Source organism: Felis catus, chromosome C1 (genome assembly GCF_018350175.1).
Source record: "Felis catus isolate Fca126 chromosome C1, F.catus_Fca126_mat1.0, whole genome shotgun sequence".
NCBI classification, from domain to species: Eukaryota; Metazoa; Chordata; class Mammalia; order Carnivora; family Felidae; genus Felis; species Felis catus.
This window is the reverse complement of record NC_058375.1, coordinates 14,923,326-15,051,948: the sequence shown is the minus strand read 5'-3', so window position 1 is coordinate 15,051,948 and position 128,623 is coordinate 14,923,326. Positions and strand designations below refer to the sequence as shown.

General features: G+C 49.7%; 4 protein-coding genes, 4 long non-coding RNA genes and 1 pseudogene across 9 annotated transcripts; 4 read left to right on the top strand and 5 right to left on the bottom strand.

Annotated features, from left to right (window-relative positions):
* Positions 1-9,358: 9,358 nt before the first annotated feature.
* Positions 9,359-31,057, bottom strand: CDA (cytidine deaminase). Its single transcript, XM_023258241.2, has 4 exons — positions 30,829-31,057; positions 18,966-19,077; positions 13,577-13,634; positions 9,359-9,892 (listed from the first exon to the last, which is right to left on the bottom strand). Exons 1-4 carry the CDS (start codon positions 30,980-30,982, stop codon positions 9,776-9,778), a joined length of 441 nt encoding a protein of 146 aa, XP_023114009.1. The 5' UTR covers positions 30,983-31,057; the 3' UTR covers positions 9,359-9,775.
* On the top strand, positions 22,579-49,563 carry LOC109502135. Of its 2 annotated transcripts, XR_002160534.3 has the most exons (4): positions 22,581-24,615; positions 28,024-29,840; positions 42,737-43,195; positions 49,385-49,563. It is a non-coding gene; the product is annotated as an uncharacterized LOC109502135 (long non-coding RNA). The 2 variants fall into 2 exon arrangements; XR_006583971.1 differs by lacking the exon at positions 49,385-49,563 and having other exon boundaries at positions 22,579-24,615; positions 42,737-43,324.
* On the bottom strand, positions 34,540-35,471 carry LOC123379499 (annotated as a pseudogene).
* Positions 42,200-54,522, bottom strand: LOC123379501. Its single transcript, XR_006583972.1, has 2 exons — positions 54,387-54,522; positions 42,200-42,925 (listed from the first exon to the last, which is right to left on the bottom strand). It is a non-coding gene; the product is annotated as an uncharacterized LOC123379501 (long non-coding RNA).
* Positions 54,523-54,632: 110 nt separating this feature from the next.
* On the top strand, positions 54,633-62,341 carry LOC123379500. The gene is made up of 4 exons (XR_006583970.1): positions 54,633-54,766; positions 58,390-58,482; positions 58,878-59,888; positions 61,958-62,341. It is a non-coding gene; the product is annotated as an uncharacterized LOC123379500 (long non-coding RNA).
* A 2,401-nt stretch (positions 62,342-64,742) lies between these two features.
* Positions 64,743-67,508, bottom strand: FAM43B (family with sequence similarity 43 member B). The gene has a single exon (XM_045035205.1). It carries the CDS (start codon positions 66,807-66,809, stop codon positions 65,832-65,834), a length of 978 nt encoding a protein of 325 aa, XP_044891140.1. The 5' UTR covers positions 66,810-67,508; the 3' UTR covers positions 64,743-65,831.
* Positions 67,509-101,109: 33,601 nt separating this feature from the next.
* On the top strand, positions 101,110-109,272 carry MUL1 (mitochondrial E3 ubiquitin protein ligase 1). Its single transcript, XM_003989627.6, has 4 exons — positions 101,110-101,362; positions 105,247-105,334; positions 105,742-105,862; positions 107,302-109,272. The coding sequence occupies exons 1-4, from the start codon at positions 101,243-101,245 to the stop codon at positions 108,029-108,031; spliced, it is 1,059 nt and encodes a 352-aa protein (XP_003989676.1). The 5' UTR covers positions 101,110-101,242; the 3' UTR covers positions 108,032-109,272.
* A 7,355-nt stretch (positions 109,273-116,627) lies between these two features.
* Positions 116,628-120,108, bottom strand: LOC123379498. Its single transcript, XR_006583969.1, has 2 exons — positions 119,996-120,108; positions 116,628-119,238 (listed from the first exon to the last, which is right to left on the bottom strand). It is a non-coding gene; the product is annotated as an uncharacterized LOC123379498 (long non-coding RNA).
* Positions 120,109-121,991: 1,883 nt separating this feature from the next.
* Positions 121,992-125,074, top strand: CAMK2N1 (calcium/calmodulin dependent protein kinase II inhibitor 1). Its single transcript, XM_003989712.4, has 2 exons — positions 121,992-122,252; positions 123,749-125,074. Exons 1-2 carry the CDS (start codon positions 122,087-122,089, stop codon positions 123,817-123,819), a joined length of 237 nt encoding a protein of 78 aa, XP_003989761.2. The 5' UTR covers positions 121,992-122,086; the 3' UTR covers positions 123,820-125,074.
* Positions 125,075-128,623: the final 3,549 nt, after the last annotated feature.

Below are 128,623 nucleotides of genomic sequence, written 5' to 3'. Positions count from 1 at the left end.
TTCAAGCATACACCAAAAATAGAATAATATGGTGAACCCCATATCACCAATTACCAACAAATAGCCATTTTTAAAATCCATTACACCTTCCTACTAACCCTCCTGCCCATTACTTGAAAGTAAATCCCAAACGTTACATTATTTCACTTATAAATACTTTAGTATCTGTCTCTAAGAGATAAGAATTCTTTTTAGGGGCGCCTAGGTGGCTCAGTCGGTTGAGCGTCCGACTTCGGCTCAGGTCGTGATCTCACAGCTCGTGATTTTGAGCCCCGCGTCGGGCTCTGTGCTGACAGCTCAGAGCCTGGAGCCTGCTTTGGCTTCTGTCTCTGTCTCTCTCTGCCCCTCCCCTGCTCATGCTCTGTCTGTCTCAAAAATAAATAAACATTAAAAAAAAAAAAAGAGGTCCTGGAAGGTATGTAAAATGTTTGGGGGACTGTGGCCATGTATCTCTGTGTGAGGGGGTGAGCTTCCAGGCAGAGACATTTGTCTAGCTTGAGATTGCCTGAGTAAATAGGCACAGCCTAATCCATTTATTTCAGGGCTCCCTTGGGTCCTTCGGGACAGCCCTGGTTCCACGCTGTGGAGTAAGTAGGAATAGCAGGCTAGCGTGTAAAAACAAGGCAACTGTAAAATGCTTCATTTTGAAGCATTTTGAATTGGTGAATTTAAACATGTTGAAACTAATACATACATTGAATGGAGACCCAGTACTTTCACTCCTGGGTATAGACCCACAGGAATGCATATGTATTTCCCCAAGAATGTTTGTAGTGGCGCTATTCCATGACGATGGAAACAACTCAAATGGCCGTCTATAGTAAGTGGGCTGGATCAGTTGTATATTCACCCAGTGGACTACTAAACAGCCATAAAAGTATGTACAGCTAAATGCAAACCGCAGGGATGTATTTTATAAATATACTGATCAGTAAGGAAAGCGAACATAAAAAGGAATAAATATTTTGTAATTCCATCTGCACAAAGTTCAAGGGCAGATGAAACTAATCTACAGTGTTAGAGGTCAGGATGGCAGTTGTCTTTGGGAGGTTGTTACCAGAAGCAGATTCAAGAAGGATTTTGGGGGCTAGTGACATTCTTCTTCTTGCTCTGGGTATGTTCATTTGATGAAAATTCATCAAGGGGCAGCTGGGTGGCTCAGCAGGTTAAGCGTCCGACTTTGGCTCAGGTCCTGATCTTGCAGTCTGTGAGTTCGAGCCCCACGTCAGGCTCTGTGCTGATAGCTCAGAGCCTGGAGCCTGCTTCAGATTCTGTGTTTCCCTCTCTTTCTGCCCCTCTTCCACTCATACTGTCTCTGTCTCTCTCTCTCTCTCTGTCTCTCTCTCTCTCTCTCTCTCTCTCAAAAATAAATAAAACATTAAAAAAATTTAAAAAAAAGAAAATTCATCAAGATGTACACTTTGGTTTGTGCAATTTTCTGGGTGTAATATTTCAGTAAATGTTTTACATAATCTTCTTGACATAATGAAAACTTTTTTGAAAAGTTTGGTCTAACTCATTCATGGTCTCAAAGTTTTAAGAAAATGAACTTATTTTGAATAGTGCATTAAAGTTCACAAAGTTTACTCAACTGTCTTTGAACTTAGTGGTTTCAAACAACAATTCTATTTTAATAATGAACTTTGTTGTATCATAAACCTAGAGTTGAACTTTGCTCTGCCGTAGTAGCTCATCTGAGTCAGCCTATTTCTAAAATAGAGGATAGGACTTAGCATTGTTTAGGGCCAGCCAACATTAAAGAGCTGCTGTTTTTTTTTTTTTTTTAATGAGATTTTATTTTATTTATTTATTTATTTACTTACCTATCTATTTATTTATAATCTGTTTAAAACATTTTATTCGGGGGTGCCTGTTTAAAAAATTTTATTCAGTCGGTTGAGCGTCTGACTTCAGCTCAGGTCATGATCTCACAGTCTGAGAGTTCAAGCCCTGCATCAGACTCTCCACTGACAGTGCAGAGCATGCTTAGGATCCTCTCTCTCCCTCTCTCTCTCTGCCCCTCCCCTGCTTGCTTGCTCTCTCTCAAAAATAAATAAACATTAAAAAAAAAAGTTCAATTCTCAGTTGGTTAAGCATCTGACTCTTGATTTCGGTTCAGGTCATGATCTCATGGTTCAATAGTTTAAGCCCTGCACCAAGCCTGCTTGGGATTCTCTCTCTCCTGTCTCTCTCTGCCACTCCCGGCTTCTACTCTCTCTCTTTCAAAATGAATAAATAAACTTACAAAAATAAAGATTAAATCTAGGAGTGCCTGGGTGGCTCAGTCAGTTAAGCCTCTGACTATTGATTTTGGCTTGGGTCATGATCTGTCAGTTCATGAGATCAAGCCCCCACATTGGGCTCTGCTTGGGATTCTCTCTCCCTCTCTCTACCTCTCCCTCCCCAACCCATTTCAAAAATAAATAAATAAACATTAACAAAATAAATTTCAAATCTAGCCATCCGCTGTGTGTCATTATCATGACAGCACTTCTCTGTAATGTTTACAGAGAAGGGATAAGAGGTTCTCTGAGAGATTTAACGTTTTAACCACAAGGGTTTTCTTTACTCTCCTAAGAATGTAACCTTTTACCATAAGGCTTGTGATGATTACACAGCTTGTAAGATGTATTCACTACGAGCCATTGCATTGATGTTTTTGAGTTAAAGAGGGCATTTGTCATCAGCCTTTGGTTTTGTTCCCCTATGCTGCAAATAACCTCACCAACCCTCATGCTTAACCCACCCACCTGCAGACACAAAATCTTCAGGATCATGTTAATTAACCCTCCATTGTAGGCTGTGCAGTTTCATGTTCAACAGAAAACGGTTCACGTCTCCTGTAAAAAACAAAACAAAACACTAAGTTTCTTCTGACAGGTCTGAACCAAGCACAGCACAAAGCTTGATTCTTCAGCAGACCTCTGTATGGCAAGGGCCAGCAAGTGGATTTTTTTGAGACGCTTCTAGCAGAAATCGTAGGGGTTCTGTGTTTTCCATTCTCAGGGCAGAGAGACAGCCTCAGGCGGCAGGGACAGCAGCTGCCTTTCTTAGCGTGTGGCCCTGATTCCACTCGTCCCGTCTGTCTTCCTGAGAAGAAAAAGTCTTCCTACAGTGGTACAGAGTCTCAGGTCTCAGGGCATCCTCTGGATGTTCTCCCTTAACATCTTCTGTCTCTCTCTCTCTCTCTCTTTTTTAAATGTTTATTTTGGAGAGAGTGCGAGCAGGGGAGGGGCAGAGAGCTGGACAGAGGATCCAAAGCAGGCTCTGCACTGCCAGCACGGAGCCTGACATGGGGCTCGATCCCATGAACCATGAGATCATGGCCTGAGCTGAAGTCGGATGCTCAACTGACTGAGCCACCCAGGCGCCCCAACATCTTCTGTCTCTTTAGTGCTATCCCAAGAAAGTGAAGTCGGGGGTATGGAATGTGGTTTTCTGCCAGGATATCTGTTTATACTGCAGACTTAATGTTCTACACGAGAGTTTCATTCATCCCTAGAACATTTCTTCTTTTATTTATTTTCTAAATTTTTTTAACGTTTATTCGTTTTTGAGAGATAGAGACAGAGCGTGAGTGGGGGAAGGTCAGAGAGAGAGGGAGACACAGAATCCGAAGCAGGCTCCAGGCTCTGAGCTCTCAGCATAGAGCCAGACGTGGGGCTTGAACTCACTGACCGGCGAGATCATGACCTGAGCCGAAGTCAGACGCTTAACTGACTGAGCCAACCAGGCACCCCGCTAGAACAGTTATTAAATATCAACTATGTACCAGGCAGGTTTTGCTATGCTCAGCCATGGGAATTCAAGGAAAATGAAGGGAGTCCTTGGACAGGTCCCAGGACTCTTCTCTGTTATATGCTCTGCTCTGAGGGCATCCCTCTGTCTTCATTGTACCCTTTTCCTCCAGGTGACAAGACTGTGTAGTTTTGGGAAAGTACGTAATATTTCCAAGAAGCATCATTTAACCTTCCCCCAAAGGACTCGAGGGAAAAAGCTGATGCTGATGGAAAAAGACGGAAAAAGACAAGACTTAAAAAAAAAAAATAAAGAGAACTAACTGTTGAGGGATGTTTGACCTTCCCTGGTGGCTGGCGTCTTTTGGCAGGATTTCAGTGCTCTTTTTTCTCCTCCTGGCAGGAGACAAATTTTCCCAGAGCAGCAACATCCTTTATCCACAGACCATGTCACAAATGCTATCTCTAAATTGCCAGCAGAGGTGGAGGAGTTTTGGCCGACACTGTTGACAGAGCAAAGCTGCTATTAGATCAAAATCCGGCCACGCGAAATTCCTGGGCTGCAGTTTGGGGAGGTTCGAGCCAGGCAGCAGTGGGCAGAGAGAGAGAGAGAGAGAGAGAGAGAGTGTTTTCACTGGGAAGAAGGGTATCTGTTTCACCCAGCCGAGATGGAGGAAAGCATAGTGGTGGCCGACTGGGGAGATGTTGTGTTGCTGAGAAATTCAGATCATCTGCGGCTCAGGCCGTCCCATGAATTTGCTGCCCTGCAGTGATTACTCAAAGCAAAAACATGGCCATGTCACTTTCTGTTACTGTCCTTTCACGGGCTCTTTGCCCTTGCCCTCTGCCCATCCGCAACCCACCCCCCTGCCCCAAAGCCCAAGCTCCTTAGTCTGGCACAAGAGGTTATTCACTACTTGGCCCTGGCATTTTTCTTGCTGTCCCCCTGCCCTGCCCTTTATGGTTACTTGCCGTTGCCCCAAGCATCATGCCAGTTCCTCTGTCTTCATTTACCTCTTTGAAAGAATCCCTATTTATAGTTGAGGTCACCTTGTCCAGGAAGACTTCTTTGACCTTTCCTAGACTGGGCTAGATGCCTCCTCTCTGTCTCCTCTTCTAAATTGTTAGTTCTCTTAGGACAGGGATTGTGATTTTGAAACAGGTCCCTAGCACCCAGCATGGGGCCTGCTGGATCTCTAGCCCTTGCCTGAGAGCCATCGGGGAACACAAGCCCTCTGTGGGCAGCCTTGTACCCAAGGGGGAGGAGAGGGGAAAGGGTTGGGCTATTCTTTTAAATTCCCAACCACTGGACTCACTCCTGGGAAGGAGGGAGGGGGTGGAGAGGAGCCAGAAGGAAGCCATGGGAGTGACAAATAGCTCCCCCTTCCCCCAACAGGATCGACTGCTGCATCTGCTGTAGCATTTACACTACATGATTGCTGACTGAATTTCTTTTCTGTGGCTTCTTTGTTTACATTCTTTCTGTTTTTTTTTTAATATTTATTTTTGAGAGAGAGAGAGAGAGAGAGAGAGAAAGAGAGAAGGAGAGTGAGATCATAAGTGGGGGAGGGTCAGAGAGAGAGGGAGATAAAGAATCCCAAGCAGGCTCTGCACTGTCAGCACAGAGCCCGATGTGGGGCTCGATCCCACGAACCGTGAGATCATGACCTGAGCCGAGATCAAGAGTCAGATGCGAAACTGACTGAGCCACCCAGGTGCCCCATCTTTCTATTTTTTTTTAAAGTAAAGATTCTTTTAAATAAAAGTAATAAGAATATATGGGTTAGAAAATACTAATGGTATATGTGGATAGGCTCGTCATGAAAAACAACAATCTTCTGTTCCAACTCCCTGTAAGCCCAGAGGCAATGACACTTTACTCTTTTAGTGTTTCTCTTATAGTTTTATTCAGGTCTCTAATGTCACCTGCTTCTGAAGACTGAGCTATTTAAAGCACAAAGCTGACCATGTCACTGCCTGAAACTGACAGTTACTTTTCACAATAAGGTCAACCCCTTACCAGGGCCAGGTCTGCTCTCTCTGACCCTCAGCCATTCTTACCTGTGTCTTTCTTTTCTTTTCCTTCTCCTTGGGCAGCTTCAGTGTTTACATCTTTAGAGTGACCATGCCTTTGTGTTGTCCCTTCCTCTTGACTGTGGGCTAGCTCTGAGGGAATAGAATTTGGCAAAAGTGATGAGATGTCCATCTTCATGGTTGGGTTACAAAAAGACTGGCTTCTGTCTTGCTTGCTCTCTGCTGCTCTCTTGCTCGCTTCTGTGGGAAGCCAGCTGCTGTGTCCTAATCTGCCCTGTGGGGAGGCCCATGTAGCAAGGAACCAAATAGCAACAGCAATGGCCCACAGGAACTGGATCCTGTCAACAACCTTGCAAGCGAGCTTTGAAGTGCACCATTTCCCAGTCGAGCCTTCGAGTGAGATCGCAGCCCCGGATGACATATTAAGCACAGTCTGGTATGAGACCTTGTGAGTCAGATGACCCAGCTCTGCCCAGATTCGTGGCCTGAAGAAACTGTGAAATAATAAAATTTTGTTGTCCTAAGTTGCAAATTTGTTTGGCATCATTTGTTACACAGCAATAGGTGAGTGATGTAATCGTTATGCCATATTATTTTCTGTTCAGTTATTAAGCTTTTAACCCCCTCCTCTTAATTTTCCCGTACCCTACCCCTCAAAAACAATGTTAACAGACTGGATGTTCCTCCCATGCTTGTTTCTGTGCTCCTGTAATCATGCACAAAATATTAAGTGTGTGTGAGAGACTTACTAGGCCATTCCATTATTTATTCTTGAATAGCACTTTGTAGCCTCACTTCTTTAAAAAAAAATTTTTTTTAACATTTATTTATTTTTGAGACAGAGAGACAGAGCATGAACAGGGGAGGGTCAGAGAGAGGGAGACACAGAATCTGAAACAGGATCCAGGCTCCGAGCTGTCAGCACAGAGCCCGACGCAGGGCTTGAACTCACAGACTGTGAGATCATGACCTGAGCCGAAGTCGGATGCTTAACCGACTGAGCCACCCAGGCACCCCCGTAGCCTCACTTCTAACATAGGCACCCAAAGTACCCCTGGCGCCCATCAATTATAGTCATGCTCTCCTCCCTACTAAAAGGAAATCCTAAAGAACCTTGTATTTTACATAAGCAATTAGCAACAGCTGGCAAGAGAAGCGGAAATATACATGCTTCTGTTTCTATTTTTTTCCCTGGGAATCTGGGACTCCGCTTCAGAGTCCTAAAAAACACAGACAGCTCCGAATAACAGAGCACGTGCTGCTCTGAAATTGCAGGCGCTCAGAACAGGGGACACAAAATTAAAGCCCTTTGATTTTAAACAAACATCCCAGCTTCTCTCTAGCCAAATAAGTGCTGTTTTTCCAAGCGGACATCGTTCAAAAAATTCTGGAATCTTTCTTTGAGGGTTGCCTTCCCCAGTCTGTTTGCACAAAGTGTAAGGGTACTGGGCTTTAGTGCCTCAGGTGGTCCTCAGTCTTTGCCCCTCCTCAAGCTCCGCTCCCTAACCGGATGACCCTTCTTGTGATCTGGGTGCAACATCCTTCCTCAGGGCCGCCTTCCCATTCTCAGGCAAGCTCCACTCAGAGCACCACTCTGAGTCTTTCCACCACTCCACTCAGAGTCTTTCCCTCGGTGATATTCATCATAAAGTACTATAACCGAGAGCTCCGTGCGGCAGGGATTTTTTTTTTTTCTTATTCACTGCTGCGTCCCCAGGGTCTCACCACAGCCCTAGAACACAGTAGGCATCTGACCAATAACTGTTAAAGGAACGGATTGGCTTGTTGGTACCAATCAAATCCATCTTCAAAGGACCAACATTTGTCACCCTTAATAAAAGTAATGGCTGATTTATTAAAAGAACTTCTTGAGGGTCCACCACTGGGCTCATGATTTCATCCCATCTGCACAGTGACTCCATTATCCCCATTTTATAGGTGAGGAAATCGAGTCTCAGAGTAATGAAATAACTTGCCCAAGGCCACACAGTTTGGAGGCTAACTCCAAAGTTGAAACCCATTGTGCTCTCTCATTTTTTTCGTTACATTTTTTTTTTAATGCTTTGGAAATTTAAAAAATTCAGATATGTACAAAGGAAAAAAATCACAAATCTGGATTCCCATTGACCAGAATTTGAACTGATGTCAACATCTTGGTATATTTTCTTCCAATTTTCTTTTTTTCTTTCTCCATCCCCCTTTGTTGAGAACATTCAGAAGACCGTGCTTAAGACCCCAACAACCATTCCTAAAGAAAGGCAGGGTAGAGTTTTGTGCCATGCAGCAATGCTGGAATTACCTTCCTGCCTCCCAAGATGGCGGCAGGTAGGTCTGGGTGTGTTGTGAAAAAGCCAGACAGCAACACCTGCAGGTGCTCCAGAAATGAGTAGAAAGAACTCATGGGGAAGAAGTGACTTACCTGTCCACTTCCTGTGACCCTGGCAATTTGCTTGCCTAGGAAAGAGGAAATCAATGCTCTATTCTTATCAGCCAGTGAGGCTGGTCCCAAGGCCAACTTCCGGGAAGGTTACCCAGAGCCATCAGCCCCCTTTAGAGGGCCAGCCTGGCTCCTTCCCTTATTCAGTCCTCACCTTCCTAACTGTGTGTGTTCACGAGAGAAAGAGAGAGACGAAGTTGATAACCAATAGATCAATAAGAGTCCCCTCCTGACCCTCCTCACACCCCAGAAGGCAGCATGGCACCTCCACCGTGCCCACCTTGCACTCGGTATCCGCCTGGATCACAGTTTATATTTCCGTGCCTTTGACCTGTTTACACCTCTCTTCCTGTCAGACTGGGATTAGCTCCTCAAGGGCAGAGACTGCTTCTTATATATCTTTCTCTCTGCAGTATTTGCCATATAAAGGGTATAAATAGAGGCAGCCAAATACCAGCCATGGGAGAACGGAAAAAACACTTGGACTCAGACAGACCTGATTTCAAATTCCAGCTTTGCCACAAATTAGCTGTGTGACTTTGGGCGAGTGGCTTTACCTCTCTGATTTGCTCATGGATAAAGTGAGGACATAGACTTTAAGTTCGACGAGTGAGGACTAAATGGGTTCATAGATGTTACAGGACCTGGATTCGGGCCTGAGCTTTGCTACAGCCCTGGGGTAAGTCAGTCAACCTCTCTCAAGTCCAGTGCCCTTGTCTATAAGAAGCGGGGGTGGGGGGTACCCACCTCACTGAGCTGCTGAGCACTTTAAATAAAAAAAAGAATCCATGTGATAGTACCAGACACACAGTAGGTCTTCAGAGATACATTTTTACCCTGTCTAGACACACTCATGCCTTTCTCTTTATACTTTGGAATCTCTCAGCTACAACCATGCAGGTGGATGGCATCCGATGCCCGGAGAGCCCAAAACAAACTCTAGAAATGGCCACTGGCAGTTTGGCCCAGCCCAGCGGGGCCTCCCATCTGGGGGAGCAAGAGTCTACAAACTCAGCTCTCCACACCAAAGGGTGCACGGTTCCACGGTGCCCACTTCCTCTCCCAGCAGAAAACATCCAGGCGTTTCTATAAAGACAAATCACACTGTCGTCCTAACTGTTGTGAACAATGATAGAGACAGAGCAAAACGTGCACTCCCGAATCGGGATGTTCCGTGATGTCTATAATTAGAAAAGTCACTCAGAACAGGATGGGACCTTGGGAAGGCTGACAGGGAAGAGGTCCAGACTTGGCTGGAATTTTAAAGAGGGACCGCAGGAAAGAAAGGAAGGGATGGGTGGTCCTGTCCCGGAGAGGACAAGGTGGGTTGCAAGGAGGGACGTTGGTCCAGGATGGAATGAAACGCTTTATCGGTTCAGGTGAAGACCGTCATGCTTGAGTGTAATTTGGAAAAAGCCTCGTCTGCCCAGCCCCCGGAAGGGCTGGGGCCCATTTGGCCGATGTCCCCAGGTCTGTGTGAACATCTTCATCAAGTTCTCCGGGCGGCTGTCTCCTCAAGCACACGCGAAAACCCAGGCTCTTCCAGGTGGTGGGTGTTTTCCGACCTTCACTGGATCTTCTGTGGGCCCAAGGACCCGAAGGGGGAAGGTAGCAGCTCCAGGACTGTCCTGACAACATATGTGCCATCCGGCTTGGTCATGTAGACAGCCCAGTTGGTGCCAAACTGGAAAAGAGGCAAAGCCAGCGTGAGGGAGGCAGCGTGACCGAGGGGCTGGGACTGACCTGGATTTGAGTCTGGCTCCACCTCTGTCTAACGTTCCTCTCTGTGCCTCAGTTTTCTCATCTGTGAAATGGGGATGGCAATACTCATACCTGGCCCAGCGAGCTTGAGGAAGGAGCCACCAAGAGAATGTCTGTCGAGCAGTTAGTAGAAGTGCTTGGCACCTTGTTGAAGGGCAACGAACGATCTGTTCTATGATGAGAGACCCACCCAGGGCTTCAGAGGAACATCTAACCCCCAGGGCCAGACCTGCACCTGCTGTGACAAACAACAGCTAAGATCTGCTTCCTTAAAGCACCTTCTCTTCACAAGCACGAGCAGATGCCTGCCTGCCTCACCACACACCAGATATTGCCCACGTGTGATTTCGCTCTCTGCCCTTGGAGGTAGGTGTTATTTTTTTTTCCTTAAAGTTTATTTATTTATTTTTGAGAGGGAGAGAAAGTGCAAGTGGGGGAGGGGCAGAGAGAGAGAGAGAGAGGGAAAGACGCGGGGCTCGAACCCACGAACTGTGAGATCATGACCTGAGCAGAAGCCAGAAGCTTAAATGACCGGGTTACCCAGGCGTCCCTGGGTAGGTGCTATTACGATTCCCATTTTAGGCTTAGCAGGGCAAAACCAGTAAAGCAAAGATTTTAACCCAAATCTGTCCCCCCACCCCTGGTCTCTCCCACTCCCAGGAGCTACCACCTGCTTGCTGTTTGATCTTGGGCAAATGATTAAACTCCCCGGGGCTCCGTGTCTTGATCTGTGAAATGACTTTGAGAACCGAGGAACCTATCAGGCAGGAAGACGGCTGTGTGTGATGCAGAGCCCCGAAGTTGGCCTCAACAAACTGGGGCTCAGCCTGGCTGTCGTGTTACCATGGGTGGAAGGCACCTGTACACGGTGCCCGGCACACAGTAGGTGCTCAGTTAATGGAAGCCGTTCTTACTGGTTACTTGGCTGTTCGTGACCGCTCAGCTCTGCAGCTCTACTGTGCTTCTGTCCGAACCACTACATCATTTCCAGGCACATCAGTCTTCGGCGTTTTGTTTTTGTATGTTCGTTTATTCATTTTGACAGAGCGAGCGAGCAGGGGAGGGGTGGAGAGAGAGGGAGACAGAGAATCCCAAGCAGGCTCCGCACTGTCAGCACACAGCCTGACGCAGGGCCCAAACCCACAAAATCGCGGGATCACGAGCTGAGTCGAAACCCAGAGTCGGACATTTAACCGACTGAGCCACCCAGGTACCCCTGGATTTTGTGTGTGTTTTTTTTTTTTTTTTTTTTTTTTTTTTTTTTTTTTTTAATTAATGCTTTAAAGAAGGCGATTTTTCTGCTTGGCAGGTTCTGCCTGAGGATACAGATGAAAGCCGAGCAGTGCGACTCTAAGCGCCAGGTCCCCGGCCCCCGAGCTTCCGCTCTTGTTACTTGCAATTTGGTTTCAGTTTTGCCTCTCCCTCCTTTCGGCTTTTTCATCCGCCTTCTCTCGTTTGCCAACGTCTACTCTGTCTGGAGAAAACAGCAATGAGCAATTGGACCAAGCTGGGGCCTTGGGAGCCAGGGGGCTGGCATCCTGATGTGGTTTCCTTGCATGGCCTTGGACATGACAAGGTGCTGGGCAGCCATTTCTGCCCCTCTATCCGCCCCCCTGCCCCCAATATGGCGATGACGTCCATATTGTGAACTCAGTGGCTTTATGGTGGCATTTTCAGCTGAATTTGGGAAGGGAGTTCTGCTAACCGTGTCTGGTTGGCAGGCCTGGCAAGAAGCAGAAAGAAAATGGAGATATTTGCATCGTTCGACACGTGCTCTGAAAGCCCACGGCACAAAGGCAAATGAAAGGGGTTGTTACCCCCTCTCTCCCCACCCCCACCCCCCCGGAATTAAACAACTCCAAAGCAGAAGCCCCCGTGAAACAAGCACCATGACATCTCCTCTGGGGCTGAAAAGAATTTGTCTCGTCCTAGAACCATAAACACAGGGAGGCGGCTGTGAGGAGCATGGACCTTGCGGTCAGCCAGAACTGGCCACGAATGCCAGCTTACCACCATCTGGCTGTGTGTCCTTCAGCAGGTCATTTTACTCCTCTCAGAAGTGGGGGTAACCACCCACACTTCTCCCATAGGCTGGGGTGGAGATTAAGTGAGATGCTGTATTTAGAAGGACCGATGATGTCACATGGAAGCTCACAAGCCTGTGGGATTCTCCAAGACGGTGGCTTTAACCTTTTGGGACTCTGGGGGACACAGACCTCTTTGAGAGTGTGTGAAAGCTGACAACCCACCCCTCCCCAAAATGTACACACATAAAAAACTTCCACTGAGTCAAGAATAAGAACTCATTGAATCCATTTTGTTTTGTTCTGTTTTGTTCTGTTTTGTTTTGTTTTGAGAGGGAAGGAGGGCATGCAGGGGAGGGTCAGAGGGAGAGAGAGACAGAGGATCTTAAAGCAGCCTCCATGCCCAGCTCGGGGCCAGACGTGGGGCTTGATCTCATGAACTGTGAGATCATGACCTGAGCCCAAATCAAGAGTCAGACGCTTAACCAACTGAGCCAGCCTGGCTCTCATTGAATCTACTTTTCACCATTTTTAAGGGTACAATTCAGTTCCCTTTGCTCTTGGAATACAATATCCCCTCTGTCCCGTGGCCTATAAGGCCCTGCCCCGTCACCCCTACCCTTTACTTGCCGCGTTCTAGCCTCTTTAGCCCTCTTCCAACTTAATCAAACTCACCAAATGTATGAGCATTAAACTTGCTGGTTCCTTTGCCTGGAAATCTCCTCCTGTGGACCTTTGTCTGCCTCGTTCTTTATTATTTATATCTCTGCTCAAATGTCATGATCTCATGGTTTGTGAGTTCAAGCCCTGCACTGGGCTCTCTTCTGTCATTGCAGAGGCTACTTTGGATCCTCTGCCTCCCTCTCTCTCTGCCCCTCCCCTGCACACACACACACATACACACACACACACACTCTCTCTCTCTCTCTCTCTCTCTCTCTCTCTCTCAAAAATTAATTAAAAACATTAAAAAAAAATAAAGTAGTTGTTGGCAAACTATTTTTCCGTAAAGGGTCAGACAGGAAACATTTTAGGTTCGGCAGCCCACAGGGTTTTGTCAGAACTGTTGAGCTCTGCTGTTGCAGGGCCAAAGAAGCTATAGACAAAATCTGAAGAAATGGGCGTGGCTGTGTGCCAATAAAACTTTATTTACAAAAGTAAGGGGTGGGGGGCTGGTTTTGTCCTGGGCCAATGTTTGTTGATCTCTGACTCCTTTTTCTGCATTCTCTTCTCCACAGCCCTCATCATTCTCAGAAACTCTGTTTATTTTGCTCCTTATTTGTTGTCTGCCTGCCTCCTGCACTAGACTGTGAACTATGACGGCAAGGCCTGGCTTGTATTTTCACTGCTGTCTCCCCAGAGCTCGGTCAGGCCTAGCACACAGTAGATACTGACTCAAGTAGCTACTGGATGAAAGAATAATTTCCAGTGATTCACGCAGGCTTGGGACAGCTTAGATGTCAGCCAACAGGGCAAACAGGACAGCAGCTGTGTGACCTGGCTGGCAGCCTGGCTTTGCTCCCACGGCCTAGAAAGGCAGGGACGCACCTAGTTTATATTTCCCAGAAAAGAAAGGTGTTTACCTCTCTCATGACTTGCCTACAGGCTCCACATGGTGAGATAAAATCATCCTGGAGGTCACTGCGGGAAAAAGAGAATCAAACATGGGTCAATCTCTCCTGAGGCATGAGGACAATTACTGAAATGCAGGCCCTGAGTTCTGGCCTGATGAAGTCAAACCCCGCCAAGCAGTTTCTGATTCACAGACGCATGGTGTCGCAGAGGCTCAGAAGAAGCACCAGGTGGCTTTCCACGCCTCCAAGGGGGCAAGGCCACGGGCAGGCCCGTTGTTTTCATTAGCGCGTTTGGAAAATGTTTAGTGAGCACTTGCTGTCGCCCACACTCCAGAAACACAAGGGTGAAGAAGAACTGGTCTCTGGCCTTCAGGAGATCGCTCAGCCCAGTGGACAAATAGATAACTAAATGAGTTACCGTTTTAAACAAAATGCAATAAGAATGCACAGTGAGAGGAGACAATCCCTGCCTGAGGAACAACAGAGAATATTGTGGAGGAGATGGCGTTCGGTGCGGTCCTTGGAGGAAATGCAGAGTTCATAAATCACCGTTAGTGAGCACCTACTGTGTGCCAAGATCTGTGCCAGGCACTCGATATCCATTTCTTTGACTTTCCAGGACAACCTGAGTGTCAGAAGGACCATTTTACCTGCAAGAAAACAGGTTCAGTGAAACTAAGTAACTAACAGAGGTGGTACTCTGAAGGCTCGCGTTTTTCTGTGCTGCAGGCAAAGGAAATAGTATATGCAAAGGCCCTGTGGCATGAAAAAAACGGTGTGAGTCAAAAGAGAAAAACGGGTTCCTTCGCCTCTCAGAATCGAGGCACCTACAGGCAGTCCTCCAGCTCTGAGCAGGACGAAGGGTGAACTGAACAGTAGGAACCGCCAAGCCTGCCAGAGGACCAGAGGTTACGCCAGCAGCCACCATCATCCCTGCTCTTCTAGACGCACAACTCTGTGAGATCTCTGCAAGAACACTGGGCTTAAATTTTAGTTTTTGGTCAGCTCCTCCTTTCGCTAACCATGAGTGACTTGAACCAAGTCGTTTTTACCCATCCAACGTGCATTTCTTGGCTTGTAAAACAAGGGAAATCATGTCACCTACTTCCCAGGAATGCTAGAAGATAAAATGAAATAAAGGGCAGAAAGCACTCTGTAAACTTTAGAGTGTTCTACACATATTGTTATTGCTTGCACTACTAGGCGCTTATTCCTTTGCACATATAAGCTCTGTCTGAATTTCAGTGCCTTATGATATACAGATTTATTATATATAACTTATACACCATAACTTAAAATTACATATATTAACAATGATTATCCTTTTACTTGATATGTGCCTAGAATGTCCCAGGCATCCAGCGAAACACTGAAATGCAGGATCCCATTTTATTTTTTTTAAGTTATTATTATTACTTTGTAACTTATTTTGGGAGAAACCAAGACAGCATGAGTGGGGGAGAGTCAGAGAGGGAGAAGAGAGAGAAGACAGAGAATCCTAAGCAGGCTCCGCATCACCAGGGCAGCACCCGATGTGGGGCTTGAACTCATGAAACCACGAGATCGTGACCTGAGCCCAAACCAAGAGTCGGGCGCTTAACCCCCTGACCCGCCCAGACACCCCTATTACCTCATTTTAATCGACAAATATTTATTGGCGCTTCGTACCAGGCACTATCAGGGCTGGGGATACAGCAATGAACAAAATAGACGAAACTCGTTGCACTCAGGAGACTTTCACTAGTGAGAGGAGCCAGACCACAAACCAACCAACCATGTGTCAAGTGGATATGGCCATAGCTGGCATGGACTGCATAAAGCAGCTGAGGGAGGAGACAGTGATGGGTTGTTATTTTATCCTCATGATAACTCGCTGTTGTATGTGGGATTCCAGTCAAAGAAAGGTTCTGCTCCATGGAAAGGTGGGTCCTCTCTGAGCATGCTCCCAGCTTCAGAACAAAAGCCCATGGGGACGTGAGAGGGTGGGGACCCCTGCCCAGGATGCACACGCAGCCAAAGTAACCCTTGTGATTACCAGGCTCCGGCTCGGGTTTCCATAGGATCTTTGGAGGCTAGACTGTGTTATTTTGTTTTACTTCTTTCCACACAGACTGACAATGCCAGACAGGCACGGGAAAGGAAACAAAGACCAATCGGAGAATCTCTGCCTTCAGGGGTCTAGTACTGTCTGGGAGGGGAGATAAAGTCCGCATGTTAGTACTATGACACAGGCAGGCTGTGGTTACGACCGTGGGAGAGGTGCTCTGAGTGAAATTCAACCTCCCTTCCGTGGCCGCTAAGGCCCTATATTATCTGGCCCCTGCCAAGCTCACCACTTCCTTTCTCAATCTTGTGACATGCGTGGCCAGCTTCCCAAAGAACATTTCCCTGGAAAAAGTGACCTGTATTAGGGTCTTCAAGGGGGTGGGGTGAACATGCATTCCAGTGGGAAGTTGGATTTGGCTTAGGCTTCAACCACCAAAAGTCACAAGATATGGCTTCCAGGCAGCGTAGCTCTGAGAGCTGAGAGAGAGCCTGACCACGACACTGGCTTACCCTTACCTCACACTGCACTTCTCTGTGCCGGGCACTGTGCTGAGGACCTTAGGTCCATCAACTCATTTAATCCCCTAACAACCCCATAAGGTAGGGACTGTGTAGATACTTTTATTGTCCTCACATTATAGATGGTGAAAGATGACATGACCTGCCCAAGGTCACAGAGCTACTAAGTGGCAGAACCAGGATTTGAACCCAGGATCTGTGGACCCTGCCTTTGGTAGTCTTCAGCTTGCAAAAGTAGTTAAGGATAAGGTTAAAACAATAGTTTTCTTTTTATTTATTTATTTTTTGAGAGAGAGAGAGAGAGAGAGAGAGAGAGCGAGCGAGCAAGCCAGAGCATGAGCAGGGGAGGAGCAGAGAGAGGGAGGCACAGAATCGGAAGCAGGCTCCAGGCTCTGAGCTGTCAGCACAGAGCCGGATGCGGGGCTCGAACCCACAAATGGTGAGATCATGACCTGAGCCGAAGTCAGGCGCTTAACCACCTGAGCCGCCCAGGCGTCCCTAAAACGATAGTTTTAATCTGTTGCCTACTCTGGGCCAAGACCTTTACAGAAATCACTTCCCGCATCCTCACAATAGCCCAGTGGGTCAGCATTCCTCTCCTCCTTTCTACAGATGAAAAGCTGAGCTCAGATCCTCAGCGGAGGACAACTGCGGGCAACAGCGGAGCAGGATGTGAAACCAGGTCTTACTAACCTTGGAGCCAGGGTTTTTAATCATTACTCAACATTCCCTCCTAGAGTAAGAATCAAAAGGCTGAAGGAAGACGCATCCCAGAACGTACTGGGTGCAGCAGGACGCCTACCACCTCTCCTGCCCTGTGCTGTGCTGGGCTTGACAGTTTCCCTGCTTTGTGCTGATTCTGGTCACGCCCTGAGGCCATCCTTATCAGACGCGATGGGCTGGAAACCTCTCGGCTTTGATGGCTATGCTGGGGCCCCCATGGGACAAGCTTAACTCCCCATTAGCAAAAGCCCAGCCTGGGCCCCACACTCTGCATTCTGGAGATCTCGAAGGGGCTCTCTGAAACCGTTCACACCCGTCAGTGTTAACGAGGGAGCTGGCACTTTCCACTCATCTTGTAAACCCCACGCTCTCAATTTAACAAGTCATTAGTGCAATAATGACTACATTTCTGGCTCAGGGATGCTGGTGCAGGCTGAATCCCTGGAGCAGAGCAGTTGGGTGGCTAGAAAAATGCAGGTTTTATGTAAATAAGGAGATTTGCTAATCGTCGCTAGCGATACCCAGGCCTTTTTAAAAGTAGATAATGACCAGGAGAAGGAGAGTTTCATTTAGAACATTCTAAACAGAGCGAGGCCACCGTGCCATTATCCTTTTGTTGACTTTGGCCTCTTTTTCACCCAGAATATCATTATTTTCTTGGATCAGGTTTGGAATTGAGTTGCTCTCCCCTCCCCCCTTTTAAATAAAGCGCAATCCACATCCTGAGCTCTGCTCATCTGCACAAAATGTTCCCAGCATGGCCTCATTTATTCCTCCCAAAGCCGAAGGGAAGCCAGGACAGACCTTGGTGACAGGGAGGGCTCTGGGAAGCCGGGACCGACCTTCTCCCTAAGTGCACCTTGCCTTCAGTTACTCAGGAAAATCACCTTCAATAACCTGGTCTGCCTCGGGATCAGACTGAGACAAAGCTATAAAGAAACGGGAGCTTGTTTCTGTCACACGGCCCCTGCTGGCCTTGCGCTGGGTCCCTGCATTTCTGGAGGCTTGCATTTCTGCCAGCAAGGCCCTCTAGTGCCACCACAATGAAGAGGTGCTTCACTCCTAGTACGGAACCCATGCACCTGGATGTCCTGAAAACCAATACTTGGTCAGTCATGCACCCACTTTCTGGGTGGATGAAACATTTCCCGTGGCATTTTCCCTGCGCCGTTAATTTGCTAAGAAAACTCTCTCACAGTGCAAAGGTACACGCAAGAGCAACTCACTATTAAATCGGAAGCGTAACAGGGTCCAAATTAGCAAAAGAGCCCACTCACGTGCTCAAATCCTGAAGCCACTGAGTCTGGGTCCAGGGCCAACAAGAACTCAACGAACATCCTGTGAGGGTCTGCACATGGGAACTTGGATATTTATGTTTGAGGCATGTAGAGAGAGTAGGTTAATGCTATTATTGTTCAGCCAGGACCTGGGCTGGACTCTGATTAGTGTGTGAACTGTAACCCGGGTTTACCTGGCTGTCACCCCACCAGCTTGCGTTGGTAGCCTGGTTCTTGGCACTTAGAGGTGGGCAATGCCAAGGGCGGTAGTCAGCTCTCACAGCGAAGGATCCCGGGGCAGCTCAAAGAGAGCAGGGAAGAGTGTTTGATGTCCTGGCACAGCATGGTGCCGTGGAATGAGCCCAGAGTGAGACTCCAGAGATGTAGTTTGGTCTCAGCTTTGCCACCAATTCCCAGGAAAGTTGCTCAACCTCTCTGGGCCTCAGTTTCTTCATCTGTAAAATGGGGGTAGTGGCCAGGGGGTCTATACCAGGTGATTTTCAGGTCCCTCTGGCTTTAGGCTTCTATGCTGCCTTTCTGTTGTATCTTGTCGGCGTTCTGTTGTCTGTACTGTCACTAGAGCAAAAACCCCACCTGCCCTTGAGTTAGAGGTGTCTCGGTTGTTTACCTGCTCTGTAGGCTCACTGAGGGCAGAGTCCGTTTTTGACTTAACTCTTTATCCTCGGCACTCTGTCAAGCCCGACGGTGCCTGGCACGCAGGAAGTACAGAATAAATGTGTTGGATGAATGAACGGATGAATGACACACGTGTGGTGAGTGATGGTGGAATAGATGGATGAATACAGCAGCAGCCTGCCTTTCCCACCACTTACCTAGAGATAGCAATTGCCCTGAACTCCCTGTGCCCTTCTGAGATAGCCTTCTGGATGGCGGTTCGCTCCGCACAGATGCCCATTGGGTAGCAGACGTTTTCAATGTTGCACCCTGAGAAGAGAGGAGGGAACCAATGACACTTCCAGAAGAACTACTTCCCATGGCAGGTGTTGAGTAAGAGGCTTACCCCATTCCAACGCAGGGAGGGACCTGTTACTCAGAGTGGGCAGTTTGACAGGAAGTGCTGGGACACTGGTGCCATGGCCCTTCCCAGAACACCCACCCTTGTCACTCACCCAATGCCTCTGTCTTGAAGCACAGCCGGGGAGCAGGGGCAGCAGAGCAAAGCAGATGAACCTAGCCCCATCGCCCCAGCAAACGTCAAGGCCAAGGGAGATACTGAGCCTTAAGATGAGCAGAGCCCCCAGCCCCAGATCTAAGAGACAGAAGTTTCAACGATTGGGCCTGCGCAAAATTTTCGGTGCTGTTGACCAGCTATCAGGGTTCAACCGAGTTCCCCGTGAGTTGTGTTGCAAAACGAACTGTCAAAACCAACAAACTAACAAACAAGGAACTCCCAAGCTTTGCAAAAGGTGTCTGTGATTGCACAAGCCTTAGGGCAATCCCAGCCCTCCAATGGGAGGCATGCTGCTAAGGTAGCAGAGTTCACAGCAAGGGATTTCTCCCCAGTGTCCCTTTCAGGAGTGTTCCTGGGGGACAAGGGGCAAAGCCTATTCCCAATGACATAAAACATTGGCATACTCAGATTGGCTGACTAACAAACTCCCCATTTTCAGGGAGGTAAGGCCATGAACAAATGCCCACAGAAGCTGAGCTTCCCCCTGACTATTGAGATGTGCTCTTTATAGCTTGCCTTTCTCTGTGAGGCAGAGATATTGTTCCCCAGCATGTATTTTCTTCTTCCTTTAAGTAATACGAGTGACCCCCTATTCCAATATGGCTGCTCACATGGCTGCTCAGCTACAGACCGTATTTCCTAGACTCCTCTGCAGCATGGTATGGCTACGTGACTAAGTTTTGGTCAATGGCATGTGGCCCACAGTGAGGTGGGAAACTTCTGGATCACATTTTTTGTAAAGAGGTTGACTGATTGCCCTTTACTTCCTTTCTTTTACCCTCTACAGGCTGGGATGAGGTGGGACAGCTCTGACCATGTGGTTTACGATCATAGGGATGGAGAAGCCACAAGAGAGAAGGCACTAGGGACCCTGGTCCAACTCAAGGATAGAGCAGAGTTGAGATGCCTATTTGCCCTGGCACAACTGCCTACTCTGAGTTGTTATGTGAGAGAAGAGAATTCTGCCATGTTGGACTCACTGTATTTGGGGATTTTTGTTATAGCAGCTTTACCTAGATCTGATAGACAAATTTGGACTCAGAGTGAGGTGCGGCTTTAATAAAAAACATCTAAAACACATGGACTTGGGCAATACAGATGTGGCAAGGTGGAGAGCTGTTGGCTTTGTTACTCTGTGGCAGATGATTTGGTAAAGCCCCACCCTGCAATAACCTGGAGGGCAGATTATGTTACTCATTGCCTACCAATGGGGTCTTTCTACCTGACAATGGGAACAGCCCTGTGGCAAACAGCTGATGAAGAGCGTCACCTTCTCAGTCTATTGTTTCAAGGCTTAAGGCAGTCACTATCAAAAGGACCCAGGGATGGGCCAGGCAGGGAAGCCAGTCAGTAAAAAAAAAAAAGGGGAGTTGGCAGGTTTAAGAACTCTGCCGAGAAAGGATCTTTGGGTGTGATACTCCAGTTCAGAAATGACTGGAAGCAAACAGACCAGAAGGTTTCTAAGTTTTAGATAGAATTGGCTAGCCAGAGAAGCCAAAAGTCTGCCCTGTTAAACCCTGTGATCGTTCAGTCCCTAAAGAAACTCCTGGGTCCCCCAAACCCTACCATCAGAAGTGAGCTGACAGAGCTGTGTGCCCCCAAGGAGGTCACTCTCTCCAAAACCCACTTCAGATGTGTGGCCAATGACAGGATGATCAGGGAAGAAGCTCCCAGAGGGCAGAGCCTGGGTCCCCAGTGGACAGGGACAAGGGGTTGCCGCCAGGGCAGAAAGGGAAGGCAGAGTGCATGCCAGGGTGGGGAGTCTTCTCACAAGAACTGCCTGGCAAGTTTGATAACTGCACAGGCTGGTGGCCACCGTGTGTGCCCTGTTCTTCTCCTTTTCCCGTTGGGAAAGTTGGTGACTATTACTCTGTCCTACTCTTTCCTGTTCCCACTCCACACTGAATATTGTGGGAGTGTGAAGTGAGGTGTGGATGATTACCTTTTAGTTTTGGGGCCAGTAGGCCAGGGGGGCCACATCTACACCTGAGGAAGGAGACCGCTCCGCCTCGAGATCCTGCTCTTAGAGCTGGATGCAGTGACTGAGTGGGACTTTGGGCTGCCTCCCTTAGGAAGGTGGTAAGTGGGTCCTACGTGTGGAAGGATGTACACAGATACTTACAGGCCACAGCCAGTTCTGTGGCAAAGACTAACCGTTCCCAAGGTTCGCTCTCCCACTAGAAGCCACTGGAGTTGACTGGGGCACATGACTACCCAGCCGGCGACCACATTTCCCGGTCTCCCTGGAAACTTCGTGTAGCCTTGTAGTTTTAGCCAACAAGATATGAATGGCAGTGACGGGTACAACTTCCAGATGACATTTTTGTGGGGACAATGCTTGTTCCCCCGCTTCATCTTTCCCTTTCCCAGGCTCTGGAACATGGATGTGCCAGTTTTGAACACGTGGATGTGGACACCACTCTAACGATGGCAGGACATCAAGACAGAAGGAATTTGATCGCCTGAACAACTGTGTGGAACACAGCAGAGCAGAACAGTCCGTATGCCCAGCACTGCAGCCCACCCCCTGGTCTGTTAGATGAAAGAAGTTAGGCAGCCATCGTGTTCCAGTCACTGTGTATATTTTGTTTCATCACCTGCGACTGTTCCTTACCTATGGCACTCCCTTTTTCTAAGTGATTATGCAGGATTTTGTTTCTCCTGAATTCACCAAATTTGGAAATTGTTTGGTCTTTATCTCCTCATATATTTTGCCCACAGAATTTTCTGTCCTTGCATTATTTACATGGATGTTCTTTGGAGGGGTTCGATTAATCATTTGCTCCATTAAACATCATCATGGTTCTCAGGATCGCAGGTGTTCATGTCCAACTGATGGCGAGGAATGGATGTCACTAGAGGGCCTGCCCCAGCCTGCCATCCCCTGGGCTGGGTACCTCTGCTGCAAGTGTCTTGCTAGGACAGGATAAATGTGTTCACTAACAGTGGCACATGGACTGGCTGTGGGGTGTTAGGTGGGAACAGGTTTGGAATTCCACTTTTGGGAAGAAGGACGGGTGTCCCTACTGGGCACCAGAGGGTAGATGACAGCGAGCATCTATTGTTTCGGCAATGTAGCACCTTTCTCCTTCCCCGCCCCAGGGGAATGACCCTCACCTATGTTCTCAACGCGTCTTACAGATGGGAGCGGCCATCTTTTTCTCGCGTGACTTTTTTTTATTGGTCTAAGGTTGCGCGCCTGACCCGCGCTGGGCCAATCAGAGTTGAGCACCAAACTCACTGGGCCAATCAGAGCCGGGCACCTTACCCACACTGAGCCAGTCAGAATTCTCTGTGCCGGAACTTCCGTTTCTCTCGCAGACTGAGAGAGTGGGCTTGAGACCTGCTGGTGGCCTGGTTTCCATTCATTACGGAGGAGACCATTAGGAGACAATGAAATGGACACACTAAAGAATGGATGAAAGATGAGATGAGAGAGACTGGAAAAGGGTCTGGCTTGGCGCAGTTGCCCCCGAAGGCCCGGCTACGCGCCAGCTCTTCCCCAACTTTTAGGAGCCAATACTCCCTCCTTTTGTCTAAACTAGTTAGCGGGCGGGTCTGTTGTTTACAACCACACAGATGTCAGTTAATACAGTTGGGAGATGGGACCAAGAGCGATCAGGGAGTTGCAACCCTGAAAGTAATGATTGAGACATTTATTGAACGCCACATGTTTTTGACTTCGAGCAAGCTTTGTTCACATTCCTATGTGAGTCACTATAGCCGGGATAACCGGCCCTCTCTCAGGGTCAACGGAAGTTAAATGAATAAATGAATACGCCTCTTTTGGTCCCCACCTAGTCTCCCCGGCCAGGTTCCTTGGTGCCTGCCTGAAATGACTTCCTTTAAACATGCCCTTGCCTGCCCTGGCCCACTGTTGCTGACTTTGGCCTGGCTGCATTTGACTTCTGCCTCTCCCAGAGTAAGATCCTTGCTAACTTTGTCCCGCCACTTCATTCCCTGTCTTGGCAACCATCCCAGCCCTGCCTTGTCCCTCAGGGACACTTTCCCTGTTAAGCGGGATTCACATAAATCTTGGGTTTCACAGAAGGCTAGTCCCTCAGGACAACTGCCTGTGGCTGCATTTGAAATTCAGAGTGGCCTCATCGAGAGAAATTTCCCTTAACTGTGTCTAAAAATTTCAAAGGGCCAGAGCCCACTCACCCACCCCACTGCCCAAACAGAGCTTTGCAGAAAGAGGCCCTGGCTTCTCTTCCGCCCCTGGGACCCTTTGCCCCACTGGCCCTGAGAATTTGGGCAAGAGACTAAAGCCTCCTCAAGACTCAGTATCCTCATTTGTAAAATGAAAGCGATGGCGCCTTCCTCGGAGAACTCGCGGGAGGAGGGGTTGAGACCACCCACGTAAAGCAATTAGCACAAAGCGTGGCGCAGACTAAGTGCTGGGCAGTGGCCCAGCTGCTGCTATTAATGGCACAAAAGTCCAGCTTTTTGGCCTTTTTAGGCCTGTGTGGCTGAGCTTCTACTCCTGCTGGATAAGGTGTGACAGCGGCCCTGCCTCTGTCCTTCAGGCACTTTGAAATCCTTTCCGCGACGACAAGGTCCTACCTAATCTGGTGCCAACCTGCCTACCTCCTAGACTTCATCTCCTTTTGCCCTTGAGGCCTGCCGGCCTTCTAGCTGTTCTCCAAGGATGCCAAGCGCCCTCCTGGCACGTGGCATTTGCTCCGGCTGTTCCCACTGCCTGGAACTCTTTTCCCCTACATGCCTATGGTTCACCCTACTCCTGTCTCTGCTCAAATGTCCCCTCTTCAGAGAGGCCTGCCATGGTCATCCTGTCTCAGAGTGCCTCCTCCCTTCATGGCCTCCTACCCTCTCGGTCCATTTCTCCTGCTTTAATTGCATCACAGCCCTTGACACTTTCCTGAAATAAACGTCTTTATTGTCTAATTCTGAGGTCACAGTGTAAACCTCCTGAGGGCGGGGGCTCCTGGGTGCAGAATGCCCAGGGCCTGGAACAATGAGGCCTGTGAGACTCTCTCCGCCCTTCAATGACTGTGATTCCCCACTGGGGTGCTAGACCTCTAAGGTGCAAAGTTATAATTTCATGTGGGGCCTCCAGCAAGTTCAAGTGGAGTTTCCTCCTCTTGTTCAAAAAGAGAAAAAGAAAAAATGGGAAGAAAGGCCTCGGCCGTGTACTCTGATCAAGAAAGGCCAGACGGGTTCGTTTTGCTTCCCTCGCGCAGAAAACAGACTGTCGTCTGGCCAGGCAAAGCAACGCCACTGCCAGTGTGGCCTTCACTTACTCTGAAACACACGTGCGGGACGGGCTGGTAAGATGCCAAGTTAGGAATCCACAATTGTAAGATTGGACCAAATAACACCAGGATGATAGGGCTGTCATTACTGCTTTCTTTTCTTTTCTTTCATTGTTTTTCTTTTATCTGCCTGGCACTCCGTGGAACACTTCTATCTGTATCGTGTCGTTGACCCTTTTAACAACCCTGTAGGGCAGAGGCTGTTATAACCCCATTTTAGAGAAGGTAAAGGCTGAGGCTGCTGGCAGGGAGCCTGGACTCACATCCTGACCTGTCAGATACGAAGGGCTGTCCTTTTTCTCTATGGCAGTTCAGCGAGGACATGTTTTAGAGTGGGTTTGGCGCTTAAGGCAGGGCGAGGGTCAGATGTGATCAAGCCATTAGCAAGGAAAGAAGTTCCAAAGAGGGGATTTGGGCCTGGCCACCCAGAGAAAAGAGCAGTGCTTCTGAGCACCCTCTCTCTTGAGGGACCTAAATACAGTTAAAGCGGTCCTTGTCACACACAGCGGGCGTCGGCATCTTCTGGACAGCTTCTTAAAAGAGGTTTCTCAGAGGCACGTGGGTGGCTCAATTGGTTAGGCATCTGACTCTTGGTTTCTGTTCATGGGATTGAGCCCTGCATCGGGCTCCGAGCTGACAGCGTGGATCCTGCTTGGGATTCTCTCTCTCTCTCTCTCTCTCTCAAAAGAAAAAAAATTTTTTCAACCTTCCTCTTTCCTCCTGGAGTTTCTGCTTCAGTAGGTCTGGGTCAGATCCCAAGAATTCACATTTCCAGCAAGGTCCCAGGAGGTGCTGAGGCTACAGGTCTGGGACCGTATTTGAGAATCACCGAACCAGAAAAATGTCACGTCCACGGGCTTGAAGCAATACTACACTCTTTCCACACTGCCACCTCCCAGCCCACTGCACAGGCAACGCACAGTATCATATATGAATTATATTCGAGCTCAACTACAGAGCCCAGGGGTTTTAGTGAAGCTCCTCTTCGTAATGAGCTGTTTTTGAGTGACAGTGGAGAGGACCAATGGATGAGCTGGGAAGACAGGTGTGGTAGGTGTGAGGAGGGCTGTACGGACAGGAAGCCAGTTAGAGACACCTGCTTTGACTTACCAGGAAGTGCTATGAGGGGTCAGGGGTGGGGAGGGTGCTTGGAGAGCAGTCCTGGAGGAGAAGGGGAGGCCAGGGGCTGGCCTAAGGGAAGGCGATGAAGGACCAGATTTAAAGGTTAAAGCCCAGACAAGCTGGATTCAGCGATTGACCAGGACATCTTTAAGAATCTTTTTATGGGGCGCCTGGGTGGCGCAGTCGGTTAAGCGTCCGACTTCAGCCAGGTCACGATCTCGCGGTCCGGGAGTTCGAGCCCCGTGTCGGGCTCTGGGCTGATGGCTCAGAGCCTGGAGCCTGTTTCCGATTCTGTGTCTCCCTCTCTCTCTGCCCCTCCCCCGTTCATGCTCTGTCTCCCTCTGTCCCAAAAATAAATAAACGTTGAAAAAAAATTAAAAAAAAAAAAAGAATCTTTTTAGAAATGCAGCTTGTTCCTCTCAGAATTCATGACAGCTGATCCAGTAAAGTGGCTTTTCCCCTAAATGGCAAAGGGGCGTATAGAGTGTGAAGCTCCTCCAGGGAGGAGTGAGGGAGATAGACCAGTGTCCCAAGGACAAACTCGCTCATCCCTTGGGGGGGTGCCAGGAAAGAGTGGTCTCCATGACTCTCCTCTGCCACCTCCTATCTGGCGTTGTGCAGACACTGGCTGTCCCTGCCAACCCCCTGCTGCCCTATCTCTTCTGTGTCCCCACCCCCCTCTCCCTCTGCAGCTCTGCCTCCCCCCGTGGGCTCCTCCTCTCCCCACAGCTCTCCCACAGCAATCACAGAAGGTAACTGTTGGGATCGATCACCCTCCCGGTGGCCCAACCCCGGGAGGGCACAAGGCCCTGGTCAGTCAGCATCGAGGGGAAAGGACCATTATTACAAGACCATGACAACAAGGCTGTCAGATTTGTTTTTGAATTGAATGAGACACCGGTGGCCTCTGAGGAGGGAAACTCCACACGGGCTGGGCTTTGGTGCAGCTGTTGAAAGTCACGAGCTGGGCAGACCTGTCCCACGATCAACTACAAACTCTAATCCCCCTCCCCCGCCCCATGTGCCCTGTCAGGTTTCCTCTGACTGTTCTAGGTCCCCTCCTCTCCAGGCCCTGCCTTACTACCATCTGCCCTCCCTTTCCATCTACAGAAGGAGACCCAGGGATCCTGGCTAAATGCCCTCCATTTGTCCCCCTCTCTCAGCACACTTTCTCTGTCCCTGTCTGCACGTGCACCCTGCGGCAATGGGGCGGCAGAAAGAGCACGACCTCCGTTGTCTCATTCGTAGCGGGTGCCTTGGGCTTTTGCTCAGGCAGTTCCACACTCCTTCTTGTGGTAACAGACCCACCCAGCCCCCACTGGGAAGGGATGTGCTGCTGGGCCAATCACACTGCTCTATCATGACAACAGTGATTGGCCCAGGGATGTGCATGTGGTTGGAGATGGACCCATCAGAGCTCTTCCCTGGAGTTTTTCCATCTCCAGCTAGTGAAGGAGAGTTCTTTCTTTCTTTTTCTTTCTTTTCTTTTCTTTTCTTTTCTTTTCTTTTCTTTTCTTTTCTTTCTTTCTTTCTTTCTTTCTTTTTTCTTTCTTTTTTTAAATAGGGAATTTGATTTAAAAAAAAAATTTAATGTTTGGGGCGCCTGAGTGGCTTGGGCAGTTAAGCGTCCAACTTCAGCTCAGGTCATGATCTCACAGTCTGTGAGTTCGAGCCCCGCGTCGGGCTCTGTGCTGACAGCTCAGAACCTGCAGCCTGTTTCCGATTCTGTGTCTCCCTCTGTCTCTGCCCCTCCCCTGTTCATGCTCTGTCTCTCTCTGTCCCAAAAATAAATAAACGTTGAAAAAAAAAATTTAAAAAAAAATTTAATGTTTGGGGCGCCTGGGTGGCTTGGTCGGTTAAGCGTCCAACTTCAGCTCAGGTCATGATCTCACAGTCTGTGAGTTCGAGCCCCGTGTCGGGCTCTGTGCTGCCAGCTCAGAGCCTGGAACCTGTTTCAGATTCTGTGTCTCCTTCTGTCTCTGCCCCTCCCCTGTTCATGCTCTGTCCCTCTCTGTCTCAAAAATAAATAAATGTTAAAAAAAAATTAATGTTTATTTTTGAGAGAGAGAGAGAGAGAGAGAGAGAGAGAGAGAGAGAGAGAGACAAAGTGGGGGAGGGGCAGAGAGAGAGATACACACACAGAATCCAAAGAAGGCTCCAGGCTCCGAGCTGTCAGCACAGAGCCCAATGTAGGGCTCGAACTCACGAACTGTGAGATCATGACCTGAGCCAAAGTTGGATGCTTAACTGACTGAGCCACCCAGGCACCCTGAGGAGAGTTCGTTCCTCTCTGCTTTTGAGGCTGTAAAAGAATATGGACCAGAGGCTGCCTGCACTCATGTCCCCTGATGCCTGGAGAAAGCCCACCTACAGGATACGAGAAAGAAGCAAGCACCCAGGAGGATAAAGAAGGACATGGTGACATCGGAGTTCCTGGATCCAACTGTCCTGGAGATACCATCTACTCTTGCCCATAATGGTTCTGCTTGGTTTCTGTCACTTGCAACACGTGACACTCATCGTCTCCCTTCATGTGGTGGCTGTGAGATTACAAGAGATCTTCCATACCAAGTGCTTAGTGAATGATCAGCGCGTTGTAGGTATTACTACTGCTGTCGGTCCCTGCCCGTGATGTCCTCAGCACCACCCAGCTCTGCCTCCAGCTCCCACCTTGGTCAGTGCCTCCTCATGCCCCTGGTCTACCTGGCTGAAACTCTAGAACCATATTCCTTTCCTTCATTCTACACTGCTCATCCCGAGCCCAGCCCATTTGTCCCAGATGGTTTTCCTCAGGTCTTTCCTTCCTCCTTGTTCCAATGGCCACTGCCCCAGCCTGAGTCATTCATTCGCACACTCAACAAACCTCAACGGAGGACATATTACAGGCTGGGCAATGCGCTGGTCCTGTGGACGATCAGCAAATAAGACAGACATCCTCCCCCTGACACTCTCTCCTCTGTCTTGGCCCTCCTTGAGTACCTGTCAGACCAACTGTCCTTGAACTCTACTTTCATGTTACTCTTCTTCTTCTTCACATCCCTGGTTCCCTACTTCCTACCTCATCAAATCTCAGTGGCAATGCTTGGCCTTCACAAGTCATCCAGAAGCTGCCTCCAAATAGTAATGATAGAACAATACCTTTAACAGAAGGAGAAGCAGCCACTGCGGCAGAAACTGGGCTAGTCACAGGCATCGACTTGCTTAAAGCCTCACAACCTGAGGTTCCAGGGCTGATGATAACAGGCACCAGCCATCAGGGAGGACCCTGGTGCCGTGCTGGGCTGGGCAAAGCAGCTCTGTTCGGAGCCATCCAGAAAGGTGGGCACACCGTCTTCGGCTCGACAAATGCGTAAGGCACATTTGGGTGAAGGGTGTTGCCCGGCATCCCTCAGCTGATAAAGAGCAGCACCAGGATTCAAACCCAGCAGCCCCTAATCCAGGGCCTTCGCCCCATCCCAGGGGGCATCACTAAAATCCCCACTGCACAACCAGGTTCCTTCCCGCAACTTAAATAGGCCACACTCCTGCTCACCTCATTCAACCACTCCTGCAGTCATCGGTCGAGGCCTCCCTTTTGAACCATGACCTGTGTAAGAGGAGGGACCTCCACAGGGGGAGAGACGATGCCATTTCTGCTCGTGGCGCTATCCCCGGGGCTTGGCCCACACATTACCCAGCACGTCACGGTACACAGCAAATATTTGCTGAATGAATGAATCCATACAAAGAGGCACTGGAAAGAACCAACGGCTGATTCGATGTTTAAGACCCTGGAGCCACGGGGCAGTGTGGGCTGCAGTGTTGTTTGTGGTGGTGGTTAATGTTTAATACTCATCTGAGCCACCGGGCCAGGCCTGAATTCGCACTAGACACATGGAGAGTCTGGATTCCCTACAGAGTAGCCACCTTGGCGTCAGGGGAACTCCGGATTAGAATCCCAGCTCTGTGATCTCGGGCGTTTAGCTTCTGTGAGCCTCAGTTCCGTTCTCTGCGATTGCCGGGTTGTGTCAATGGAGAGCATTCCTCACCACCCTTTCACGTAGGGACTCCAGGTTACTTCTCCTGCTCAAAGATGTTTGAGATTCAGGTAACTCGTGAAACCGGAAAGAACCTCAAAGGTGAGATCTTTTCCTTTAAATAGCTGCCGCTGCCAGGCAGAGGCAGATTCTGGGCAGCAGGGCTGGGTGTCCCCATCTGCCCACTGTGCCAATTCTCATCTGCCCCCAGAGTGGCGGGGAGGGGCATGGCTTCCCTGCCACTTTCTCACCACGGTGCCCCGCTCTTTTGAATGAAAATGCCTCCCAGCTCAGCGAAAACAAGTCTGAACTTTTGTTCGAGTGAGCTTTCTCTATGAAACCAACAAACCAAAGAAAAGGAGCTTAGGAACAGATGAGTGCTGACTCCAATTCCCACCCTCCCCAGGCCAGCACTCATGGCTGGTCACCCAAACTTCGCCTGGCCTCCTTGCTTCCTCCAAGGCCCTCTGCAAGCCCTGAAGTCCACTAACAAGTCACCGGCTGTTGGCCTCGGTTCCTCATTTTCCTTCCTAGCACAGCAAGTGACGTGAAGAAAGCAGGGTCTGGGGGATCTCAGCCCTGGGTTCCACCCCCAGTGCCCCGTGCGACCTTGACCAAGTCGTGTCACCTCTCTGGTCCTCAGTCTCTTCATTGAAAAGTGGGCATAACACGGAGGTCAGTGGGTGCGAGGGGAGGCCTTGCTGATAAAACCTGTGGAAGCCTTAGGAGGGCGCCACAAAGACGGTGGGGGCGGGGTGTGTGTGTGTGTGTGTGTGTGTGTGTGTGTGTGTGTGTGTGTGTCAGAAAGTATCAACTCTCTCCCCCCTCCCCCCAGCACTGAGTTATGGCCTCCCCTTCCAACTTCCCTCCCCGTCCCACCTCTGGCTTCCCAGTCCTCTAAGAATTGGACGTCGCTGCATCCGAGCAGCACCTGCGTTCCCCACGGTCCGGGACAGCAGGCAGGGCAGGGGCGAGTGGCAGCGTCACTGGGAGCGGCCAGTGCTGCCCTCTGCTCTGCGGGCTCCCGCCCGTCCTCTTGCGACCACCTGCCCGGGCTGCGGCCGAGGGGGGACCGGGGCGCCGTCCTTACCGGAGAAGATCCTCCCGTCCCGAGTGAGGAGCGCGGCGCCCACGGGGAAGTGACTGTAGGGACAGTAAGCGGACTTCTTGGCCTCCCGGCAGGAGAGCAGCAGCCGCTGGACGAGCTCGGGTTCCAGGGCGCAGGCGGGACGCTCCTGGGCCATGTCTGTGCCCCAGGGCGGCGGAGGCGCAGAAGTCAGTCCCCGGCCGGCCGGCCAGGCCCGCGCGACGCTGGCTCCTCCCCCCGCGGCGCGCGTCCCTGCGGGGCGCTGGGCGGGGCCTGGAGAGGGACCTCCCGCCCCACCCCCAGCTCCCACCCCCCTTCCCGCCCCGCAGGTCCGGGTCCCAGAGTGTGGTGGGCGGCCCAGCGTAAAGAATGCGACCGTGCCCCCGCGGGCTCCCCCTCTCCCCTGGGGACCACTCTCACTGCTGACACACTGAGGGGCCAGTGGGACGGGACATGGGTGCCCCTGTGGAGGGGGCGACTGTGGACACACGCTCCTCAGGAAAGAGGCTGCTGGGGGTCAAGGTCAGGGTGAGTCCTGGGGAGTCCAAGCTCCAAAGGTTGAAATGCCCCTGTTTGTTGAATGACCCTCTTCTTCACTGGGGGATGTGAAGAGGTTGAAAGGGCAGAGCTGGAGCAGCCACTCTGGCTTCCTGAGGCAGAGCGTGAGCTAAAGCAGTAAGACCAAGTTGCTTCTTCATTTTCACCCATTTTCCTTCCAACTCCGGTCTTAACCCAGAAGTTAAAAGTATCCCCGCCGGAGGGAGCCTCTGAGGTCATCGACTCACGCCTCCTCATTTGTTTTGCTGGCAAGATGAACATTGGGTTGGTGGCCAAAGAAACGGGTTTTGCATGCTGACACCACCACTTTCCACGTGTGCAACCACCGGCCGGTTCTTTGACCTCTCTGAGCCAGTTTCGTCATTGCTACAGCGAGGAGAGTGATCATCTCTGTTCTACCTCCTCGGATTATAGAAGAGCTTGAGCTTTGGAGTTTAGTGGACCTAAATTTGAAGTCCAGTTCTTCCATTTATTAGCCATACAACCTTAGGAAATTAATAACCACCTCTCTCTGCGGTCTCAGTTTCTTCATCTGTGCGGTGGGTGCACTCACAGTGTCTTGCAGAGTTGTCGTGAGGATCAAATGAGATAATGTGCGAACGGTGAGCGTGGTTAGAGGGTCCTGGGACATCATGACAGTAGCACGCTTTGTGACTCCATGCAGATGGGGTGATTGACATTAAGTGACTTGGCCAAGATCACATAGGAAAGGCAGAGAACACCAGATAGAGTGTCCAGAGGCGTCCAAATGTCCACAGACCCCCAGCAAGCAGGAGTGAGTCAGCAGCTTCTCTGAGGGCTTGGATAGAGGGTGGGGAAGAGGAAGGGGGGAAGGTCGAAGGTGGGGAGAAAATGAGGCCGGGTGTCCTTGTCCTGCATGCTGACATCTCTGGGCTGTGCAGCCCAGCATCTTCGTGTCCTATAGCCAGGAGCTCTCACCATGTAGAGATACAGGCAAACTGGGCAAAGTTGGCCTCATTTTCCTCTCCCCTCGTCTCTCCTCTTCCCGCCAGGTTTCCCCCACCCCCTTTCTACACATCCAGCCTTTAGAGAGGCAGCTGGTTCCTTCCTGCCTGCTGTTGGAATTTTCTTCTGGTTCTACACGTTTGGCATCTAGTGCAGTTTCTTGGATCTGAAGCAGGGCTGGCAGAGAAACCAACCGTGTCCCCCTGGCTTCTCTATCCCTGCACTACCCAGCTACCCCAAGGGGCCCTCTCCTAGGGTTCCAGGAAAGAAAGCAAAGGGTGTCTGGGGACCATGTGTACCCATTCCACATGGAAATAATTCTAAGGCTTTTGGGGGCCACGTATAATTGCAACAGGATGAGGGATAGAGGCCCTGCCGGCCTGCCAGGCCTGTCGGGAACCCCCGTGGGTGGTGCTGTTCCTGTCCCCTGCCCTGTCTTGACTCACACCAGCTAAGCCCAGACCTACCCAGGACTGGGGCTGGACTCCTTGGTTCCATAGCATCAAGAGAACTTGGATGGCCTCCAGGCAAGTTATGGCCTTGGCCTCTTCAAAGCTCTTTGCCTGCACTTGGTCACAAGTAGGGACAGTACCCATTGCAAACCCAGCTGTATGGGTTTTGGGAGAGCCAGCAGTAGTTCTAGAATTCCTTACAGAAGGGGCTTGGAGTGGCTATCTGAAAGGGGAGAGTGGGCCTGGAAACAAGTATAGAGCTAAGTTTTAGGTCAATCACATTAACATTTTCTAACCGTGCTTTAATTTCCACTCCACATAAAATTAGGAGAAGTTAATTGCCCAGCTCAAAGAATAGGAGCATCTAAGAGGGTATTTTTTTTTTTTTAACATTTTATTTATTATTGAGAGACAGACAAAGCAGGAGAGGGCAGGAGGAGAGGGAGACACAGAATCTGAAGCAGGCTCCAGGTTCTGAGCTGTCAGCACAGAGCCCAACGCAGGGCTCAAACTCACGGACCGGGAGATCATGACCTGAGCCGAGGTCGGAGGCTTAACTGACTGAGCCACCCAGGCGCCCCTCTGAGAGAGGTGTTTTGAGTGGTGGTGGAGACTGTCAAGGGCCAAAGCCCTCCCCCCACCCCAAGCCTTTCCTCTGTGAGGGGAGCCACCCAGTCCCTCCGTTAGAGCTCAGATGCCATCAACTCACTTCTTCACTCAACGAATAGTTACTCGTAGTAACAGCTAACTCTTATTAAGCTCTTTGCACGTGCCAGACCCTGTGCTAAATGCATGGTTTGAATTATTTCATGCAGTCCTCACCACAAGGTAGGTTTTTGCTGCCCATATTTTACTGATGAGGGCACCTGAGCTCATGGAGATCAGAAGGGGATCTCAAACCCGAGTCTGTTTGCCTCCATCTGAATGAATCGTGCGCTCTGGTCTGTGCCAGAACTCACCGAGAACCGGCATAACGGACCAGTGTTGGGGTGGGGGGCAGTTCTTGGCATCAGACCAGACAGTTTGAATCCTTCTTCAGCCTCTTATTACCAGTTGTGCATCTAGGCAGGATGGCTCATCACTCGGGGCCCCTCTAGCCTCCTTATACAAGGGGCGGGAGTGGTACCCACTATGGTGGATCATGGTGCCTGGAACCCCATTCTGCTCAAGAAGGTTTCCCGTTTCTTTCACTGTGGCTCCTGTGGGGGAGACCATCTGGTGGGCTGCTAGTCACTGTGTTCCACTGCCTGGTAGGTGTAGGCAGTTGGCACAGGGTAGCCAGTCAGACCTCGCTTTCCAGCTGAGCAGTGGGAGCTGATGGTTTCTCCCGCCATGGTTCCTCAACTAGGAGGATCTGATTCTTGCTGACAGCTAGACTGCCCCCTGGGTAGAGAAAGCTTACTTGTAAAGTGAAGCCATGTGGAAAAAAGCAGAGCTGAGAGATGGGTGGGGGGGAACACCCTGATTTTTCTCTGGGTGTCTGGATTTGGCCATGAACACACTTCCAGACTTCCTTTCAACTGAACCAATAAATTCGCTTCTTGCATAAGCTTGGTTGAGTTTTGTTTCTGGCAATCCCATGGCCTCTAGACTAACATACTACTTCCTAGGGTTGTTGTAAAAAGTCAATGTAAATCAATGGTAATCAATGTAAAGCAAGGTAATCAATGTAAAACTCCTAGTACATTGACTGGCACATAGTAAGTGCTCAACTAGTGTTAGTTCATATTATCACGAGGACTGTGTGCCGGGCCCTGTGCAGGGCGCTAGGGAATGGGAGGTGAGCGAGACTTGGAAACTGCCTTGGAGGACTTCGCGGTCCAGGGAGGGAGACAGACAAGTCAGTGGATGGGTGTAAAGCACCCTAACACATGAGTAGATACTGGGGCCCGTGGCCATACTGAACACCTGTTGTCTGGAGGGAGTGGTGGGGAGGTGGGTTGGAGAAAGCTTCCCAAATGACAGGAGACGAAGAGGAATACTTTTTTTTTTTTTTTTACACCCAAGTGGATCAGTCTATTAAGTAGGAAGTGGAGAAAGTGAACAGAAGTATGCACAAACAGAAGTATGCAACACCCAAACTGAACCGAATCTGAGATTCCTGAAAAAACATGTGTCAGTTACACAATTGGCCACCTCTTCCCGGACTGATGCAGGGACTTACTTGTCAGGGAAGATGAGGGAATAAGTCAGGTGGCAGGACTGGTGGTTGCTCCTGGGGCTGGGAATGATCTCTGGGGAGCTTTCAAGGAGGCCAGGTCTCGGGCTCAGGATCCAGACCTCATAGCAGATGCAGCCAGACCCAGCAAAATGGTTGCGACCGTGAAGTCCTGGGCCATGATCTGGGTGTGTGTCATGAGCTGAGAGCCGGGACTCTGGCCCCATAGGTTAGGGCAGCCACCGCGCCCAGGCAGCCTATGGGTACCACTGGGTTCTCGTGTCTTGTGAAGGAACTTTTCCTCGAAGCTCTCTGGAGTGCTGCAGACAGTGGGGTTTAAGCCCTCAATGACTGGGGGCTGTGATGGTTCAAAGGGCACCTCGGGAGTCACAGGGCCGGGAGCCGTCATGTCCCTGGCAACAGCTTTAGGAGAAAAAAAAAAAATCGAGACTCAGAGGAGTATTAAGTGATGGGTGATGTTCACAGTGGACAAAGTAGGTGTGATGGGTTGAATTGTGTTGCCCCAAATGGAGGTGTTAAAATCCTAACCTCCAGTATCTCAGAATGTGACTGTCCTTGGAAATAACGTCACTGGAGAGGTAGTTAGTTAAAATAAGGCCACAGGGAAGTAGGGTGGGCCCCTAATCCCAGATGACTGGTTTCCTTATAAGAAGATGATCATGTGAACACACAGAGGCTTGGGAGAACACCCTGTACAGATGGAGGGAGAGTTGGAATGGTGCAGTGACAGGCCAAGGACTGCCAAGGACCGCTGGTCATCACCAGAAAGCAGGGGAACAGAGTCTCTCTCACAGGCCTGCAAAGGAACCAAACCTCTCAACCCCTTGATTTTGTACCCTTAGTCTCTAGAGCTGTGAGAGAATAAAGTTTTGTTGTTCAAGCAGCCCCATTTGAGGTCCTTTGTTGGGGCGGCCCTAGGAAACCTAATATAGTGAGCATAGCAGGTGCTGTCAGTGCTAAACCCCCTTTGCCACCTCAGCTGTTGCCTCCAGCTTTAGTGGGCGGTTCCTGGACATGCCCATGGCTTCCTGCCTTAAGCGTACCCTGGGCACAGGAGTGGGCTCAGTCCATGCATAGGGTAGACCAGAAATGTAGGGCAACTAACACCCTCCCCCAGAGGCATTAGGTATCCATAATACATCACGATTTCCTAAAATCAGTAGAAAAATGGCAAGCATCCTGTAATATTTTCATTTATAATAAGAAATATGGGGGCACCTGGCTGACTCAGTCGTTTCAGTGTCCGACGTCGGCTCAGGTCATGATCTCGCAGTTCACGAGTTCGAGCCCCACATCGGGCTCTGTGCTGAAAGCTCGGAGTCTGGACCCTGCCTCAGATTCTGTGTGCGTGTCTCTCTCTGCCTCTCCCCTACTAGTACTCTGTCTCTCTCTCTCTCTCTCTTAAAAAAAGTAAGAAATATTAATTTGGTGTTTTGGGCACAAGGCACAGAGCTCCAGAAACCCTTGGAATTTCCTAAGTGATGAGAGGTGTCTTTGGTTACATTAATGAGGTGACTTTTGGACCCTACCCAAGGATGAGGGCTGCATGCCAGGGGACCAACCTCACAACTGGACAGTTGAAACTTTCAGTCCGACCCCTTGACTTCAGTCACTAATGTCCAATTATTTAATCAAGCTATATAATGAAGTGTCCATAAACACCCAAAAGGAAGGAGTTTGAGAGCTTCCGAGATGGTGAACACGTGGAGACTCACCTGGAGAGGACATGGAAGTCCCACGTCCCTTCCTCATACCTTGTCCTGGGTATCTCTTCCATCTGGCTGTATCCTTTCATAATAAATTGGTGATCTAGTAAGTTAAATATTTCCCTGAGTTCTGTGAGCTGCTCTAGCAAATCAATGGAACCTACAGAGGGGTCATTGGAACCTTCCATCTGTAGCTGGTTGGTCAGAAGCACAGGTGACAATCTGGACTTGCAACTGTTGCCTGAAACTGGGAGGGCAGGGTGCTGTCCTGTAGTACTGGGCCCTTAACCTGTAATCTGTAACCTGTAACCTGGAATCTGATGCGATCTCCAGGCAGAGAGTGCCAGAATTGAGCTGAATTGCAGGACGCCCAACTGGAGCCTGAGAATTGCTTGTTGTTGGATCTGTGGGGAACACCCCATCCTCAATGTTGGAACTGGGTGCACACATCCACATATATCCTAATAGTATAGTAGGCAAAAGACTTGATCAGGTATTTTACAGAAGAAATGGGGATGGAAAGAACTTTTGTCCAAATCTTCATGTCTTCAAAGTTAGCCACACACAAAAAAATTAAAGAGTTTTGTTCAGTTAAAGACTTCATAGACAAAGCTGGCAGAAGGTTGAAAGATGGGAGGGAAAATCTTTTCAAAGCCTAGAACGACAGCAAACAAACAGCATAGTGATTATGTAAGGATCTCATGGCAAATCAACAAGAAAAGGACAGGAAAGTCTATAGAGAGATGGGCAAAGGATATCAATAGGCAATTTGCAGAAAGGAAAATGCAAATGACCAAGGAGGTATTTGCTCAACCTCTTTAGAGTCACAGAAATGAAATTAAAACAACGAGATGTTACTTTATACCTATCAGAATGGCAAAGAGAGAGAGAAAAAAAAAAAAGCAGGATGGTGATACGCATTGGTAAAGATAAGGGGAGACTGGAACTCTTATGTGCCGCTGCTGGGATTGCAAATTAGTACAGACTTTCAGAGAGAAATGTAGCAGGACTTAGTGAAATCAGATACATGGATCCTTAAAAGGATTTGTATGAGAATGTTTTCTAAAAAGGGTCAGGGTTTCACTTTTCACTTTTAAGTCTTTCATTCATCTGGAATTAATTTTTATTAATTCTTGTGTAAGGTAGGGGTCCAATTTAATTTTTTGCATAGGGATATCCAATGATCCCAGCACCACTAATTGAATGTTCCTTCCTCTCCCAAAGGATCCACAATGCCAGCTATGTCAAATTGCAAATTTATATGAGTGGAAATCGTTTTGTCTCTACTACTTTCTATTGGTGAACATTTCATTCTTACACCCATATCATACCTGTCTTTATTATTATAATGTTATAATAGGTATTGATTTTTAGAGGCCAAATATTCCTACCTTTTCCTTTTCCTTCATGCCTTTGTATTTCTGTATAACTTTTAGAATCAGTTTTTCAATTACTGTCTGAAAACTCTCTTCTCTAGCTTCTGCATGAATTTGTATAAGGTTGGAATAGTCTAATCCTTGATGTTTTGGAAGAATTTTCCTGCCAAACCATCCTGAGTCTCATGTTTTCTTTTAAAAAATTAAACTATTAATTTAATTTATTAAAAAAATTTTTTTAATGTTTATTTATTTTTGAGAGAGAGAGAGACTGAGCACGAATGGGGGAGAGGCAGAGAAAGAGCGGGAGACACAGAATCCGAAGCAGGCTTCAGACTCCGAGCTGTCAGCACAGAGTCCGACGTGGGGCTCAAACTCATGAACTGTGAGATCATGACCTGAGCTGCAGTTGGACACTTAACCAACTGAGCCACCCAGGCGCCCCAAATTTCTTTAAATGTTGTACAGCTATTTGCGTTTTCTATTGCTTCTTGCTCTATTGTGTCAGTTTTAGTAAACCAGTTGTGTGTGTGTGTGTGTGTGTGTGTGTGTGTTTAGAAATTTTTATTTATTTATTTTTTAAGTTTATTTATTTACTTGGAGAGAGAGAGCATGCAGGAGGGGCAGAAAGAGAGGGAGAGAGAATCCCAAGCAGGGTCTGCACTGTCAGTGTGCTTGAACCCACGAACTGTGAGGTCATGACCTGAGCTGAAACCAAGAGTCAGATGCTTGGCTGACTGAGCCACTCAGGTGCCCCGCGCGTGTGTGTTTTATTAAAGAATTTCATCTAAATTTTCAAAATTGTTGGCCTGAAGTTATATATAGTATTCTATTATTTTTTTAAAAATGTCTATTTATTATTTCTGAGAGAGAGAGAGAGAGAGAGAGAGAGAGAGAGAGAGAGAGAATGTGAGCAGGGGAGGGGCAGAGAGAAAGGGAGAGAGAGAATCCCAAGCAGACTCCGTGCTGTCAGCACAGAGCCTGACATGGGGCACCAACTCATGAACTGTGAGATCATGACCTGAGCTGAAATCAAGAGTCAGATGCTTAATCAGCTGAGCCACCCAGGTGTCCCTATGGTAGTTTATTATTTTCTTTGAAATTTCTGATATGTTATCAATCTTTGTGACTTAGCAAATGGTTGATCTTTGTGTATGTTCCATAGGTACAGAAAAATTTGTGCATTTTCGACATATGTTGGACATAAAGTTCTGTATGATATTTTGAACTTATTAATCAGGGTATTCAAAACACTTTACCTTTTTGTTTGTATCTAATTGATTTGTTAAAATCTCTATTTATTGTATATACATTATACATACATGTATATACATGTTATTTTATATATGCATATTTTCTCATGTATTCCTATTAGTTTTTGCTTTATATTTTTATTACTTTTTAAATTTTAATTCCAGTATAGTTAACATACAGTGTTATATTAGTTTCAGATGCACAATACAGTGATTCAACAATTCTATACATTTCTCAGTGCTCATCGTGATAAATGTACTCTTTTTTTTAATTCTTTTTTTTTAAGTTTATTTATTTATTTTGACAGAGAGACCACGAGTGAGGGAGCAGAAGAGAGAGAGGGAGAGAGAGAGAATCCCAAGCAGGCTCCATACTGTGAGTGCAGAGCCTGATGCGGGGCTTGATATCATGAATTGTGAGATCAGGACCTGAGCTGAAATCAAGAATCAGATGCCTAACTGACTGAGCCACCCAAGAGCCTAAAAAGATCCTATTTTTTTAAGGTAATCTCTACACCCACTGTGGGGCTTGAACTCACAACCCCAAGAACTGAGCCAGCCAGGTGCCTCTCTTTAATGTATTTTGAGTTTATTTTTGTGTGTGATGAAAGAAAGTGGTCCAGTTTCATTCTTTTGCATGTAGCAGTTCAGTTTTCCCAACACCATTTGTTGAAGAGACTAGTTTTCAGTTTCTATTTTTTGAATACATATTGTTAGGTGCATGTATGTTTGTGATCATTATATCATTTTGATTCATCAATTAGTTTATTTATATAGAATGTTCCTTTTGTTTCTCACAATTAAAAAAATTTCTTTTTCTGAAATTAATGCTAATAACCTGGAATCCTTTTATTTTAGGAGTTCTTAACCTTTGTTTGCCATAGATCTCTTTGGCAGCCTAGTGAGACCTATGAACCTTTTTCAAAATAATGGGTTTTTTTAATGCGTGGAATTATAATGCAAACCAATTGTATTGAAATAGTTATCAGAATAGTTAAAATATTTGTGACAAGGTATGTATTTTTTTAATTTATTTTTTTTTTATAAATTCACATCCAAATTAGTTAGCATATAGTGCAACAATGATTTCAGGAGTAGATTCCTTAACGCCCCTTACCCATTTAGCCCATCCCCCCTCCCACAACCCCTCCGGCAACCGTCTGTTTGTTCTCCATATTCAAGAGTCTCTTATGTTTTGTCCCCCTCCCTGTTTTTATATTCTTTTTGCTTCCCTTCCCTTGTGTTCATCTGTTTTGTATCTTAAAGTCCTCATATGAGTGAAGTCATACGATATTTGTCTTTCTCTGACTAATTTCGCTTAGCATGATACCCTCTAGTTCCATCCATGTAGTTGCAAATGGCAAGATTTCATTCTTTTTGATTGCTGGGTGGTAATACTCCATTGTACATATATTCCACATCTTCTTTATCCATTCATCCATCGATGGACATTTAGGCTCTTTCCACACTTTGGCTATTGTTGATAGTGTTGCTAGAAACACGGAGTGCACGTGTCCCTTCGAAACATCACACCTGTATCCCTTGGATAAATACCTAGTAGTGCAATTGCTGGGTCGTAGGGTAGTTCTATTTTTAGTTTTTTGAGGAACCTCCATACTGTTTTCCAGAGTGGCTGCACCAGCTTGAATTCTCAGACAAGGTATGTATTTTTAAAAATTATTTTAGAGACAGAGCGCACATGAGTGGGGGAGAGGGACAGAAGGAGAAAGAATCCCAGACAGACTCCACACTCAATGCAGGACTGATACGGGGATCCTACGACCCTGAGATCATGACCTGAGCCAAAATCAAGAGTCAGACACTCAACTGACTGAGCTACCCAAGGGCCCCTATCTAGTTTTTTTATCAATGTATTAAATAGGAAGATCTAACAGTTGGCTATCAACAATAGCCAAAGTATGGAAAGAGCCCAAATGTCCATCGATGGATGAATGGATAAAGAAGATGTGGAATATATGTTAAGTTGGCTTAACAAATACTGTGATTTTGAAGTAGTGATAGGAGTAAAAGATATTTTAGGATACTATGATAAAGTGATATGAAAATATTTATGATTTACATTGGTGACAAAGTCACAGATGCACTAATATTTCTGTGATTTGTTGTCTGCATTTATAAATAACAGGAATGCTAAGTTTTAGTTAGAGGTTAGTGAAAATAAAGGCACATTTTTTCCTTCCAAGTTCATAGTCTCCTTGGATTTTATTCAGTGACTCACTGAGAGTTCAATGGCTCTAAGACAAGAACCCCTGCCTTATTCTTAATCTTTTGGTCCTTTGTTGTAAGTGAATCCATTATGAATGACATATTAATGGTCACTTAAAAAACTCTTCTGAAAGTCTCTGTCTTTTGATCAGATACTTCAGTCCATTTATACTTATTGTAATTATTGCCATGTTTTAGATTTTCCTCTGACATCTTATTCATTATCTATATTTATTCATATATATTCATTATATATATAATGAATAAGATGTCTCTCTCTCTCTCTCTCTCTCTCTCTCTGTTAGAATTAGGTTTAACTTATATTTTAAAAAATAATGGTTTAAATAACATACAATTTTATCATTCTTTTAGTCTAGAACCCCACAGTCATCAGGGACCCAGTTTCCACCTTCTTAGCTTGTAGTTTCCATCTTCAAGTTCATCTTATGACCCAAGATGGCTAATTGGAGCGTTAGCATTTATAAACTCATTCTGAGCAGCAGGAAGAATGGTAGAAGAGTAAAAAGGGTGCATCTCTACTTATATTTCATTAGCCAGAGCTTAGTGATGTGGTCTCACCTAATAGAAAGGGAAGCTGGGAAACGCTCTCTTTCAGATGCATACGTGGATGGCATGAACAAAACCAGGGTTATTTTACTAAGGAAGAAGAGGACAGTGGATATTGAGTGAATAATAGCAATCTCTGCCTAAGTCTCACCGCAGTTGAGGGTCCAACTGTCAGCAGCAGCTCTAAGCCTTCAATATGGTACCTGATCAGGAGAAGACCAGCCTGCCATCTGGTGGCAGGTTGGTTTCATTGGAATCCTTTCATTATGGAGGCGGGATTAATTTGCCCTTCCTAAAAAGGGCGTTTATTCTGGCTATGGGTTTGCATTCTCTGCCAGCAACATCATTTGTAGATTTACTGAATGTCTTACGCAATCATGGTAGTCCAGATAACATTGGTTCTGACCAGAGACCTCATTTTCCAGCAAAAGTAGTAAAGAAAGTGATATGTAAGCATGAGATTATTCACTGGTCTTATGCTCTTATTACCAGAATCATTTTGCTTTATGGGTTGAATTGACTAGTATCTGCCAGAAGACAACCTTGTATGACTCTGAAGTGCTGGCCTAAAGTTGGCATATGTTGTGAGTCAGTAACCAACGCAAGATGATATTTCTCTCTCTTCCAGAATTCATGGATCAGGGAATCTTGAGCTGGATAACTTCGAAAATCTTTGCTCTCCAAGACCTTGGGCTCTGCTAATTTAGAGGTCTTCATATGCTCAGGAAGAATGTTTCCACCAGAGCAAATCGCAGAGATCCCACTTATTTGGAAACCGAGACCAATTTCAGACTGGCCATTTCAGACTCCACATGCCCTGGATGAACAGGGGAAAAAAAGCAAGCGGTCAGAGGGTTGTTCTGTGTTGGCTGGAGTGATTGATTCTGGTTGTCAAGGGGGAAATATAGTTGCTGCTGCATAGTGGGGACAGGGAGATGTGTGTCTCTGGATCCCCTGAAATCCTCTGGGGTGCTTTCTAATTCCAAGGCTGGTGGTAAAAGTCAATGGAAGAGGACAGCAAACCAGAATGAGCAGGACAACTGTGGTCTCAAGTTCCTCCTGAATGAAGCTCAGATCATCCTAGGAGGTAAAAACCATGACTACACGAGGTGTTGCTGAAGGCAAAGGGAATGTGGAATAAATAGTACAGGAAAGATGTTATAAATGCCTCATCACCTGTGACAGAAATGAGAATTATAGCATTTATTTATTCGTTCTTTCCTTAGTCATGTATATGTTTACTGATGGTGCCATTTGTCCCTCCTTCCTCTGCCATTTTGGATAGTGTGCTTGTTTGGGGGTTCACTTTACAATTACGTGCATAGATTACAGGATATCAAGATGGGGTTAAGACTAGAGAAGAGAGGGGAGAGGGGCCTGAGTGTCTCAGTTGGTTGAGCGTCTGACTTTGGCTCGGGTCATGATCACATCGGGCTCAGTGCTGTCAGTGCAGAGCCAGCTTCAGATCCTCTGTCCCCCCCACCCCCACCGCCCTTCCCCACTTGTGCTCTTTCTCTCTCAAGAAAAAATAAATATAACACTAAATATAAAAATAAATATGTAACAAATATAGGATTTGCTTTTCTGAGGGAAGGATAAAGATGCTCTTGTTTGATTGAGATATATTTGTTTTAGGTTGGGTGGTAACATTTTATGGAAGGTTAAGAATGGAAGTAGGGTGGGGGCACCTAGATGGCTCAGTCAGTTAAGCTTCCAGCTTTGCCTCAAGCCATGATGTCACGTTTCTGGAGCTGGAGCACCGCATCGGGCTCTCTGCTGTCAGCGTAGATCCTGTTTTGGATCCTCTGTCTCCTTCTCTCTCTGCTCCTCCCCCTCTTTCCCCATCTCTCAAAAATAAGTAAATACTAAAAAAAAAGAGAGAGAGAGAATGGAAAGTAGGGTGGTGTTGGAAGTTGAGGAACTAAGGAGTGGACTGTGGCAAGTACTGAAGACCAACCCCACTCAGCACCCCTCCAAAGCTCCTTCCGTCACGACTTCTGCCACGAAGCCTGGCAGGGCATTTCCAGACTCTCTTGCAGCTAGGATTTCCGTACATCACTTGGCTTCTTCCAGGGAGAGGCAAATGGAAGTGTAAGGTAGAGTCCTGGCAGGAGGTGGCCAGGTGGCTCTTCCGGATGCACTGTTGGAGGCGTCTCAGTTCCTTTGAGGCAGCTGGGGTGGAAGCCTTCGTGCCAGGACGGTGCTTGCCTTCTTGGTGCCGAGCAGCCGCTGCCTGCTTGGAAGCTTTCCTGGCTGTAACTGGGGCCCTAAGGTTCTTAACATCAGCCATGGTGATAGTGGTGGCAGAAACTCCCCTACCAGGCTGCTTTTGCAGTGAGATTCGGGGTGGGGGGTGGTTATTCTTGAAAGACTCTGCTTCTCAGCCCTTCAAAGGAGTCTGAAGCCAACCTAATCACCTTAGTCACCCCCTTTTATCTTTTATTATTAAAAAATTTTTAATGTTTATTTATTTTTGAGAGAGAGAGGAGGAGGAGGAGAGAGAGAGAGAGAGAGAGAGAGAGAGCAAGCATGAGCAGGGGAGGGTCAGAGAGAGAGAGGGAGACACAGAATCCGAAACAGGCTCCAGGCGGTCAGCACAGAGCCTGACGCGGGGTTCGAACTCACGGGCCGGGAGATCATGACCTGAGCCGAAGTCGGCCGCTTAACCGACTGAGCCACCCAGGCGCCCCTAATGTTTATTTATTTTTGAGAGAGAGGAGGAGGAGGAGGGGGAGGAGAAGAGAGAGAGAGAGAGAGAGAGAGAGAGAGAGAGAGAGAGCATGAGCAGGGGAGGGTCAGAGAGAGAGGGGGAGACACATAATCTGAACCAGGCTCCAGGCTCTGAGCTGTCAGCACAGAGCTCAAACTCACCAACCATGAGATCATGACCTGAGCCAAAGTCGAATGCTGAACTGAGTGAGCCACCCAGGTGCCCCAACCCCTTCTTTCTTTTAATTGAGATGGAATTGACATACAAATGATTTTAGTTTCAAGTGTACTACATAATGACTTGATATTTGTATATATTGTGAAATGATTACAAGTCTACTTAACATCTATCACCGTATATAGTTACAATTTTTTTTTTCTTGTGAGAACTTTTTGTTTTAAGCGTTCATTTATTTTGAGAGAGAGAGAGAGTGTGAGCGGGGGAGGGGTAGAGAGAGGGAGACACAGAAACTGAAGCAGGCTCCAGGCTCTGAGCTGTCAGCACAGAGCCCGATGCGGGGCTCTAACTCATGGACTGTGAGATCGTGACCTGAGCCGAAGTCAGATGTTTAACCAGCTGAGCCACCCAGGCGCCCCTCTTGTGAGGAGAACTTTAAAATCTAAGACTCTTAACAACTTTCAAATGTGCAATATAGTATTAACAATAGCTACTGTGCTGGGGAGCCTGGGTGGCGCAGTCGGTTAAGCGTCCGACTTCAGCCAGGTCACGATCTCGCGGTCCGGGAGTTGGAGCCCCGCGTCGGGCTCTGGGCTGATGGCTCGGAGCCTGGAGCCTGTTTCCGATTCTGTGTCTCCCTCTCTCTCTGCCCCTCCCCCGTTCGTGCTCTGTCTCTCTCTGTCCCAAAAATAAATAAACGTTGAAAAAAAAATTAAAAAAAAAAAACACAATAGCTACTGTGCTATGCATTGTATCCCCAGGACTTACTTATTTTATAACTGGAAGTTTGTACCTTCAAAAAACTTTTTTTAATGTTTGTTTATTTATTTATTTATTTATTTATTTATTTATTTATTTATTTTCAACATTTATTTATTTTTGGGACAGAGAAAGACAGAGCATGAACGGGGGAGGGGCAGAGAGAGAGGGAGACACAGAATCGGAAACAGGCTCCAGGCTCTGAGCCATCAGCCCAGAGCCCGACGCAGGGCTCGAACTCACGGACCGTGAGATTGTGACCTGGCTGAAGTCGGACGCTTAACCGACTGCGCCACCCAGGCGCCCCAATGTTTATTTATTTTTGAGAGAGACAGAGAGAGATTGAGTGTGAGTGGGGAGGGGCAGAGAGAGAGGGAGACACAAAATTTGAAGCAGGCTCCAGGCTCCAAGCTGTCAGCATAGAGCCTGACCCAGGGCTCGAACTTGGAAATACAAGATCGTGACCTGAGCTGAAGTCGACACTTAACCAACTGAGCCACCCGGGTGCCCCAAGAAGTTTATACGTTTGATCCCCTTCACCCATCTTATCCACCCCCACCCCTCACCTCTGGTAACCACCAGTCTGTTCTCCATCCTTAAGCTTGTTTCTTTTCTTTTTTCTTTTTTTCTTTTTTTTCCTCCAATTTTTAGATTCCATATGTAAGTGAGATCAGACAGTATTTTTTTTTTTGTTTGCTTGTTTGACCTTTTTCACTTAGCATAATGTCCTTAACGTACATCTACACTGTTGCAAATGGCAAGATGATTCCTTTTTACAGCATGTATATAGTACATTTTCTTTATCCATTCATCCATCGACGGACACTTAGGTTTCTCCATTTGTTGCCTGTTATAAATAACGCTGCAACGAACATGGGGCTCATATATCTTTTTGATTTAGTGTTTTTGTTTTCTCCCCTCACCACCTTCTGACTTTTATTAAATCCATACATTTTTTTTCTACTGGTTTGAAAATTATTCATTTTTTTTCTTTTTAGCAGCTATCCATAATTATTATGAATCACGCTTATCCTAATTTCCTCTGTCAATTTCTTTTTTTAATGTTTATTTATTTATATTTGAGAGAGAAAGAGAGAGAGAGAGAGAGAGGCAGAGGAGAGCAAAAATCCCAAGCAGACTCCACACTCAGTGCAGAACCCAATGCAGAACTCGATTCCATGACTGTGAGATCAGAGCAAGCCAAAATCAAGAGTTGGACACTCAACTGACTGAGCCACCCAGGCATCCCTCCTCTGTCAATTTCTAAAGCTTATCAATATTTATATTTTCCTTCCCAACAAGACAACATCTTAGCATATTCTCACCTCCTTCTGTCCACCACTACTCCGTTGCCAGGTTGTTTTTCTGTGGTACTCCCAGGGCAAGGTTTGAGGGAGGGAGACAGTGGACTTTGCTAGTTTCTGATACTCATCATAAATCAGAAGCCTATCATTTCTAACATGTATTTTTAACTCTTTAAAAAATCATATTGAAGAACAATGCATCCCCCAATTTTTCATGTAAGAATGTTAATACATAGAAGAGTACCAATGATTTTTTAAATGCTTACTTATTTATTTTTGAGAGAGAGGGCACAAGCAGGGGAGGGACGGGGGGGGGGACAGAAAGAGAGAGAGACACACACAGACACACACACACACACACACACACACACACACACAGAAGTGAAAGCAGGCTCCAGGCTCTGAGCTGTCAGCTTAAAGCCTGTCTTGGGTCTCAAATTCACAAACTGTGAGATCATGACCCGAAGTCTGACACTCAACCAAGTGAGCTACCCAGGTGCCCTGCCAATGCTTTTTTAATGGGCACAGTTAACTTGTTTTTCTATAGGCCTGGGAATCACATTTCTACTGCCCCCTCTGTGTATGCATTTGATAATTCAACACATATTTCTTGAGTAAATACTATGTGCCAAGCACTGTCCCAAGCTCTTGGGATGCACCAGTGAATGCAGCAGACAAAGATCCTTACTCTTGTGGAGCTTACCTTCTAGCAGGGGAGAGGGTCGTAGAAATGATCATAATAAATGTGTACATTATCTAGTATGTGAGAAGGAGATAAGTCTTGTAGACAAGTAGAACAGGGTCAGGAGAAGGAGGGAAAGGCAGGCCGTGGTATGGAACCCGGTGGTCAGGCCTCATTAAGAAGCAAAGACTTGAAGCAGGTGAGGATGTGAACACATATCTCACAGAAGTTATCCAGGGAAGGGAGTTCCCAGCGGAGGGCACAGCTGTAGCAAGGGCCCCAGAGCCTGGAGCGAGTCTGCTGTATCTTAACTTCTCTTAAATGTGTCATTGATAAGCACCCTTTACCCCCTTGAATTTCTCAAATCTCTGGCTATGTACAATTATATAAGCAAATATGTATTATAGCACCATCATTTATCATGCTTGCTTAAATACTAGGCAAGTCTTGGTCATTATTGCCTGTTAAAGTGTGTGCTTAGGCGCACGGTGGGCCGGATATTGTCCATTGGCACTTGGTATCCACTCCGACTCCTCCTCTGTTCTGTCCTCTATTATAGGGGTGAAATGACCAAAAACTACTTTTTCAGGACCCCCCCTCCTTGAAGCTAGGGTCTGGATGAGGTGTAAGTTTCTGCCAATGAGACTCACTCACGTGAGATATGGAAGCCCCACATGGAACTGAGCTATCTCCTTGTGATACCAGCAGCTGGTAGGCAAGTTTTGACCAGACTCTTATGTTGCAGAGTCTAATTACCAGCGTCATAGGTATGAGACAGCTGGGCAGCAGCAGCAGAGGCAGCAGTGACCTTGGCATCTATTGTAGTATGACCTTGAACCCCCTGCCTTCCACTACTCGGGCTCCTGCAATGATTTTGTAAGCACCAGTTCCCTGTATTAAATTCCTTTCTGTTTGAAATACCTAGGTAGGTTGCTATTTACTAACCCCTGAGTTAGACGATTGTACAACAACTGATGACTTTGTGTAAGGTGTATTTTACTGCTAGTGATACATTTTGAAGACTCCTGACCCTCTTCTCTGCTAGGAAGGTGAACATCTTTTAGACAATTGATTCATATTTATTTAAAGTTTATTGGGGCGCCTGGGTGGCTCAGTCGGTTGAGCGTCCGACTTCGGCTCAGGTCATGGTCTCGTGGTCTGTGAGTTTGAGCCCCACGTCGGGCTCTGTGCTGACGACTCAGAGCCTAGAGCCTGCCTGGGATTCTGTGTCTCCCTCTCTCTCTGCCCCTCCCCCACTCATGCTCTGTCTCTCTATCTGTCAAAAATAAATAAACATTAAAAAAAATAAAGTTTATTTATTTTGAGAGAGAGAGAGAGAGAGGGAAAGGCAGAGAGAGAGAGAGAGAATCCCAAGCAGGCCCCATGCTGTCAGCACAGAGCCCGATGGGGGGCTCAAACCCACCAACTATGAGATCACGACCTGAACTGAAGTCAGACGCTTAACAGACCCGGGCGCCTCTAACCGATTCATTTTTAAAATAAAATGTGACTATTATGCCTCTTTTAAGTTTCTGAATCAGGACAATTAGAGAATATTGGGATACTGTGGGTGAACTGCTCACAAGTGGTTACCTTTGCGAGAATGAGGATTTTCTCACTACTGCCCGTTCATACAAACCATAGGAGTCCAGTGGATACTGAGGCTGCCGTAAGGTTGCAAGATCAGCCAAGACCTCCAGCTCGAGATTCTCAAAAAATTACAACAGGCTCCTGGTTCTCAGTGATTGGCTTAAGATTAAATGAATGTATACGTTTGAACCAAGAAGACACATGCACTAATAAAGCACTGACCTCTTCTGTTTCATATATGAGTTACTTACAAGTTTATTTGAAAAAAGAGGCAACGGCTAAGTCACATGGGGACCAGTAGGCTAGCTGCACGACCTCGATCGTTACTTAGCTTCTTTCTGAACCTCATTTTCCTCATCTGTAAAGTGGGGGTAACAGCAGCGCCTCCCTACTGCGCCTGTTCTGAGGATAACGTGAGATAATGCACGGGGGGCCTGACACAGGGTGAATGTTCACTAACTCTTAGCTGCTATTATTATTATGGCTATTGTTGTTGTTGAGGTGAAAGCTATAATTATTATAAACCTTGGGACTTGGGACCTTGTTGGCTGAGCTACTCCTTCCTACCCGAGTACCTGAAGACGAAAGCCTCTATGCTCCAGACATCCCGGGGGAGCCCCCCAGGCCAGTCCTTCCCCTTCTCACAGCTCTGGGGACAGAGGAATCAGGCAGAGCTGGTGGGGGAGGGACAACTTCTTCTGGAACTCTATGCTGAGTGGCCTACTCCGGGTAGCGAGAAGTACTTGTGGATTAATTTTTAACACGGTCCGGGGTCCAAAGGGCTGAGTTCCCATCTCTGAGACCCTGAATCCCATTCCCTTCCAGGGATCCTTAGGTAGGGTAGAGGTTGGCTTGGGGGGAGGGCAGCAGGGGGGCTAACAGAGATGCTCCCTCTGCGCTCACCCTCCATGCAGCTCTGACCAAGGCAAGCCAGGATGCATCTCTGCAATACTTCCTCCCCTCATGGGTCAAGGCTGCAAGGAGGGGTTGTAGGATTCTGTCTGCCTGGGAAGGGGGGCAGCAGGAAACGACTCCCCCTCCTCCCAGAGGAGGTGCGATTACAACTGGATCTTGAAGGATGAGTAGCTCACCAGTGAGTTAAGCAGGGAAGGGCATTCCAAGAAGAGGGAACAGCTTGCACAATGGCTCAGAGATGCTGTCCACTCTCCTGCTGCACTTCTGTCTCCCTATAGAGATTAGTGGTAAAATCTTTAAAGTGTCAAAGGTATGTGGGCTTATTCTGGGGCCTGCAAAGGAGGATGCTGGGGAGAATTTTCGAGGCCATGGCTAGTCCCAGAGAAAAGACATCTCAAGTGATTGACTGGACCGGGCAGCCGTGAAAGGGGGGACACCAGAGTTTGATGAATGCCCTCCAAGTGCCAGGCCTTGAACTGGATGCTGTGATACACCTGTCACTCTCACAGCCACCCTGCAAGGGAGATGTGCTGCCCATTGTATAGATGAGGCGACTGAGGCTCTTGAGGTGACATCTCTCACGCAGAATCCTGCAGCAAGCGAGAGAGTGGCAGAACCAAGATGAGGCCCGCGATTTTTATGACCCTAAATGCCATCAAGGAAGAGAATATGTGACAAAAATAGGCAGCGGTATTACCCTCCTGTGCATGGGCAGCCCAACTGTCCCATTCCAGGAACAAACCCTGGTTCTTTAAAGACAAGAGCCCTCTGCCTTCCCTGGGGTGGGGCTCTGGTGGGTGGGTGGGGGAGGCAGAAGCCCCTTCCAATATACTGGCTATGGGGTGAGGTGTGCGGGCCAGGCCTTTGTAGGGCCCAGGACTCATTGCACCCACCTCCCCACCAGCCCTGATGCTCAGGGGGACCCCAGGGGAAGCCAGTAAATGGGAGAGGACAATGAGAGGATCCCTGAGTCGAGGCTCATGGTGGGGTGGGGCTGGGGGGCTATGATGGCCCCATCCTGCCAGCAAAGATTCAAATGGGGGGGTTACACGGTTCAAGTTTCACCCAGAATGAGGCCCACCCACAGGGGAAAATCTCCCCTGGAATAGGGCTGGGGGACTGAAGAGGGAGAAGAAGGGGGTTCAGTGGTTGTTAATTAAAGGACTGAGACCCATACAGTGTAGGGCCTGATCAGCCCCCTCCAGGCCTCCCCTAGAGAGAAAGCCTTCTTCCCTTTTCTTTTCTCCTACTCACAGCCAGCCACCTCAGCTGTCCCCTGTCACTTCTCTCCCTGTTGGTCTTTTTAAACCACATTCTGCCTGTAGAGGATGGGTGTGCTGCCTACTGGACCCCGGAACTGCACAGGAGGGAGGAAGGAAGCTGCCCCTTTTCCCAGGTTTAGCTGTGAGGGTGGGCCAGACTGGCAGGGACAGAGATCTTACCTCCTGACCCCTGCCCCCCTCCCAGTCTTCTTCCCTCCTGGCTCTACATCCAGCTTCTTTCAGATGTCCCTTCTCAAGCTGTAGCTCCCAAGCCATCACTGTCCTGGTCATCCTTCTCCAAAGCCTACTTTCTAGCCTGTGGGTGCTGAACTCCTTGCTGCCTCAGGGCCTTTGCACCTGCTGTTCCCTGAGTCTGCGATGCTCTTCCCTGAGATGCACTGTCCTTTGGGGCTTGACTCAAATGTCAGCTCCTCAATAGGCCTCTGACCCCTCACTGAGGCCAGGTCGGGGCCCCTTGTGAGATGCTCTCCAAGCACCCGAGTATTTTTGCACCCGAGTATTTCTCCTTTAACTCCAAATCACTACTGCAGTCAGCAGTGAAGGGGGATCAAGTCACCATTGTCAGCCTCCCTGAAAGCGCCTCTTGAATTTCATAAACATGAGTTGGATCTGGCACAGCCACTAGCACAGCGGTCCCACTTTAGGTAGGGGGATTGAGAAGTCCTCTTGAGGAGGTGGTTTGTCAGCCGAGGCTGAAGGAGGGGACTGTCCCGTTCCCCACCGTCCCCCAGAGCTCGGTGCCTGCCCTTTCTGGTGCTTCATAAGCCATGAGCTGGGGGAGCGAGGGGCTGACGCCTCAGTTCCTACCAGCCACTGCCGGTTTTAGGTGCTCTCAACAAAACTCCCTCCCGGTCTCTGTTTCTCACTTCTCTCTCTCTCTCTCTCTTTTTTTTTTAATTCTTTCAATGTTTACTTATTTTTGAGAGAGAGAGGAGAGACAGAAACAGAGACACAGCGCGAGCAGGGAAGGGGCAGAGAGAGAGGGAGACACAGAATCTGAAGCAGGCTCCTGGCTCTGAGCCGTCAGCACAGAGCCCGACGCGGGGCTCGAACCCACGAACCGCGAGATCGTGACATGAGCCGAAGTCAGATGCTTAAGTGACTGAGCCATGCAGGCGCCTCTTCTCCTGTCTTTAATGCCGGAGTCACCCTGGCTAAGGTCACCAGTGACCTCCATCTTGCCAAAGCCATTAGTCAGGTTTCTGAGGTCATCGTCCTCGACCTCGAAGTGTTGCTCGATGTGTGGATTCCCTTTTTCTTGTTCACTTTCTTCCCTTGGCTTCCGGGAAGCCCTGTCCTCCCGGTTTCCTCCTGCCGCCCTGTGTCTGCAGCCTGGGCTCTTTCCTTCTCTGCTCAGCCACCAAGCACGATGGGGCCTCTCTGCCTCTGTCTATATCTTCTCCTCTCCCAGGTGACTCCATCCAGAAGTATGGCTTTAGAATAATGGCGTCCAGATTTCATGTGTCTCGATCCTGGAGGCCATCTTGCCTATCCAGCTCCCCCACTGGCTTCTCGGCTGAGATGTCTGTTAGCATCTGAATTCAAGATGGGCTGAACCAGAACTGCTTTTCCCCTCCACCAGCCCCCAACTTGCCCTGCCCCCACCCCCTCTGTGCCTCCATTAAAGGCCTGGCCGGTCACCCAGTTACTCAGGCCACAAACCTGGCAGTGACTCCCCATGCCTCACTCCCCCTCATCCCCAGCCTCACTCCAGCACGAAGCCCCGGCTCGTCCTTCAAACTCGGTCTTGAGTCCGGCTGCTTCTCCCCACGGTCACGGCTCCAGCCCGACTCCAAGACCTCACTGGTCCCCAGCTGCATCTCTAACCGGTTCTCCTGCTCCCTCTCTCCCTCTCCCAAGCCCATCCTGTAAAACGTGGCCTGAGTGAGCTTTCAAAAACGCAAGCATGCCAGATGTTTCCACCGCTTAGAAGAGAACCCAGAGTCTTTGCCGTGGCCTGAGTGGCCCTACCCATCCCTCTGGCCTCAGGCCCGGCCAGTCTCCCCTCGGCTGCCAGCCTCATCAAACACCCCAAGGTTCTTCTCATGATAGAATCTTGGCACGGGTTCCTCTATCTCCCTGGACATCCCTAGGGGTCTTCACATGGCTTCTGCCTCACGAACCTTTCCTGACCGCATTTCCCCGTCACCCTCTACGGTTACCCTACCCACATTCCTTCAGCGCGTGATTGCTGTCTGATAGCATATCGGTGATGGGTTTACTGCCCTTCTGCCTATAGACAGATGCTTGTCTCCCTTACATCCTGCTGTGTCCTGGGCACCTAGACCAGTGCCTGGCACACAGGAGAGGTTCATAAAACAGACGTGGAAGGGAAGGAAGAAGCCCCCAAGGTACAGTTCAGGGCAAACTCCGGGGCCGCAGAAAACACCCAAGAGTCCATGAGAGAGTTACCAGTTGGTTACTTAACCTTAAATAACTCACTGCTGGGGCCACCCACCCGGTCTCTGCCTGTAATTCCTTTCTTTCTTCATTCAAGAGTAGTCAGGCTAAAGTCCACCCAAGGTAGCTCTTAACGCCCCAGTCTGTAGCCACCGCAGGCAGATTTCAGTGAACTCACAGAATTCTCCAGAATCTGGGCACACTTGGGTAACTAACGAGGCCAACGTGCAGGGTTCCCGGAACTAAGAAACCTGGCTCCAAATGATACGGTATTAATGATAACTACATTCCATCGAGCCATTATTTCATGCCAAACAAGATTTTAAACGTTTTCCATGCATTTTCTCACTGAATCCTCAGAAACGCGCCTTGAGGCTGTGGAATCTGCTATCTACCGCTGTAAAACAGTCCACCTTAAGACTCAGTGGTTTAAAAGAATACCCATGGCATTTGCTCACAATTCTATAGGCCAGCAAACGTAGACTGGTTTCAGCTGTCAGCTCTTCTGATGGTCTTGCCTGGGGTCCCTCGTGTGCAATCATCTAGGGGCACAACTGGGGCTAAATGGTCTAAGATGGGCTCACTCGCCTGTCTGGAGGTTGGCACTGACTGCGGACTGGGCCACGTGTCTCCCGCAGGCCAGCCTGGGCGTCTTCCGTATGACGGCAGAGTTCCAAGGCAGCAAGCCCCGTTGTGCGGTTTTGCTGCCTTTGCGCGAGTCACGTTTGCTGAAGTCACGTGGCCGAGCTCCGACTCCATGTGAGAGGGGACCACACAAGGAGAGGGTCCAGGGAGAGAGAATTCGTTAGAGACCGTTATGGAACAATCAGCCACGGAGGTTAGTATGTGATTACCCATGCTTTACAGGTGGGGAAACTGAGGATCAGAGAGGTTAAGAAACAAGCTCTAGGCGTCTCAGCTGCTGAGAGGCAGAGTGGTACCTCCGTCCTTGGCTCACTGGCCTCGGGAGCCCCACTGCCTTGTAAAGGCAATTAGGTTCCCACCTCGTGAGATGATGAGATGTCATTTGTCTTTCCCAGGCTCCCAGGTTCACTTTGATTACAGCCAGCCACACTTATATCCACTTAAGTCACTTACCCTCTGCTCCTCAGGCTGCTCATCTGTAAAATGGGTCTAGTAATAGTGTTCTCTTTTCTTAGTTTTTTTTTTTTTTTTTTTTTTTTTTTTTTTTTTTTGTCTGATGACTGGTAGACTGGAGAGAATGGAAACCCCTTGGGGGCTGGTATTTTCATCTGCTTTGTTCACTGCTGTATCCCCAGTGCCTCGAACGGTGCCTGGAATAGAGTAGGTGCTCGATAAACATTGGTTGAGTGAATATGCACATAGATGGCTGAATGGGGGCTGAGGAGTAGGGCAGGTTGCAGACAGTGAGAAAAGAAGAGAAACGTGGCTTCGAGAAGTCTTTCAAAAAATGTCTAAAAGCCCCTGGCTTCTCTTCTCTGCCTGAAATGGTTTGCAAACTACCTCCCTGGTCTTCAAGCCCCGTGGTGATCCCCCTTATTTCTCATGCAAAGTCTAATCTGGTGGTGGAGTCTCTTCAGGGACTCCCCCTTCCCCCAGTTTTCGGGGAGCGAGACCCCTTCCATCTTGTGGCTCTGCTGTCCGCTGGTTCCTCAGTGTTCTCTCTACACAGCTGGCGGGTGTGCGGCGAGCAAAACAGGAGAGCAAAACGGGAGAGCAAAACAAGACTGAGTTCAGGGCAGGTTTTCTGGGACTGGCCTGAAAGAGCTCGCATTCTATTGGCTAACACTTGGTCACATGGCCACACCCGCCAGCACGAGAGGCTGGGCCAAGCACAGCTGCGGTCCTGGAGGAAGGGGTTGGGTGACTTTGTAAACAAGTTTCTGCCAGCATGGCCATTGCTAGCCCAGAAATTTGATAGCCTTGGAATCTTCCCGTTCAAGGCACCAGGGGAGGGAAGAGGTACCCACTTTCCTTACACCACTCTACTTTTTCTTTTTTCCCCCATATATGTGCCACCTTTTGACAGAATTTATTCATTCGCTGATTCTTGCTTCTTGTTGGCCCCTCCCCCACTAGGATGTGGGCACGAAGATCTTTGTGTATTTTGCTCACCACTGTCTCCTCAGCACCTAGGACAGTGCTTACCATGTCAGTAGGCACGCAGCATTTATCAAAAGCAAGTTGAAGGGATGCGGGCTATGGATCCCTGGTCTGCACCCCAATCCCTAGAGCACAGTAAGCCCTAGACAGATGGTCAGTATCTCCTCTACCTGCTGGGAAACCCACAGGGAGGCCAGGATTCCAACTGGGGAGCAGGGGGAGGGGGGGCGGGGGGGGGGCAGGGGGAGTGACCTTGGACAAATCCCTCTTCTCTGTAAATCAGGGGATTGGACCACAAGTTTTAGGGGCCCTTCCGGCTGAGACATCCCGGCACCAGGAATTTTTTTTTTCATTGTTTTTAATGTTTATTTATTTTTGAAGGAGAGAGAAACAGAGTGTGAGTGGGGGAGGGGCAGAGAGAGGGAGACAGAATCGGAAGCAGGCTCCAGGCTCTGAGTTGTCAGCACAGGGCCGGACGCGGGGCTCGAACTCACGAACCGCGAGATCATGACCTGAGCAGAAGTGGTCGCTTACTGGCACCAGGAATTCTTGCCAACTTTTCTTGATTCTATTTATTTTCAGCCCACATGTGGATATGCTCAGCATACCTCTCCTCCTTCTTCCTAGACCTCACCCCGGGGAAAGGGCCCCTCCAGCTCCATAATGCTGGGGTGTCTCAGGTGGAAGGGCCCATTGGAACTTGTGGTCCAGTTCCCAGAGGCGTGGTCTGGAGATCTGCACACAGCCGGTGTTTATTTGGTGCTTTTAAAAACACCAGACAAAGGGGCGCCTGGGTGACTCGGTCCATTAAGCAACTGACTCCTGCTTTCAGCTCAGGTCATGACCTCACAGTTTGTGAGTTCGAGCCCCCAGTCAGGTTCTGTGCTGACAGTGCAGAGCCTATTTGGGTTTTTTTTTTTTCTCTGTCTCTCTCTCCTCTCTCTCTGTCCCTCCCCTGCTCACATGCTCTGTCTGTCTTTCTCAAAATAAATGTTCAAAAAATAAAATAAAATAAAATAAAATAAAATAAAATAAAATAAAATAAAATAAAATCTAGGATCAAATCCAGGGGACTGGAGGGAAGTGCTTGATGGAAGTGAGAAGACTAAAGCTAGTTGCAGAATGTGTTTGAGAACGACTCCATTTTTTCGTGAAGGCAAATGGCAAAATCTCTCTATGTGTGCGTGTGGGTTTATTTGTGTTCACAAGTAAGGAGAACGGTGGGAGGGAGGAACCCCCAGGCTGTACCAGTAGTTGTCTAGCAGTGTGTGTGCTGAGGGCCCGGGGATCAGAGAATGGAGAAGGCTTGGGAGAGGGTATTAATTTTTTCTTACATCTTTGCTGTTCCACTAGTTGCAAATGAAGACGTTACTTTTATAACCTTAGACAAAGAATTTAATTCACCTCTAAGGAGTCAGGCCGCTGGGGGACACATCCTTGCGGACATCTCCTGCCACTGACCGCGTGCACTGCTCCGTGGGCGATGCTTAACCCTCGGAAGTCATCCCCCTGTGTGCTTCCCCTAAGGAGAGCGGGAGACTTCCCAGGGCCCATCCTGCCACCTGTGCCTGCACATTAATGGAATTTGGCGGAGGGGTTGACCTGCTGTAAGTCTCCTGTCCTTTGGAGACTGAGCGAGTGGGAAGTGTCCACTTTGATCTTATTGGAATGTCCCTCTCCCCTCCCTGCATCCACACCCGGATGTCAAAGGCTGCTGACTGATGAGACCTGAGATGGCTTTGGCGGCTGGCGATGCACCGGGGCTGTCTGTCCAGGGCCTGTGGGTGGGAGATCCCAGGTGTGATTAAGTTCTTCCCTGTTCCTGCTTCAGGGCTAGCTCCGGGTGCCAGGGCCTTTGGGGGCCCCTCTGACTGCAGACAGGGGTGCACGATGCATCCCCCAAGTCCACCCTGGGGGGAGGTATGTGTGCACGCGCAAAGGTGTGGGCTTATCCGCAGCTCCCCAAGCTGTTTCCTGGCCGTGTGGCTCTCCCCTTCAGGAAATCCCTGCAGATGGCTATTTTAAACCTCCCTTGCTATGTGCTCTGGGCTCATTTCCTTTGCCGCGGGCTCCTTCCTCCAAATGGGAACCCTTCGGCCTGGATGTTGTGGAGCTGCCTCACTCCGGCTTTCTTGTCCTGGAGCCAATGAGGAAACTCCCTGCCCCAGGCTCTGGTGTGTGTGTGGTACCTGCTGCTTTTCAGAGCCCTCTGGCATTCTGTCCCACTTGAATGGCCCCTGAGGACACCCCTGGGAGGCAGGAGTGGCTGGGAGTGTCACCTCCATATTACAGAGGAAATGGGAGATTTGGAGCCGTCAAGTGACTTGCCCGCATCCAGGGTTGAATAAAAGGCGGTTTCAGGCCTTTGCCTTCCAGATCAGCCTGCTCAGCCTGGGCTCCATTGTCAGAAGGGACCCTCCCCGTTGAAGGTCCCCTAAGAGACTGGCTTCTTGGCCAAATATACATCCGGTAAGCCTACTCCTCCATTGCAGCTGAGCGGACCAGGGTGGATTCGTGATCGGGGGTGACCACCGGGGGATGAGGTCTCGCGGATCTGCTTCATTCTCTAGCACTGGAACCGAGGCCAGAGGCTTTGGTGATACTGAAGAGGCATGTGGAGTTGGGGTCAGAGCCACATGCCGGCCAAAGGCATGGAGGGACGGGTGCTGTGAACAGAGAAGGAAGTCACTCCACAGAGTGGAGACCGGGAAGGTGTGTGAGGGGCAGCCAGGACAGAAGACCGGGTGGCCTCACAGAGGGGAAGGGCCTGGGAGCTTTTGGATCCTGTGAGCTGTCCTGATGTCCCATAACCACACCTGACCCGTGACAGACCCTGAAGCCTTTCGATGATCCCCCTTTTCCAGAGCCGGGGACCCGATGAAAACAGTGATGGCGGGACCAGGTTTCTCTTTGACTCGAGGGACAGGAACCCCAACTCACACTGGCCTAAGCAAAAAGTACAACTTATGGGGCGCCTGGGTGGCTCAGTCGGTTGAGCATCCAACTTCGGCTCAGGTCATGATCTCTTGTTTCGTGATTTTGAGCCTTGCGTTGGGCTCTGTGCTGACAGCTCAGAGCTTGGAGCCTGCTTCAGATTCTGTGCCTCCCTCTCTCTCTGCCCCTCCCGCACTCACACTCTGACTCTCTCTCTCAAAAATAAATAAACATTAAAAAAAATTTTTTTTAAGTACAACTTATTGGTTCAAGGAACCGAAAACACCAAGAGCAGAGCTGGGCATATCCGGTGGGATCCAGGGGCTCGAGCAATGTCATGGGACTTGGTCTTGCTCTCTTTGTGTCCTGCTCTGCTTTTCACCTTGCTGGGCTCTCAGGCCCTCTTTCCTCATGGTGACAAGATGGCTGCCAGCAACACCAGATATATTCCCCACCTCTCAGCAACTCCGGCAGAAAGTGAGTGTCTTTTTTTTGTCAAGTTTCAACTGTAGCCCCAGAACTAAGTTTCACTGGCTCTGATCGAGCCAATGCCCATCCCAGAACCAATCTCTGGAGCTGAGGAGATGGGATATCTGGATTGGTCAGGCCTGGATCACATGTCCTTCCTTGGAACCCATGTGTGTGAAGTCAGCTCCATTAGTATCCAGGCTCTGAGAGGTGGATTGTGGTTTCAGCGGGAGCGTCAGGGCAGTGGGCCACAAGAATAGCGTAAACTATGTGCTGCCCGAAACAACCCTGATGTGTTTGTGGCTAACAAGAAAATTGTATTTCTTGCTCCCGTTGGTGGCAGAGGTGGGGCTCCACTTCATGTGGTCGTTCAGGGACCCAGGCTGGTGGAGGCTCTGTCCTCTTGAATCCACAGCTTCCAAGGACACCCTGGGTGATGGCATCCAGCCAGAAGGCAGGAAAATAAGGCAAAGGTGATGTTTTGCGGTCCAGGCCCCAAGGTGACATTCATCAACTGTATACTGGCTAGAACCCAGTCACGTGGCCACACCTCTGAGTTGGGGGTGGGGTGGGATGGGGAGGTGGAGGGGGAGAGGGGTAGGTCGTAGAGGGTGGGTGGGGGCGGGGATAGAATGGGAGAGTTTAGTTGTGTGCCCAGGAGGAAGAGGAAGGCGACTCCACCAAAACGGAGCAATGGCGGGATGCTGGGCAGGCAAAACCAAGATCTGCCCGAGTTTTCCAGGACAATCCTTTAGCCTCTTTGCCAGGGTGTTCCAGCACACAGCAGTACTGGTCCACTCTTTCTGGCTGAGGGCTCCCTCATGATGGCTTGACCTCCAGCTTCCCCTTCAATCTCTTGCCTGCCCAACTGGCTGGGAAGGCTATGTGTCAACGTCCCTGTCCGCAACAACCATTCACTTTTTCTTTCTTCCTTCCTCCCTTCCTTCCTTTCTTCCTTTCCCATCCTTCCTTTCCCTTTCTTTCTTTCTTTCTTTCTTTCTTTCTTTCTTCCTTCCTTCCTTCCTTCCTTCCTTCCTTCCTTCCTTCCTTCCTTCCTTCCTTCCTTCCTTCCTTTCTTTCTTCCTCTCCCTTTCTTTCTTCCTCCCTTCCTCTCTCTTTTTCTTTCTCTCTCTTTTCTCTTTCTTTCTTTCTTTCTTTCTTTCTTTCTTTCTTTCTTTCTTTCTTTCTTTCTTTCTTTCTCTTTCCTTTTCTTTTTTCCTCCCTTCCGCTCTCTTTTCTTTCTTCTTTCTTTTTCTTTCTTTCTTTCTTTCTTTCTTTCTTTCTTTCTTTCTTTCCTTCCTTCCTTCTTTCTTTTTCCTCCCTTCCTCTCTTTTTTCTTTCTTCTTTCTTTCTTTCTTTCTTTCTTTCTTTCTTTCTTTCTTTCTTTCCTTCCTTCCTTCTTTCTTTTTCCTCCCTTCCTCTCTTTTTTCTTTCTTCTTTCTTTCTTTCTTTCTTTCTTTCTTTCTTTCTTTCTTTCTTTCTTCTTTCCTTCTTTCTTTTCCTCCCTTCCTCTCTTTTCTTTCTCTTTTCTTTCTTTCTCTCTCCTTTCTCTTTCTTTCTTTCTTTCTTTCTTTCTTTCTTTCTTTCTTTCTTTCTTTCCTTTTTTCTTTTTTCCTCCCCTCCCCTCCTGTCCTTCCTTCCTTCCTTCCTCTCTCTTTTTTTCTCTCTCTTCTTTCTTTCTTTCTTTCTTTCTTTCTTTCTTTCTTTCTTTCTCTTTCCTTTTCTTTTTTCCTCCCTTCCTCTCTTTTTTCTTTCTCTCTTTTCTTTCTTTCTTTCTTTCTTTCTTTCTTTCTTTCTTTCTTTCTTTCTTTCTCTTTCCTTCTTTCTTTTTCCTCCCTTCCTCTTTTCTTTCTCTTTTCTTTCTTTTTCTCTCCTCTTTCTTTCTTTCTTTCTTTCTTTCCTTTTTTCTTTTTTCCTCCCCTCCCCTCCTGTCCTTCCTTCCTTCCTTCCTTCCTCTCTCTTTTTTTCTCTCTCTTTTCTCTCTCTCTCTCTTTTCTTTTCTTCCTTCCTTCCTTTATTCCTTTCTCTTCCTTTCTCTTTTTTCTTTCTCTTTTTTCTCTCTCTCTTTTCTCTTTCTTTCTTTCTTTCTTTCTTTCTTTCTTTCTTTCTTTCTTTCTTTCTTTCACCTCATAGTGCTTTGCTGTGTGCCTGGCATTGTGCTGGGAGCTAAGGCAAAAAGAAAGGGATAAACAAAAAGCATAAGATACTAATGTAGTGTGAAGGTGATCAGGCTTATGTTAGTTGAATAACTGGAGATAAAAATGAGACAAGCTGTAGTTGAATGACGGGACTTTAGGTGGAGAGCCAACCTGGGGTGTGAACAAACAACATGTTTAGTGTCTCAGAGACCAGGCACCTGCTCTCAGCCCAGCGCTGTCGGTTAGCAGTGTCAGCTAAAATGCTAATAATAACCGGAACAGCATCAGCTACCACTTCCTGGGTACATCAGGCACCCTGTGCTAAGTAAATTACCCCAACGCAGTGCCTTACATCATTCTAACAACCGTAGAAGACCCAGACTCATCTATCCCTGTTTTCACAGATGGGAAACCAAGGCTCCAGAAGCTTTCAGAAACCTGCCCAAAGTTTTACGGACATCAAAAGGCAGCCCTGGGACTGGTATTCGGGTGTGTCTGACGCCCGAGGCCAGGTTTAACTGCCTGTGTGTTAAATCAGAGTCTGCAGCTATCGGGATGGTCTTCCTGCTGCCCAGCCAGCATGCCTGGAGGGTGGCTGGTCACCACCAGGAGCTGGTATGGTGAGTGCCAGTCCTGTGCTGGGTGCTGGTCTAGTCCACAGAGCAGATCTAGTCCTGAGGCTTTGGAGCTTGGAGCACACTCCATGGACGGAGGCTTCAGTTTCCTCCACTGGTCCCATCTCAGACTGCTGATTTCCCCCCCAAGAATAGCCATCCATCTGAACAGGGCATCTGAGGATATAGTTCTCCTTCAGCATCTCCGGGCAGAAGCTTGGCAGAAGGAATGCTTCTCCACCCACTTGGTTCCCTATCCCGTGATGGGCCTTCCATCTGGCTCACTCATTCATGCACTCATTCAACAAATTAGTATTGGGCACCACTCTCTGCCCCACCACGGTCCAGGTACTGAAGGGGGCGGGGAAGTGAAGAGGGGTCTAGCTGAGATACACTTCCCACACAGCCCTGGGCTGTGTGTTCTTGGAAAGCCTCCCCACTGTCGCACTGACACGCGCCAGAATTACTCCTCAGGCCTCACCAGCCCCAGGGGCCTTAGACACTTGCAGCGTCAGGCCTGGAAGGGGAGGTTATGGAGCGTGTCACCCAGCGATTTGAACTTAAGCAAGACAAATCGGGAGGACGCCCTTATTCAAATGGGATCCCAGAAACCCCCAAAGAGAAAACAGATAAGCTGCTTCAGTTAAAGCAGGTTGTGGGGGGGGGCTCCCCATTCTGTCTCCCCATCACTCCCCACAGCAGCTCCCTGGGCACCCCCGGGGAATCAGGGGAACACGGTTTGAACACCACTGGCCCAACCCGCTCAATTTGCATTTCACGGGTGGGGGGTCTGAAACCAGCAGGAGAGGTAATGCAGGGGCACCAGACAGCTTGACTAGTGGTTCAAGGTTCTTCTCCATCTTGTGCCTGAGACCAGGGAGAAAGCCAAGGTCAGTGCGGGGGGCAGGGATGGAGGTGGGAGTGGTCTCCCTCTCGGTGGTGAGGCTGCCTGGGGTCTGGTGGCTGGAGCAGCCCCAGAGAGATCCCTCTCTGTGGCCTGGGGGCAGCCCGTGCTGTGCTGTGGCTCAGACACAATCCGCTGATGGACAGAAGTTGCCCCGGGTCCTTCCTCCACCACACACATCGAAAGCGGAGACGAGGCCGGGAAGACGGCTTATGATCCCTGCTGCGTGGGACTGTGGGGAAACACACGGAAGTCTTAATCTGAAGAGAAGGGCCCTCCGGGTAAAATGGTTGTTCTCCACACATCTTATTGTTTACCAACGCGTTTTCGGATGGGAGGGAGGTGGATAGTGTCCCTATTTTACTGTTGATAAAGGTGAGGCTCAGAGAGGCTGAGCGAGTCGCCCAACGCCACACAGCTGGTAAGGAGGCAGAGTCCCCTCACCCTGGTCTCCTCAACCCAGGTATATTGTGGAGGAGGGAAGGAAGGGTGTGTGGGTGTGTGTTTGGGGAGGCCGCCAGAGAAAAGTGGAGTAGGAGCTCAGGCTGAGAACATACCCGTGAATTATTATACAGCAACGGTTCCTTTAATCACGTGCCTCTCACCTGAGACCATAAAGGGCCACAGGGGAGGGACTCCTGGACGCCCAGTGCCCAGCTCAGTGCCTGTCCCAACACAAGCGCCGAGTAAGCATCTGCCGCTTGAGTCTGACTAAAGAGGGCACGCGTGTGACCTTGTTTCTGGGTGAGGTTGCCTCAAACACCAGCGGCTGCCTCACCCGCAGCCCATCCTGGTCTCCCAGGTCTGACATTCTTCCTGCTTCCTCGGCTCTTCCTGCAAATGGGGAGAAACACCAACGAAACCCCTGCCCGGGCGTGAGAGGGAGGCAATGAACGTGCAGGGTACCCTCTTCCCCAACATGTGGCGTCAACCCCCGCTTCCCCTTCGAAGTCCCCCGACCCGGCCTGGGTTCTGCGGGGTGAAGTGGCTGTGGGACCCTCTGTCCCAGTAGCTCAAGGAAACAGGACCGTCCTGACTGCTGGCCGCTGCAGAGGCCACTTGTCTGGGCTCTGGAGAAGTCTGGGATCAGTGCCCGGCTCAGCACAGGAATAAAGAAGATATCCAAGCTCAAGACTCGCACTGTCATAGACGTCTGGACAGACGTCTCGAGCTCCCCTGAAGGAAAAATGGGCTCCCCGCCCCTCTCCTTTACGACCTAGCCCCACTTTCGTCCCCGGGGAGATGCAGTATATATATATATATATATATATATATATATATATATATATATATATATCACATGCTTTGACATACATAGGAATCTTCTCAGAGATGTGTGGCCGATGGCAAGTCCCCAGCCCAGTGCCCCCTCCCTGCCAAATGTCTCAGGGACACTCGCATGTGAGTGCCCAGGCAGACATGTCCTGGGTGGCCCAGACAGACAGCTGACGCTCCTCCAAGGCTTGGCAGGTACGACCTCACACCTGCTAGTGTCTCCTTCCCTGACGTTAAGGGAACAGCTTCCTGGAAGCAGCCCCTCCTCCCCAATCCTGCGGGGTTGGCTCTAGCTGCTTAAGAGGGCCACTTCTCCTGTCCCTTGGGGTTCTGATGATAGTCTTTTTGTCCCCAGTGGGCCTGGCATCAAACACAACACAGGAGTGGTGACAAGGATGAAAAAGCAGGTCCACTTTATTTACAATGATCAGTTGGTGACACATAGATCTTTGGGCTTTTTGTGGCCTTGTTGAGGGACACCTGGGCGGGGCGCACTCCCACTGTGGGGTTAACACACTCTCCTTCCTCAGCTTGCTATGAGCACACAAGGCTGTCAGGACCCTTCCCCTGTGACGAGCGCCGAATTGGGGGGGGCATCCCTCCTGTGTCCACTTCCTGGGTAGTCAGTGTCCTCAAGCACCTGCCAAAGGTTCTCCTTACCTCCTTTGGAGGCCCCATCTTGGTCCCGGTTGGGGGAACCTAGTGGGGAACCACACACATCTGTCTGCAGAGAGATGGGGTGGGTGAGGAGTCTTGTGGGGGTGCCAGGTGCCCGGGCACAGTCTTGGGCAGCTGCCTGGTGCAGGGGGCCGTTACCTGGTCTAGCCTGTTGTTTGCGTTGGTAGGACCAGCCCAGTCTTCTCCGGACGCAGAGCAGTGAAGTCCAGAAATCCTCCAAGGGGTAGAGAGGCCAGGCATAGGGCCTGAGAAACCTTGTGTATATGAAAGCCGCCGACCCAGTTCCCGCCTTGGGCCCGGCCTCAGTTCTCCGGGGCCACTATTCTTCCCCTGCAAGAATGCCCCCCCCCAGAGTTGGTCCCATCCCAGGGAGGAAGGCTTGACTGGCCAAGGGCAGGATCACGGCTTCCACCCGGCCAAGATCCAAGGCCACCCTCCTGGATTTCTGGAAACTTCTTCCCTCTTCTTTTGAGAGGTTGTTTTGGGAGGGAGTGGGTGGTCTATGGGCAAAGACCTGTTGTAAAGCTTATGGGCAATTCCACGATGGAGGGCGCTCTCGGAAACTCCGGACGTGGGGAGAGGTGAACAATCGATTACCGCTGCTCTCCCTGTCCCTTTAGTCCCCCAGTAATCAAGGGCGTATCAGGCGTCACCCTGAGCCAGGATGAGGCGCGGGGCAGACAACAGAGACCACGAGGGAGGCAAGGGCCGGGGGACCGGAGGGGAGCCGAAGCGGGCAGGGCCGGGGTTGGAGGCTGGAAGTCAGGCCGGCGGGGGCTGGGGCCGCAAGTCCTGCCCCCCGCGCTCTCAGCGCGCCTGGCCCGCCCGCTCCCTGGGGCCCGCCTTCCAGCGGCGGGGCTGCGCCGGCGGCGGCGGCGCCGGGGCGCCCCGCAGGCTGCACGTCCTCAGCTCCCGGGCCAGGCTGAGCACCTCGGGCCGCTCGCGCTCCTCCGCGTCTCCGTCCTCCTCCTCCTCGTCCTCTTCCTGGATGCTGCTGAGGCGCGGGGCCCCACGGCCGCGCTCGCCGGGCGGCGGCCTGTAGGCGCACTTGGCGTTGAGCAGCCGGCGCAGCGGGGCGCGGGGCACCGAGGCGGCGGCGCCCCCTGCACGGAGGTGCTGCTGGCGCACGTGGCGCGCGTCGCTCTGGCGCTGCAGCCGCTTGAAGTCGCTGAAGGCCGCCAGCGCGGTCTGGCGGAGCAGGCGGGCCAGGGCGCGCGCCTTGTGCGCCCGCGCCAGCAGCACGGCGTGGCAGCGCAGCACCACGGCCTTGTGGCGCGCCTGGTGGCGGTAGACCCAGGCGAAGACGCGCGGGTGGCGCCCGTCCGCGGTGCAGTAGGTGATGCGCGGCAGCAGGTAGGCGTGCGCCGGCCGGCGGCCCCCGGAGCCCCCCGAGCCCCCCGCGGCGCTGCGCTCGCACGGCTGCATGCGGATGCCGTGCGGCCCCAGCGTCAGCTTCATCTTGGTGCCCCCGCCCGGCCCGCAGCGCGCCCAGATTTTGCCCACGGCGTCGTCGGTGCAGCCGTCGCCCTTGGCGTGCAGGGTGACGGCGTTGCCCAGGTACCACACGGTGTAGGTCGGGTCCTCCTTGTTGAGCTCCACTTTCTGGCGCCGGCTGCGGAACACGCGGCCCAGGCGCTCCAGCGGCCAGTCGGGTAGCAGGTCCGGGCAGGAGCGCAGGAAGCTGGAGAGCAGCGACGTGTAGGCGAGTCCCGGACTCAGGCTCTTCGCCTTGCACTTGGCCTCGTCCTCCACTAGCACGAATTTGTTGCGTCTCCAGGGCAGCATCGCGGCGGCGGCGGCCAAAGGGGCTGGGGGCACCGGGAGATCACGGGCGTCCTGCCCGGCGGCCGGGGGGAGGGGAGGGAGCGCGGAGAAGCCCGCGGCCCCGGGGGTCGCGAGCAGCTGGGCGGCGCCGGAGCCAGTCGGTGCCCGGAGATGCCCAGTGCCAGGCAGGGCTGGCTTCGCAGATGCCCGGTGCCCAGCCGGGCTGGCAGCCGAGATGCCCGGGCGGCGGCCGAACGTCCGGGAACAGCTTCCCCCGGGAGTAGCTCCAGCCGTCCGGGAAGCCAGGAGGGGAGGGGGCTGGGCGTGGTGGAGGCGCCCCCCCCACCCAGGCCCGAGCAGGGAGGATCCCGCAGTCCCCGCCGCCCAAACTGCGGCGGCAGGGAGGTCGCCGGAGCTGGGGCTGGCGGCTGGACGCTCGGAGGGGTAGACCGAAAGCGCGATTGCGGTGGGGACTCCTTCAGGCGTCGCGGCTCCACCTCCCCGGGCTGTCTACATCACCGGGCGGGACCGCTAGATCTCTTGTCCCCTCCCCTCGCCCTCCTCTCTCTCCTCCCCCGCGCCGGCTAGCGCTGCTCTTCGCCCGGGACCCGGCACAGGCGCGGTGGAACGGGTTTAATCATTATTATTGGAGGGGTGAGGGTGGAGGGGCGGTTAAGAAGTAGGGATCTTTTGAAACGTACCGGAGGGCTTTGCGAATGCAAATTTCTCTGACCTCCCCCGTGGTCTCCACGCTCCCCTTGGCACTTTCGGGACCCCCCTCCTCTCTCTAGGATTCCAGCTGCTTCTCAGCCACTGCTTGTCCCTACCCCCATCTCGGAGAGTGATTTTGGGTGGGTTCCTGATGGGGCTGGCCTGGCGCACTTTGCCTCCTGTCTGCACAGCAGAAAGCCTGCTGAGGTGGCCGAGCAGTGCAGTGGAAAAGTACTGTCGCTTGGTGAAGCTTTCTCCTAGGTTCTTCCAAGGTCGTGGGCCAGGCCGCTGCGCCTGAGCTGGGAGAGCAGTCACTGAGCCCCTCGCCTGGCCTGAAGCAGGGAGGGTACTTTTTGAGGGTGGGGGAACGTTCCAGAGCAGTTCTGGGTCTGTGGGAATTGCAGATGAAAGGCTCATTCTGGCCAAAGGGCTGCCTATGGGCCCTCTGAGGATTAAATAGATAAAACTCCAGTTTGTGAACTCCAATCAGGTTCCCCAAAGCCCTGGAGTTTTGCATTCATTATCTCATTTAATCCTTGGAATAACCCAGGCTCAGTTATATGACTTGACCAAGGTCACAGGGCTGGTAAGGGGTAGGACTAGGGCTCCATGACAGGTTTGGGTGATCCATAAGCAAGTCCTCACCCTTCTATGAGTCCACATATGCTGCATGTAGATGGGACATTTCCACCCTCCCTGGGACCCATCAGTGGGGGCTTTTATTAGGCAGGGGTTCTAGTGTACTAGGAAAGAGACAGTTGTCCTCGGGTATGGGGACACATCTCCCCCTGTCAGGATTATTGTTAAGCCACACGTTCTGTAGAATCCCTGGTCTGCTCTGATGGGGGCCCAGGAGACTCATGGCCTTGGGCTGTCACACAGCCAACAGCCGGGCTCTTTCCTTGGCTCAGAATAGGTCATCTGGGGAGTCTCGCAGGTCAGGATTGAGCCCAGAGGCTTGGGCCCTGCCAGGCCAAACCAGGTGACCTCGGAGAGTGGGGACAGTGGGAAGATTGTATGTCCCACAGCCCAGCAGCATTCAGGGCTGGCAGGCACCAATAGTGAGTGGCTGGATTCAGAGTCCTTTGTGCGGGGAGGAGGGGCGATTGAAAGCTAAAAAAAAAAAAAAAAAAAAATCCCCCCAAGACCTCCTCCCCTAAAAAACCCCCCACCACCACTAAACTGCATCACTGAATGTTCCTAAATGACATGCAAATAAAGAACAGGAAATTACTTAGAATTACAGAATCTTAGCTTTGGAGGGGGCCTCACAGATGATCTGGTTTACTACGGCCTCATTTTATTTTCCATATGGAAATGTCTTTACTGCTTTTTGCGGATTATAAAATACGTGCTTGTGGTAAACAATCGCACAAGAAGGACACAGAAGCCTCCCGCTGTTCCCACCCTGTAGAGGCGGCCTCATTTCCCCACAAGACAACAGACTCTGTGGATCACAATGAGAGCTTCATGTGAGTGCTTTTCACGGTGCTAGATTTGTCTCTTGGGCCAACGGAGACATTAACTCAACCAACTCCCTGTTTAGAAAGGGCTTTGGGTGGTTTTGACTTGAAGGGTAGCTCATAGAAAAATCCTGCTGTCTCCTGCCTTGGGTCTCCTGGGTACCCCCCACTCTGGACCGCGCCACCTTGCGCGAGGATGGCCTGTGTCCACGTGGGGTCGGGAGGGTGCCGGTGGAGGTGGCCAGTGGCAAGGTATCAGTGTGCAAAACAGATACCTCCAAGCCTCTTGAGGTTGCTGGGAGTTCACACATACAGATGCAAGAGTGACAGAGTTAAACTTGAATTTCAGATAAACAGCCATATTTTAATATCAGTATGTCCCCAGGATTGCAAGCCTTTGATCTGCTCACTGAACCTCCTGCCTCCCAGAGAACAAGAGGTCAAGGAGTTACAGGCAGAGAGCCTCCACTGCCTCCCTAGGCTTTCTCACCTGGTCCTGGTGGCACCGCCTTTGGGAAATCCTCTCTGGAGGATCCCGAGGGGCTGTGTGCCATAGTTGGTTTTTACGTTAAGACCCCTGGACCTCAGAGCAGCATTTGATACTGTGAGCCCTTTTGTTACCTTGTTCACAAGTCGCTTAGCCTCATTGGCAGGGATTCCCACCACCCCACCCCGGAGACCACTCCTCACTTCAAGGACTCCTCCTTACTCACCCCCCCCACCCCCACCCCCCCCTGCAACTCCCCCAGGCTTGGTCTCAGACTTTCTGTGCTTCCTCCTCCAAATTTGTTCCTTAAGAGGGGTCAGCTGCACTCAGAGCTCCACTGTCCTGTCTATTCAGATTCCCCTCCCTCCAGTCCTTAGTTAAGAGCTCCCTGGCGCCTGGGTGGCTCAGTGGGTTAAGCGTCCCACTCTTGGTTTCAGCTCAGGTCAGGATATTGAGGTTTGTGAGTTCGAGCCCCACATCGGGCTCTGCACTGACGGTTGGAGCCTGCTAGGGATTCTCTGTCTCCCTCTCTCTCTCTCTGCCCTTCCCCAAAATAAATAAATAAAAATTAAAAAAAGATAAAAAGAGCTCCCAACTTTGCATCAGCCATCACTGCTTTAGGCACTGGTGTGCAGTTGGATTTTGTTTTTCTTTTTTCAATCATTTTTATTTCTACCATAGTGATACTTGTATTATTTTGGAAAGTCCAGGAGCTGCCTTATAGTAGGTTTATAAAGAAAGAGATATCAGTCTCCTGCCCCACCCTTCCCCAGTCTCAATTCTTACTTCTGAAGACAACCACTCTTACACGTTTGTTTTTATTTTTAATGTTTATTTATTGGGGGGGGGGTAGAGAGAGAGGGAGACAGAGAATTCGAAGCAGGCTCAGTGCAGGGCCTGATGTGGGGCTGGAACCCAGGAACCGGGAGATCATGATCTGAGCCCAAGTCAGAGTTCAGCCCATTGAGCCGCTCAGGCGACCCTCTTTTGCACATTTTATTATTATTATTTTTATTATTTTTTAATTTATTAAAACATTTTTTTAATGTTTATTTATTTTTGATAGAGAGAGAGAGAGGCAGAGCGTGAGTGGGGGAGGGGCAGAGAGAGAGGGAGACCCAGAATCCGAAGCAGGCTCCAGGCTCCGAGCCATCAGCGCAGAGCCTGACACGGGGCTCGAACTCACAGAGTTGTGAGATCATGACCTGAGCCGAAGTGGGACGCCCGGCCAGCATTTCTGTCATATGCTTCCCTGTATTTATTTGTTTGTTTGTTTGTTTATTGTTTTTTGAGAGGATGAGAGCGCGCGTGCGAGGCAGGGAGGGCCAGAGGGAGAAAGAGAATCTTAAGCAGGCTCCATGCTCAGCTTGGAGCTCCGTGCAGGGCTCGATGCTGTGATCCTGGGAACATGACCTGAGCCGAAATCAAGAGTCAGATGCTCAACCGACTGAGCCACCCAAGCGCCCCTGCCTCTGTTTTTAAATAACACAGCTACTTCAGATTATCTAGTTTTTAAAACTTTGTTGCCTATCTGCTGTGGAAGATGATTTCATGCCCTTCGATGCACCCCATCACACACATTTCTCTTCCCCCCTTCCTTCTGTTAAGCCAGAACATTTTGTTGTCATATTGTACCATCAGCATTCAGTATTTAATTATTATGATCTTGCAAATATTCAAAGCTGAGCCTTGAAGTGTGTTAGGATTCCATTTACCTTGTTGGACAACTGTTTGGCTTTTTCAGAAATATGTAAGTGCCTTATTAAAAAAAAAAAAAACAACTTCCTTATAATTCATCTCCCAGTGGTCCAGCCTGGTTGAACATACCAAGTGGTCTTTCAGTTCTAGGTGGTTTCTTAGAGACATCCCTCCTGGAAGCATCCTCCCCAGGCTCCAGTCTGTTCTGGTGACTCTTTGGACCTGCAGAGTTCTTGTCTTGGGACTTTTCTCTACTACCATCCTGGGGAGTTTCCTTTGCCTCTTTGCCGTGTTGGATCCTGTTTTCTGGATCCCTTGGCTTTCCATCCCCCCCCCCGCCCCCCATATTGGTTTATTTCCTTGTTTTGGCATAGCTCTTTTCCGGTGGCTTTGAGTGATAGGTTGGCTAGGTGTAGAATTCTAGGCTGGAAATAAATCTCCCTCCAAATTTTGAAGACACGATCCACATTGCTGTTGAAATGTGAAATGACGTTCTGATACCTGATCCTGTTTGTGTGACCTAATTTTTCTCTTGGGAGCTTTGAGGATCTTCCAGAGGCCTGAAGTTTCATAATGATGTGCATTTACTCTGGGCACTTGGTGAATCTTTTAATCTGGAAATCAATCTGTTTTACTCTGGGAATCAATTCGAGGGACACTTCTTTGTGCTAATACCCTCCATTGTGTTTTCTGTTTGCAGTTTGTCTTTCTAGACCTATTTTAGTCAGATGTTGGACCTCTTGGGCTGGTCTTCTAATTTTTCAAAATGTTCTTTCCAGTTTTCCATTTTTAAAAATGTTTGTTCTGGGGCGCCTGGGTGGCGCAGTTGGTTAAGCGTCCGACCTCAGCCAGGTCACGATCTCGCGGTCCGTGAGTTCGAGCCCCGCATCGGGCTCTGGGCTGATGGCTCAGAGCCTGGAGCCTGTTTCCGATTCTGTGTCTCCCTCTCTCTCTGACCTTCCCCCGTTCATGCTCTGTCTCTCTCTGTCCCAAAAATAAATAAACGTTGAAAAATGTTTGTTCTATGTTCTGGGACACTACCTCAAATTTATCTTCCAACCTTTCCATTCGATTTTTTACTATATCTCTTCTCATAACTTTTCACTTCTAAAAGAGCAAGGTTTTGTTCCTTTTTATGGCATCTCCTTCTTGTTCTTGTCTCAAAGAATGTTAATTATAGTTGCTTTAAACATTTTTTTAATCGTGGTAAAATACAGATAACATAAAATGTACCATCTTAACCATTCTTCCCTGTCCAGTCCAGCATTGTTGTTGCAATATATTCACATTGTTGTGCAACCAACCTCCACTAATTTTTCATCTTGTAAAACAGAAACACTGGACCCATGAAGCAACTCCCCATTTCTCCCTGTCCCAGCCCCTGGCAACCTCTATTTTACTTCTGTCTCTGGGAATTTGGCTAGCCTCATAGAAGCGGAATTGTACAGTATTTGTCTTCTTGTGACTGGCTCTTTCATTTGGATAAGGTCCTCAACGTTCATCTGTGTCGTACTGGGTGTCAGAGTTTCCCTCCTTTTATAGGCTGCATAATATTCCGTTGTATGGATATACCACATCCTGTTTTTCCACTCAGTCGTCGACGGACCTTTGGGTTCCTTCCACCTTTGGGCTACTGTGAATAATTACTGCTGTGAACAGGGGTGTACAAATATCTCTTCGAGGCCCTGCTTTCAACTCTTTTGGATCTACGAACGGAAGTGGAATTGATAGAGCATGTGGTAATTCTATTTTTTAATGTTTTGAAGAACTACCATACTGGCTTCCATAGCTGCTGCACCATTTTATACCAGAGATGGGTTTCAGTTTCTCCATCTTATAATTAAGAACTGTAATAACACCACTTGTTATTTTCTCTTATTATTATTATTTAAAAAATATATAGCAGCCATCTTGATGGGTGTGAGATGGGTATCACAGTGTCATTTTTTTCATATGCCTGTTGGCCATGTGTGTATCTTCTTTGGAGAAATGTCTGTTCAAGTCCTTAGCCCATTTTAAAATTGTTTAATTGTAGGAGTCAAATCAGATATTTGACTTGCAAAAGTATTTTTTTTCCTGTTCCTTGGGTTGCCTTTTTATTCTGTTAATTGTGTCCTTTAATGCACAGAAGTTTTCAGTTTTGCTGTAGTTCATTTTATCTATTTTTACTCTTGTTGCCTGTAATGTTGGTGTTCTATCCAAGAACTCACTGCCAAATTCAATGTCATGAAGCTTTCTTCTAAGAGTTTTGTAGTTTTCAGTCTTACTTTTAGGTCTTTGAGCCATTTTGCGTTAGTTTTGGCATGTGGTCTAAGGTAAGGGTCCAACATCATTTTTTTGCATATGGATATCCAATTTTTCCAATACCATTTGTTAAAAAGACTGTCCTTTCCTCAGTGAGTGTGGTCTTGGCCCTCTTGTCAAAAATCATTTGACCATGTATTCAAACATTTATTTCTGGGTTTTCCATTCTTTAGCATTGATTTCTATATCACTCTTTCTGCCAGTATTGCACTCTTTTGATTACTATAGTTTTGCAATAAGTTTTGAAATCAGAAAGTATAAGACCTCCAACTTTGTTCTTCCTTTTCTTTTTTTTTTTTTTTTTTTTTTGCCACTGTTCTTCCTTTTCAAGATGGTTGTGGTTAATCAGGATCCCTTGAGATTCCATGTGAATTTTAGGATGGATATTTTTATTTCTGCAAAAAATGCCATTGGGATTTTACTAGGGATCGTATGGAGTCTGTAGATTGCTTTGGGTAGGATGGGCATTTTAACAATATGAAGTCTTCCAGTCCATGCACGTTGCCATTTATTTGTGTCTTCTTTAATTTCTTTCAGCAACACTTTATTGTTTTTAGCGTATGAATCTTTTACCTTCTTGGTGAAGTTTATTCCTAAGTACTTTATTTTATTTTTTTTTGATGCTATTTTAAATGAAATTTTTTAAAATTTCCTTTTCAGATCGTTCATTGTTAGTGTATAGAAATACAACAGATTTTTGTGTGTTGATTTTGTATCTTGTAACTGCTGAATTTGTGTATTCTAAAATTGTGTGTGTGTGTGTGTGTGTAATCTTTAGGGTTTTCCAAGTACAGTTGTTTTTATTTTAAAATTTTTATTTATTATTATCATTATTTCTCGAGACTGTTGTGATTTTTATTCTATTTGGTATCCTGATTAGAATGAGAGCTATAAGAATTATGTTTTATAAACTTTGCGTTATTACTACAACATTGTGATGCAGCTTTATGTGTTGATCATATATAGAGAAAACAGTAACATTGGAATTGTAATTATAGTTGTTTTAAGAAAAGCCTTCTTCAGTTTCATGCACTGCTCTGCTCCCTGAATTCCTTTTTCCTGTTTTCCATTTTTTAATAATTAATTTTAAGAAATATGAATCTCTGACTCTCCTCAGAGAATCTCTGATGAATCTCTGACTCTCATGAGCTCAGTATGAATCTCTGAGCTCATTAGACAGCTTTCCTCTAATCCTCGCTTCTTGTATCTGAGAGGCACAAATGCTGATTGAAAACTCATGTCTGGAGGGTGGAGGGGGATGAACGGGTCTTTGTCATATGTGGGTCTCAGTATCTGATGACATACTCAGCCATTTTGTAAGGAAACCCCAACAAAGACTCTCCTGGACAAAACTTGAGTCAGGGGGTGCCAGGGTGGCTCAGTGGGTTAAGTGTCCAACTTTGGCTCAGGTCATGATCTCATGGTTGGTGAGTTCGAGCCGCACGTCCGGGTCCTCTGTCTCTCTCTCTGTCTCTCTCTCTGGCCTCTCCACCTGCCCCGCCCCTCTCAAAAATAAATAAACATTAAAAAAATTGAGTCAGACTCTTCTGAACCCTTTTCTCTATGGCCCCATCCTTACCAGTCCTACATTGCTTAGGTTTAGCAAGAATCTTGTTAAGTCAGTTTATTGATAAAGTAGGGCCCCACCCTCCACATCTGCCACCCTCAATATCTGATCCAATTCCTCACCCCCCCCACCATCCTCCAGGTGATATCTGATCACTTTCAGCAAGAATCTTGTGGAGTCGGTTTAGCAAGAATAAGCCTTTACCCCTGATGTATCCTCTTAATAATTTTCCACGCACTGATTGATTCCCCTGCTTCTTGGCCATAAATCCTCACTTGTTCTTGCTGTATCGGGAAAGAGCCCAGTTTTGTACTGAGGTCTCTCTTCCCTGCTTTAGCAGTCCCGCTCTGGTTTCTCTTAACAACCCTCACCATATCGAGGTCCGTAGGTCTTCTTTTGGGCTGGACGCTGTCCCCGGAGAGAACTCCCAGAGCAGCCTGCCCATGGGGGAGGGGAGGTAGAAGCAGGGTTGCCAGGATTCTGGGGGAGGAGTGGAGACAGGGCCTCCTGTCTCCTGATCAGCATGCAGGCTGCCCGTGCTCCTGTGTTCAGCGTGGTGCTCCCTCACCCTCAGCTGTGCCCGGGGGTGCTCAGTCCAGATATTCTGGACGCAGTCCCCCTGGAGAGGAAAGCTCTAGTCTTCTGGCCGAGGGCGTGGGGTGGGAATGTGTGCACTTCTCAGGAGAAGGCTTGGATCTGGGCCTCTCACTGCGGGCTTTCACCTGGCCCTCGGTTTTTCCTTACCCCCTGCACCTGATCACCTGAGATGTCTGGTGCGTGGAATACCTAGGCTCCAGGCTCCCCAGCATGACTCTTGGGAGGTTTCCGGTTCCCCACCCTACTGAGCTTGCGACCCCTTGCTCATGTGACATCCGTCTTCCAGAATGTTAAGAATGTCAGCTGCTGTCATCACTTCTCTGTGTTTTCTTGTCAGTTTATGTCACTTTTTGTCCTTTTATTGTTCTTTTTGTCTTTTATTGAGGCATGGGGAAGGAGTGGGGGAGTTTCCCTCAACTTTCCGGGTCTACCAGAAGTCTCTCCTCAGTAGTTTCAGATGGACCGTTATTGTGTTCCAGATTCACATGTCATATTCTCATGATTGTTTGTTCCTAGGAACATAAAAGTGCCTCGATCTAGATCAGTTGATTAATTATTCCATATTTATTTATGTACTCATTCAGCAATGTTTTTCTGCAAAATGAGGAAGTTGGACTCATTGCCATAGTCCCTTCTGGTTTAGATATTCTGTCCTCACAGGAATTGTTTTATTAAGCGCGTGCTGAGTTCAAAACTAGACACGACAGGGGACACTGAAGAAATGCGTGAGACATCCCTGCTCTCGCCAGCCACCACGAGGCTCCCACTGATGCCCACCCCCCAGTAGTCATGCCTGTGTGTAGTCCCCGCCCCAACAACGAGTAGGGCTGACCTAGGTCATGAATCGGGCATTGGGGAAGGGACATGATGTGGTTTCTGAGGCCAGGATATGAAGGGTATCGTGGCTCCTGCCACGCTTTCTACCGGGTCACTATCTCTGGTGGAAACCAGCTGCTGTATCACGAGGACACTCAAGCATGGAGTGCTTGGCACATGGCAAGGAACTGAGGCCTCGTGCCAACAGCCAGCATCAATTCACCATGTGTGTGAGGGCGCCATTTTGGAAGTGACCCTGCAGCCCCAGTCAGATGTCAGATGACTCTAGCCCCAGCTTACATCTAGACTGCGACCTCGTGAGAACCCCCAGCCAGAACCATGCAGCTAACCCAGTCCCAGATTCCCACCCCACACAAACTGGGACATAACAAATGTTCACTGGTGTCTTAAGTCAACTAAGCTTTGGGAGGATTTGTTTTTAGCAAAAGATAACTAATACAATTCCTAATCTGTCACGCTGGCCCCCAGAGCTCGTGATTGCACTCCATCCCCTCCCCCAGCTTCCCTGGGAGACCCTCTCTCTGCTTCAGGCACACTATGCGAGCCTCCTTCCAGTCCCTCTACCTCCCTAGCACCATTATGTGCTTTCTATAGGTTGTTTTCTGCTCATCCCCATCCTTCCTATTCATCTTCTGAGCCAATGCTTGAATGTCCCCACTGTTGGTGCCTGGGCAGCTCACTTGGTTAAGCATCCGCCTTTGGCTTAGGTGGGGATCTTGCGGTTGATAGGTTCGAGTCCCGTGTGCGCTCTGTGCTAACAACTCAGAGCCTGGAGCTTGCTTCAGGTTCTGTGTCTCCTTCTCTCTCTGTCCCTTCCCCACTTCTGCTCTGTCTCTCTTTCCCTCAAAAATAAACATTACAAAAAAAATTTTTTTTAAATGTCCCCACTCCTAGGGAAACAGTCCCCTAAGCTCCCCTGACTTGCTGTGGTTCTGCCTTTCCTGGCTCCCTTAAAGCATTTATCAGAATTGTCGTCATGTCATTATTTATGTCATCATTTATTGGATGCCTGTCTCCCTCTACCCCTAAGTCACTGAGCACTCTGAGAGCAGGCAATGCATCTGTCTTTGAGGCTGCTAACTCCACAGTGCCCTGGACAGCATCTGGTACATAGTAGGTTCTGAAAAGACATTCGCTGGACAGCTGAGTAAGGTGGGTTCCTGACAGCTGACTCTGTTGTCATCCTCCTAACTACGAGAGAAGCAGCTTACAGCAAATCTCTAACTGACAGTACGTCAGTACGTTATCCTTAAAGGATGGCACATACACTTTTATTTAAAAAAAAAAAATCTCACTTCCGAAAGTGACTCATTTTGTGACCTTGGACTACTTGCCTTCCTTCCCCGAAAAAGGTGGGTAGTGCAATTTTTCTCTTGAAGGCTGGGAACGGTTTCATTTAGAGAGATTTTGGCAAGGTTTTCAAAGCTCTTGAAGTACAATTTTCCTAATATCCAGGTGGTTGTAAGTGATTACGTAAGGGATGAATAGAAATGAGCTATGATTTACCATGTGGATGCTTTGCAGTTATAGGTGTGTGTGTGTGTGTGTGTGCGCGCGCGTGCACCTTTTAGTGCTACATTGGTATATACTTGTGTGTGCATTTTTTAGAAGGAAGAATCTGTGTTTGTTCTAGAATGCTCATGAACATCCACAGTATTCCTGCCAATTTGTTTGAAGCTAGATTTGAAGCCGTATTCATTTCAAAGTCACATGTCTCTGTTCATTTCTGATAATAATAAACCAGTATTTACTGAATGCTTGCTGTGTGCCAGGCCTTATATGAAACCTTTTCCTTTATCGTAACTGATCCTCGCAATTACTTTTGCAAGGCAGGAACTATTATAATTCCCATTTTACAGATGAGGGAACTGAGGTTCAGAGAGGACACACAGCTTCCCTAAGGCCACACCGCTGGCAGAACAGTGGCCAAAATCTGTTTGGCATGCTCTTAACCCTTTGGGAAAATTGTGCCTGTGGATTTGTGATTCCACAAATAAGAAATAGAGGAAGAAATAAAGAAAAAGAGGAATGTGACAAAAATTTCTATTCATTCTGGAGGATTTTGAGCGTACAGGAGCCTTCGGAATAGCATTAGTCTACAATCAGGTGCCTGAGTACCGAGTGGTCTAAATACAGCAGATAAACCAAAGTGATGGATGAAACGTTATTTTCAGTGCACCTGTATTCACGAGATAAGCTCCTGGTGCATCCATCAAATTGCAGTCCAGTTCAAAGCAAAGTCATGTTTGCATAACAAACACAACAGTCTAAACAAAGGCCAGTATTTGGATACAGCTGGATCTCAGGAATGCAGACAAGAGGAGACACCTGCAGCCCACTGGGCCCTGAGCCAGTGCGGGGGCGAGCAACGACAAGGCCAAAGGAGGGGAACTGGGCTCCATTTTGTGATGATACTGGTCTCAGCATGACACCGTCCACCTGACCTCCTAATCTAACCAAATATGGCCCATCTTCATTCACTCAATCAGCCATTCAGCAGATGGTTTCCGAACACTTACTTGTTCTGTGGCCGGTCCTGGGTACAGAGGACGGTAAAGCATGTGCGGTCCTTCTCTGGAGCTTACGGTCTTGTTTGGGAGAGGGATATATGCCATAGAAATATACATGAGATGAACGATTACACAAATCATTATTTAATTATGTGGTGAGAAGAATGGAGTGCTCTGAGAGGGGGTCTGGGGCAACCTGCCTGAGGAAGTCATTTCATTTGAAATTTAGAGGCGTTGCCAGAGGAGAGACTATTAAGAGAGCACTAGTGTATTAGTATCTGTGTAATGAATCACCCCAAAACTCAGTGGCTTACAACAACAACAATTATTTAGTCCCCTCTCGTGGTGTCTGTGGGTCAGACATTTGAGAGCAGCTCAGCCAGCCCATTCCCAGGGTCTCTTGTGAGATCTCAGTCAGATAGTGGCTGGGGCTGCCGTCATCTGAAGGGTCGAATGGGGCTGGGAGGGCCTCTCCAACATGGCTCACCCTTGTACCTGGCAAGATGGTACCAGCAGTTGGCCGAGGCCTCAGTTTCTCTTCATGGGACTGCTTGAGTATCCTCATGGCGTGGGGGCTGATGTTTCCCCAGAGAGAATGAGCCAAGAGGCCAAAATGGCAGCTGCAAAGCCTTTTATGATTAGTCTCAGGAGTCACAGAGTGTTTCTGTGCCAGCTTTTATTGGTCATACAGGGCCAGTCCCACATCATGTTGTGTGTGCTGGGAAATTGGACCACTGGGAGGCATTTTAGAGGCTGGTTACAAATGACAGGTCAACAGAGGTTAAGCTGTGGCATTCCCATACAATGTTTTCCTGTAGCCCTCACAATGGATGGGTGGGTCCTGTCCCTCACCTCTCAAGCCACTGGACCTTCAGTGGGGCACACGCCTTTGCTGCTCACAAGTCAAAATCCCTTCCCCCTGCTGCTAAAGTCTCCCATGTCACTGGACCATGCCACCCACATGCTGTGGTCATTCATTCGCCCAGGGGCCTTCTTCCCTAAAGATTTTAACTCCTGGCTTTAGTTCTCTGCTGTACCACTCCTGCTTTCTTTTTGGTGATTTCGATATCCACAAAAGTGATTCCTCACTATTCTGGCTCCCTACCACCTCCTCTGAGGATCCTGTCTTCCGCCCCGTCTCAGCACTCATCCCCATGGTCATACCCTTGACCTTGCCATTATCAAAAGCCGCAACTCCATTCTCGTGTCAATTCAGAGCATGCCATCGTATTCGAATTTATCTCCTAGTGCCTCATCTCCAACAATTCTTTGACTCCACCTGGCCCTCTAATTCATCGATCTTACTACCTTTTTATCCTGCTCATAGCTCATTTCCCTCCTCACTCCGCTCAAATGCCGCGACTTCCTCACACACGCCTGTACCAGTCTCCTACTGCTGCTATCACAAATTACCACAGACATAATGGTATTTGTGTACAACACAAACTTATCCTCTTACAGTTCTAGAGGTATGAAATCTGAAGTGGCTCTCATGGGGCTAACGCCAAGCTGTCGGTAGGCCCTAGGGAGGACTCTGTTTCCTTGCCTTTTCTAGCTTCTAGGGGCTTCTAGCCCATATTCTTGGGCTCATTGTCCCTTCTGCCATCTTCAAGTCAGCAATGCTGGGCTGAGTCCTTATACGGCCATTTTTTTAGTTCTTTCTTTTCTTTCTTCCTCTTCCACTTATAAGGACCCCCTGGGATCACATTTGGCCGGTGTGGACTGTACAGGATAATGTCTCCACTTCATGGTCAGCTGATTGCCAATCTTAATTCTATCTGCCACCTCAATACGGGTTTCTTTTTGCCAGGTAATCTAACATATTCAGAGGATGTGGATATCTTTGGGGGGGGGGCCTTATTCTGCCTCCCGCCAGCCCCTCAAGTGCTTTGCCCTTCCCCCAGGTTATGTTACTAACCTGAGCAGAATCCCAAATCTCACTTCATCCGACCGGCCACCTCCTCCGTGTCTGCACCCGTGCCGCTCAGTGTGGCCGGACAAACACAGAAACCGGAGCTCACTCTCCATTCGTGACCACTCCTCTCAAGCAAACCTTAGACTGCCAGCCGGTTCTACTATATGTCCCTCGTCCATTCACTCTCCCTCTCTCCTTGATGACTTCACACCTCCTCCTCTCTCTAGACCCCCACGCCTCCTTCCTTGTCCTCACTCTCCGCTGAGGCTCCTTGCTTCCTACTTCCCAAAGAAAATTGGGGCAGTGGGAAGAGAACTTCCTCAGACTCAGCAGCACAGCTACCCACCCACCTGCTCTGTGCTCTCTCGCTGCTGTGGCCGGCGCTGCCTAAATTCAGCCCCCCTGCTGGAGGGAGTGAGCCGACCCCACTCACTTCCTCAGGGTCTTTACTCCCGGAAAGCCCCTGCACTTTCTTCCCGGTGCTCCATTTCCCCCTCTCCTCTCCTTTGGATATTTTTCCATCGCCATGCAAGCATTCTGTCATTTTTCATCTGCTGCAAAACGAAACTAAAATAAAGCCCTCTCTTGATCAGACATCGTCTCTCCATCTTCCCCGCTGTTCTGTGCAGCAAAACTTGAAAACTTGTTTCTTGGGTCCACTTCCTTCCCTCCCACTCTCCTGGATCCGCTCTTATCCGGCCTTGGCTTCCACCACGCTTCTCAAGGTCACCGCTGACTGCCAAGCTGCTAAATCAGTGTCGATTTCCAGTGTTCACCTTACTGAACTCCCGGCTGCATTTGATACATCTGGCCACCGCTTCCTCCGGAACACATGTCTCTACGCCCTCCTTGGTGTCCTGGTCTCTCGACGGCCACTCTCAAGTTGCTTTGCTGAGTCCTCCCCATCTCCTTGATCTCTGGCGGGGGAGTGGTGGTGGTGGAGTGCCTGAATTCCCTGGGTGATCTCATCTGGGCTCTTAGCCCAAAATACCATTTTATAAGCCAGCGACCTCCAAATTCTGTCTGTAGCCTGGACCTCTCTCTGAACTCCAAACTCTTTTCCTATCTTGCATTTGCAGGTCAGATAGATTTCTCAAAATGAAAATGGCCCAAACCAGTGATGGCCAGCCTGCCAGTTGCTCTGGCCAAGAATTTAGCATCAATCTCGACCCCTCTCTTTTCTTCCCGCCTTCAACCAGTCCATCTGCCTCACGTCAGCTCTCCCTCCAAGAACATCTGGGGTCTGACCCCCTCCTCCCTTCCCACCACGCCCATGGCCCCCAATGTGGCCCCGTGTTGTCCCCCCAACACCCCGTTCCTCACTACCCTCTTTACTCTGTCCAGGGTCCTGATCAGCTATTCTCAACACAGGAACCCCTTTAGAAGGTAAATCCAGTCATGTCCCACCCCTACTCAAAGCCCTTTGGGAGTTCCTGTCTCACTTTCTTTGGGTTGCTATAACAAAATGCCACGGACTGGGTGGCTTAGAAACCACAGACATTTATTTCTCACAGTTCCAGAGGCTGCGAAGTTCAAGATCAAGGCTCGGGAAGATTTAGTGTCTAGTGAGGCCCTGCTTCCTGGTTCACAGAGGACCACATTCTCATGGTGTCTTCAGTGGTGGAAGAGGAAAGGGAGCTCCCTGGGGTCTCTTTCATGAGGGCACTAATTCCATTCATGAGGGCTCTGGTTTTATGACCTAATCATCTCCCGAAGGCCCCCACCTCCTAACAACATCACACTGGGGATTGAGTTTGAACACGACTTTGGTGGGTAGGGACACAAACATCTAGTCTATAGACTTCCCGTGTTCTACTAAGCCCATGAGCTGCCCCCTCAGCCTGGCTGACCTTACTTCCTATTATTCACTTCTCGATTATTCCCACACTTGCCTCCCTGCTGATCCTCCAGCGGGTCAGGCACACTCCCACCTAGAGGTCTTCCCCCTGGCCATTCCCCTGGCCAGGAATGTTCTTCAGACACCCACTCCCCTCATGCTTTCCTCCATGCCTTTGCTCACATGCCACCTTCTCAGAGTGGCTTGCGGACCACCTCATTTGGAACTTTCACCTCCTCCCTTGTACCGGCACTCTCTGCCCTTATTCTCTGCTGTATTTTTCTCCATTGACATGTGTTTCCATCTGTATCAATTTCCTGTTGTCACTGTAGCAAGTGGCTACAAACAGGGGTTTAAAACAACACAAATTTATTATCTTATAACTGTGGAGGTCAGACGGCCATGGGGCTGCATTCCTTTTGGAGGCTCTAAGGGATAATCTGTTTCCTTCTCTTTTCCACCTTCTAGAGGCTGCCTAAATCCTAGGCTTGTGACCCCTTCCTCCATCTTCAAAGCCAGCAGCACAGCATCTTGTTTACCTTGGGCCCACCTGGATAATCCAGGATAATACCTTCACCTCAAGATTCCTGAATTAATCATATTTGCAAAATCCCTTTTGCCACACAGGGCAAAATATTCACAAATTCACAGGGATGTAGAACATCTTTGGGGCGAGGCGCCTTCGTCAACCTACCCCACCTTCTGATAAACCATATTTTACTTCCGTATTTATCATCTGTCTTCCTGAGGGCAGGATTTAGACCCTTCGAGGAGGGTTTTTGTCTGTATCCTCAGTGCCTAGGACTATCCATGGCTAATCGTAGATGCTCAATAAATATTTCTGTGGCATGAACACTTGCTGTTTTGCCTGTGGCCGTGTTTGCCTGTTCTTGGGATATGTGTCACCAGCAGCAGTGACTGCTGTTTGAAAGCACATGCCACCTGTGGCAGGCAGTGTCCACAGTGCCTCGGGTGGCTTCAAGGAGGGTATTGGGTAGCCCCCCAACCCAGCCAGGTTGATGATGGGAGCCGCATTCCCCTTCCATCAGCCATGTCTTGGCAGGCTGCTTCAGTGCAATTCGATTGAATTCTTTGATGTGTTTTGAGTCCTGAGGTGGAAGGCTCGGTCCCACCCGGCCACACCAGGAGATGTCTAGAAAGAGCCTCTGTCTCCCTCAGATTCAAGCTAGAGAGATTCATCTTCAGTCTTGCACATGGTATTTTGTTACCATGGCAACTGAACTTCTAAAAAAACGGATGTCAAGCAACATGCGGATCTCAGTGCTCATGGCAACCACCGTTCTGCATATTTCAGGGAGAAAATGTGTCCTGCCTTCTTCCTGCCTGTGAGTTGAGGAGGGGGCAGGTGAGCTCAGCAGCACCAGATTTCCTTCCAGAATTGATGAGACACTGAGGTTTTTGGGTTAGAGGCTGGAGCCCTCCCCCAGTGTAAAAGGAGCTCTTTTCTACAAGGTCATAGAACCAATGTCTTCCCCTCATCCTTGGAAGGAGCTCTGGCTTCTGTCCCTCCCTTCTTTGATGCTGTTCAAATCCCTGGAGCTTTGCTTGGGTTCTACCAGGGACATACATGGGAACCACTCCCACCGCTATGGGCTGAGGATCTGACAGGTGTAGGCATAACCATTCACCCATTGTTCTATTCATTTGCTCGTCGATTCATTCACGCATTTCCTCAGTAAACATTCCCTAAGACCCTACTATGTGCCGGACTGTGCTGGGGCTGCAGGGGCAAACAGGACACGGTTCAGTGATCTTCATTTTCCAGCCCAGAATCTTACAGAGGAGATAAGTAAACACATAAATTACACAGCAGCTTGAAAGAAAGAGGTGTGCATAAGGCACCGGGAGGAAGGGAGGGCTTAACTCTGGCGTAGATGTAGGTGGGGGGTGGAAAGCAAAGAACCCAGCCTTGTGTTAGCTTCTTTTATGGAAAAAAATTGGCCAAACCATATTCATTCGAGGAACACTTAAGGAAATACCTCTGACAGCCTTCTCAAAGGCATTTTGGCCACTCCATTATAATGTTTCTGACATCAAGATGTCTTATGATCGATGTATCTATTTAATGAAGTGTTTCTTTCCCTCGTCCCAATAAAATTGACAGTGTGTCTTATAACCAGTAGTGTCTTAGAATCAAGGAAGCACGAGATTTTCACCCCCCCCCCCTTTTTTTTGTTTCCAATATTCATTAGTAACCAAGCCTGAGACCTCAGAGAATCTTCCTGGCCTCAGATTCCTGCTCATATTTCCTCCCTGAAGAAATGTAGCCTTTCCCATTAGAAGTAAGGTATGGTTCCGGTTAGAAGGATTTTGAGGGGCTTCCCTGAGTTGGGTGGCAGCTTAGTTACTGTTTGAGAGCATGGGTTCTGGAGTCAGACTGTGTAAGTTCACGTCACGTCCGGGCTCCATCGCTACCCATCTGGGTGACCCTCTCGAAGCCTCTGCACCCTCATCCGTAAGATCGTTCTATGACATAACTTTATCCTTCTGTTTGCCCAGGCAACACATTTTCATTGAGCGTCCACTATATGTCAGGCACTGCTGAAGAGCTGGGGGTGCAGAAGTGGACAAAACATAAAATCTCTGCCCCTTGTGAGCTTACATTTTGCTGGGACAGACCAATGATAAACATACGCATTATTAAAATATAATTTAGTAGGTGGTGGCAATTATATTTTCCCTGAAGAAAAATAAAGCAGGGAAGTGGGTAGGGACAGCTAATGCCAGGGAGTTAGGATTAGCAGTTGAGATTAGGTTTTGTTGGGAGTAACAAAAAAGCCAAAGCAAAAGTGTCTTAAAAAAGAGAAAAGTTCCCTTCTCTGTGATGCATATAAGAAGCCCAGGGTGGCTTTATAGCCACTGGGGGACCTAGGTCCCACTTGTGTTATTGCTGTGCTGTCCTCAACACCTGGCTTCTCCCTCATGATCCAGTATGGCTGCTGGAGCTCCGGCTATCTTGACTATATTCCAGCCAGCAGGAGCAAAGGAGGGAGTACAGGAGGATGTGCCTCTTTCTAGAATCAGGCTGTGTCTTGTGATCAATGTATATATTTCATGAAGTGTGTCTTTCCCTACTCTTTAAAAAAATTTTTTTTAATGTTTATTAATTTTTTGAGAGAGAGAGAGAGTGAACAGGGGAGGAGCAGAGAGATAGGGGGACAGAATCAGAAGCAGGCTCCAGGCTCTGAGCTATCAGCACAGCACAGAGCCTGACGTGGGGCTTGAACTCACAAGCTGTGAGATCTTGACCTGAGCTGAAGTCGGACGCTCAACCGACTGAGCCACCCAGGCGCCCCTCCCTACTGTTGATTAAATTGATGCTGTGTTGTTGAGAACATTCCCTAGAAGTTTGATGTGACACTTCCCTTTCCTCTCCTTTGTCCAGAACTTAGTTGCTTAGATGGTTATACTGCTGCAAGGAGGGCTGGGAAATGTAGTTTTTATATGCCCAGCTAAAACTGAGGGCTTTTATGACAAGGAAAGAAAGGATGGGACGAATATTGGGGTGCAGTTAGCTGTCTCTGCCACACGTTGTCACACAGATTTGATTAGATAATGAATACAAAGGATTTGGCATAGATTAAGCACTCTGTAAATACTAGCTGTATTTCAACACAAAGTTTTCTCAATATATGTGTACCTGGGAGCTATTTGTACATGGTAAACATTGAGTAGAGGGAGAAATGAGTAGAGGTAAAGGGTCAGGTCTCAAGTGACTGACCCATGGCCACAGGACTGAAAGGTGGGTATTGAGTGGGTCTGCCTGAGAAAGAGCAGGGAGTCATATGGGGTGAAGGTGTGTCAGGCATGACTCTCAGGAAGTCCTCTGAGTTCCTGGGGACCATGTGTCCCACAAGATGCCATAGTAGGTGGGCACAGAAGATGTGGCCAGTGAGTGCTGGCCACTGGCTTCTGCGGTCCTCTCCAGCACATGGGCCTTGTTACCTCTTGTCCCGGCCTGAAAGGTGTTGGCCACACAGTTTGGTGGCTTTTCAGAGTGGTTTCTCTCACTCTGACATGCCTCTGCTCTGTCAAAAAGTCCTTGCTGTTGACTGATTATAGAGTCCAGGCTCCACCAAGCAGTAGGCTTTGATACAAATGTATTAAAGTAATTAATTAAAGGACCTCGCTGATCTGCTCTGATTTATTTTTTCTAGCCTCTTTCCCCACCACCTCTTCCTCCCTGCCCCCTCGCCCCTCCCCCCCCCCACCTGGAATCTCTTCTTCTGTAACTCAATTGTTGCATTTTTTTGAGGAACCTTGGGTTATCAAACTGTTATTTAAAAATAATTGTTTCAATGGAAAAAACAAACAAACAAGAGCTAGAATGTTTCAGACTTTAAATACTAGGAGTTTGTGGGCTCATCTGATCCTTTTCTGGTCTCAACCTGCAGCCCCTGGACCATAGGAATGAATACATGTCCTAGAGTAGGCAATCATATTATCCCACCCCTTGGCCACAGTGTTTGGTCCAGGCATGGGCATGTGACCCAAGGTAACCAATGTGAGGTCTTCCCTGAGATTTTTCCTGAGTGAAACTATTGGGAAACTCTCCCAGTGCCCCCTTCCATTTTGCTTGCAAGATAAGGGGCTTAACTTGGTGCTGCTTGTGACTATGATGTAATTATAAGGAGAAGGACTAATGGTAGTAGGACAGATGAAACAAAAAGGCAGAGAAAGGCAGAGGAGAGGAGGAAGGAGGAGGTGGAAGAGGGGAAGGGGAGAAGAGAAGAGAATGAATAAATACGGGTGCATTTGAGTCCTAGATCCGTGTGCCCTATAGGCGGCCTTCACCACTGTACCTTTCCTAGTTAGAATATTGTTTTGTAAGTAATTTTTCCTTTTTGGCTCAAGCTAGTTTGAGTTGAGCCAGAGCTGGGACCAGAGCAAGGCGAGCTTGCTTGTATGAACCTGAGAATGAGTGCCTCCTTAAATTTGTATCCTAGAGTGCTCACTGGCTGCACCTCTGTCTTGGCCCTCAGCTGAGTTTCACTGACTTGTAACTAAGTGAATTTTTGTCCAATATAAACTCTACTTGTATGTTGTAATTGCAGGTTAAAAACGTTATATTAGTTGATCACATTGGCCAAATACGTCTACATATTAATGAGCACATCCTGAAGAACATAGACGACTGGATCAAAGCCAGCAGGCTTCTAGGCTAAGAAAGCAAACTATAGCCCATTCCACAACTGCCAAGGACTGGCTGGGCTGTAACACAAGCTATTATGCCAAGAATGCGGTTGTGTTGGTTATAACTTGGTCAGCTATCATTTGTACATTTCTCAGAGCTCTTGTCGCTCTGACTTGTCTTATGGCTGGGAGAGTGGACACTAATTCGTCTCCCCTTCTTTGGGTAACAGTGCCTACCGCAGTGTTTGTTGCATAGAAGGCACTCAGTAGATATTTCTTGGATGGAACTGAACAGCACTCTGATCTCTGGCCAGTCCTCACGCCACAACACATCTAAGAGTGGCTACGGCATTCCTTCTTCCCTGACCTCAGTGATTAGCTCAGGGATGGATGTGTGACCCAGGGAAGTCCACGGGACTTGAATCCCAGGACCTTTGTTGAAATGACTAGGAAAGAGAAGTCCTCTTCCACTGGGACTGCAAAGCTGTGAGGATGTGGGTCTGGGGCAATGAGCGACCATTTTATGACCTGGGGAATGACTGTCTAAGAATGGAACAGAAGAGGGGTGCCTGGGTGGCTCAGTCGGTTAAGCGGCCGGCTTCAGCTCAGGTCATGATCTTGCGGTCTGTGAGTTCGAGCCCCGCGTCGGGCTCTGTGCTGACAGCTTGGAGCCTGGAACCTGCTTCGGATTCTGTGTCTCCCTCTCTCTCTAGCCCTCCCCTGTTTGCACTCTGTCTCTCTCTGTCTTCCAAAAATGAATAAATGTTTAAAAAAATTAAAAACAAAAAGAATGGAACAGAGGAAAGAGAGAAAGGTGAGTCCTGATGACATGACTTGAGTCCTGGATCCAACCAACCCTGAACATTTCAGTTATTTGACCCAATGCATTCTATTTTTTGTGAAAACATGTTACAGTTGAGCCTCCGCATCTGTCCCTGAAAAAGCCCTCATTCCTGTAGTTTTTTTTTTTTTTTTAATCTGTGTATCTGCTAGGATGCTCTTGGTGGTAGTACTTACCAATGGCCAATTCACTGGGATTACACAATAAGCTTTATTATCCCATTGACAAGAAATTCAGGGATGGAACACCTTCAGGCACAGTTTGATCAAAGTTCCGGCTCTGCTTCTCTATGATTTTCTTGGATTTTTCCCTGCTCCACGTATTGGTCTTTGTGGCAGCAAGAGGGCTTCAACAGGTGCATCACACCCACATCCGCCCGTCAGAGGCAGAAAAGGGACCGGCTCTTTCAGCTTGTGCTTCTTAAGAGCAACTTTCCTGAGGCCCCTCAGCAGACCTTCTCTCCCAGCTCATTGGCTAGGACTGGGTCATGTGCTCCTTCCTAAGCTAATCCCTGACGAGGGGACCAGGGCCACCGTGATTGGCTGGGCCCGAAGCCAAGGTCCACCTCTTGCAACACGTGGTTCCACAGAGGGTCCTACATTTATCTCTTCCTCTCCGGTGCTGATGATCTGTTTCCTCTTCAGGGTCTGTCCCATCTGCTTCACACATAGGCAACTTCCTCCCATCTTGTACTCTTTTTAGCCACCGTAATGTTACTCTGCTTCCCTCCGTTAGAGTTAGGTGTGCTCAGGGGTGGCAGAACTCAAAGGAAGTTTCCGAGGTGTGCAGAGGAGCTCAATGTTCAGCCTTTTCCTCAGGATGGTCAGAGCTTCGGGATGGCAGAACCAGGGCCAAGAAGGGGAAGTGCCAAGAAGGGGAAGTGCCAGAGACACAGATGGCTGCCAATAGACTCCCGTGAGGTAGTGAGTTCTCCACCAAAGGAATTATTCAAGTAAAGGCTGGATGACCCTCTCTGAGTCAGTATAGAAGGACTTTTTCTACTGGGAGTGAGCTTGAAATGGGTTTGCTCATTCTTTTATTTATTCAACAAGTATTTATTGAGCACCTACTAAATACCAGTTCCTGGGCTAGATGCTGAGAATGCAGCAGGTAACAAGACAGCTACAGCTTCTGGGCTCATTCAGCTTAAAATTTAGCAGGAGAGACGGACCTTAAATGAGTCATTATACATGTATGTATACAATAAAAAAAATTTTAACGTTTATTCAGTTTTTGAGAGAAAAAGAGAGACAGAGCATGAGCAGGGGAGGGGCAGAGAGAGGGAGACACAGAATCTGAAGCAGGCTCCGGGCTCTGAGCTGTCAGCACAGAGCCCAACACGGGGCTCGAACTCACAAACCATGAGATTATGACCTGAGCTGAAGTTGGATGCTTAACCGACTGAGCCACCCAGGGGCCCCCTATACATGCACATACATAACTGCAGGTATGGTAAGCGGCCCCCAAAGTCCCCCTTTGAATCCAAGGTGGATGATTCTGTGTGCACACTGCTTAGCTGAGTGCCTGGCGCATAGTAGGTATTCAGTGAATGTCACTGTTATTGTTATTGCCTAACCGTAGAAACCCTACGGCAATGTTTTCCTCCTCTGGGCCTCTGTATCATCTGTATCTGTGTGTTACTCATTTGCCATTTGGCCACATTTGATTTTCTTATTAAACTTTTAATGTAAACCGTTTATCTTGTGACCACAGCAAATCTTCCCCCCAGAAACTGCTTGGGCACTGGGGTGGCTCAGTTGATTGAGCGTCCGACTCTTGATTTCCACTCGGGTCATGATCCCGTGGTTCCTGAGATTGAGCCCCACGTGGGGCTTTGCGCTGTCAGTGAGGAGCCTGCTTGGGATTCTCCCTCTCTCCTTCTCTCTCTGCCCCTCCCTCACTTGTGCACACATTCTCTCTCTCTGTCAAAATCAATATTAAAAAAAAAAAAAAAACAGTAACCTAGCAAATGATGACAAACAGATTCAACTAGTTAAAAAAACTAGAATTGTTCAAATTTATGAACTCCTTGACTGCGTTTGGCAAGCCAAGAACACAAACAGTAATTAAAAGGAGAATGATTCCTAACCTGTCCGTAGCAGTTTCCCACACATCTGCTTATGTGGGCTGACAGCAGTTACCTGCCTTTCTGGCTAAGAAAACACAGGCTCAGAATGGGGAAATGGTTTGTCCTGGGAAGGAGAATGTTTCTTTCTCGAATTTAAAAAAAAAATTTTTTTTTCAACGTTTATTTATTTTTTGGGGGACAGAGAGAGACAGAGCATGAACGGGGGAGGGGCAGAGAGAGAGGGAGACACAGAATCGGAAACAGGCTCCAGGCTCCGAGCCATCAGCCCAGAGCCTGACGCGGGGCTCGAACCCACGGACCGCGAGATCGTGACCTGGCTGAAATCGGACGCTTAACCGACTGCGCCACCCCGGCGCCCCTCTGAGGCTAAATTTTTTAATGTAAATTAGTTTTTTTATTTTTATTTTTTTTTTATTTTTGGGACAGAGAGAGACAGAGCATGAACGGGGGAGGGGCAGAGAGAGAGGGAGACACAGAATCGGACACAGGCTCCAAGCTCTGAGCCATCAGCCCAGAGCCCGACGCGGGGCTCGAACTCCCGGACCGCGAGATCGCGACCCGGCTGAAGTCGGACGCTGAACCGCCTGCGCCACCCAGGCACCCCAAAGGATAATTTTCTTCATAGCCCTAATGCCATTATTATTATCTTTTTTTTTTTTTTTTTTTTTTTTGGGGACAGAGAGAGACAGAGCATGAACGGGGGAGGGGCAGAGAGAGAGGGAGACACAGAACCGGAAACAGGCTCCAGGCTCCGAGCCATCAGCCCAGAGCCCGACGCGGGGCTCGAACTCCCGGACCGCGAGATCGCGACCCGGCTGAAGTCGGACGCTGAACCGCCTGCGCCACCCCGGCGCCCTCTTTCTCGAATTTTTAAGTAGCTCGAATAGAATCCCAGCTGGAAGATAATCTGGGGGAGCATCTACTTCTGGTTTCCCATTTTACAGATGAGAAACAGGCTCAGGAAGGGGCTGGGACTTGCCCTGCTGGTAAATGGCGGAGCCTAGGGCTCAAGCTTGCCTAATCCTCCTTTTCCAATACCCAGGCGCTGGTCCTTCCAACTGGGCAAGGGGTGCCATTAACAACTAAGGCGGCTCCTGAACTTCCCAGGTGAGGCCGGGGGTGAAAGTAACAACAGGTGAGGGTCACAGGACCTGCTGGGAAATAACAAGACGGAGGCATAGTCGAGCGCCTGGAAACAGCCCAGCGTGGGGCCACAGTTAGCCTGAGTGCTCCCTCCCTTTTCCTTTTCTCCCCTCCCTACATCCCAGTTCCTTTCATTCTCGAGCTTTTCACCTGCTGCTTCTTGTGCTCCTCGCGCCTCCTTGTGGCTAAAAGTATCCACTGCAGCACTGACTGCACCTGTTCCTGGGAAAATGCTGGCAAATCATGGAATGTGGAGGTCGAAGGACGTTTGGATATCGTTTTACAAATAATTTCCATCTTTTTCCGGAGTAATAAAACCAACCTGAGTCAGGATTAGAGCTCAGGAGTCCTGGTTCCTAGACGATTTCCCCAAATGGGCTGTCATTGACTAAATCTTTGAGTGAGATTCAGGGTAGGAAATGACCGACCAATCACTAAGTTGTTTTCAGGGCCAACGATATGAATGAAGTGAAAGCCGGTATAGTTTAGTGCTTAAGCACGTAGATCTGGAGAACGATGAAGTTGGATAAACCCTGCCACGTCACCTCCCTGAGCCTCAGTGTCCTCATCTGAAAATGGGGAGGAAGATGGTATATAACCACTTTACTAGCATGAGATGGCACACAGAAAGCCCAGCGCCTGGAGCATCATATATACAGAATAAATTGTAGACCTACATGTAAATCTGAAAACTATAAAACTCTGGGGAGAAGCCAGGAGAAAATCTTTGTGATCTTAGGTTAGGTAAAGATTTCTTAGATGCGACACAGAAAACATGGTCCGTAGAAGAAAAAGAATTGATATATTGGACTTCATAAAAGCCAGCTGCTTCTGCTCCCCAAAAGACAATTTAAGAGAATAAGTCAAGACATGATATTGAAGAAAATATTTATGGGGCACCTGGTTGGCTCAGTCCATGTGACTCTTGATCTCAGGGTTGTGAGTTTGAGCCCTACGATGGGTGTAGAGATTACTTAAAATCATTTTTTTAAAGAAAATATTTACAAATCACATATTTGATAAAGGACTTGTATCCAAAATATATAAAGAACTCTCAATAATTAGAAAGTAATACAGCCCAACAGGGGTGCCTGGGTGGCTCAGTTGGTTGGGCGTCTGACTTCAGCTCAGGTCACGATCTCACAGATCATGGGTTCGAGCCCCACGTTGGGCTCTGTGCTGTCAGTGCAGAGCCCGCTTCAGATCCTGTGTGTGTCTCTCTCTCTGCCTCTCTAGCCCTACCCTGGTCGCTCCTGTGCACGCTCCCTCTCTTTCTCTCTCAAAAATAAATTAAAAAAAAAAACATTAAAAAAAAAAAGAAAAAACATACAGCCCAACCAAAAAAAGAAATAGGAGGAAGATTTGAGCAGACACTTCACCCATGAATATAGACACGTGGCATATAAACACATAAAAATCTTCAACATCATTAGTCATTAGAGAAATACAAATTATAACCATGATGAAATGTATTACACACCTATTAGAATGTTTACAATCAAAAGGCTGATCATTCCAAATGTTGGTGAGGGTGTGGAAGATCTGGAACTCACATACACCGCTAGTGGGAACATAAAATGGTACAACCATTTTGGGAAAGTGTTTCGAAGTTTCTTAAACAGTTGCATGTTTATTTACCGTATGACCTGACATCCCAGTCCCAGAGCGGTGAAAGCTTATGTCCATACAAATGCTTGAGCGTGAATGTTCAAAGCAGCCTTATTTGTAATAGTTGAAAACTAGAGACAGCCCAAATGTTCATCAACAGGTCAACGGATAAACAAATTGTGGTGTATCTACATAATGGAATACTATCCGGCAATAAGAAAAGGATGAACTATTATTAATACGTGCAACAACATCGTTGAACCTCAAAATGATGATTCTGAGTGTAGGAAGCCAGAGAAGGGAGAGTATATGTTGCATGAGTCCATTTATATAAGATTTCAGAAAACACAAACTAATTTATAGTGACAGAAAGCAGATCAGTGGTTTCCTGGGGATGAAGCAGTGGTGGGGCAGCAGAGAGGGATCGCCAAGGGATATTAGGACACTTTCTGGGGTGATGGATATGTTTACTATCTTAATTGTGGTAAGGGTTTCATGGGTCTGTACAGATGTCAAAACTAAGTTTATTGTATGTCAATAAAGCTGTTTAAGAAAAGAAAATTACAGTTCATAACATAGTATGTTGAGGAGTTTCAAAGTGAAGTTGTGACAGATCAGTCCCCATCTAGAGACTGATACTTCTCCTGTGATTTGCGGTGCTGGTGAGGCCAAGCCCTAAGCACTCTATCCTCACAGGCCATTTTGCTTTCCAGAAGATCTCCCATCTTTGTGCTGGAACCTTTGGTCAGTCAATGGTGAGTAGGTGCCCTGGCCCAAAGGAAACTGAGAGAAAGGAAACCCATTGGGCGTCCACTACCCCTCCCACCCCCTACTGTGGGTGCAACCTCTTTTGGGAAATCCTCGAAACCTACGTCCTTCCATGAGCTTCTGATAGCAGCATTCTCAGAGATGGACTGCGAACCATCTTGCTGACCTCCAGACAACTTGGTCCCTCCCTCTTCATCAGACTTTTCACGAACTGCCTTGAATCGATCTTTCAGATGCTTGCCCATGTTTTCTTTCCTTTTTCCTTTTTATATTTCAAGTTTTTACTTAAATTCGTTAGTTAACATACAGTGTAATATTAGTTTCAGCTATACCATCTAGTGATTCAACACTTCCATACAATACCTGGTCCTCATTGCAACACATACCCTCCTTAATCCCCATCACCAGTTTATCCATCCCCCCCCCCCACCCCTCTGGTAACCATCAGTTTGTTCTCTATAGTTAAGAGTCTGTTTCTTGGTTTGCCCGCCTCTCCCCCGCCCATGCTTATTTGTTTTGCTTTTTAAATTCCACATACGAGTGAAATCATACGGTATTTCTCTTCCTCTGCTGACTTCTGACCTACTTAGCAAAATACTCTTTAGCCCCATCCATTTTGTTGCAAATGGCAAGATTTCATTCTTTATTTATGGCTGAGTAATATTCCATTGTGTGTGTATATATATGTATATACACGTGTATGTATATATGTGTGTGTACATATATGTATATATATGTACGTGTATACACACACTATATCTTCTGTCTTTATCCATTCATCATTGATGGATACAGGCTAGTTCCATAGTTTGGCTATTGTAGATAATGCTGCTATAAACATTGGGGTGCCTGTATCCCTTTGAGTTAGGATTTTTGTGGTCTTTGGGTAAATACCTAGTATTGTAATTGCTGGATTGTAGGGTAGTTCTATTTTTAACCTGAAGAAATGTTTAAACCTGAGCATTTTTGCGCTAGGTTTGATGAAGGATGGGCAGTTGTGGAGAAGTGTGATAGGACAAAGGGTATGAGGTAAGTGTAGTTAACTGGGGGAAATTTAGCAAGGCTTGTTTGTTAGGATTCTTTCCTTTTTAAAAATTTATTAATTAATTTTTTAACTTACATCCAAGTTAGTTAGCATATAGTACAACAATGATTTCAGGAGGAGATTGCTTAATGCCCCTTACCCACTTAGCCCATCCCCCCTCTCACAACCCCTCCAGTAACCCTCAGTTTGTTCTCCATATTCAAGAGTCTCTTACGTTTTGTCCCCCCTCCCTGTTTTTATATTCTTTTTGCTTCCCTTCCCTTGTGTTCATCTGTTTTGTATCTTAAATTCCTCATATAAGTGAAGTCATATGATATTGTCTTTCTCTGACTAATTTCGCTTAGCATAATACCCTCTAGTCCCATCCATGTAGTTGCAAATGGCAAGATTTCATTCTTTTTGATTGCTGAGTAATACTCCACTGTGTATATATAATACACACACACCCACACACACACACACCACATCTTCTTTATCCATTCATCCATCGATGCACATTTGGGCTCTTTCCATACTTTGGCTATTGTTGATAGTGCTGCTGTAAACATTGGGGTGCATGTGCCCCTTGGAAGCAGCATACCTGTATCCCTTGGATAAACACCTAGTAGTGCAATTGCTGGGTCGTAGGGTAGTTCTATTTTTAATTTTTTGAGGAACCTCCATATTGTTTTCCAGAGTGGTTGCACCAGTTTGCATTCCTACCAGCAGTGCAAAAGAGATCCTCTCTCCGCATCCTCGCCAACATCTGTTGTTGCCTGAGTTGTTAATGTTAGCCATTCTGACAGGTATAAGGTGGTATCTCATTGTGGTTTTGATTTATGTTTCCCTGATGATGAGTGATGTTGAGCATTTTTTCATGTGTTGGTTGGCCATCTGGATGTCTTCTTTGGAGAAGTGTCTATTCATGTCTTTTGCCCATTTCTTCACTGGATTATTTGTTTTTTGGGTGTTGAGTTTGATAAGTTCTTTATAGATTTTGGATACTAACCCTTTATCTGATATGTCATTTGCAAATATCTTCTCCCATTCCGTCTTTTGCCTTTTAGCTTTGCTGATTGTTTCCTTCGCTGTACAGAAGCTTTTTATTTTTATGAGGTCCCAGTAGTTCATTTTTGCTTTTGTTTCCCTTGCCTCCAGAGTCATGTTGAGTAAGAAGTTGCTGCGGCCAAGATCAAAGACGTTTTTGCCTGCTTTCTCCTTGAGGATTTTGATGCCTTCCTGTCTTACATTGAGGTCTTTCATCCATTTTGAGTTTATTTTTGTGTCTGGTGCAACAAAGTGGTCCAGGTTCATTCTTCTGCATGTCGCTGTCCAGTTTTCCCAGCACCACTTGCTGAAGAGACTGTCTTTATTCCATTGGATATTCTTTCCTGCTTTGTCAAAGATTAGTTGGCCATACGTTTGTGGGTCCATTTCTGGGTTCTCTATTCTGTTCCATTGGTCTGAGTGTCTGTTCTTGTGCCAGTACCATACTGTCTTCATGATTACAGCTTTGTAGTATAGCTTGAAGTCTGGGATTTTGATGCCTCCAGTATTTGGTTTTCTTTTTCAAGATTGCTTTAGCTACTCGGGGTCTTGTCTGGTTCCATAGAAATTTTAGGATTGTTTGTCCTAGCTCTGCAAAGAATGCTGGTGTTATTTTGATAGGGATTGCTGCCCCATGTTTTCTACTAGATCAACATATTTCCTTTTTGCCATGGCTGTTGGGAAGCTCACAGTCAAGGATGGTGTCCACTTGTAACGATTAACTCATTCTAGGGGCCTAGTAACAGGTCGTTTCTTGCTTCCTTTAGCTGATTTTTGTTATTGATTGATTGCCTTTTAAAAATTGCTTATTTATTTATTTTTGAGACAGAAAAAGAGAGTGAGCGAAGAGGGCAGAGGAAGAGGGAGAATCCCAAGCAAGTTGAGTGCTGTCAGCACAGAGCCCGATGCCGGGCTCGAACCCATGAACTCTGAGATCATGACCTGAGCTAAAACCAAGAGTCAACGCTCAACTGACTGAGCCACCCAGATGCCCCTAAGTGATTGATTTCTATATTTGTTTTTCATATATCTGTTCTTTGGTATGTTCTATCTTAGGAAGTCATCTCAGATTATTTACCCAAACAGGTGCAGTTTCAATCATCGTGAAAAGAAGAAAAAGTCTCCTGTACTCTGCGAGAGGTTAGGGCACATGCCCTGTACATTATCCTCATGACCCACCGTATCTGGGAGAGTACATAGCATGCGGAAAATGCTCATTAAAAATATGCTAAATACACTATATAATTCCTGATACTTATGATGTTCGTGGCTCTCCCCATGGAAAGTTCTGTAAGGACACTGAATGACAATCGGATGTGAATCTTTTCTATTTTCTGTCTCCTGTGGCACCTGTCTGGGAACATCAGTGCAGCGGCTAAGATGCCAGTTTTCCTTTTATTTGGTGCCTGGACTCTGCTAAATGCCTCACTGGATGGACAGCCTAAGAGGCTCACAGAGAACTGTTGCTCCTCTAAGAGAAAATCAATGACAAAAGTCTGGTACTCAGTGTTTCCAGTGGTGGCAGTGTCCTTGGGTAACCCATCTCTCTCAGGTTTGCCCCCCAACTCCCACCTCCCAGAGTCTCCGCCTGGTGCGTTATGAACTTCACTCACTCTGTTGAAATCAGAGGCTCATCTTTACCTCGTGATTCAATGAGGACAGCCATCCTGAGCTGGGAATGGCTCCCTAGGGACATCTGGCTGCAGCCGAAACTGCCCATCCCTCAATCGTTCCTAACAAGATCCACATCGTGCACATTTCAAAATGGCCCAATAGGACTGTGCTCAGCATGGCTAATGAAGGATTTTAGCCTTTGGCAAAGAAATGGCAGGGTTGGTTAAGATCAAACTGTTTCATTTAAGACTGATGGTCTTTTAACAAGCTCCCAAGGAACCCATGAAAGGGTCTGTAGAATAAAGCAAATAATCAGAACCCATAAACAAGGACCCTTTAGTGGAGGTGCCACACCTGTTTGCGTTTTCACCTTCCCTTTTTTGTTCTTCCCCCTGCTGTGTGCTAAGGATATAGGGATTTTGATGATGAAAAAGAAAAAAAAACCCAAAACCAGATCAGATCATGTGCTGCTGGTCCTCAGCCAGCTTTACTAGATTGCATCTCCCAAATGAAGAAGGTGAAATTTTTGTTTTGACGTTTAGGAGCTTACAGGACCTGCCTGCCACCTTCCTTTTTAATTACTTGCTCCCCGTTCTCTGTCATCACGTGTCCTGGGCTCGGGCTGTTCCAGGCAGCTCTCGGTAGCTTTGCACTTTTTGCTTATTTTCCTTCCTCTGCATGAAGTCTTTCCTCCTCCCACCTCCCCAATCCACCCTCCGTCATGTTTACAGAACTCCAATTCCTTCCCTAGTGAGGAGAGGAAGCTGCACCTCCCTACGCGGGCGGAGTTTTGCTTGCCCAAATTCCACTGGGCCCGGATAGCAGATAACTGTCCATTTCTGCTTCTCCCCAAGACCCTACACTGCCAGAGGGCAGAGCCTGGGTATATACGGTTGTATCTTCTAGTGCCCAGCCAGAGCCTCGGATGCAGGAGGCTCTCATAATCATGGGTTGTGGAGCGGCGTGTTCTTCCTGTTCTTTTTAAAATCAAGTTTTATTAGTTCAAAACATGCCATACGTTCGTGCTCAAAAGGTACAAAAGAGTCAAAAGTCACCCCGTTCTCTAGCCACCAGATTCCTTTCTATGTAAACAACCAATATCATCAGCTTTTTATGAATCTTTCTAGATATATGTAAACATATATATTTCCCACTCCTTTTTAAAAAAGTTTATTTATTTTGAGAGAGAGAGAGAGAGAGAGCACATGCGCGAGTGGGGGAGGAACAGAGAGAGAGAGAATCCTAAGCAGGCTTCATGCTATCAGTGCAGAGCCCAACATGGGGCTTGAACCCACAAACTGTGAGATCATGACCGAGCTGAGATTAAGAGTAGGATGCTTAACTGACTGAGTCACCCGGGCACTCCCTCCCTCCTTTTCAAAATAGATGGGATCATACTTAAACAGGTTTGCACTTTGCGTTTTCACATTACTATGCTCATATACACCTACTTAAAAAAATTTTTTTTAATGTTTATTTTTTAGAGAGACAGAGACGGACAGAGCATGAGCGGGGCAGGTGCAGAATGAGAGAGGGTGAGACAGAATCCGAAGCGGGCTCCAGGCTCTGAGCTGTCAGCACAGAGCCTGACGCGGGGCTCGAACTCACAAGCTGTGAGATCATGACCTGAGTCGAAGTCGGACACTCCGCTGACTGAGCCACCCAGGTGCCCCCCGTATACACCTATTTTTAAAACTTACTTAACCAATTAACTATTGATAACGTTGACATTGTTTTTATTCTTGTTATTAAAAACAATGCTGCAATGAATAATCGTGTATATTTGTCATGTTCAGATGTGTAAGAATTTATGTAGGGAGAATTTCTGGAGGTGGAATTTCTAGGCCAATGGGTGTGGGCACTTTTACTCTTGATCATCATTGCCTAATTGTTAATTATAAGGAATGTGCAGTTTCACACCCATCAGCAATATATGACAGCCTCTGTCCCTGCACCTTTGCCAACACAATGTGTTATTAACTTTTGGGCAAGTTCCATTAAAAAAATTAAAGTTAGACTTCATTTTAAGTGTATATGCGTGTGACAAATTCACGATCACCTCTTGGATTGAAAATCATCAAAAGTATCTGGGGATGTTAACAATCTGGAGATTCTAACCCCATGTTCTTGGTTAGACTCCAAGTAATTCTTGGTTGACTCCAAGGATAATTAAGGAATGTGGTCGAAAATGTCATGGATAGCCAATTTCTTTAGTAAAGAGGTTTTATTTTTGTGGCGAAATTTACAGATTTTAGATGCATTTTACATATTAATTTTGACCCGTGGGTACCTTCCTACATTTTCAAGAATTTAAAGCATAACCTGTAGGAGCTAGCTTGATGAACACACGGATGTTTTGGGTAAGATTTTGTGTATCTTCTGATTATTTTAGTTAAGAGATCACTAAAGAGGTCAGAAGATAGTCTGGAAGCTGTTCTATAGTCGTCTTGTGAGGATTAAATGGCATGTCCGTAATACTTCTGTCACAGTACCCGACACATAACAGGCACTCAACAAAATAGCTGTAATTATTAGTTAACAAATATGTTGTTGTAGGAGTGATGCCAGATTAGAGGGCTACTTTGGTGATATAATCTGCCCTCTTGGAGGTTAAGGGCTCTGGAGTGCGATGAATTCCTCTCTAGCACTCATTAGCAGTGTGACTTTGTGCATATTCCCTAACTTCCCCGGCCTCAGTTTTCGCGTCTGTAAAGTGGAAGAATAAAATCCAAGGCTCAAGGTTTGCCATCAGCTTAAATGTGCAATACTCCTAAGTGCCTGCTAACACTCGTCCTCTTCTTTCTTCTCAATCTACTGACTGGAGTCATCCAAGAACCCATCAAACAACCCAGTAAGCCCAGGAAACCAGAGGGATCGAGACCAGGGCGCCGCGAGCACGTCAACTGTGGCCGGTGCGCCGCGCGTCCAAGGGGAAGAAGGGTCAGGAGCGACAAGCCGTCGCCGAGCTCCCCCAAACCATCCCGCTCCTCCCCTCCGCGAAGGAGACCCCGCCGCCGCGCAGGCCGCCGTGCAGGCCGCCGCAGCCGGACGATCACCCCGGCAACGCCGCCTTCCGGTCTGCTCGGCCCCGCCCACTTCCGGTGCCGGCGCCGCGCGTCATCGCCTGGGGACCGAGAGCCGGTCTCGCGAAGGGCGGTGCGGGGGCGCGGTCCCGGGTGGAGGGCGGCGGAGCTCCGGGGGCGCGCGGCCTGACCTCGGCGTCGCCGCCTGCACGCGGCCATGGAGAGCGGAGGGCGGCCCTCGCTGGGCCAGTTCATCCTCCTGGGCGCCAGCTCTGTCGTCACCGCCGTCCTGTACTCCGTGTACCGGCAGAAGGCCCAGGTCGCCCAAGAGCTCAAGGTCAGTGCTGGAGCCAGCCTGGCCTCAGCCGGGTCACCCCTGCCCCCGGTCCTGGTGAGCCCACGGTTCGCCTTGGGCCGCTCCAGCGTCGGAAACTTGGCCAGAGGGGAAACCGGCCCTGACAGGTGTCGCTCCGCCAGTCCCTGGAAGAGCTAGGACCAGAATTCGGGTTTCGTAATAACCGTTTCACTGCCCCCTTTCCTCCGAAGCCCCTCTCATTACTTGGAATCTCGATTTCATGACTTTATTCGACAACTATTTGTTGACCACCGACCCTCGGGGACCAAAGTCCCTCCCCTCACGGAGATCGCCTTCTGGTACAGGCAGACAGACAGTAACAAGTACATCAGATGGCATGACAGATGGGGAGAAAAATACTACAAAATAATGTGGGGAAGAGAGGAAATGCGATGCTGGAGAAAGGGAGGTTTGCTATTTTAAATAAGGTGACATTTAGCAGAGCCCAGGAGGAGGTGAGGGAGACCGTGCAGGTGTCTAGGGGAAGAACAATTCCGATGGAGGCGATAGCAAGTGCAGAAACCCTAGACTTTGCCCATTTATGTAACTACTCAGTTCCTTGCTTCTACAGACTCTTCCTTTTTAATATTTTAGTTATTTTAAAAATAACTCTTCCTTGGGCTGCCCTTTACAGCTTAGCACCTTCTCATCTTTTTTTTTTTTTTTCTTTTTTTCACGATAATTTTTTGAGGTAGAGAAAATGACAGTTCCCTCCAGATTGCAAAGCAGGAAATTGAGAGTCAGAGGAAAGGTCTTACAGCTGGTCTGGTTGGAACTTAACGTGAGGTCTTTTGATTCCAAGTGTGGGATTTTTTTTTTTTTTTTTTTTTTTTTCTGATTGACCACATTGCTTTATTGTGAATGTCTGGCCCATGAGAGATGGACCTCTTTAGGTCGGAGGCAGGGTCTCATTTGTGCTTTGTCTTTCTTTCCTTCTAGGTTCTAACTCCGTGCTTGACGAGTGATAGATGCTCAGTAGACGTTTGTCGATTCCTTTTGGCTGAAATGTCCCAATATCGCAGTTAGGGCTTAACTTGACATTTATTTGAAGAAGGATTCCTAAACCAGACTCAGCTCATTATCATCATACCGTTTTCAGTGGAATCCCTGCTATTGAGGGGAGTGTTGGAATCCATCTGAAATGAACTGGGTTACCACGCAGTTGGATTTGTGGTGCATATGGCCTCCTCGTGAGATTCCAGCTGCCCAGTTGTTTTTCTGATTATAAATAAGTCACTCCTGACGTGATCGGCTAGGAGTGTAACTGATAACTTCACTCGCTGCCTCTCAGAGTCAGAAATCAGGTTGGCATCAGGCTGGCTGAATGTGGGAGCTTTGAAACCGTGAACTCTCCAGGATCCGTTTTCGAAAAGTCTTGCCAGTTAGTTCCCAAATGAGGATGAAAAAGCCCCTTCCTGGAAAGAGTCGGGATTCCTAACATTTTAGAGTCTATTCTCTTGATCAGACTGCAAAATTTCCAGAGTAGGTTTGAGTCTTATCCTTGTGGATCTCTCATGGCGATGGGAATACATACTGCATGCCTGCTATGTGCCCGTCCCTGGGCTAGGCTCTCCCACACCTTAAGCTTCATTTAGTACACCTAAAACTCCGGTGAGATTTTTCTCCCCAGGTTTTTAAAAAGTTTTTTAATGTTTACTTATATTTTGAGAGAGAGAGAGGGAGATGGAGGGGCAGAGAGATAGAAACAGAGTCTGAAGCAGGCCCTAGGCTCTGAGCTGTCAGCACAGAGCCCAATGCGGGGCTCGAACTCACGAGTTGTGAGACCATGACCTGATCTGAAGTCGGGCGCTTAACCGGCGGAGCCACCCAGGCGCCCCATTTTCTCTCCAGTTTTTTGAAAGTTTTGGAAAGGGACACTCAGGTAAATTAGGTTGCTCAAAGTCATAGTGGATACACTGGAGCTTGATTCAACCCCAGGTCTTTCTGACCCTATTCCCACTCATCTTTAAAAAAAATTCTAGGGGCGCCCGGGTGGCTCAGTGGGTTAAGCGTCCAACTTCGGTTCAGGTCATGATCTCGCAGTCCGTGAGTTCCAGCCCCTCATCGGGCTCTGTGCTGACAGCTCAGCCTGGAGCCGGCTTCGGATTCTGTGTCTCCCTCTTTCTCTCTCCTCCCCCACTCACGCTCGGTCTCTCTCTTCTCAAAAATAAATAAACGTTAAAAAAAAAAATAAAAAAAATCTAACTGGCCATTCTGTGGTGGATACTTTCCCAGTTGTGTGACTTCGAGCAAATCACTTCACCTCTCTGAGCCTCCGTTTCCTTGTCTGTAGTTGGGGATAATAATGTCTACTGTATAGGGATGGTAGGAGCATCACATGAACTTACGCACTTAAAGTGTGTAGCTTAGTGCCTGGTGTATACAGCTGACCTTGGAACAACATGGGTTTGAACTGTCCGGGTCCACTTGTCCGCAGGTTTTTTCCGATAAAAACAGGACGGCAAATGTATTTTCTCTTAACGATTTTTAAAAAAAATACTTTTTTTTTCCTCTAGCTTGCTTTAGTACAGGAATACAGCATAAAACACGTATACAAAATATGTATTGGTTGACTGCTTATGTTATCAGTAAGGCTTCTCGTCAAAGTAGGCTATGAATAGTTAAGTTATATACAGATTTTCAAGTGTGGGGGGGCGTCGGTACCCCTAACCCCTGCATTGTTCAAGGGTCAACTGTAGTGGGTCTGAGTGGTTATTCTCTAACGTATTCGTCAGACACCTATTGGGCGCCTGCTATGGGTCAGGCACTGTTCTCGCCACTGGGGGGGGGGGGGGACACAGCAGTGAACAAGACAAGCAAGGTCCCATCATCTCCCAGAGTTGAATAGTCCGGGGGAGGGAGACAGATAACAAACAAGTCGATAGACTGTAAGCGTGAGTTGCTAGGCTGCTATTTGTATTATCCTCACAGGGTAGGTGGTTAATAAGTTTGTATTGACGTGGCTCCTGTCATTTACTGTATAGCACTAGCCTCACCTCACAGTGACCTCAGAGTGCCAAGTCCCCCCTCACTCCCAGAGGCTTTACTTGCCTGGCATCTTCAGATTTGTTGACGGCGATATGCCGCGAGTAGGGAGTGTCCTTCATTCATCCCTGAATGCCCAGCGCCCAGCACAGTGCCTGGCGCATGGATGCTCAGGACACGGTCATTGATTTTATTAATTCTGTCTTGTTTGTGATGCAGCGGGCGCCAGGCGTGGTGGGTCCCCACGCGCGGTAGGTCGGAGGCTGAACGGAGGGAGGGGTGGCAGGAGTAGGAAGGTGGCAGCGGCGGTCACCGTGCTCGCCTGCTTGTCCAGGGGTAGGACGGCGAACGGGAAAGCGGGAGAATAGCGCCAGCAAACAGAGCCTCACCCTGCAAAGTGAAGGCCCCCCTTTCCTGCCATGCGTGATGGGGAGCACGGCTGGAGACCTGCTCAGAGACCCCTCTGCCCGGGCCACTGCCACGCGTCTGGCACCCGTTTAGGTGCTTTACACGTAAGGCCTTTGGATGCGCAGTTCGGTGTCGTCAGGAAGAGATTAAATCATGGTCAGTCTATGGTATGAAAACTGCTAAGTACCTTTGCTGTTTTCACCAAAAGAAGTTAAAACGCAAAGGAGGGTATGTTTCCAATAACAGGAGAAAGAATGTGCACGGCACCCCGGTCTCTAGATGGCACACGCCTGGTTATGTGGTACAACTTCTGGGACACAGCTTGGGGACGTGGTTCTCCACACACTCCTTCCTGCCTGATTTCCTCATTCTCCCGACGTGAGACAAGCAAACAGTCATTTTCTTGTTTGGCCTTTAGGTTTGATAGAACGCGCAGTACTCATCAGTCAGCGTAATATGTTGTTTGCATTTAGGGAGCGAAAAGAATCCACTTGGGTGAAGACTTGAAGAGCATTCTTTCAGAAGCTCCAGGAAAATGTGTGCCTTATGCAGTTATTGAAGGTATGTTTATTTATTGGTAAAATTAAAAACTTCCTCTTCTAGAAGTTTGATAAAAATCTTGGCTGACGTCGAGGGCCTTTTGTAGCCTTGGGGCAGTGGTCCAGAACTTGGGCTTCAGGGTCAGAAAGACCTGGGTTTTTGCTGTGTGATCCTGGGGGCAACCACCGAACCTTTCTGAACCTCCCTTGCCCCATCTGTAAAGGAATTCCTCCCTTACAGGGCTGTCGTAAAGCTGAAATGAGGGATCCTTGTAAAGTGCTTAGCAGAGCGCCCGCAAGACATAACCTGCCGTGATAATCATTTTCATCATTTTGGTTAATTAAGCTCAAACCAGACGAAATGTAAATCACCGTAAAAGGAGAGGGCGGAAGAATTCTTCAGAAGGCGAATAATTTGTTTCCGTTTAGGAGCTGTCCGATCGGTTAAAGAAACGCTTAACAGCCAGTTCGTGGAGAATTGCAAGGGAGTGATTCAGCGGCTGACCCTGCAGGAGCACAAGATGGTGTGGAATCGAACCACCCACCTCTGGTACGCATCCCCTCTGGCCTCGCCACCCCTCACGCACCCCTCACCAGCTCAGACGCTGGTGTCCCGCACAGACCAGTTTCTTCATGCTGACAGCGTGCTTGCGTGTGGCCTGAGGGCCTCTTCCATCAGAGTCCCCGAGGCATCTTGTTCAAATGCAGGTTCCTGGGCTGCGTTCCAGACCTGCCGAGCCAGCATTCGCAGCGTGGGGGGCGTGGAATCTGTTGGTATGCCCACTGAGTTTGAGAGCCACCGATTTATGGCATGGGTTCGTGAATTCAGCACCTATTGCAACAGTTTTGTGCCATCACACAGACAACCGTTTTTCCAACTGACCTAGTTTTTTGTGCGGTGTTGTTTTGTTCAGTATTTTGTTTTTTATCGTGGTAAGAGCGCGTAACGTGAGATCTACCCTTCTGGCACGTTTGGGAGCGTGGCAGGCAGTGCTGTTACTTCCAGCACATCTCCAGACTTTCTTCACCTCGTATAACTGAAACTTTGTACCCATTGTACAACAACTCCCGTTTTCTTCTTCCCCAGCCCCCGGTGACCACAATCTGCTCTCTGTTTCTATGAGCGTGACCTTTTCAGATCGTCGTGTACGTGGAGTCATGCGGCGTTTGTCTTTCTGCTGAGTGGCCCAGTTCGCTCGCTCAGCACGACGTGCTCCAGGCTCATCCCTGTTGTCGTCGCAGACGGCAGAGTGTCCGTCTTTTCTGTGGCCGAGTGATGTCCCACTGTGTGCGCGTCACGTTTTCTTTAACCACTCAGCCGCTGACGGGCACCCAGGTTTCCATGTCTTGGCTCCCATGACCAGTGCTGCAGGGAACAGGGGAGTGCAGCTACCTCTTTGAGATCCTGATTCCAGTTCTTTGGGATGTAACCCCAGAGGATTGGGATTGCCGGATCATATGGTAGTTTTTGTTTGTTTGTTTGTTTTTTAATGTCTGTTTATTTCGTGAGAGAGAGGGAGAGAGACAGAGCGAGCATGCAAGCTGGGGAGGGGCAGAGAAGGGGCGACCGAGGATCCCAAGTGGACTCTGTGCTGACAGCAGAGAGCCTGACGCAGGGCTGGAACTCATGAGCCGTGAGGTCATGACCTGAGTCGAAGTCAGATGCTTAGCCGACTGAGCCACCTGGGCACCTTTGTCGTAGTTCTATTTTGAATTTTTTTTAAAGAAATCAGATGTTTGTTTGAATGTGGCAAAGAGAAATAAATGGCAGAGGTGACCTGTGACAGTGTTTATTGCCCACTGGTATTGCCCGAGAACCTAAAAAATTGAGCTTCCCTATTATGAGGCACTCGGATAGTAGCGATTTGTGTGTATTCTTCTAGGTATTTCAAACCTAATCCTGTCCTGGCATTTCGGCCATCCCGTCTCTGCCTGGGCACGAAGTGTTTGCTGTCCTTCATTTTATTTTGGGCTCTCTTGCTGTCTTAGGAATGACTGCTCAAAGATCATTCACCAGAGGACCAATACGGTGCCCTTTGACCTGGTACCCCACGAGGACAGCGTGGACATGGCCGTGCGAGTGCTGAAGCCCCTGGACTCCCAGGATCTGGGCCTGGAGACTGTGTACGAGAAGTTCCACCCCTCCATCCAGTCCTTCACTGATGTCATCGGCCACTATATCAGCGGCGAGCGTCCCAAAGGCATCCAGGAGACCGAGGAGATGCTGAAGGTTGGGGCCACGCTCACGGGGGTCGGCGAGCTGGTCCTGGACAACAACTCCGTCCGCCTGCAGCCCCCCAAGCAGGGCATGCAGTACTATCTAAGCAGCCAGGACTTTGACAGCCTGCTGCAGAGGCAGGAGTCGAGCGTCAGGCTCTGGAAGGTCCTGACGCTGGTCTTCGGCTTTGCCACGTGCGCGGCCCTCTTCTTCGTCCTCCGAAAGCACTATCTGCAGCGGCAGGAGCGGCTGCGCCTCAGGCAGATGGAGAAGGAGTTCCAGGAGCACGAGGCCCAGCTGCTGAGCCGCGCCAAGCCTGAGGACAGGGAGAGTCTGAAGAGCGCCTGCGTCGTGTGTCTGAGCAACTTCAAGTCCTGCGTCTTTCTGGAGTGTGGGCACGTTTGTTCCTGTACCGAGTGCTACCGCGCCTTGCCGGAGCCCAAGAGGTGCCCCATCTGCAGACAGGAGATCACCCGGGTGATTCCCTTGTTCAACAGCTAACAGTCTGGAAGCCCCACAGGTAGACGTGAAGGGACCTTCCCCCCCCCCCCCCCCCAACCTTCTCAGGAATTTTCGTCTTGAGGCCTTTAGCAGAGCAGTGATGGGGGCAGCTGTTATCCTAGGTACGACCGAGGGAGGGGACTGGGGGAGTCAGATCTCACGCCTCTAGCACTAGATGATGCCTTTCCACCCTGAGGGGGACCCTTCCAGCACTGCCTCAGAATCCCAGCCCCACCCTGGCTGGGTGTGGTGGCCTTGCATTCCTTCCTGGAACCTGAGGAGTGTGCGTGTGACTGACAACACCTCATCGCTCAAGGGCCCGAGCCAGTGACCTCTAGCTCTTCTGTTCCGGTGTCTTCTGGTCCTTTCTGGGGAATTGCTCGTTTCTGTGGACTTCAGCCTTGAGTGACTCAGCCAGCAGGGAGGCAGAAGTCGGGCTCTGGGTGCGGTGTGTGTCTGGAGGAGCTGCCTCTGAAGAGACTCTCAGTCTTGCTTGTACCCCAGGAGGAAGCCAGGCTGGCCGCGTCCCCCGTGTCCCTTTCCCTCACCGGCTTACCTCTTAAATGTGTGCACATGTGCGTCAGGACGGAAGAGAGTGAAGTCTGGCATTTGCCTTCTACCTAAAAGATGGGAACTGCTCGGCGGTCCCTTGAAGGGACAGTTGCGCTGTCTTGCGGTCCCTGGTGGTGAAGACGGCAGCTTGGCCGCGGCCCTTCCGGTGATCTAAAGGCAGGGCCGTCAGAGCGCTCCTCGGCCCTGGTTGGGACCTCCCGAGACCTGAGGGGGCCGAGGGCTGGCTCCAGCTCTCCCGGCCTGAGATCAGCTGGAAAGGCATCGCCACCTGAAGGAAGCGGTAAGGCCTCTGCAGCCCCGGCCTCCCGGCCATCTCCGCTTCCCTCCAAGGCCGTCACCGAGGACAAGCAGCCAGCCAGCACCCTGAGCACAGAGCCTTTTCCAGGGTCCCGCCTCCTCCCGTGGGAAAGTTAACATCCCGTGGGTGTAATCACATCGCCCCCTCTGGATTGCCGTTCACCCCCTCACCTGCCAGACGAGGAGGGGAACCTCTCACCCCCTCCGGGGAGTCACAGTCTTATACACAGCTCTTCTCTCCCTTCCCTGGCTCTGAACATCCATCCCCATCCTCCTCTGTGTGGGGGGCGGTGGGGGTGCTCTCAGGGGGCTGACTCCAGTTCTATGCAGCGTCCGGTGTGGACAGCACAAATTAAACATGTTACAACCAAGTGTTAGCCTGTTGCTTTGTCAACAAAAGTTCGATGGTTAGGTTGAGGCTTGCCCGAGATGGAATGGAATCCCGCCGCGGTGGGATGATCTAGGGACCTCAAGGCCTCTGTGTGTATCTTCTTTCTCTGTAGAGAGGTGGCTGGGGGCTCCCACGCACAGGTGGTGTGCAGCTTGGGGAGGCGGAGGCCTGGGGGAGGGCGTTCCGGAGGCCAGCCTGTAGGTGCCGCTGGCCTCACTGAGACAGCCGTCTTTGAAGAAGTCCTGACCAGAGGGGCAGTGAGACCGTGGGACAGCCGTGGGGGGCTGGAGGATAGCGGGGAGGAAACTGATGTTTAGAGTGTTGTACTCTGTGCTCTTTCAAGCTTTAATTTCAAGGCAGGTTAATCCTCACAAAACCTGCGGGCTCTCATGGCATCTCTCACAGTCAAGGAACTAGCCCAAGAGGGGAAGTTCACTGGGCTGGGGGCTTGCAGCTGGTAGGTGCTGGCTCTACATTTAAACTCCCAAGATGTTTTCAAAGCCCCTCCTGCTGTGGCAGTGGGGCTGGCTAATGTCCTCCGTGTGCAGGAATATCCCCCAAGGTATCGCTCCCATGTCAGCGGAGGGGCCAGTTGTGCCGGAACAGGCAGACGCGAGAACCCTTGTGCCTGTACCGAGTCCTGTCCGGTGAGGTGGGAGAGTTTGGGTTTCCATGGAGCTGCCTTGGGGGTCGGGCAGGGTGAGGGGGTGGCCGAGCGTCCTGAAAGCACCTGCCCCTTTGTCCTGTCCTTCAGGCCTTTGGCAGAGGGTGAATGAGCCGCCTGCGGTGGGTGTGCATGGCAGTCTACCAAGAGTTCAGCCCTCGGCACAGATTTCATGCGAAAAATCAGACCAGAGTGATCGAAGAGGGAAGGCAGCCTGCTCTACCCCAGCTCCTCTCAGATCTGGGCAGATCGCATCTGCCCCAAGTGTTTTTCCAAGCGGAGCTGGGGGAGACCCACAGCAGCACACTGTCCCTGCCCTAGGAAGTGACAGCTGGTTGGGAACATGGGCACACATATCCTCAGGTTCTGGATTTGAGGTCCCTGCTAGGTCCTAGCCCAGCTGGGGCTGGGACTGTCACAGTCTCGTTCACCTGTGGCAGTTCCCACATTCCATTCCGGGAGCCTCGTCTCCAAGAAGGTTGAACAGGACCTATGCTGGACGGAGATGGGCCCAGGCTGGGAGCAGGGCATGACAGGGGGGTGAGGACATAGCGGTTAGTTCTGGACTGGCCTTGGGATAGTTGAGAGTTTTCAATTCTTTGCTGATTCAACCCTTATGCTCACCACTTTAATCCTAGGCAAACAGCTTTAGAAGTCATCTTGAATAACCACGCCTGGCTTTGAACGTCTGCTAGGCACTTCATGTGTGTTAATGCGTGTGGTCTACAAAGTGGATATTGTCATCCCCAGTTTACAAGTGAGAAAAGGGAGGGTTATGTTTGTGCTTACAGCCACACATCCTCAGGAGCCAGCCAGTGTTAGCTTCCTTACAGGCCTTGTTTCTTAGACTTAGGGCAAGCAATCAGGGGAGACTGAATCACCCCTTTTTACAGGTTATGTGATGTGCTGAAGGCTACCAAGGTCTGACTATAATGCCTAATGTGATAAAAGACCAAAGGCAGTTCGTCTTTTATCACATGAAGCCCGAGAGGCTAAGAAGGGAAGTTGTCCAACAGACAACCGAGTATTACAGACACATAGTGTTTTCCAAGCCAGTCAGCACATTAACAATCACGAGTCACACCCTGGTTTTACATACCACAGGGTAAGGCTTTGAGGTTCCCTAGCTTATCTTGATGAAACAGGAGCTGGAAGGCAGGTCTTTGGAATCCTAACCCAGTCAGAATTATGATAGAATATTCTAGAAGCAACAATATGTGGAACAACTAAAAAGCAAATAACATGCAGAAAAATTAAGCAAACAACAGCACAACAAACTTGGCCAATCTGACACCCTTTATCACCCTGGTCTTAGGCCATGAAACCCCCAATTGGGTGATGGATCCAGTGCTGATCCCACAGGGCCTCTGGAATGCTCAGAGAAAGAGTTTGGTATCATTGACGAGCACTTACTCATCTAACAAACACTTGCTAAATGTATATTCTGTGTCTGGAGATGGCAAAAATGAATAAAACAGCCTCTGCCCTCAAAGGGCTCAGAGTTGTCTTAATAAACCCCAACTGTCTGAAAGGCAAGTAAACCCTATTGGACGGGTGTGGTGACTCTCAGTTGTTGGGAATATATGTGGTCCACACAATAGCGTAGCTAGGATGGGCCTTTGAAATTGGCCTGGTTAGAGCAGATTCCCTGACCATTTAAAATAAACCATCCAAGGGCACCACATCATTGCTGAAGGGGAGCCAAGCAGAGAAGATCTACCCCACAGAGCCCAGAATGACCTACTTAAAACACCAAGTTGATCGTGTCCCTTCTCTGCTTAAAGCCCTTCCCCAGGCTCCCTGTCATCTCCAGGCCCAAGCCCTGACTCGTCCATGGCGTCTGCAGGCCTGTGTGACCCAGCCCCTGGCCACCTCTCCAAGCCTCTCTGCAGCTCTCTTTCTCACACCTGTGGCTCCGGCAGCAAAGGCACTGAGGTTCCTGAAATGTGCCATGCTGAGTCCTGCCTCTGGAACCCCAGATCTTTCTTCACCTTGCTAACATCTACTCACCCTTGAAAACTCAGCTTTAGGTGGTGTCTCCTCCCTTCCTAGATGCCTAGGCAGAGTTAGAGCCCCTTCCCCTGAGATTCCCTAATAGAGTCTTCCCTTTCCTGCCCTTAACCGAATTGCCCACGTCTTGGGCAGTTTCCGTATCTTAGTTCTTGCCAGGCACGATGTTTTGGTCGTCACTGTGCACTAATTAGAGCTAACTTCGGGCTTGCTCTTCGCTAGGTACTCACTAAATGCTGCACGTGACTGATGCCATTTAACCCGCATCGTGAGTTACGTGTTTGCATCATTCTTCCTTTAAAGAAAAGGAAACCAAGGCCCAGAGAGGTCAGGGATCTTGCCAAGCTCACAAGAGAGACAAGATTTAAGCCCAGGTGGTCTGACTCCAAGCCCAAGAGCTTAAGCAATGAGTGTATGTGGAGTGAGTGAGTTGACTAGTGAGGGAAATAGGTGTGGGGAACACGGTTCTGGAAGGCTGCCTGGGGCGGGGGGTGGTTATTGGACCAGAGATCTGGGCCATGACTTGGTTGTAAGGAGTGAGGGAAGAACCCCTCTTAGGGCCTCGAGCCAACGTGGATAAATTGTGTCAGAGAAACATCACGTCCAGCAAGCTGACCAGAACATTGAGGACTCCACACAAAGTTGGGACAACGTCCCTGTGTGGTGGGAAATAGTCTGGACTGGCAGCACGAAGGCTGGCCTGCTCTCAGGTCCTGGCTGTGTTGCTGTGTGATCTTAACGGAGTGATCTAACCTCTCTGGGCCTCAGCTCTATCTAGAAAAGGAGCAAGTCAGATTAGAAGCTTCCAAGTCCCCATCCAGCTCTGACAATTGGCGTCTCCGAGATGGGAATGCATGAGGGGGTGAGGAGGGCGGTTTTGAGGCTCTCTTTGGGGCTGCTGCTCTGACAGATGAGATGTGGGCCCTCTTCAGGCTTAGCTGCCTGCAAACAGCCTCAGGACCACGTTCCCATGAAGCTGGGGAGATCAGCACATTTTCTCTCTAATTAGATAGTGGTAACTTATCAATTTTGAATGGGAGAAGTTTCGATGTATGATGTCCTGAATTGCTCCCTGGAGTGCTCATTAGTCACTTCCCCTGCAGCTGCCTTATTGTTTTCCAGATGCCAGCCGAGGGACCTGGCATTTCCCTTTCCCAAGAGTAGGGCACACGAGGCTGAGCTAGTGACACTGGCTTTGGGCAGAGGGGCTGACTGGGCCTGGGTGAGGGTCTGCCTGGTGAAACTACAAGGCCTTCATCGCTTACCCTTTATCCTCTGTCCCTTCCGGAGCGGCCTCCCATTACGTTCCTCAAATTCAGATCCCTCCAGGGTTGGGCCATGACTCTGGAGAGCCACAACTGAACTCAATAAGCATTCATTAGGCACCTCGTGTGCCAGGCACCCTGGATCCGTAAACCTGAATGCTCTCTAGGCCGCGGAGAGGGAGTTACAAATGAGGTCATATTAATCTTCATGTCCAAGTCGCCACAATTGCAGGCCTCCCATCCCCTCATCATCTTTCCGAGTATTTAAGCTGCTTCATAGGGTGGAGCTTCATAAATGCTTGCAATAAGTTTGTCCATAGTCTTTATTTCTTCCTACCCTTCCTGACTCAGGACCCTGCCGGCCATCTGTCTTAGTGCTGCAGTGTCTACCATGACCTCCAGGTGGCGCTGTGTCCCCACGGTTGAGGACGGCTCGAGGACTCGGGTGTAAACCAAGGCCGCGTTTCCAAAGGTCAATTTTCTCTTCCGCTCCGGGTGGGGAACAGGCCTCAGAGGCCTGAGAGCCCAGTCAGAGGAGGATCCTGGGCTGCTGATCCCAGGGCCAGCGGGCCACAGCCCGGAAAGGGGGACAATCAGGGATTTTCTCTTGGGTTCCTTCCTATCTCTGCCCGAAGGAAGCTGGGTGCAGATGTGAAAGTTTTGAGAAGCCCAGAAAATTCTGGGGGGGGGGGGGGAACAATCCCACATTTCTCCCCCGATAATTTTCCAGGCATTCACATCTTTAAATATACTAACCCAGGCTTCTTTCAACAAAAATGAGATATGCATAATGCATCACATGTTCTTAAAATACCCAGATGACTTCATACTGGTAAAGGATGCTGAAAAAAAATTGTACGGCATAGATTCTGATTCTCCCCTCCACCGGAAGCCTTTTTTTCCGCGGAGAAATCCTGCTTCTCTCAGCCTGGCCCGCCGCCCTTGCTCTTGTCTCTTCTGTGCTGTCTTTGCCTTTGGCCCCTCGTCCATGTACCCAGCTCCTCTGGCCCCTTCTCGGCTGCTTGTATGAGACGCAGCTGTCAACTGCTTTCCTTGGCGGTCCTGCCTCTTGTCTGCCCTGTTTGCCTCTTGCGTTCCAGTGTGTGTTAGAGTGTCTTCCTCTGCGTGTGGATCTGTCTTCCTCCTCGAGGCTTCCTTTAGGCTCCCTGCTTCTGTGGGTGTATTTCTCACCCGTGCCTGGCACCTGCCCTCGCAGACGGGATTTCCTTCTTCCGCAGCCCCTGCTCAGCTCCGGGTCTGGCAGGGCAGGATGGGGAGGGCCTCTGTGACCGTGCGGTGACCGCTTCTCAATTCCACTCTCCCTATTACATAGCAAGTTCCTTTCCTCAGAAGAAAGGGCCCTTCTGTCCACTCCTGGCAGGCTTTGGGTGGTAAGACTCCCAGCATGGAGCTGTCCCCTGCTCTTATCTGAGTGACCCAACAGCCCCTCATCCAACCCACACAATCTCCCTTTGAGGCTGGTCCCATTTTGTAGCTGAGAAGTGACTGCCTCAAAGTCACACAGGTAGGAAGGGGTGTAGCTGGAAGTGACCCCGGGTTTTCTGATTTACTCTCTTTCACTTGCTCTTCACCGGGTCCAGGAGATAGATCTCTGTGCTGGGAGGCCTGGGGTCTTGGTCAGGGCTCTCTCTCTCCAGCCAGGCAGTTCACCTTCCTTGTTTGGGACTGACTTTTCCCTACCGTATGGCGGAAAGTGTCTCTCCTCTGCCCTGCCAACCTTACCGGTCCTCATGGACATTAAATGGCGTTGCACCCATGGGATGGGAAAGTGCTTGAATAACAGTCCATGGAGGCAGAAGGGTCCAGAGCCTTGCACAGCCCCCCAGTGGGCTCAGAAGTCAATGGCCACTTTCCTCTGCACAGGCTTGAGCTGCCACAGGTCTGACCCCAGGTTTGGGGGAGAGTCAGGGGTGAGGGCCTCTGGGCTTAAGATGTTAAAAGCCTTTTTATTGTCACAGGAGACTGGTGGGGAATGTCCTTTATAGGACCAGTCCTGCATTCTTCATCTAAGGGGCCATAAGGGTTCAGAGATCCCCTGGAAACTGGGTCCACAATTTTCTGCTACTGGGAAAGAGAACCTATCTCTTTAATCAGATTTCCAAGGAGTCCTCAGCCTGCAAGAGGTTTGGACTCTTTAAAATTTTTTATTTTTATTTTTACACTTATTTATTTTTGATAGAGACAGAGCACAAGTGGGGGAGGGGCAGAGAGAGGAGACACAGAATCCGAAGCAGGCTCCAGGCTCCGAGCTGTCAGCACAGAGCCCGATAAGGGGCTGGAACTCACCAGCCCTGAGATCATGACCTGAGCCAAAGTCGGATGCCTAACCGACTGAGCCACCCAGGTGCCCCAGGTTTGGACTCTTTAATCTACACCGCCTCCATATCTGTGGGTAGTAGGCCGAGGTGCAGAGACCAGAAGAGGCTTGTCCCTGGTTTCTTGATTCTTAGATGTCCTCAGGGAGGCAGTGTTGCCCAACAGTTGGGAACTCAGCCTTGAGTCAGACCTGTTGCCTCTCCTGCGCTGTGCAGCTTTGGGCCTGCTGCTCAACTTTTCTGGCCTCAGGCCCTTACAGATGGTATAAGGTAGATGACAGTCACTCCCCAACATAATCAGAGCGTAGAGACGTCTACAGCCATTGGCATGATCCCAGGGCAGGGTAAGCTCTTAGTAGCAATCGGGTAGTAGGAGTTTGGGATCGGGAGGTGGTGGTGACCCTTCCTGAACTTGCTGGAGTCAGCTCCTTCTTAGTCCACTTTAGCTCAGTTCATTGCTCTGGTGAAGTCAGGGGCTCTTTGGTCAGCAGACTCTGGGGCTCTTGGGAACTCTGGACAGGAGAAGCCCAGTGGGTGAGTAAATTATTCAGAGCGCAGCCAGACCACAGTTCCCAGCCTCCTGAGCCTCCCCCATTTGTCCACAAGGCTAAAGTTGTACCTGCCCTTGTCTGCTCCCAGGGTCGTGCGTACATGCAAAAGCACTGTGGCACCAGGCCTGTTTGCCGCCCTCTTCTCCTTTCCCAGCTGGAGAGGGACTATTGTTTTCCAGGGTGGCACAGAGCCCCAGCGTCCCCACCCGCTCCTTCTGGGCTGGGGATGGTAGGCAGAGCCTGCTGTCTTAGAGTTCAGGACCCCTCCCTCCATCCCCCATGTGAGGCTGTGGAGTGATGAGGGGAGGGGAGAGCACAGTCAGGACACTGGTCATCCCCTTTCATGTTGTGGTGACATCTGTCTCCTAAACTCCTCCCAGCTGTCCTCACTGCTCCTGAAGGGCCCGTGGGACTCTTACTTTGTGGGTTGTTGGTACGATAAAAACTAAATAGGTTACCCTCTGATCCTTTTATTTATTTTCTCTTAAAGAAACACAGCAAACTTCTTGTTGAGAAAGCCCTTTTATTTTCTGACTAGTTGTGCTCGGTGCAGCTCCCCTCCCCCATACAATCCTGGGTGTGCCGGGTGATGCAGCGAGAAGAGCCAGGGTCCCGGGTTCCAGCAAGCCCCGTGTGGGCCCCAGTCTCCCCGTCCAGAATGGGAGGAGGTTGGAAGAGGTGAACTCCAGGAGTGGCTTCACATTGAGCTGTCTAGGGCTCTGGGCACTCTTTGGAGACCCTTTAGGGAGTATGGGGGGGGCGCCCACAGTGTGGGTCTTGAGCCCCTAGTAACTTGCCTGTTACCTATTTTCTCCTAAGATTTTTTTTTTTTAAAGTGTCTTGGTGACTAAACAAGTAAAGAAAAGATGCTAAGAGTCTTTTGAGTTGTACCCAGGGAAGGAAGGTAACTGTCGCAAAAGTCCCCAACACACATTTGCTGACCCAGTGGAAGACGAATGAATCCTTGTCTTTGGTTCTAGGCCTACACCATCTCCAGTCAGTTCACATGCTTCTCCCTCACTGCGCGTGTCTGTGCTGTGTGCATGAAAGTGGGGAGGTGCGGGCAGAGGCCATGCCTATCAAGGCCAGTGGGGAACTGGGGGCACTCAGGTTCTGATGGATGAGTTGAGGGGCTGAGGGGGTGGGGGTGACATGTGATCACATCCAGCCTTGGCTCAGAGTGGTGGTCCCCTGCTGGGAGGCCACTTAGCCTCTCCGGAGGTGACCAGCTGGCCACTGGCATAGCACAGCATCCTGGCCTTCCCTGCTGACCGAAGGCTAGGGTGGGAGCCAGCCCTGGCAAGGCCATGGGGCCCTGGGCCTGTGCTGTGGGCAGGTGCAAGGCACCGGGGGCCAGGGTATCCAACAGCCCCACGCTTCTCCAAGTTTTGCCATCGCTCTCTGATGTGGCCGCTTGTGCCTCAGTTTCCCCATCTGGGTAGGGGAGAGGGGAAGGGAACAAAGGGAACTAACATGTGCCAAGCATCTATTTTGCACCAGGTACTGCTGGGGCTGACTTTCCTTTTCTCTATACGCCAACACTGGGGTAGGGCTCCGTGCTCAACAGGGACTCGTGAAGACCTATTACTTTAACCCTAGAATGTCTGGGCCGAAGGGGCCATGGAGATGGTCCAGTCCTGTGGTCCTCAGTTCTACAGAATCTTAGAGTCCAGTGAAGGAGCTTTCAGATGAAGTTAGAGCGGGGAGCCCCCCACCTTTGCCTCAAGCAGTTTTTGTCTGCTTTAGATTTGGGAGAACCGGCTGATTTTGCAGCTGGAAAAAAAAAAAAGCTGTGATTTTCTTCAGGTTTCTCATTTTGTGATGTGGGGGTCAGAGGTGTAGAGGAGAAAATGAGCTTAGTCAATGCCACAAAGAGTCAATAGCTAAAAATGGTAACTACATTTCTCCAGGACTTACTGTGTACCAGGCATATGACGCATGTATGATTGCCTTCCCTAGAACAAGCCCGACCAAATAGGAAGAATTTTTATTATCCCCATTTGACAGATGAGGAAACTGAGGCACAATGAGGTGAAATAATCAAGGAGTTAGGAAATGCCAGAGCAGAGATTTGAACATGGTGGCCCCAGTGAAGGCTGCCCCCTTCACCCTGGGCTACTGCACTGGACTGTGTATTGCCATTCTTCCTTGCTGGGTAGCAGGGAGGGCAGCTTCCACTCTTACATGGTCCATTCCTCCATCTGGACCTGGCAAACTCAACACAGCCCTGGGCATCTGGCTCAGAGCCAGCCCCTCAGCTTTGGAGGGGAAATGGAATCCCAGGACATGTCTGTATCCCGGTCTACTGCTTTGGGATAAAGGGATGCCCCTCTGAAGAAGGCTGGACAAAAGAGAGGATCGAGTGTGGACTTTGTAAGGGAGACAGCTGGGAAAGGGTAGAGGTGGAGAATGTCCATGCAGTGTGGATTTGGAGATGCGGGTCAACCTTCAGGTCCCTTATCAGCGAAATGGGCTGGTCTGTCCCAGTCCTGCAGCTTCTAAAGGCCAAGGGGAGGCTCTAAGGTTAATAGTCATGGAAATGCTTTTATAACTGTCAAGTACCTCGTGCCTGGGGTGTGTGTGTGTGGGGGGGAGGGTGAGGGGGGCGGAGTGTGTAGTTCAGGAAGGGGGTGGGTACTGAATTGGGAAGGTGCAATGCGGCCACCTTTAACCTTATTTGGAACAAGGCAAGGAAAACATAAAAACAGATGGGGTATAAAAGCCGGCTTATCTTCTTACTCTCACTTGCCGGGTGTGCAGGGATTCATCTGCCCTCCCTGTGCTGTTCTGCTTACTACCTCTGACTGGGGGTGGGGGGCACTGTGGCAGGTGCTCAGTGTGTAAACTGCTTCGGAACACAGCAGCAAGAAAGGAAGCAGGTGAGTGCGAGAAGAGCAGAGTAGTCCCAGCCCTGCACGCTAGCACCGCGGAGTATCCCTTCGAGGACCTGGAACCACAGCTGGAAGAGTGGCTTCTCCTGGCTCCATCACTAGTCTGCGACCTTGGCAAGTCACTTACCTCTTTCTGGAAACATCAGTTAGACAGGGATGCAGCGGGCTCTTCTTTCTACCTCAGAAGGTATTTATTTCGAGAAGCAAGGTCAGTAATGGATGTGAAATGCTTTGGGGGAAAAATAGAAAGCAGGGTACAAATGGTAAGAGCTTCTTGTCGTAACCTAATCATCCTGCTTGTTATGTTTTGTTTTCTCTTCCAGCAATTGGCCTGGTGCTAACCTCAAAGGGGACACTGTGTAAAGCCTTCATGAATGGAGCCTGGGGACTGTGGAGGGAAGCAAAGGGAAAGCTGACGAGCCGTGGGATTTGGGGACAAGCCCCTGAGCCAGTTTCGGTTTCCCCCTCTGTAAATGAGGGGGTTGAACTACATCATCCCTAAGGATCCTCCCAGCTCTGACAGCTCGGAAGCGGGAATGAACGCAGTAGTGGTGTTCTTTCTCACTCAGGAAGCACCAGGAGCCCGATTTCATTTTGTCTTCCTGACAGTCCTTGAGGCACAAAGGCAGCTGGCCAGCCGCGCGCCCCATTTTACAGCGGAGATCATGGAAGTTCAGAGAGAGGAGGTGGCTTGTCCAAAGTCACACAGCTAGCAAATGACGGGACTGGGATTCAAACCCAGGCCTGAATCTCATTCCACACCATTCGATCTGCCCCACTGTCTCTTTCCCATCGCTCAGCCCTCTTCCTCCCCTCTCTGCAAGGTGCCTGCCTCTGGGGCCCTTCTGCACCGTTGGAGGAGGGGGGCTGGGCTAGCTCCCCTCAGGTAGTCTTTCTATCACATGTTGTGTCGCTAAAAAAAAGCACACCCCTTTCCCTCCAACCTGTCCCCCACCCAGAGTTCTAGAATTAAGGGGAGAGTGTACCTGAGGGTGCTCTTGCACTAAGGATGGGACCAGGTGCAGGGAAGCAAGTTGAGCCAGTTGAGACCTCACGGCAGGGGTGGGAGGAGAACCTAGATGCGTTCCCTAGCCCTGCCTTCAGCAGGTTGCACGACCTTGAGATGGTTGCCCCTCCCGGCGGGCAGGCCGGCGCTGCTGAGTGAAGGCGGTCTCCAGGGGGAGAGCAGGTGCTGTTGGCTCTGGGCGAGGATAACGAGCCCTCCTCATGCACCTTGCCCCCTCGGAGTTACCATCTGCTTGGCAGCTGCGCCTCCCAGTCCTCTGGGGCTGCCCCAGTCTCCCTCTCGGGACGGGTCCCGGGAGCCCGCTCCTCGGCCCAGAAGCCAGTCTCTCCCCGGGTCTCAAGGCTGTTGCTGGCAGGGAGGTCCCCCCAGGCAGAGGGCTGCAAGGCCCTGGGCGTCCCCGGAGGAGGCAGCGGACGCCGAGAGCCCGGCATCCCGGGCGAGCCCAGCATAATGAGGCGCTCCACTCTCCTCCGGGAGGCGGGGCTGCCCCCTCCCTTCCCCCTCCCCCCTCCGCCTCCACCCCCAGGCCCCGCGGGAGCCCGAGTCCTGAGCGGCGGCCCGGGAGCAGGGCCTTCCAGGACGATCGGGGGTGGGAGGGATGGGAGGGAGAGAGAGGGAGGGAGGGTGAGAGACCCAAAGCGCCGCGCCCGGAGCGTGTGAAGCGGGGCGCAAACGTGGTAGGGGGAGGGGGCTCCCTGGTTTGAGGCCGGCGGCTGGGAGGCGGGGGGCGGCGTCCTCGAGTCGCCCTGGCGCCCTGCGCCCTTTCGCCCCAGCGTCCGGCCTCCGGGGAGACGGGCGTCCGTCAGTCCTTCCGGGCGTGAGGTCTCGGGTCCGCTCCCCCTCCCGTCGCCGAACCCCCGCCCCCCACCCCTCGGGAGGCCGAGAGGGCGGCGGGTCCGGCGCGCACCCGCTCAGGGCCGGGTAAACACCCCGCGGGAGGGGCGCGGGGGGGGGGGGGGGAGGAGGCGCCCGGAGGCCGCCGGGCCGGGGCGGGGCTCGCGGGGGGCCCCAGGGCACGGGCGGGCCGGCGGGGGCCGGGGGCGGGGGCAGGAAGCGAGCCGCGGCCCGGGCCGGCCCGCGCGGCCCCGTGACGTCGCGCGGCTTCCAGGGATCTCTCCTCGCGGCCCCGGGTCCCCTCGTCCCCGCCCTCCTCCCGCCCTCCTCCCCGCGCCTCGCCTCCGCGCCGCGGCCGGCATTTCTCGCTCGCAGCTCGCTCGCGGGCTGGCTCCTGCGTCCCAGCCGCCTCCTCCGCGCGCTCCCACTCTCCGCCTTCCCTCTCCGACCCTCTTTCTCTCCCCGCCGGCCCGGTCCCCTCTCCTCTCCGCTCCTCCCTCGGCCGCTGCGAGCCGGACCCATCGCCGCCTCCCCTTTCTTCTCTCCCTCTCTCCCTCCCCTCGTCCGCTCCCCTCCGTCTCTCCCTCCCGGTCCCCGGCCTCCCTCTCTCTTTCTTCTCTGTTTTTCTCGCCGTCTCCCTCCCGGTTTCTCTCTCCCCTCCCTCCCTCCGGGCATCCTCTCCCCTCCACCCCCGTGCCCTCCCTCCTCCCTCGCTCCCCTCCCCCTCCGCCCCTCGCCGCCCCGCCGCTCGCCGCTCCCCAGTCAGCCTCCCCGAAGCCGCGCCGCCGCCGCCGCCCGCACTCGCCGCAGGACCGGCCCGCCCGGCTCCCCGGGGTGCGCCCTCCTCGGCCCCGCGCCCCGCGGGCTCGCCGGGACACCCTCCCCTCCGGCTCGCGGCCCCGCCCGGCCCCCGCCCAGCGCCCGAGCGCGCCGAGGATGTGAGTCCTGCTCGCCTTTGCCGGAGCAGCAGCCACTCGCGCGCCGAGCCGGAGCGCAGCGCAGCGCCGGGCGCTCGCCGGGTCGCTCGGGCGGGCGGCGCGCTCTCGCCCAGCGGTGCCCCCCGGCCGCTCGCCGGCGCCACCGCCGCCGCCGCCGCCGCCGCAGCCCGCGGGCCGTCCCCGGCCGGCCGCCCCCGGCCCCAGCGCCGCTGACCCTGTCCGCCGCGGGCGGGGACGCGGGCGGAGGAGGCGCCGCCGCGGAGCCCCCGGACGCGACCATGTCGGAGGTGCTGCCCTACGGCGACGAGAAGCTGAACCCCTACGGCGACGGCGGCGACGTGGGCCAGATCTTCTCCTGCCGCCTGCAGGACACCAACAACTTCTTTGGCGCCGGGCAGAACAAGCGGCCGCCCAAGCTGGGCCAGATCGGCCGGAGCAAGCGGGGTGAGTTCGCTGCCCCCGCCCCGGACGCCCCCTTTCTCGGGCGCCGAGGCCTGGCCGAGGTTTGTGGGGGCTCTTCCGCACCTGAGAGCCGGTTCCGACCGAATGGAATCCCGTCGCGCGGAACTGGGGGGGATCCCGCACTGCAGGTCGGGCACCGGCTGGCCGCGGAAACCCCTCCCCCTCAGCCTGATTCCCGCTGGGGTCACCTAGGGGGCGTGGCGGCTTCTAGCGGCCGCGGGGGCTGGAAGGTTATTCCCGGGTCCCCACCCGCGCCAAAGTTTGCTTTGCGATTTCCACCCCCTCCCCTTTTGCGCAGTGTAGTCGCAGCTGCACTCGCTCTGCAACCCGGGGCGGGGGGTCCCAGGGCTCCCCAAGGGACGGCGTGGAGAACTGCGGGGCGGGACCCCACTCCCGCCGGGGAAGGCGAGGGGCTTTCGGAGCGCCCGGGCTTCTCATTGTTACTTAGCAGGGGGGGAGGGGTGGCTGAGCCCGGGCGCTCGGCGCGGGAGCTGGAAAAGCCCCGGGGGGACTGGGACGCAGAGAGGCAGGGAGAGGAGCTCCGGAGGCGCGGGGACGAGGAGGGGGACCGACAGCTGCCGGGAGAGACTGAGACGCAGAGATGGGGGGGGAGGCGGGTGGTGGCTGGGGGGGGGGGACACCGAGAGGGACAGAGACCGAGACAAAGCTCCGGAGAGGGAGCCAGAGCGGGAGAGACCGCGAGCAGGGGACGCCAGTCTGGGGAGGACAGGAAAGCAGCTGAAACAATGAGGGCGACCGACACCCCAGATGGAGAGAGACTCAGAGACCCCGACAGGTGACGGCCACGCCGAGAGACTGATGGCGGGACTGAGGAAGGCGAGGCTAGGTAGAGATGGTGAGCGAGGCGGCGGGGCCGGCGGGAGGCCGGCCTCGCGGGGAGGCTCCGACCTCCGCGGAGGGGGCGCGCAGGAGGGGCCGCCCGCCCTGGCGAGGCCAGACCCCTGACCCGCGGCGCGCTGTGGTCCCCGGAGTCCTCCCTTGCACCCCGCACCCAGAACCTTGGCCGCCCGCGCCGCGCTCGGGGCACTCCCTAGGGTCCTTGAGCCGGAGACCTGGGCTCCTCCTCCCCACCCTCTCCAGCCCCGGAGCCTTTTTTTTCTAAATAAACGCGCCCGGGGAGAGGTGAGGTGGGGTGAGGACGCGCGGCCAGAGCGCGTTTCGGCCGCGGCCGGGCCTGCGGGATTTGCGCCCTCTCTGCTGCCTTTTCTCAGAACGCTGCCGGGACGCAGCGAGCGGCTGGGGGGAGTGGTTCGGAGGGAAGCAGCACAGGGTCCCCGGGCCCAGGCCGAGGAGGATGGGGCTGTGTTAGCGCTGGAGGAGCGCCCCCTCCTTCGCCCTCCCGCATTTCCCCGTCCCCAGGAGCCATGGGAAACGTCGGAGACCACCCCCGCCCCCCACCCCCGCCCCCCGCGAGGCCCAAGCGCGCTCACGTCTCCTTTTCTCCCCTTTTTTTGCAGTTGTTATTGAAGATGATAGGATTGATGACGTGCTGAAAAATATGACAGACAAGGCACCTCCTGGTGTCTAACCCCCCCCCCCCCCCAAAGACAATGAGTTAAAGGGAGAGAATAAGAACGGCGGTAACAGTCATTGGCAAAACGCATGAAAAGAGAAAGCACTTTGAAATTTATTACTAGCTTGCTACCCACGATGAAATCAACAACCTGTATCTCGCGTCAGGCCGGGAGACAGATGAGGCGGGAGAAGGAGGAGGAGAAGGCTCTGGGCTCCTCAGCAAAAACAAAAATTAAAAAAAAAAAATTAAAAATTTAAAAATCACTCTATACACACATATAAAGAAATAAAAAAAGACGTCTCAGTTGCAGCTACTTGTCAAAAGTAATATCTATTTCTTTTTATATACAGTGAATATTGCACAATTATAGATCTGGGTTTTGAGCCACTTAAATAATGAAGCGGCAACACCGGGTGTTTTGAATGTTGGCATTGTTCGCTGATTTGGCTGTTCCCAATGTTTACATTATTTAATCTTGCAAAAATGGTTCTGTGCACTTGGATGTGAAATGCTGTCCAGTTTTCTTTTTTTATGTTGTTCTCCTTGGATGTACAAGAAAAAAAATCAGCAAATGATCTCTATAGATACTGTTTTATTTTTGGTCATCTTTTGAAGTTACCAGGAATGTGTTTAAAGCAAGAAGAGAACTTTTCTAAGGAATGATACCTAGACTGAATCCTTGTCTTACTTTAAAATGACTTGTAAAGCTTGTGTTTCTCTGTTGCTGCAAGCTATTTGCCCAAGTTAATGCAAATGGACACATTTTATATGTCAGGAAAAAAAAAAAAAACACACAAAAACAAAGAAAAAAAATGCTTGAGCTCTTTCTAACCTCTTCCTGCAGTCTGTTGTGTGAGCAGCCTGTTTTTTCTCTCTAATATTGTGTCAGTTTATTCTCTTCGATGGGCTGTAAAAAAAATGTAATCACAAGAGTGCCAAATATCTTGAAATGCCAAAAGGCATTTTGGTTTCTTTCTTCTTCCCTGTGCTCTGAGTCCACGTTAAGGAATGCTTGGAGAGTCTTTTCTGTTATTTATAGGGGTTCTCTTAAGGCACACCAGCTGCCTGTTTTGCATGGTATTTGCAAAAACGCCTCTTGCGTGAGGAAATCTTTTACCACTTTTTGTTTGCAACTTTGGACCTCAAGAGGTTTTCTTCCCTGCCCTGTTCCCTCTTTTCTTAACTCGATATTCTGGATGTTGCACCTTTAACCAGCACACAGGGCTATTTCTCCAATGTACAATAAAAGAACCGTTCCTGTGTCTCACTCCTCTCTTGTCTCTGCTTTGGTCGGGAGGGGTGGGGGAGATTTGCTTTCTGTCTGCCGGCTGCAGACAAGGAGGGAAGGGTAGCTTTGGTCGGCGAGGCGGTGTGGAGGACAGTGTGGGTTGGGCGCAGATGGCAGGAGAGACCGTGCACTGGCAGGGCCGTCGCCCAAGGGAGAGCTTATTCCATTTGGATTTGCATTGGTCTCCCTGCTTCCTGAGGTTTCTGCCATCCCTTGTGGGGTGTGCAGAGAACGAGGTCCTGTGTGTTGGGAGGCCGTCAGTCTTGTTTAAAAGCAATGTTTAGAGGCTGGCGGGCTTGGATTAAAATCCCAATTCCTTCACTTCCCAGCTGTATGGACTTGAGCAAGTCTCCTCGCTTCCTGAAGCCTCAGTTTCCAAGTCTGTGGGGTGGGGGTAATGCAGGGCCTGCCTCATAAGGTTGTGGGAGGGACGTTGGTAGCACTCCGGGTCGGGCCACTGTGTGCCCATATAATGCTTCACCAAAGGGCCACTTGTCCTCAGAAGCTGGGTTGAGGAGGGACTACATACCTTTGACTTCACTGCAGAGTTCACAGGTCACCATATGAGGGATGAGCCCCAACTTCAGAGGCCCACAGCCTGGTAGGTCTCCGGCTTCCCCGAGTCACCACTTGAGAAAAAGCTCATGATGAAAAAAAAAAAATCTCAATCCCTTGTCGGGCTCTGGAGCAGTTAATGGTGGTAGAGCGGGGCCATGTGGGAGGAAGGGTTGGGAGAAGGATTTTGGCTGAAGAAAGGCCTGGAGAGGTTTTTCTCCTGGGCTGTTCTGCATCCAGGAGCCTCAGTGCCGGGAGCTTTTAATGTGTTTGTTGTAAAACTGTCAGCCAGGGAGTCACAACACAGCTCACAGTGACAGGAGCCTGATTGTGACTCAGACATCAGGTAAGACAGGCCCCAGGGTGGTGGCGGTGGGGGGAAAGGGGGGCTCTGGAGGGCCTGTGGGGGAGGGAGTGAGGTCTCATCCCCCTTCCCAGGCAGTGTGGGCCTTGAGCCTCAGGAGGGCCCAACAGAGCTGGACAGCCCATCAGTCACTGGTAGGAACAGTGGGCGAGCCGGGGCTGGTGGCACCAGCAGGATGATCAGGGGCGCTAGCTTGATTTTCCCAGGCGCACAACCCTGGTCCTGAACGTGGCTCTCCCTGTTGCCAACCCCGGAGAGTCCCAGCGTTTCGGAGCTGATGGGCCTTTAGGTACCACAGAGCCCGCCTCTCTTTTCCCCTGTGCTTTTCCCATCAGGAGGTCGAGTGGCGCCGCACCAGGAGTTAGGGGCAGGGCCCACTTTTTCCGTTCGGCCTCCATCTGCCAGGAGGGGCAGGGGCCCTATGAAAAGATTCATCCCGAAGGCACGTCTCTGTCCATACCAGGAGTAACTGCTGCTTCCCTGATCAAAGCACTGGGCAATTACATTGCTTCCCTTCTATTCTGTCACGGAATCAGCCCAGAAACCCTGGAAACCCACAGCGATGAACTCTCTGGTAGGTGAAGAAATCGATGGCCCAGAGGGGCTAAAAGGACCACAGAACAACTACATTCATTGAGCTTTTACTGCATGCCAGGCCCACAATAGCCCTAGGAAGCAGGTGTTAATCTCACCTTGACTGTACAGGAGAAAAGGGGGTTCAGAGATGTTCACTACCTTGCACAGGGTCACTCAGCTAGTAAGTAGGCTAGGCAGGAGTAGAACCCAGAGCCCATACACTCCGGGACGGGGATGCACAATGGTCTGGCCCCAGACCCAGGTTCCGTCCCAGCTGCAGCCGTGGTCCTTCAGCCTTAAGGATCCTTGTGTTGGTTCACTGTTTTGAGGTTATGTTCTCTGCTATTCTGCACAACAGACGACTGCGGAAGGGGTCAGAAGGGAGGCAGGGCTTGGATGTGTCAGCAAAGGCCTGGAGCTGCCCTCTTCTGGGAAGGGGTGGGGGGAGCCCGGGAGTCCTGGGCCAAGGCTCTGGGTCCATTGTAATAAGTGATGTATTAAAATGTTCTTGCTGGAGGCCACCCCGTCAGCCAAGGCAGGATCCTCTGCCCGGGGAAGACAGAGTCTGTCTTTCCCGAGGACTCCATTCAGTAAAAGGGAATATAAATCTTTTAAATATACTCTAACATGGGGGTAAACATTTGTTGAGAAGGCACTTTGGGGACTGGGCAGCTATCAAATTATACCAAGTGCAGAATATGTTTGAAGTATCCGGTTAGGTGGCAATAAATACGGAAAAGGCCATTGCAAGTCCAAGGTGGGGAAGGTGTCTCTCAGCCTCCACGCATCGATCCAGCAGCCAGGACTGCATTATTCAAACTTCACTAATTGAATGCTTGTAATAAGTGTCCATCTCCCTGGATTCTGCTTCCGTGGCCAGTCCAGGCTGAGGGCCCGGAGGAATACCAAAAAGTACCTCTAAGGGGGAAATGGGCAAATTGAGTTTTAAAAAAAAAGAGACTCGAACACTGCTGCCGTCTGGAGGCCACAGATGAAGGAATGAGCAGAGGGGGCCTCTTCGGACAGCAGGGAGCAGATCCTGGGCCCAGGGGAAGGGGCAGGTATTATTAAGGTGGCTGGTGTTGGAGCAAAGGGCAAGGATTTGGGTCTTGCCTGGCTTGGATTTGAAACCTCTCCCCTATACTTCCTAGTTGTCATGTGGGGCCAGTTTGTCAAGTTTTTCTGTGAAATGGGGGTGATGGTAATGCCTACCAACAGAGGATTAAATGGGAAGCCCTCCCTCTCCCCCACATAGAGCCTGGTGCATAATAAATGGTAGTCGTCAATACGAATGCATATGAGGTGCCTACTGTGTGCCAGGTAATGGACCTTCAAAACCTAGCAAACAGATCTTGTTGCATGAAGTGTCTTTGTAGAAGTGCCCTTTGTGGGTACCGAGGGGGCAGTGGAGGCACCACTGTGGGGTTGGGGAGTGGCGGGATGGGGAGCAGTTTGGAAGAGTCTGCCTGCCTATTATCTATCAGCTCCTCAAAAGCCCCAATAAATTCAATCGTAAGTAAATCTGAATGCTTGTTCTCCAAAGGCCGTGTTAAGAGAAGTCTCTTACCCACTTCTAACCAGATTGCCTGAAGCCATTCTCGGGAGGGGAGCTAGCAGGTGCTGACTTCTTGCCCTGGGAAGGGAAGAACATGGCTCTCTGCTTGGATCTTCTCCTCCGATGAGTCCTCAAGTTTCATTCATTTGACAAATATGAACTGGCACCCGCTATGGACCGGACACTGAAATGGGAGTTCTCCTTGGGCTTGAAAATGGCAGCTCCAAGGAAATGAGGTTGGGCCGGGGTACCATCAAAGTCAGCAGCTCAGACCCTTTGTACAGGCAAAAAGAGGGAGCCAAGGAGAACTGGGTCTTGGGGGTTGCCTGAAACCCAAACATGGGGCCCCCTTTTTAAAAAAATAAACTTTTAAAAAAAATTTTTTAATCTTTATTTATTTTTGAGAGAGAGACAGCATGTGAGCAGGGGAGGAGCAGAGAGAGAGAGAGAGGGAGACACAGAATCGGAAGCAGGCTCC

Coding starts and splice junctions, on each gene's coding strand:
- MUL1 (XM_003989627.6), top strand. CDS start 101,243: ATGGAGAGCGGAGGGCGGCCCTCGCTGGGCCAGTTCATCCTCCTGGGC. Junction 101,363..105,246: donor AGGTCGCCCAAGAGCTCAAG/GTCAGTGCTGGA, acceptor GTTTGCATTTAG/GGAGCGAAAAGAATCCACTT. Junction 105,335..105,741: donor GCCTTATGCAGTTATTGAAG/GTATGTTTATTT, acceptor GTTTCCGTTTAG/GAGCTGTCCGATCGGTTAAA.
- CAMK2N1 (XM_003989712.4), top strand. CDS start 122,087: ATGTCGGAGGTGCTGCCCTACGGCGACGAGAAGCTGAACCCCTACGGC. Junction 122,253..123,748: donor GATCGGCCGGAGCAAGCGGG/GTGAGTTCGCTG, acceptor CTTTTTTTGCAG/TTGTTATTGAAGATGATAGG.
- CDA (XM_023258241.2), bottom strand. CDS start 30,982: ATGGCCCAGGAGCGTCCCGCCTGCGCCCTGGAACCCGAGCTCGTCCAG. Junction 13,635..18,965: donor AGGGCAATTGCTATCTCTAG/GTAAGTGGTGGG, acceptor TTTTTCCCGCAG/TGACCTCCAGGATGATTTTA. Junction 9,893..13,576: donor GTAGGCAAGTCATGAGAGAG/GTAAACACCTTT, acceptor CCTCTTTTCCAG/TTTGGCACCAACTGGGCTGT.
- FAM43B (XM_045035205.1), bottom strand. CDS start 66,809: ATGCTGCCCTGGAGACGCAACAAATTCGTGCTAGTGGAGGACGAGGCC.